The 142,854-nt window shown below is 37.0% G+C and overlaps 12 protein-coding genes across 17 annotated transcripts; 4 read left to right on the top strand and 8 right to left on the bottom strand.

The window, feature by feature from the left end:
* Positions 1-31,175: 31,175 nt before the first annotated feature.
* Positions 31,176-33,887, bottom strand: LOC125253301 (growth arrest and DNA damage-inducible protein GADD45 gamma). The gene is made up of 3 exons (XM_048167218.1): positions 32,433-33,887; positions 32,119-32,320; positions 31,176-32,025 (listed from the first exon to the last, which is right to left on the bottom strand). The coding sequence occupies exons 1-3, from the start codon at positions 32,531-32,533 to the stop codon at positions 31,912-31,914; spliced, it is 417 nt and encodes a 138-aa protein (XP_048023175.1). The 5' UTR covers positions 32,534-33,887; the 3' UTR covers positions 31,176-31,911.
* Positions 33,888-34,345: 458 nt separating this feature from the next.
* On the top strand, positions 34,346-36,713 carry LOC125253299 (growth arrest and DNA damage-inducible protein GADD45 gamma-like). The gene is made up of 3 exons (XM_048167217.1): positions 34,346-35,510; positions 35,619-35,826; positions 35,938-36,713. The coding sequence occupies exons 1-3, from the start codon at positions 35,368-35,370 to the stop codon at positions 36,049-36,051; spliced, it is 465 nt and encodes a 154-aa protein (XP_048023174.1). The 5' UTR covers positions 34,346-35,367; the 3' UTR covers positions 36,052-36,713.
* A 2,576-nt stretch (positions 36,714-39,289) lies between these two features.
* On the bottom strand, positions 39,290-42,697 carry nim1kb (NIM1 serine/threonine protein kinase). Its single transcript, XM_048166760.1, has 3 exons — positions 42,379-42,697; positions 41,945-42,213; positions 39,290-40,314 (listed from the first exon to the last, which is right to left on the bottom strand). Exons 1-3 carry the CDS (start codon positions 42,653-42,655, stop codon positions 39,559-39,561), a joined length of 1,302 nt encoding a protein of 433 aa, XP_048022717.1. The 5' UTR covers positions 42,656-42,697; the 3' UTR covers positions 39,290-39,558.
* A 2,919-nt stretch (positions 42,698-45,616) lies between these two features.
* Positions 45,617-47,671, bottom strand: LOC125253102 (coiled-coil domain-containing protein 152-like). 2 transcript variants are annotated; one of them, XM_048166881.1, is made up of 8 exons: positions 47,403-47,671; positions 47,172-47,267; positions 46,848-46,916; positions 46,679-46,743; positions 46,488-46,590; positions 46,235-46,362; positions 46,013-46,108; positions 45,617-45,913 (listed from the first exon to the last, which is right to left on the bottom strand). In XM_048166881.1, the coding sequence occupies exons 2-8, from the start codon at positions 47,263-47,265 to the stop codon at positions 45,788-45,790; spliced, it is 681 nt and encodes a 226-aa protein (XP_048022838.1). In that variant the 5' UTR covers positions 47,266-47,267; positions 47,403-47,671; the 3' UTR covers positions 45,617-45,787. The 2 variants fall into 2 exon arrangements, with proteins under 2 accessions (XP_048022838.1, XP_048022837.1); XM_048166880.1 differs by having other exon boundaries at positions 47,172-47,277; positions 47,403-47,666.
* Positions 47,672-47,729: 58 nt separating this feature from the next.
* Positions 47,730-62,025, bottom strand: ghrb (growth hormone receptor b). The gene is made up of 9 exons (XM_048166875.1): positions 61,401-62,025; positions 59,500-59,585; positions 56,257-56,392; positions 54,791-54,966; positions 54,121-54,305; positions 53,715-53,856; positions 53,534-53,624; positions 49,523-49,592; positions 47,730-49,441 (listed from the first exon to the last, which is right to left on the bottom strand). The coding sequence occupies exons 2-9, from the start codon at positions 59,573-59,575 to the stop codon at positions 48,575-48,577; spliced, it is 1,743 nt and encodes a 580-aa protein (XP_048022832.1). The 5' UTR covers positions 59,576-59,585; positions 61,401-62,025; the 3' UTR covers positions 47,730-48,574.
* A 1,148-nt stretch (positions 62,026-63,173) lies between these two features.
* LOC125253100 (succinyl-CoA:3-ketoacid coenzyme A transferase 1, mitochondrial-like) lies at positions 63,174-69,769 on the top strand. Its single transcript, XM_048166876.1, has 17 exons — positions 63,174-63,369; positions 64,059-64,170; positions 64,398-64,488; positions 64,741-64,876; positions 65,010-65,159; positions 65,263-65,369; positions 65,621-65,681; positions 65,775-65,882; positions 66,003-66,117; positions 66,225-66,319; positions 66,413-66,461; positions 66,713-66,785; positions 66,958-67,033; positions 67,131-67,220; positions 68,499-68,579; positions 68,668-68,769; positions 69,203-69,769. Exons 1-17 carry the CDS (start codon positions 63,277-63,279, stop codon positions 69,236-69,238), a joined length of 1,575 nt encoding a protein of 524 aa, XP_048022833.1. The 5' UTR covers positions 63,174-63,276; the 3' UTR covers positions 69,239-69,769.
* A 444-nt stretch (positions 69,770-70,213) lies between these two features.
* On the top strand, positions 70,214-81,956 carry c7b (complement component 7b). Of its 3 annotated transcripts, none has more exons than XM_048166874.1 (19): positions 70,214-70,398; positions 73,905-73,954; positions 74,048-74,123; positions 74,212-74,353; positions 74,438-74,579; positions 75,159-75,297; positions 75,386-75,520; positions 75,602-75,845; positions 76,312-76,425; positions 76,545-76,711; positions 76,819-77,047; positions 78,923-79,092; positions 79,178-79,267; positions 80,350-80,482; positions 80,698-80,886; positions 80,962-81,055; positions 81,154-81,194; positions 81,228-81,335; positions 81,669-81,956. In XM_048166874.1, exons 2-19 carry the CDS (start codon positions 73,905-73,907, stop codon positions 81,836-81,838), a joined length of 2,433 nt encoding a protein of 810 aa, XP_048022831.1. In that variant the 5' UTR covers positions 70,214-70,398; the 3' UTR covers positions 81,839-81,956. The 3 variants fall into 3 exon arrangements, with proteins under 3 accessions (XP_048022831.1, XP_048022830.1, XP_048022829.1); XM_048166873.1 differs by adding an exon at positions 76,109-76,142 and having other exon boundaries at positions 75,602-75,796; positions 81,154-81,335; XM_048166872.1 differs by having other exon boundaries at positions 70,216-70,398; positions 81,154-81,335.
* A 167-nt stretch (positions 81,957-82,123) lies between these two features.
* Positions 82,124-96,970, bottom strand: c6 (complement component 6). Its single transcript, XM_048166871.1, is given in 20 exon segments — positions 82,124-82,475; positions 82,577-82,818; positions 83,261-83,348; positions 83,445-83,577; positions 83,579-83,640; positions 83,743-83,875; positions 83,961-84,078; positions 85,375-85,487; positions 85,489-85,544; positions 87,692-87,917; positions 88,058-88,224; positions 88,315-88,437; positions 88,581-88,821; positions 88,934-89,044; positions 89,407-89,539; positions 89,695-89,842; positions 89,999-90,143; positions 91,931-92,087; positions 92,162-92,336; positions 96,636-96,970. Coding segments are annotated over 19 exon segments (2,724 nt in total). The 5' UTR covers positions 92,308-92,336; positions 96,636-96,970; the 3' UTR covers positions 82,124-82,293.
* A 339-nt stretch (positions 96,971-97,309) lies between these two features.
* rgs7bpb (regulator of G protein signaling 7 binding protein b) lies at positions 97,310-103,694 on the bottom strand. 2 transcript variants are annotated; one of them, XM_048166877.1, is made up of 6 exons: positions 102,781-103,694; positions 102,008-102,174; positions 101,680-101,918; positions 101,430-101,574; positions 98,145-98,215; positions 97,310-98,024 (listed from the first exon to the last, which is right to left on the bottom strand). In XM_048166877.1, the coding sequence occupies exons 1-6, from the start codon at positions 102,928-102,930 to the stop codon at positions 97,933-97,935; spliced, it is 864 nt and encodes a 287-aa protein (XP_048022834.1). In that variant the 5' UTR covers positions 102,931-103,694; the 3' UTR covers positions 97,310-97,932. The 2 variants fall into 2 exon arrangements, with proteins under 2 accessions (XP_048022834.1, XP_048022835.1); XM_048166878.1 differs by having other exon boundaries at positions 101,788-101,918; positions 102,781-103,686.
* An 838-nt stretch (positions 103,695-104,532) lies between these two features.
* rnf180b (ring finger protein 180b) lies at positions 104,533-110,453 on the bottom strand. The gene is made up of 7 exons (XM_048166887.1): positions 110,302-110,453; positions 109,771-109,860; positions 109,504-109,596; positions 108,774-109,412; positions 105,468-105,681; positions 105,265-105,390; positions 104,533-105,169 (listed from the first exon to the last, which is right to left on the bottom strand). The coding sequence occupies exons 1-7, from the start codon at positions 110,317-110,319 to the stop codon at positions 104,976-104,978; spliced, it is 1,374 nt and encodes a 457-aa protein (XP_048022844.1). The 5' UTR covers positions 110,320-110,453; the 3' UTR covers positions 104,533-104,975.
* A 1,723-nt stretch (positions 110,454-112,176) lies between these two features.
* On the top strand, positions 112,177-114,385 carry htr1ab (5-hydroxytryptamine (serotonin) receptor 1A b). The gene has a single exon (XM_048166293.1). It carries the CDS (start codon positions 112,772-112,774, stop codon positions 114,011-114,013), a length of 1,242 nt encoding a protein of 413 aa, XP_048022250.1. The 5' UTR covers positions 112,177-112,771; the 3' UTR covers positions 114,014-114,385.
* Positions 114,386-118,957: 4,572 nt separating this feature from the next.
* Positions 118,958-120,873, bottom strand: LOC125253526 (formin-like protein 14). 2 transcript variants are annotated; one of them, XM_048167530.1, is made up of 2 exons: positions 120,530-120,873; positions 118,958-120,181 (listed from the first exon to the last, which is right to left on the bottom strand). In XM_048167530.1, the coding sequence occupies exon 2, from the start codon at positions 120,041-120,043 to the stop codon at positions 119,444-119,446; it is 600 nt and encodes a 199-aa protein (XP_048023487.1). In that variant the 5' UTR covers positions 120,044-120,181; positions 120,530-120,873; the 3' UTR covers positions 118,958-119,443. The 2 variants fall into 2 exon arrangements, with proteins under 2 accessions (XP_048023487.1, XP_048023486.1); XM_048167529.1 differs by having other exon boundaries at positions 118,958-120,187.
* Positions 120,874-142,854: the final 21,981 nt, after the last annotated feature.

Consider the following 142,854-nt stretch of genomic DNA (forward strand, 5'->3'; position numbering starts at 1 on the left):
TGAAGTATACTCCATTATGAGTTGATTTGGCACCGTAAAAACAAAAGGGAATAAATGCTTCAAGTGTTGTAATGGGCATCTGGCAGCCATGCTGTTAAAGTCAACACAATACTAATTCACATACATTCATTTTTCCAGTCTACAAAAAGACAATTAAGCATTAATTTGTTTATGATGGCAAAAATATTCCTCAACAACTTAGTAAGTGGTGTACTATAGCATGTGTTTCCTCTGAAGACATCTGTGTACATCTTTCAGGGGTTTCTCACAGACCTCGCTAATGAAACCTAATGAGTGTGGAGACCCGCTCGCTCAGAATGCTGTCAGTGATTGTACAGGTGTTGGCACACGTGAGCAAAAATGCTTGTTACAGGTGTGTGTAGACCAAAAAACATGGAGGAGACTAACTTTTTTTTTTTTTTTAAGATTGTGGACAAAAAGCTGAGTCTGCCATCTATCTGCTTAATATGTTTATGTTGGTAAAGGCAATTTGAAAATGTGTCAATCAAGGAGGTCACCGCTGAGGTCACATACTGAGGTCATCAGCTGCATGACCAATGAAGTTCTCAGCGGGGCCAGCACTGAGGTCAGTTCACTTAAGGTCTGTAGATGAAATAACAGTGGCTGTTTGTAATGCTAGCTTACTGCACACTGTGCCTACTTAAAAAATACTGTGTGACAAAATATTATGCAATGCCAAACCTTTTGAATGGTAGTGTGTTGTCACACGATCTCATTACTTTAATTCAAGGGGTCAAAGTTTATGCTGATTAGCATGGCCACATTAGCCTCCGCTTGTAGATACTGTAAATATACCACACAAGAGCAATTCAAAATTAACCATATATACTAAATAACTGAATAGCAAGTAACATATATTTGTTTAACAATAATTTCACATTTTTGAGGTCAAATGGTCAAAAGTGACATTTATAAGTTACATTTCAAGTAAATGCTGTTATTTTGAACTTTCTGAAATAAAAGTATCACAGTTTCTACAAAAATATTAAGCAGCACAATTCTGTGTTCAAAATCTATAATAATAAGAAGAAATGTTTCTTGATTACATTTTAAGATATATTAAAATAGAAAATAGGTATTCTAAATTGTAATAATATTCGGCAAATAAATGCAGTCGTGCATAAGAGATTTTCAAATATCTTGCTGACCCCATAATTTGGAACGGTACTGTATATATCAATAATATTTCATTGATGATTTGCCAGTGCAAGAATTTCTTTCTTAGTGCTCTTAAAATCATTACGTTGTTTTATATTTTGACATTGCTGGTCAGGATGGTTGCTAGTGATGGGTTTGGGAATGTGTGTGTGCTTTGGTGGAAACATTTTGTGCATAGTATGCATACTGTGTACTGCAGAAATAGTACGGGAGAACGCTATTCCAAACATATCCAGAATGTTATCCAGTGAGTTCACCTGTAAGCTGCCAATTTAATCAATAATGGCTATTAACTATGTGACTAGTTAAGTTACTTATGTATCACTGACAAGACGAGGAAAAGAAACACAATGGGAGTAGTCAGAACAAGTTTAAGACATGCCCAAGGAAGATCTTATGATTCATCTGACCGTAACTTCTCTGATTTCACTCTGTTGATTTCAGCTGTGATCTTCATAACATTACTCATATCGAAGTTCTCTGTGAGTTCACATGTGAAGCCAGGAATGCTCATATTTCTCCCTCCATCATAATGCAGAATAAATGCATGCGCACATATCACAAACAAAGCATCAGTGATTGCAATTCTACATCATTTACAGGCAGGCCCAGGGACAATAGCACATTCCAGGCAAATAAATGCAGACGTTTGTGAAACATAAAATTAGAAATATTTTTGTCACTTGGGGATGTCAATAAACAATGAAGACATTGTAATGAGCTATATAAAAAACATCTATCAGCGCAGATAGGAGCAAGCAATAGAGGGATGGTTATTGAATGTTCATGGGTGCTGCTTCCCCTCAGAGTGATGGATCTCGCGCCAGCGCTCCAGGGCTCACGCGACCCCAACACCAGATTAAATCTGACACTCACGACCGCAACTGTCAGGGCCACAAAACGAATGGAAAACCAAGAGCGACAGACTAATTAGGTCTTTCCTGAGAGGTGGTTTATTTTCATATTTACTCCAGAGCGGTGAAGGCCAAATCCCCGCTCGCCCCCTAGAACTACCGTGCCACACAAACAGATCATAATTACAAAGAAAATAGGCCTGATTGCTTTTTGATTGGTTTAATAGGCATATTGAAACATACTTCATCTGTTGGCACATGCAGGGGTTAGAAAAAGCACAGGTTATTGGCCTCTATTAGTACCGAAGACACACATTAATGGCTTTTAATGAATATTGTTTGTATTAATCTTGTCTGTGGTGAAACAGATTGAAGGTGCAGGGCTGGGATTCCATTATTAGTCAAAATTGCACACAAACAGAGAATGAATCACGGATCAAGAACGGCAAAGAATGCTGTAAATTACTAGCCATATTTGCTGATTTATGGGACTGTCCTCCCAGTTTTATGGGTTTGTCAAGAAGATGGAGGGGCTACTGACTCACGTTTTTAGAACGGCTGCTAACAGGGAGTGCTAAGCTATGTGTATAAAAGGTATTATGAGACATTTAACTCTGAATTCAGGGTTTATTTATAAATTACAAACCTTCTACCCTTTCTAAATGAAGGAACATTTTAGGAATAATTCACTCCGGGAGGGAAATTACAGGCAAAGTCATTATACATCTATCATACATGCTAACAGTGCTAGCAACCAACACATCGTATTTCAAATCATTTGAATAGCTTTGAATTTGCATACATTTATAATTTCACTTTCTCTTGAAATATTGGCCAAACAGAAAAAGGGAATTGAGCTAAACAATACAAATGTTAGAATAAAATTTATTTCTCAACATATTTAATAGGCTGTATTGATTTATTGTGTTCACTGGGATGTATATTTCCATATTACTGCTGGTTTAATTTACTTTTCATGCCACAATTTACTCCTTTTTTTTTTTTTTTTTAAACCCTCTAATCATAATCATGATCGTAATCATAATCATAATAGTAATCATACACTAAATGGTGAGGAGAAGAAAATAAACCCGTCTCGGTTGATTATTGCACCCTCTGCTGGTTCACTAATGGATCAACACGCTTGTTTCTCATATTCTGCCATACGAAGTGTGTAGTATGCTGCCCACTGAGAATATAAATGAACATTAATTGGACATTATCTCCTTTTTCAGTTGGAAGCCTATAGGAATTACCCACTAAATAGCATTTAGAGTTTATTTCAATGAACACAGCCTGAGATTTGATTGCAAACAAAGGTTAAGCACAAATGCTATCTTCCTGACCTATCATATGCATAAAACGACTGTGTACTACAGTTTGCTATTATCGCTTTTAGACATACTATCACTATGTTTTTATGCCGCATGTTTATGTAATAAGGTTAATGTAATGAGCTAATAATGATTTTCATAAAATATAATTAGGGTTTTTCTTGTTTTAATAGTAGGCTATTAAATAAGACTGCATTTTGTTAATGGCACATGCTGTGGGATGAAGGGAGGGGGACCTGGGGGTGGTGAGATCCATGTTTCCATCTCACTTGCTCTATCGGAATCATAATTTTGCCTTTTTTTCTGCGGCAGGATTTGTATTTGATCTTCCCTCATGTGTAATTATAGACTATGCTTTAACCTTGCCTTCTGTGATATCCAGACCAATAAAATTACACTTCACTCAGTACATTTTTCATTCCACTGCCACTGTGCTGTTCTCTAAATTTAATCTTAGGTTTGGTGAAGTTGAGTTTCCCATGCCAACCACAATACAGTGGTCCCAGATAGAGCCACAGTTGCTTGATTATAGCATTGCCATTGACCTCAAGCATGTACAAAAACAGAAAATTGCTGCAAGTATTCCCGATGCGCCTGCTTGTTTTGATAAGATTTAGATGTTAAGCAGAATGACAGCAGTGCTCTAGAGGAACAACTCCAGAGATCCAGACTGTAAGGCTCAGCAAGTAGATGTCAATTTAAGCCCCATTTCCCAAATACTAGATTTCATAGTTGGACGAGGTACAATTGATAGATGTACAAGATTTCATGCCAGACATCTGATTTCAGCATAACTTCATTAGATTATTTGGAAGCAGTGGCAGTCATTGAGAATGTAATAGCATAAATGTATGCTCTCTGTATGGATTTTGCATTGGCCCTAATATAAACTTGTGTTCAGAAAGTAGGCCTAGCTTTGCTGGCAGTTTAATATTATAATATATACTGTTATTGCACAGCTCTCTGAAATACTCTAATCTGATTGCACAGAAGTCAGATATTTCGTAATATTCGCTCTTGTCCATAGCAATGCTGTCAGACAAGAAGTTATCACCCTTTATTTTGCCATAAGGACCTACTGTCTGTAAATTATCTGTGTGCATAATATATTATAGCTTTTATATCCCTTACATAATGTTATATTGTATAACATTGAAATAATGTTTTTAATTAAAAATTTTCATTTACATTTTTCCACATGCAACCAGTTCCCAATAGAAGCCCGTTTCCGCCACATTAGAAAAAAAAAATCGTGCTTTGGTAAATCATAATTTTAAATTGCTTACTCATATTTATGAGATGAATTATGAGATAACTCATAACTGTGGCAAAAAGTACATTTTTACATCATATCAACTTTTTATCATGAGTTAGTCTCATAATTTCAACTTTGACTTTTTATCTCTTAACTTTTTTTTTTTGATTTACCAAAGCAAGATTTTTTTTTCTAATGTGGCAGAAATGTGCTTCCATAAGTTCCTTTCCTGCCAAAAGCTCACTTTACACATGATCATTGTTGGGGAAAATTACTTTTAAAAGTAATGCGTTACAATATTCCGTTACTCCCCAAAAAAGTAACTAAAAGTAACTTTTTTTATGAAAAGTAATGTGTTACATTACTTTTGCGTTACTTTTTCTCACCTGGGTTGGCCTGCTTATTTGTTTTTTATAAACAACAAAAAAAAAGTTATATTTTTGGCAAATGTTAAGGCCATTTTCACACCAAAAGTGAAATGAATAAGCCTCAGGCTGAAGTAAATGCATATTTACGCCTGTACAATAGAGGGCACGGCTCAAACAAATCCATTCTGGATTAAAGAAGAATAGGATTCAGGAGAAGGAAGTCCAACGCTCTTATTTCTAAATCTAATCTAAAGTAATTTTTGCTTATTAGTACGGTTGAATTAGATCATTGAAGGTCAGCAGCAAAGACATTGGTCAATTAAGTGAGATTAAATACATTAAGTATTTTTGTGTAATTTAATATAGTTAATTATTACAGGTTTGCATAAAAAAATGAGATTGCATTTTACTGTGTTTATTCATTTTGAGGAATATTTAATGTTTTTGTGAGTTGAGATGAGTAAATCCATGTTCACATTTAGTCTAGAACAACAATAACCATCATGTTTACACAGCGCTCACAACACCTCAGCACTTTATTTCTCTCAATATCGGGACAGGAGAGCTGTCAGTCAATAAATGTGAAAAAGTAACTTAGATATTTTGTTGTAAATTGAAAAAGTAATGCACTACTTTACTAGTTGCTTGAAAGAGCAGTCTGATTACGTAAGTCAAGTTACTTGTAATGCGTTACCCCCAACACTGCTCATAATAACTTTCTCTCCCACCATTGCTTGTTTAGAAATGTTTTGATATGAATAATTTCTTCTCAGCTGGGCACAGGACCCTTTAAGAAAGCTGGCCTCCAAAACACTTTCACCGCCCTTTATCATGTCCCTCTTGCAGGGGTCTGTAACCCAGCTTCCTACAGGGGGATTAACCCAAAACATGTTTTGTGTGATGGCACAGAGCGGATCTGGCTGTGGGATTTCAATAAGACACTATTTCTCTCTTTGCCAGAGAGATAATGGCCCGTATGGAGATGGATCAAGTAACGCTTCCCTTTCGCCACAGCCGATCTGAAAAACTCCAGGTACAGAATGGAAAAGCGTGAAATAGAATAATAATACTGTCTGCAATGCACTTTGTTCGACACAGCTGCTGCCTCAAAGACCCATTTAGAGTTAAGACTTATATTGTGCTTATAAACAGCCCAGCAGAAGCTAGTAAAGAGGAAAATGAACGAAATGTGATATGTGAACGTCTGGTACTCTCTAGGGTGCTGACTCCTCAGGATACACGTAGATGCAGATAGAACGAGGTTCTTTTTACCACATATTGTGAATAATGAAACTCAAAGCGCAGTTAAGGGCTGTTGATGGGAGATTTTCACTGTGAATTGAAGATTGTGTACATTCACAGTTGGTTGAGAGCTACTCAGAGAATGGATCTAAATTGGACCCCTGAGCACCGGAGCGTGAGGGTTTATGAGTGGCCCTTAAACATCGCAGTTAAGTGAGGATTGGCCTTCTAGTGGTTATTAACTGAATTCAGAAAAGTTTTAAGTTTCACAGTCCACTATGATGACGCTTTTAAAGGTGACTCTAAGCATTTCAGCGACTGCTTGCACTTACTTGTGCTTTACTGTGACTGTTTTTTTAAACTCTGGTGCCACGAGTATGACAGGTAACATCCTGTTCCTGGTGTTCTGTCTTGTTACTAAACTAAAAAGTATTTGCATGGTACTACTGAAAATAAACATTTCCCACTCGGACTTTTTGTATGTATGAGTTCAGAATAATTCTCTTCTGTCTTTGATCTGCCTACCCTTTCCACAGTAAGGAAGAAATGCTGTCCACAAAATGGCTCCAAATGATGTCCACTTAGACACTAATGAAGCCCAGTTTTGTCTAAACACAGTAGAGGAGTACAAAGAAAAGACAGGATCAGCGTTGGCGTGGCAGCAAAGGGAATAGTGTCTTTGTCTTCTGTTAGCATATGCTGTTAACAATAATACATAGTTCGTATATGAATCATTTCGGCTCATTTGGCACATCTGATGTTGTTCTTTGACAGGATCTTATCTAAGTGAAGTTTTAACATGCCATAGTCATTATGTTATGCGCAGTTGCTTAGACATGTTACTTTGTCCAGCGTGAGATTTTATCATTTAATTGCAGCACATTCTTTGAAATATTTCACATTGGGAATTTAATTGAATGTATTGTTAGAACCCTGTATTACTGTGAAGTTTAAAAGGTTGAGGTATGAATGAGTGTGAAAGGAAAGGCCAGAAAAGCGTTGAGTTTCTGTTTGATTCAGTTTCGGACTCACATTTATACCTGACCTCATATGGACCTGAATAATACAAACATTCAAAAGCTGCAATATCTTTTTTAATGCTGTAACAGTCTTTGCTGTACTGAGGGACAGTAAATGCTGCCTATTGTGTAGGTAAAAGCTGTGGAGTGTTCCAGAAATGTTTCAGGCTCTTGCAAGAATGAACTTGCTTTGTTTTCGCAAGCCTCCCAGGTTTTCCTTCGTACTTTTATTTTTATGTTATGACAAAAATACAAGATCTGCAGATGATAGTAATATAAAATAAACACCATCTCTTTGGAAACCATAACATTAGGTCCATGTAGCTCATCTTTCATTAACATCTGCTGTTATGTCTACCAGTGCGGGAGATCAGAGGTCTGAATCAACTCGTTTTGACACAGCTATATATAATAGTGTTAGTTTGTAAAAACAAAATCAGCCTACCCATAAATCCTATCAGCTTTCTTCTAAACACTGGTCAAGCTGCAGGATCATGCTTGATGCTAACCCGATCATGAGAAAAAATGTGACCGTGCGTACATTTTTGCTAAACATTTTGTTGCCCTTGGTACACATCTATAGTTTCCAGTGAGTTTCACCAATAAAGATACATTATTTTCATCAATACAGATGGCTAAAATCCTAATGTTCCAAATCAGCTTTCACATTTTCAGCAGAAATGCATTTATCTACCTGCATTTTAAATTTCACCTTTAGAAAAGATAACTGCATTTTCTGATTCATTTGAGACAGAAACTTGCAACAACATTGGCATAGCTCATGCAAAATGATAGATAGATAGATAGATAGATAGATAGATAGATAGATAGATAGATAGATAGATAGATAGATAGATAGATAGATAGATAGATAGATAGATAGATAGATAGATAGATAGATAGATAAGTAGTAAATAAATAGGACATTTGTTCTTTTGCATACAAATATGCACTGCACTTAAAAAAGTTACTGTAAAATTTTTTCTTTATTTTTCAAGTTGATAAAAAGATTGACTTGACAAGCAACATTGAATTAGATATTAAGACTTGTTTTCATAGAAGATATCTTGACACTTAAGAAAACTATAAGCTGAAATTTCTGAAACTATTAGCTGAACTTAATAAACATGAGGACATATTTAGAGTGCAGACATTATATAGAATAGAATGTATTTTAATTAAATGTATTTTGGGGGAAGTTACTTTTTAAAAGTTCAAGTTACTTTTTTTCATTCAAATATTGTGTTACTCCCTAAAAAGTTACTAATTGCATTTCTTATGTTTTATGGAAAGTAATGGGTAACTTTTAGTAATTTTTATGTTACTTTTTCTCACCTGGGCTGGGCTTGATTGTTTGCTTTTTAAAAGTAAAAAAAAAAAAGTTAAAAAAGTTCTATTTTTGGCAAATGTAAAGGTCCTTTACCACCAAAAGTGAAATGAATAATGAAGGAAATGCAAATTCACAAATTCAGTAGAGGGTGCAGTTCAAACAAACCTTTCAGCTGTGCTGCTGTTCTGGATTAAAGAAGAATAAGATGCAAGAGAATAAAGTTAAACACTCTCACTTTAGCAATAAAAACAAAAAAAATTAAACACAAATGTGATGTTTATCATCAATCATTAAGTCATTTTTGCTTATTAGTGTGGCTGAATTGGATCATCGAAGGTCAGCAGCAAAGACATTGATTAATAAAGTGAGATTAAATACATAAAGTATATATTAATTATTTAACATATTTAATTATTCCAGGTTTGCATAATATTCTGAGTTTGCATTTCAATATTTTTTTTTTTTTTTTTTCATTTTGAGCAATACTGAATCAGAAAAAATCATACAATGTGTACCGGGCATAATCTTGATTTGTGTTAATAGAAATAAATATTGTGGGCTTTTAATGCCACTAGTAATGATTTTACCTGGACATACAATGTACTTCGTGGTTTGCTAAACAACAACAACAATAAAGTAATGTTTTCCCATGATATTACGGGTATTTTGAAAAGAATTTTTTTTTGCTACTTGTTCAAATTACTGAAATAAAATGAGCTAAAGCAACACAATTCCTACACATTTTCTCCTAACTTAATTTCATTGTGTTCAGTCCACTTAAATATATCTAGTATTGAAGTTTCCTTAATCTGTTTGTGTTGGGATTACATGAATGAAATTTGTTGCATTAACTGAAACTGGGCAGTGCTTGTTAGTTCTCAGCATGCATTGCATATGGCTGGATCAAGAAGAAGAAAATGTTGAAATTAGATGTTATTTTATGTGTTTTTGCAGTAATATGAAAACAGAGGGATGCTTGATATTGTTTAATAGTGTACAGTGTTCACTTATATTGGAAATATTAGAATGTTTTAAATTTCACTGGGTTAAAATGGAGCATTTGCTTAGGCTGTGGACTGGCACTTCACATTCAATTGCTGCTTTGCGCTGAAAATGAACATTTAACATGCTAGTGTGTGTCCTATTGTTAGCTAATAGGTTACTGACTACAAGTCTAATGATTCAGTCACATAACACATATAAAGTTGATTTGTATAAAATAACATTGGATGGATGGATGGATGAATAATTTGGATGAATTAATCGTGTCAGGGAATCTCACAAAATTCACTTTCAGACTACTTAATTGGGTCACTTAAAAATTACTTAATTTCATCATGTTGAAGTTACATGAACAAATTTTAATTGTCTAACTTAATTGATTCATGTGGGACCGATGTACATTATTAAATCATGTAAATTCAACACACTTTTTTTCAGTGAACCTGCAATGTCTTTTTAACAAGGTAAACTGTACTCCTGCCGTATGTGCCTACCCTGGCGTAGACCTCATTGTTTTGTTTTGTACCATAGCATAAAATAACAGTAGTCAACATTCAGTATGTGTACACATTCAATAAAATGACCAAATAGATGAATAAGAAAATGTCCAGAAGAAATAAAAAAGCCCAGCAGAGAATGTCACAGATCTGAACCCCAGACATTACAGCTCTGGAAGTGTTCTTTGACAGTTTGAAGGTATTATTGCCCTCATAACTGACTGACATGTAACAGAATCAGACCCTATCCAAACACATAGATGGATTTTAGACCTGGCCGCATAACATGTGGTCCTGCTGTTTAAGCCCAATTCGAGGCATGTGGTTCTCAGTGCTGACCCGTGGAATGTGCACTCGGGATTTTCGCTCTCATACATTTGGCAGGGAATGCAGTTCTCCCGCAGTAAGTTAGTAACGAGTGAAGCCGTCTGATTAGCCGGCTTTAGGAGCTGCCAAACATTGTCAGTTAGCTAAACACCCCACGTCTCTCCTGGATTAGGTCTTTTAATGCGTGTATCCTTGTACTATCCCACTCACCCACACATGCCAGAATTCCACCTTTATTTATAGTGGAATGTTTCTCAGATGTCATTCCTCTTTCCATAAATTATTTCACTCAGTCCATCAATTCTCTACCTCCAGTTCTAAGCCATACAAAGCCAAGGGAGGCCAAAAAAGAGGCCAAACCAATAAAAGCTGCCTGAAGGGAGAGCCTGCCTCACCTCATCTATTAGTATACACAAATCCGTGTTGTTATTTCAGCCTTCGCAAAAGCCATATGTGCAGCGATGAGATTGACATTGTTTTGATTTCAGTCAATACATCGCTCTTTCATCTCTCGCTCTTTTCTCTTTCAGTTCTTACCAATTCAGGGAATAGAAAAAGGAAGCATGCAAAGAACCAGTTCAGACCTCAACATTTAAGTCAAAAAGCTTCTGTCCATAATGGACATTCATGTCCTGTGGCTGCTGGGACTGCGGTAATAGCGAGTTTCGCACTGGGTAGCAGTGGTGTATAAAGTACTTGATAACCATACTTGAGTAAAAATATAGATATCTTAACAGAAAATGACTTTGGTAGAAGTTAAAGTCACTGTTTAGAATATTACTTGAGTAAAAGTTTTAAAGTATGTGATTTTTTTTGTACTTAAGTATGAAAATTTTTTTTTGATATTAAATGTACTTAAGTATAGAAAGTAGAAGCTAAATGTAAAATATAAAAGATATTATTAAAAATTTGTTCTATACACAGTTTGAGCAGCAAGATTGTGTTCAGTTTTAACTCTTTCTTACATTTTGTTTTCTTTGAATAAAAAATGGCAAATTGTTTATTGTAAGTTTTAAATATAAAAAATACTAATATATTAATTCATGTAATCATTTATGTTAATTCATAGTGCATTGTAACTAATGTAAGAGACAACTTTAAAATGTAAATGTTGAAATTAACAATGAACAATACTTTTATTAATCTTATTTAATGTTACAAATGGACTCTTATTTTAAAGTGATACTATTTCATATAAATCCAAACATTCATGCTTAAAAATTGCCATCTTTACACACAAAGGCATAGCATAGGTCTATTATATGTATACTTTTACACATTATTTGCCTCTATTTTAGAAAACTATTTTGATTATCTAATCAAAATATGTGTTACAGTGCCGATAAAAAAAGGAACTGAAATCGAATACATTTCTGATTTGTTATGTTTCTGTCGCTGCATGATAAGGATACAGTTTTAATAAACGTGAAACTTCGCTGGATAACGAATGCATAACAGCGAACAAATTGATATAAACTTATGCAAATGAACTGAAACAATCATGACATTAAACAGTTGGTGTTTTTGCCACATTGTTTTAACTGCTTGAGGTACTACTAATGTTAGCATCTTCTCAGCCTCGACGGCAAACATACTATTCTTCACTAATGCAGCATCTAGTCAACAAACTAATTACTTTATAATGATATGAAAAGAAAACATGTTATGTAGTGTACACTGTATAACATACCGTTTTGTTGTCTATGTTTTAAATCCGTTTTTGAAGTGTCCCGCTCTGTGCAGCGCGCAGCCTCACATCACGTATCAAAACAAATTCTACGAGCATCAGTGATAGTTTTTATTTCGCCTCTAGAGGTCGCTCTCGCAGAGTATAATGACAGCACACTCTTCTCAGCCGCTCCAGCAACGGACGCAACCCGGAAAATGAAATCAACCGTGGTTGTGCGAGCACTTGTTTGCACATGCTTGCTTGCAGTCTGTATTCTTCCGACTATTTTTTGTAGTAAGTAACGAAAATGATTTGGGAAAATGTATCGGAGTAAAAGTATACATTTTATTGAGGAAATGTAGTGGAGTAAAAATAAAAGTTGACAGAAATGTAAAAACTATAAAGTACAGATTCTCCCAAAAAATACTAAGTACTGTAATGAAGTGGTATTACTTCGTTAAATTACACCACTGCTGGGTAGTTTTAAGAACTAGCCACCAATGCGGTCCCCCAGGAACTAAATTTCCCCATTTTCCTGGTTACATTAGCACCGCCAGTATGAACTCTAAGTGACATAAGCTGGAAAACAGCAACGTAATTTAAGCGTGGCATTCAACAAAATCAACAACTGGTGGATTGAGGTCGCTGCAATCGGTTGAGAAGTGCCTAGACTTCAACTTCGGTCCATCTGTTGCTGTTTTCCATGTTCATGGTGTTCGTGGAGTATGTAAACGGTGTGTTTATACGGCTTTTTAAAAATGCCGGTGTTTTCTATGGCAAGCATTCGGTCAATCAACATACACTTGCAGCATGAATCATAGTCATAATCACACAGTGTTCGTTCGTTGGTTTGTTGGTTCGTTGGTTCGTTGGCCAGAGGAAAACTGGTCCCCCAACTGAGCCTGGTTTCTCACAAGGTTTTTTTTCCCTCCATTCCGTCACCTGTTGGAGTTTGGGTTCCTTGCTACTGTCACCTCGGGCTTGCTTAGTTGGGGACGCTTAATATTCAACAGTATTATTGATTTGACTGCACTGACACTATTGGATGAGAGCTGAACTGAGCTGGATGATGACATCACTGTTTTCTGCAGAACTGCTTTATTGATGAAGTGAATTAATTTAATAATTGATGATCTTTACAACGAAACTGTATCAACACTAAACTGACTTCAAGGATTAGTTCACTTCTGAATGAAAATTTCCTGATAATTTACTCACCCGCATGTCATCCAAGATGTTTATATCTTTATTTCTTCAGTCGTAAAGAAATTAGGGTTTTTGAGGAAAACATTCCAGGATTTTTCTCCATATGGATTTCAGTGGGGTTCACCGGGTTGAAGGAAAGACCCTTTTTCCTCGGCTGGAATCGAGCCCTTTGAAGCTGCACTGAAACTGCAATTTAGACCTTCAACCCGTTGAACCCCACTAAATCCACTATATGAAGAAAAATCCTGGAATGTTTTCCTCAAAAACCTTAATTTCTTTTCCACTGAAGAAAGAAAGACATGAACATCTTGGATGACATGGGGGTGAGTAAATTATCTGGAAATTTTCAATCAGAAGTGAACTAATCCTTTCAGCTGAACAATGACATTTTCTTTTACAGCTGCTGAGCAGTTGAAATGAACTCTGTTTGCATCATTTAATCATTTTTCTGTTATCACTGTAAAGTTGCTTTGAAACTATCTGTATTGTATAAAGTGCTAAATAAATAAAGGTGACTTGACTTACGACACTGACAGTTCCTATTGTCACTTATTAAACAGCTCTCTGGAATACATGATTCTGGTTGTTTAATTCGGCATTTAGCAATCAGCCATTTTCTAAAGTTCACCAGGTGGGTTCTGGAAGTAAAAAACCCCATGCATTTTTTCTCCAAAGGGAAATTGATTTTTAATGATAATGGCAGATTTCCTGGTTAAAAAAAAACTAGGTTACACTTTATTTTAAGATGTCCCTGTTATAGTGTAATTATACATTTAAGTACTGAGGAGTAATGTACTTACTATAGGGTTAGGATTAGGGTTAGTTGCATGTAATTAGACAGGTAATAACTACATGTAACAGTAACAAGGGCACATGTTAAAATGTTCCCAAAATATATCACCCAAGATTCTGCAGAGAAATTTCCACTAATCAGAGAAATGAAAGAATCAAACTGCACCAAAAGAAGCCCACTCTTATGAAGCACTGCAAAGTATCTCTATATGCTCTCAAACTACTTAAATATTTGAGTATATATATATATATATATATATATATATATATATATATATATATATATATATATATATATATATATGCCTATTTTGCAGTAAACATGAAATGTTGTTTCTTTATACACATTAAGTTTTTAATTTGCTTGTCATTTGCAATGTTTCATGGGATTGTAGTTATTTCCCTCTAAGTGAGCAGTCTTGTACCTTTGTATTTTTGTCAATTTTCGAACAAACTTATAATTCTTCAACAAAGACTTTTTAAAAATCCCTACATTATCATTTATACATTATCCGTCATGTCTAATTGTAGTTCTGTACAGCTTTGCCCATGTAATTTCACCTTTTGTATCATTAGCCTGTCAAAAATATCTAATTGCTTCACATTCTCCATTTTACAGATGTTCACATGTACTTAATTTGAGCTGTAATAAATTTCACACTCAAAGCTTTATTGCCTAAAGGTTCTCCAAAGAATTATGATGTAATTTAAGACTAAAAACTCTTATTTGGGATTTTATTACAGCCGTCTTGCATGCACCGTGTGCGTGTGAACGTGTGTGTAATTTATGATGCCCAGGGTTTAAAAACATTCCTCACTGTAAATGAACGGCTGCATTTCAGCATGGTAATAATGGACCATCAGCATATCATTTATCGGAATATGAAATATGCAACAAGTTTGCATTTGTTTTGCTTCCATTTATCATCGACGACAAATTGTGTCGCTTGGAGCTCTTGAATACATTAACAAAGCAAAATGTTGGGAATAATGGCAATGCGTTCTTAATGCTTGACTCCTCAGGCAAACTGAGTATTGAGCGCACACTGATGAATTAGGAGAAACAAGATGATAAAACAGAATTGTTACAGTTCAGCTGGCAATAGAATCAGTTTGATATGCAAGTTTGATAGAGAATCATTTTACCAAGCACATAAAAACAAATGAGGCTATTAAGTTTCTCTTTATTAGTTTCCTCCAAATGCTGAATTTTAAAGCTGCATAAAATATTTGTAGATTGTACAGGTCAAAGCGTTTTCTTTTTTCTTTTTTCTGTGTTTGCACTTCAAACGTCTCTTCTAAAAGCCTCTTGTGAAAATCAAATTAACATTCATCAAAGTTTCCCTTGCAGTTCAGAACCATTGACTCTTAAATGTCTCTAATCAAGCTTATAAACACTGCCGTTTTGGCTGCCTCATTAGACAACCTGACCCCTGTGATGTCAGACGCTCGCTTCAGGACAGAAAGAACTCATCAGGGTTTATTTATTTCATCATTTAGGAAGTGGATGCTTTCCCAGCCCTCTCTTTGCATAATTTGCTAACATTATTAGCTCACATTATGTGCATAATCATTCTCTGGCCATGAAACAATGGCCGTGACATTCAAAGAGGTTTGCTTGTGGGCTAATTTGTTTAATTATGCGTAACATGTACTGAGTATGGATGTAGATCACGGGATTTGATGATTTCAGATAAAAATGTATCATTTAAACAACAGCAGTCTCAGGTGTTTTGTCACAGAAGGCGATGTGAGTTTGTTGACCTGCTTTGCTAAAGGCAAATATAATCTGTGTTTAATACAAGTTACAGTTGACAGCACTTGTGGCATAATGTTGATTACCACATTTCAACTTGTCCCTCCTTTAAAAAATAAGAAGTCTGGGTAACAGTGGGGCAAACCGATCTTAAAGGATTAGTTCAATTTCAAATGAAAATTATCCCAAGATTTACTCACCCTCAAGCCATCCTAGGTGTATATGACTTTCTTCCTTCTGATGAACACAATCTGGGTTATATGTAAGCAATAAGGTACTTTAGGCTGTGCTGAATCATGAATAAGTCACGGCTGAAGGGCGTTGTTAAGCACGACGCAAAGCCATGACTTATTCACGATACAGCACTAGCCTCGAGTACCTTATTGTTTTTATAAAAAGGTTACCACACAATACAAATATTAAAGACAGAAATATGTATCAATGCAACTTTCATGAAGTAAACTTTTTCTAAAAGCCTTCCTTCCACCAGAAAAAATAGTACCTGACCTTGAACAGCAACAGAAGTTACATTATTACACCATTAGATGGCGGCAAAGACTGTCTTTATGAGTGTGTCACTCAGTAGACACGAAGACTTTTACATTGAAAAGACTGAATTGTTTTAACCCTTATGCGGTCTTCTGGGTCTTTTTGACCCGCAAATGATGTTTGCTCAAATAAAAAAAAATGTTCTCTTTGTCCAAATGGCATGAGACTTTGTACGGTGGTTAACACTTTTAAGATCTACAAATAAAAAAAAAAAAATTGAGTGATATCTTGTTTTTATGAGACCCCGGGCAACAAAATGTAATTTTGTAACAATATAATATATTTTTTAAAAACCAATGTAATTTTACTTTTAAGTTTATTAATGTTTTCTCTCAACATTTGTGCAGTTTTTGGAGGATTTTGCCCTGCACAAAAAAATGCTAAACTTTGACAAAGTAAATTTTATTATTATAATTGTGATTTCATAACATTTAGATATGAATCCAACTGAAAAAAACTTGTGAAAAGACGTCTTTCAATCATTCAAATAGCACATAGCAAATAGTGGAGCTCTGCAGCCATCTACTGGTAAAAATTATATTTTTTTACTTGTAAAACTGCATTTTTCAAAAGATGGGCAAAAATCTTACACTAAACCATGTCAAATTATCCATGTTATCCACATGAATGAAAGTTAGAAATCTGGGCCTTTTATAGAGTGAATTTTACATAAAAAAATATTTTTTAATTTACTTATATAAATTTAAAAGATATCACAAATCCTCCAAAAACTGCACAAATGTTGAGTAAAAACAGTAAAATTACATTGGTTTTTAAAAAATATATTATATTGTTACAAAATTGCATTTTGTTGCCGGGGTCTCCAGAGACCTCAAAGACCACGAGTATAGTCCCTTAAGCGAAGACCGCATAAGGGTTAAAAATGTAACAAGATGCAACTTACAAATGCTTTGACTAGCGCTGTCAGTCACGGGAAAACCCTTAAATGTTAAAAGGACAAGATAACACATCGGACATTTAAACTGATTTATTATTATGAACATAGGACTGACCTGAAGGAAAATGCTAAATCTGAATGCAGGTAATAAATTCGCTCACTCTATCTTTTTCTCGCAATACTCTTCTACATAATACAGTACGTTTCAATGAACAATATCAATTGAGAACATACAGTTTAGGTTGCTAAGAGTGGTTGCTAAGGGTGTTGTGTAGTGATACACAGAACCATTGGGTGAAGCGGTCATAATCTTGTTTTATCGTGAATAAAACACTGCTATTGACCTATCAGAATCAAGGACAGGAACTAACCGTTTTATAATAATAAATATCCAGACACATCCAAGCTTTATAATGGCAGTGAACAGACCAATGAGTATGAAGCTGAAAAAAGTGCATCCATCCATCATAAACGTACTCCACACGGCTCCGGGGGGTTAATAAACTGACGCAACGTCAGTTAAACTTTTTTCGTAAGTTGAATACGGAAGACGGTCTGGCGGAAGCTAGATATTTTACTTTATAACTTGATAATTATGTATATATTTCTTACACAAACGCATCGCTTCGCTTTAGAAGCCATCCGGAGCCGTGTGGAGTATGTTTATGATGGATGGATGCACTTTCTTCAGCTCATACTCACTGGTCCCATTACAAAGCTTGGATGCGTAGGATATTTATTAATATAACCCAGATTGTGTTCATCAGAAAGAAGAAATTCATATACACCAAGGATGGCTTTAGGGTGAGTAAAGCTTAAATTTTCATTTTAAATTGAACTAATCCTTTAAAACTTTCAAATATATCATGATTTTAGTGTGAAACAATTGCTTATTAACCTTCCCTATCCAGTTTTACAAATGTATTGCCATGAAAACATAACACCTACATGACCACAAAATATTTATATAAAATTTGTTTATATTGTTTATATAAAATGATTAACTCCACATTTCTGCTTTTAAATCCACCAAATATGCCCTATTCACTTCCACTGTAAGGGATGTTTTTTTTATATATATAGAAAAGAAAGAGCGAGTGGATTTATGAATTGTTGTAATCTACTTTATGCCACAAATGCTGTTGAGTTTAATTTGTATTGTTGGAATGTTAACTTGTATTGTTGGAAAGCTGGAATGTTCCTTTAAGCCTTTATTTATTTAAGACTGCTTTTGTTATATTTGAGAAAAATAACCTTCAGTGATGCAACAAAGGCCCAATGTCTCATTGATGTAGGTGGTACTTTCAGCCTTAAGCTTTTGTTCAAAAGTAAATGTCATGAGACAAGACAACATGCAGGGGGAAACTGTATTTTTAATAACATGCATAGATGAAAGCAAAAATCAATTCAATGCAAGAAATGCATGAAAAAAATATTTACACATGCAATATGCATGAAATGCCAACACCTTCATTTATGATGTCATACATATCTGTACACGCATCATTGTTTCCTTCTTCAGTCTGATCCACTGCCCTGCAAACATAGCTTTACCGCTAAATTTGCTTTTTATATAGACTACGTCATCCAGAAATGAAAGATGATAATTTTCACCAGGCTGCAATGGTATGATAGCTGTGGTCCATGTGCACTCCCACACTGAACTTCAATAGAGCACGCCACAAGAATTCATTTGATCTCCTGCTCCTCAGAGGGAGTCTGATCACAGCTCTCTGTGCTGCTAAGGGATTCTGGGCTGGATCAGAGCCAGTTCTGACAGGATTCTTGAGTTAGTCGGTTAAAAAGAAACAACAGTCGTTAACAAAAATCTTAGCGAATCAACTATATTCTCCCTCCACCACTGTACGGTTGATACCGCAAATAAATCGCAAGTTTAATCACAATAGCTAAGGTCTCATTTATAACTTCTGTATAATCTCCCAAAGACTGAACTTCAGTTTTGATAGCTGTTGTCAAGACTGTTGAAATCACCATGAAATCAAAATTGCCAGTTCTTATTTTTTGTGGAATATTGCAGTATTTATTATAAATGATTTATCTGGGGACATCTTTTTAAATGAATGTGTCCTCATGATCTTTAATCAGAATAACTTCCTCTTCCTCTTGCTGTGGCAGGATGATGATGTGTTTACATGAGATCACAGCAGCAAACCACAATGATCCAATCAATTCCTGTTGGAACAAAATCAAGTCCCGCCCTTCATTTTTTTCTTGTTTGAGAACCTGTTTCAGCCCCCAAACTTTCAGGCTGTGTCCAAAATTGTCCCAGGCCTATACCCTCAAATAGGGCACTATTTGAGGGGACAGCCACGGTGTCCGAAACCATAGCGGATGTTATCGAGCGCACTCATTTAATCCCAAAATGCACCGCAATAACAAGTGTACATCTGATGTACACTCAACGAGTTTTATACAATCAAAGCCACTTGAAGGTAAGCCTGCAACCTTAGCCAAAAACCTAATGCCTAACGCTGCGGTATGGGAAAGAGACAAGAGGCTGTTTTTTTTATAATGGGTGTCAATGGAGGAGAGGCTTCACTACGCTGAATAAACCACTTTTGTGAGGAAATAGCTTAATGAATCCACAGCCTATTGGCTAATCTTCAACATGTTTGCTCTTAAACATTAGTTGTGGATTGATCCGTTTTTTGAGTTTACGGCAGTTCTCATTCATTTCTATGGTATCTGCAAACAGTGATTTCAACATTAATTTCAACTGAAACAGAAAGACAGGGCAGGACATATCGAACACTATCCATCATTCACAGCTCAGAGCCGTTGAGCTCGGTAAAACCTTAGTTTCCTTCTAATCTCTAACTGTTTCTCCTCCCTATCACTTTAAAATATGGTATTCTGTGCAGGATTCAAATGGGTCCGATACGTTTTGTGGTCTGCGCTGCTATTATGTCTCTGGACCGGAGCATACTGTGTGCGCTGCGGTTCGCATGACACTAACGTGAAAACAGACTTCATTCGCCTCAATGGAAAGCATATTTACACTGTCTTAATCGTTCCCTATACCCTATATAGTGCACTATGTGCCATTCACCATGCAGAAATGTGTGAACAAGTGACCGATTTCAGCCGCAGCTTCAGCGTCTATTTATAATGTAGGGCAGGGGGCGGTACGCTTTAGATTCTAGAGAGCATTTGATTGGACAGAAGATCTTATGAGAAGCTGAAGTGCGTGGTGATGTCATGAAAATCCATTATCCATTTTAGCAGAAGTGAGAGACTGTAAGATTTGAATGCTTATACCTCCTAAATGCGAATTTTGTCATTGTTTGATGGAACACACCAGCTTATTCATAACCTTAAAGCTAACATATTCATACTAAAAGCTAAAAAAATTAAATTTTGATTTTTTTTTTTTTTAAGGATCAAATTAACGGGGTGGCATTAACATGAGAGATTTTATATCAAATTCTTCATTAAACAACAGGGTACAGCTACAGTCAACCAAATTTATTCAGACATTTATTTCATTCATTAATACAGTTTATTCACTATAATTTAAAAATATGGTAATAAAATATGACAAGATCTAAAAGTTAAACTGTGTCAGAAAAAAATGATCTTAATTATGTCAGATAACACTTAAGCAAAACATGGTCAGGTCAAAGTGTCTGAATAATTTTTGGTTCCAAATTTTTATCAGTTTTACTGGTAGTCCACTGTATGAACAATTTTTGTGTGTAATATGTCACAGTTTACTTTATTTTGCTATCCTCACTTACATAAATGAACTATAGTGTCCTGCACCCACTAGTAAAAATATATCAAAAATATAAAAAATGTCTGAATAATTTTTGGTTTGACTGTATGATGTAATCCATTCACAAATGTTGTTTCTTATATGACACAGTCCAAGGCAACTATGTGGTCAGCTGCAATGTTTTTATGTGTAATATATATATATATATATATAGGCCTATAATAAAGACTGTAGTTAAATTTGAATATCATGCATGCAGTCATTCAAGCTAGCTCGACCACACAGCCTGTTGGTTACTTGACGTAGTTCACCTGTACGTGGCCTACGTAACCGCTAGGTGGAGACATCAACACATAAGGCATGCTGTCCAAAAATAACAATTTTTGGTTATTGCATTATTAGTCTTTTATTAAATTTATATCACAATAATGATGTCAGATATATGATTTTATCAGATTATTATTGCACTGTAGGAATATACAAATTAATAAATGGGGTATATCTGCTATTATTGTTATTATTATTATTAGTATTATTAGTATTATTATATGAATATATATTATATTATTATATGAAACACTTATTTAAAAAAAATAATAAAATAAAATAAAAAAAAGGAAGGTACAAAGGAAAACCACGATATAATGTGTCCAAATTTGTTATATTTTAGATTTAGAGATTTTATAGTGTGAAGCATTTCGGCTAATAAATCATCAAATCTGAATTAAAAGACTCAAGTATAAATTTTTTATTGGGTGTATATATATATACGCAGCAGTACAGAAAACCTTGAAGGAAACTTTGTGAGACCGTTGCTGATCTAAATAAACAAACCTACAATTTACAAAAGTACCACCAGAGGGCGCCGTTATACTTTAATTAGTTGCATTTCTAAACTCACCAGATCTGATGTGCTTCTTCAAAGCAGATTAATTATCTTGGGCCTCTTGGAACATTTTCCTTAAAACAGCGATTTTATTTATTTATTTATTATTATTATTATTAAGATCCTTCTCACATGCACTCTCCAAAACAAAGTAATCTACATGCATAATGAATACTGCAGACATTTCATGATAGGAAATTCTTGAAATTCTGCTCATGTTATAAAGAAGTTCTGCTCCTAAGAACATCAAAACTAAAGTCTTCACAGTTGCACCCATTTTATATTGCACATGACTTGATTTGAAGGGAAGTAAACTCATAAATGCCCCAAAGACTTATGTTTGCTGAATTCTTAGTGGTTGTTTAAGCTGTGATAAAAGGTACCGGTGATTTCCAGACAAAAGACCAGGATCCTCTGCCCATATGGCTGCCCTGTGGGACTCTTTTGTGGAGTGATGGATATACTCACGTTAAAGGCTGTCATCTTTAAAAGTTTTTTTCAGCAGATCAGACCACCACACCTTCCCCCTTCCCTCCTCGCCTCCCTTTACTGCCACGAGATGGTCGTATCTCCAAAGTGTGCCTTTCGTTTTGAACACAAATCCTCAATGCCCCTTGTCCTCTACATACCCCCACCGGTTCCAGACTTTGTATTTATGAAAAAGGGGGCATCTCAAATGTCCTGTGCAGGCGCAGCAGCTGCCACCACGACCATGCCATTCTTTCAGAAGTTCAACAAAGGAGGGGCGTTTTTTCTCCCCTTTTTCCTTTTGACAGGGGGCTCTGTGTACTTTTGTGTTTTAACACCACCCCTGACTCCCCCCTCCCTCCCCGCACTTTGAGTCTTTGAGTTGGAGAGGAGGCTGCAGCTTTTGTCTGCCCATGGACGGGGGGAGCCGTTCTCCAGCTCCTCCTTTCAACCATCTGATACGGCTCCTCTGCAACCCTCAGGGCCCAAGCTGAGCCCGACAACAGAGCCACGGCACAGCTGGCCACTACAGACAAACTCCCTGACCCAAACCCCCTAACATACACACAGAAAAAAAACACAACCAGTCCGGCCTAGTCCAGCACCATCAAGAGTGACTGCAAAGGGTAGTAAGCCTCCAGCAAACTTCAAGAGCCATAACAATGTCTGGCAGATAGAGCTGCATTTTGTCAACAGTTGTCAGCATAGATCAGCTCTGCACACCCTTGATCTGGTGCTGATATAAGGCTGACTTGTCTGTTACGAGACAATAGATTGCGTACACATACAAGCGTGCTTTCTTATCAATGCAAGTGTAGACGGAGACAAAACTTCACAATATCCAATTAGTGATCAACACCTGTTAAAGGGACAGTTCACCTAAAAATGTGATTATTTACTTACCCTCATGTTGTTCCACAAACTTTCTTTCTTTTGCAGAACATGTACACACACACACACACACACACACACACACACACACAAAAGATAAAAAGGAAGGATGTTTTAACTGTTTGCCTATACAATGAAAGTCATTGGAAATCAAAACCAGACTGAACCCCATTGAATTTCATTGTATGGACAAAACCAACATTTTTCAAATTATTGATTTAAATTTATGTTCCACAGAAGAAAGGAAGTCATACAGGTTTGGAATGACATGTGGATGAGTAAATTATGACAGAATTTTCATTTTTTTAATTTGGGTAAACTAACCCTTTAACTGCAGCCATGTAGATCAATGCTTTGAACATTTCATTTGAACAATTTTAGTAGCATATTGCTTATATTTATACTTTGTATGAACAACCTCTATCACTACTTGCACTTAAAGGGATAGTTCACCCCAAAATGCAAATTCTGTCATCATTTACTGACCCTCAAGTTGTTCCAAACCTGTATGAATTTATTTTTTTGAAGAATATGGGTAACCAAACAGTTGATGGGCCCCATTGACTTCTATAGTACGGGGAAAAAAGAAAAAAAAAGAAAATACTATGCAAGGCAGTGGGGCCCATCAACTGTTTGGTTACCCATATTCTTCAAAACATCTGAAGAAATTCATATGGGTTTGGAACAACTTAATGGTGAGTAAATCATGACAGAATTTCCATTTTTGGATGAAATATCCCTTTAAAGGGTTAGTTCACCCAAAAATGTAAATAATGTCATTTATTACTCACCCTGATGCCGTTCCACACCCGTAAGACCTTCATTCATCTTTGAACACAAATTAAGATATTTTTGTTGAAATCCAATGGCTCAGTGAGGCCTGCATAGCCAGCAATGACTCTTCCTCTCTCAAGATCCATAAAGGTACTAATAACATATTTAAATCAGTTCATGTGAGCACAGTGGTTCAATATTAATATTATAAAGTGACGAGAATATTTTTGGTGCGCCAAAAAAAACGAAATAACGACTTATTTAGTGATGGCCGATTTCAAAACACTGCTTCAGGAAGCTTCGGAGCACAAATGAATCAGCGCGTCGAATCATGATTCGGATCGCGTGTCAAACCGCCAAACTGCTGAAATCACGTGACTTTGGCGCTCCGAACAGCTGATTCGACACGCTGATTCATTATGCATTATATTTGTGTTCCGAAGATTAACGAAGGTCTTACGGGTGAGTAATAAATGACAGAATTTTAATTTTTGGATGAACTAACCCTTTAATGTCAACAAGATGCAGTGCAATTTCAGATTTCACTTGTGTTCAGATTGGTCACTCAAATACACCATGTTGACCAACAGGAAGCTGCTTGGTTTGAAAGTGAGTTCTGTGTGAGCTGTGCTACACTATAGACAATGGATTTTTTTTTCCTCCACAAAATTTCACCAATGTATCACCACCTTTAGTGTGAATAGCCGTCTGCTCCCATCAAAATTAATTTTCAAATATTAAGCTAAGACTTTGAGTTGCTGCTAAATCAAAAAGAGCTTTATTGAGACAAAGGTCCACATGTAGTTGAATGTTTGAGCAGGTGATGTGGAGGCCCTGGCGCTCGTGCAGGACTGTCAGCATTAGGCAGGAGGGCTGACCCTCTGACCCTGTTCATAAAGACAGCTGGCTCACATAATGAGTGATTACCATACACTGCAGACTGGAGCCTCTCTTACCACACACTATAATCTGCAGGCCTGCTTTCCAGCCTGCCAGGGCAATGGGGCAACACACGACCAGAATGAACTATGAAAATAATATATATATTGTTGTTGAACATGTTTACTTCTGCTTCTCTTACATTTACTTTTACTTAAATCTTATAATTTTATAATACTTAAAAGTTGTAAATAAAGCAAACATAACTGGAGAACGCTTTACAAGAAAATACTATTTCAGTCTACACTGTAAAAAAGAATTGTAGGTTTAATTTAAAGTAAGTTACCTGGTTGCCTTAAAAGTTTGAGTTCATTGAAATTAAAAATTTGAGTTAATACAATGAAGGTGATTGGTTTAATTAACAGAAACTCAAAATATTATGTTATCTGAACCACATTAATTAAGTTGATTTGACAAAAGAAAAAATGTGATAAATCATGAAAATAATTTTTTACAGTGTATACTTCAAAATTTAAAGTTTTATTTCATATGTTACTTGTCGATTCTTTGTAATTATTTTTGAAATTTAGCAATTTATAAGTGAAAATTGTTTCTAGCCACTTTTTAGTGTACTAGAAGTGCACTGTAGTGTTTACAAACACATTTAGCAGTGTAGCCCATAAAAACCTTGTTGATTTTGTTGACATCACAATTAAAACATTCCTTCATTTGCTTGTTCCCTCATCATTTTGTAACACCTCAGGGCTGGTTCTTGATAAGGTGTTTGTTGGGACAACAGAAATACCAATGGCGGTATCCTCGGCAACAGGAGAGCCCGTCCCGATTCACCCTTCACCACCATCTGCTGCTGTTCCTGGGGCGTCTTCGGGAGGAGGGGATGAGGGCTGGCTGAAAAGGCCACTCGAAGCCATGCGATAGGACCGCCGGGATAATGTAATATTATAATAAGGCAGTTAAAGCCCCTTACGGACCAAGACAGCTGGGGGGGTGTATGCAGAGCAGCACTCGTCCACACGGACAGCGTGCTCTTATATCAATCAGTGTCTGGACGTGACAGCAGACCTCAACTCAGGGACATGTGTAGGCCCTCCCTCAGTCCTCGAAAGTTGTCCACCAGTAGAACACGCCCTCGTTGGGGGGTCTTTGTGAGGGCCACTCAGTAGCGGGGGGGGCGAGAGGCAGATATCCCAGGGGGGAATGGTTGTATAGGGACTGGCTTGTGCCAGGCACAGGGCCGCCCTGTCCCTCTTCCTCTCCTCCCCCTGCTAGGCACCTTAACTCCAGCTCATTATGCACCAGAGCAGATGGAGCCCGTTTTTGTGGCCTAGTCTCTGGGTAGGTTTTAGGTTTTAGGGCTTGGCTTTATTTGTATTCTACAGGCGCTGGCTGTCTGAAAGAGCACAATGGAGCTCGCCTGCATGCTGACGTATTGTTCTGCAGGGGCTTATTTGATTGCTTCTTTATACTTTTGGTAGTTTAAAACAACAAAGAGTGAGTCACAGGGTAAGTTCAGCTACACTTTGTAGCTGGGTCATAACGTGTTTCTGAACATGGCAACAAAATAATGTAAAAATATTTTTAAAAAAGAGATAAGTAGTTCAGTGAAAGAGTTGCTTGTAAGTTTTTGCTTAATCTTATATAACTTCTGCAATCATGCACAGTATTTTAATGTGTAAATAGGAGTAGATGACTTCAAATATTTTTAATAGCCATGTTATGCTCCATCTAAAATTATTTCAAATAGTATTTAGCTACATTTTCACAATTATTATACATGCTGCAGCTTTTATTGCTTCACATTGAGAGACTTCATGGAATTATTTCTTTTTACTTTCAAAAAATATATATATATATATTTAAGTCTGTGGACACATTATGTATCATTTATCTATAAGGTTATTTTTAGCTGTGCACTAAAACCAGTATCAAATACTGAATTGTTTCCTTCTGTTTCACAACATAATCAAAAGTTTGAGATTGTATGGGGGAAGTGTGGGAGGGTGACCAGATGGCACTTTCTTAACCAATCAGATGCTGTTGTTAGGAAGGTTCTGTCATCTGAGTCAAGCAGAGGAAATCACCATTCACAAATATAAGCAGGATCAAGTACAGTCAGTATTAGAGATTTTTTTTAATCATAACACTAATTGATGCTAACATTTAATTTAAAGTCCCCCTGTAGACAATAATTTTATCCCTTAAAACTCATCTTTGATCACCAGATGATACATTTAAACATTTTTCTGTGCCTCAAAATAGCTTGAATGTAACTCTACACCCTTGCTTCATTTATTATATGCAAATCTATGAATATGTTAATTAGCCCCGCCTCCACTCACTTGCACAAGCTCAGAGATCCACTCGGTCAACTTACTGAGGTAAACGCTGCACAATGGTAGGCTATCACTTTTTACAACATTGGACACATGACGGTAATTAATATGATTAGCCTTTTGCTTGACTACATTATCAAACAAAAAATCTAATAATGCGTTGCTAATGTTACACAAACCATGTTCACATTCATGAGTCAGACAGCTCCCTTCTAAAATTCACTTTTCAGCAGAAAAATATACCTATATGGCTTCTTGAGACTCTCCTGCTTCAGAGAGTTCATGGTTAATGATATGCTAAAGCCTGTCAGCATGTTGACGTGATTGGTTACAAGGTAGTTTGTGACGTCAGAAACACTAGTGATTTCAAACCGTGGGTTTGAGACTGTCTTTTTCACTGCAGTTTTAAATAAAAATACTCAGCAATGGTTTTGACTTATGAATTTGCACAAGGTTTGTCTTAAAGCATGCTAAAAACACCACATAGACCTATAAACAACATTAAAAACTTTTCAACACAGAGGGACTTTAAGATCATGTGATTTTTGTCATTTATCAGATCAATTTCATAAAAAGCTAGTCACAAAAATAGATGTAGTTTGTTTAGTCATTAATCTTCACCAAACATTCTTGATCTATCACACTTGTGTTGAAAAGATTACATATATGTTGAAATTCATTTAACATTTTCTATTACAATGTGTAAATGAGACTATTGTGAAATATCCTGTATAATAAAATTGTAATCTATTAAATAGACAACACACTTTAAACCCTGTGTTGAATGTGTTGAAAAAATATGTTTCAAAGCAATGAAGTAAAAACCTTTCACAACACTTGTGAAGTTTTCATCAAATACAGTCTTCAGTGAGTGACTTGCAAATAGCCAACTCTGAATTTAATAAAAGTTTATTTTTATTTAGTAATCTAAATTGAATTGGCTAAAAATAGCCTTATGAAAAATTATATTGCAGCAAAAGAGAAACTATGGTCTAACATCTTTTTTTTTTTTTTTTTTTTTTTTTTTTTACAGGTCTAATGCAGCAAAATCTTGTTTTACTCTTATTGGAATTTTCTTTCCATGTTTTGGCCATCCATGCATAAGCATTCTGGGAGAGAGAGAGATAAGTGGTAATTTTGAGTTAAGTCATGAAATCCTAATTTAGTTAATTTGATTGTTTTATTACTTACATTACATTATTTTTAACAGTATTTAGGTATGTCCATGCACGATTGGCCAGTAATTTGCTAAATAAACTAAATATTATTTTTTTCTTTATTGCATTCATTCTATTTTTATAATCTGAATGTTTTAATTAATTAATTAGGACTATACAATTACATCGTTCCCATGTAGAAGGCAACGTTCTCAGGACCTTGTTCAACGTTCCCTAAAAGTTCTCAAAAGGTGATGAAAATTCCGAACCTTTACAGAACATTCGGAATGTTCCTAAAACGCCCTCTTTTGGTAATGAAAGTGCTGCAGTTCAAGTTTCCTTATATGACTTTAGGGGAACGTTCCAATTTGGTTATTTTATGGTTATACAAAGAGGACATTTGGGAAGTTATCAGAACGTCTTATAGTAATAGTCCCCTAAACATTCCCAGAATGTCCTGAATGTTCCCTGAAGGTCCACCAAATAACGTTCCCCAAACCTTAAAAGAACTCCACATCGTGACCATCTCTGAACGTTCTGGGAATGTTACTAGGTGACAGGTTCTCAGAGCGTCCACTGGTATTAAGGACGTTGTCTAGTAATGTTCCCAGAACGTTCAGAGATAGTCACAATGTGGAGTTCTTTTAAGGTTTGGGGGACGTTATTTGGTGGACCTTCAGGGAACATTCAGGACGTTCTGGGAATGTTTAGGGGACTATTACTATAGGACGTTCTGTTAACTTCCCAAATGTCCTCTTTGTTATGTTCTCGCGTGACCATAAAATAACCAAAATAGAACGTCCCCCTAAACTCATATCAGGAACGTTATTAAATAACCAACGGAGGACTGTGTGGGAACGTTCAGTTAATGTCCCAAATATCCTCATTGTAACGTTCTTATGTGACCATAAAATTAACCAAATTGGAATGTCCCCCTAAAGTCATATAAGGAACCTTGAACTGCAGCACTTTCATTACCAAAAGAGGACGTTTTATGTCCCAAATGTTCTGTAAAATTTCAGAATTTTCGTCACCTTTAGAGAACTTTTAGGCAAAGTTGCACAAGGTCACGAGAACGTCACCTTCTACGTGTGTGTTTTATAGAAAATAATAAAGTTTGAAGTCACCGTTATGGAGGTGAACGTTTGCTTTAGATGGGCTCTTGATTCTTGCTATTTTAACCTTAATTCTGATCAAATTAATTGGGTTGTTAGTGATGCTCAGAGTTAATCTGTTTATATGAAATTTTGTCACCATTGTTGAGGATCATATGCAGAATCTTTGTGTCTGTGTGAATCTACATGATGCTGTCTGAATTTCTGCATACTGCTAAATAGTTTCAAAATATCAAAGCAGTACAGGATTTTATGCATTATCATGGGACTACAACAAGATAAAAGAAAATACTATATTCAGAGATCAGTGAATAAGGACAGTGTATGCTGATAAAATCTTCAACAATGAGCAACCAAATCCATTTGATCAGATTTTTTTTCTCACAATTTTTTTTATAACAAATGCTTTAGAAACACAGTTACAACAATACAATTAGAGAAAAAATAAAGTCAAAACGCCAAGGGTCAGGAGCCCAACTACCAGCCCAACTACCTCCCAACTACCTCCATAATGGTGACATTTATAAATTTTGATAAAACATCAACACCTCATTAAGAAGTTTTGAATGAAAGAAATAAAGTCAGAGTGGTCTGTAATAAGTGAAGATGCAGAGATCTAGAGAGATCTGTTAGTGTTTAATGTTGTTTCTGTTATCTGAGTTTTGTGAGGTTATCATTGTGCTGGAGAGTAGAGCCTATGCTTCAGTCAGTGATGATCCAGAAACACTGATGTTCTGCTGCATGTTGCTTTATTTAAAGACAGTAACTGTGTAGTTCCTGATACAGTGCTACAGCAGTTACATTAACTCATGCATGTGCTGTTGTCAGCTAATGACTTACTGCAAGAGATTTGCATTTTAAAGAAAAGATTTCATAATATTAATTCAGAAATTACCTGTAAAGAGCTTTTTTTGTAAGACATTTAAGAAAAATTCGTTTTTGTTTGAACAGCCACTTTTGTTTGTCAATTTTGTTTGTCAATTTTGTTTTTGACAAGGGCAGCAGGGACATTCTGAGAACATTTCCAAATAAAGTATGGTTCCCTAAACGTTCAGAGAACGTCTTGAATGTTCCCTGAAGGCCCACCAGATAAGGTCCCCCAAATCCTAAAAGAACTCCACATCGTGACCGTCTCTGAACTTACTGGGAACGTTATAGACAATGTCCTGAATTTCTAGCGGGGTTAGAGGTAAAATAAGGTTTGTCCCCCATTACACGTTAAATTGGTCGAGCAAATTTCTAATATAAAAGTATAGAAGATACTTTCATTTTAAGATCTTAATGTGAGTGGTTCAGGTCATAACTTTATAAGAGATATCATTTTCACTCATTATAAACTCACATGCCAATCAGTCTGATTCAGAGATAAATGTATAGGCCAATATAGGAAGTTACCAGTTTTCAGGCCTTTGTAAGAAGTCGACTCTGAAGTTTTAGTATTGAACTCCACTCACAAAAATTGAAAACACTCATAATGCATTCAGCTTTCTGCTTCTAATGTTTGTGTTATGACATTAATAAAATATGCTTATTCAGGTTTTCCAAGGACTGCAAGTAAAAATGAAGGCTATAAAGTCACTGACAGTTTCCTGTTGATACTGAGTTTTCATAAATAAGTTGCTGCACAAACAATTTCAGTTCACACTATCTTTTATTTTTATTCATTTTTTGTCTCATACAAAACAGCCTAAAGTGAAAATTTAGACAAATTTAATCATGTTCACATTTTTTTTTCCATTTTCCTTTGTTTACAAAAAATTAAGAGCATATTTAAACTTTTTTTTCTTTTTTTTCCAAATCAAATGTTTCTAAAGTTAAACCTTTAGTGATTTTTAAGGTTTTTTTTCCCCCTTTTATGTCATATTAATATTTCTAAAGTGAAACCTTTAGAGAATAAGACAATTCTGGAAAGTGGAAAGCACATTGCCGACAATAAGGTACGTTATATTGTACAGCAATTTCATTTTTAAAAACGTCCGAGATGTTAAAGTCCATTTTTAAAAACGTTGCTTCGACGCACCGCCGCGTCCTCTGCGTGTCCAACGCATGCGATATTTGCTCTGTGGAACAGAAACAAAACTCGCTTCTCCTTCCTCTCCAAACCTCATCCGCACAAAGAATGAGGGCCATTGTGTCGCTCTCGTGGCATACCTGACCTCATTCACATAAAGAATGAGGATCATCTTGGCATGGACGGGACGAGGAACGACGTAGAACCGCGAGGGCCACTCGGGCCTGCCTCGCGCTGCCTGGACGGTTCAGCCTCCTCAGGAGCATCCAGGGATGTGGAAACATCATCATCCTTGCTTCAAAGGATGAGCAGAGTATTCCTCAAGGTTTACAGCATCTCAACAGAGAAGAGTGCAGGCTCAGATCAACGCTCGGGGAGAGTGATCTCAGGAACCCACTCGTTATAGCTGCGACTTTCTTCACAGAACAGGTGAAGCTTCTCCAGAGCTGGATCCTCCCAGGAGTCCTCAGCTGGGTTCTGTTCAAACAGAGCAGAAGGGGTTTAAAAACCAAGTCGTGGGACAAATTAACTTGCTCTTGCCCTTAAATGTTAGTTTTAAACATTTCTCACCGTTATGAGGACACAATGAGCGTCCTCCAGTTGACCCTTGCCTCCAACAAGAGCATTGAGACGTTTCAGGTCGTTTACTCTGACGATGCTGATGTCGTTGTCAAAGCAAAACGCTTGGATCAAAGTGAAGTGAATCTGGAGAGCGACGTCACACTCAAAGTCATCAGTGGCCAAAAGGCAGAAAGACACACTGTCAGGGTCTCTGTGAAAACAAACAAAAAAAAAAGGTTTGAAATGAGTTAATCCGCACAGTAGCATAATATGGATAAATATACAAGACATGGACTATATGGAAGAGGTTCCTCCAAACTTACTCGTTCATTATTTTTGCGCACTCGTAGACGCCAACAGTGAGGCGACCCTCCGCCTTGGCAGACAGCAGGGCTTCGGACAGAGATTTTCCTTCATTAACCATCTTGGTTTGGGGTTAAAGTATACAGTAGCTGCAGTACAGTAGTGGCTCGAGCTGAGCGAAATAAGTTGGGAATGAGTTTCTACCTGACACGCGAGCCGTACTTATAGTGAGACAGTGGCACGCGTTTGCACCCCGCGTTCTGATTGGCTGTTCAGAACAATAAAGAAACGGACGTATCCAAGGCGCGTGCCTTTAGACATGCATGGCATCTATAGAACTGTAAGAAAGGATCAAACTCTGATCTTTTCGCCTTTGTCCTTAATTAAACAGACCGACTTTTTCAACTCAAAAGATATGGCATAAATTCAACAACTGAAAAGTATTGTTGCATGGGTTGTTGACATAAGGGACTAAAAAGTTTGCATGTTCTGCGGTGTGACATGCTATTATTCCATCAGAAATAATTGTAAACACTAAACAGTCTTTTACTATTTTTATAATTGTTGTTCATGGAATATTTTACTGTTTGAACTAAATAGTGGAAAAAGTTAAGTTATGCGTGTAAAATATTGACGTTGTTCAAAACAATCATGAGTGAATTAACAAGCAAGTTGCCTACATATTCCATCATTACCCAATCTGCGAATAGTTGGGCATATGCTTTAGTTTTTGGTGTTTTAGTTGTTTTAAGAAAAAAAAAAGGGGGGTTATTGGGGTCGATATTGCTCGATCAAGCATTTTTGTTAAGTTAACATAATTCACATTTATAACTTTTATCACAAATTGGTGATTTTATCAGACTTTTGCTAATGATTTGATGTGTTGAAGGTTTTTTATTAGGCTACCTATTGCTGATCTCCTCACATACGCGTGGCTAATTTGCATGGCTTGACTTACGGCGCGTGGCATCTGGACGTGCTTCTCTTTTGCTATGGAAACACTCCCCATCTGCTGATGGGGGAAGATAAAGGATCAGCTGAGCAAAGTTCAGCTGTATTTAGCAATTGAGACTTATACCTATTTATGCCTCCAGACACAAACACTTTTTATGCTGCTTTTAAATAATAAATATTCTTAACTGCATTTAAAACTATGCATGCACTTGTTTAATGTGTGTGAGCTATAGATTTATATGTTTAATTTGCATGCTTGGAACTTTTATTAAAATCGTCTTGAACACATCTGAACAAACTTCTGCCTGACTTTTATTCATTTGATGACAGCTAAGTCATTTATAGAAAATGAAATGGCTTTGTAACAGATGACTGTGCTAATCTGACTGCAGCTGCAGGAGGGACTAAGTAAAAGCAATTGTTCGATTAGTCTGCTTTGCGCTCGAGCAGGTTTGTCTTGGAACACCTGTCACTCTCGCGCACTAAGGGGGGTAGGGACGGGATGCCCGGACTGCAGATGTGATACTAGAACAATGCATCGTTGCAAGTCTGAAACGAGTTATTGCAAGTATGAAACAACTTGCAAATTATCAGTAAAACAATATTTTACATTCTGTCCTTTTTTTTTCTTCTTGCTGCAGCTTCACTATAACGAAAAGTTAAGGTAAATCTGTTTATGCTCCATTTTGAAGTAGACAAAAACTTGCACACAATAGTCATATGTGTTGCTGGGATGCGAGGGGCCAGTGGGGGCATCCTAAAGTGAGGCCTCTCCATCTGCTCCTGTTCTGCAGGGTAACAATAGGCTTGCATCAGTCATCGTCAACCTGTTATCTTGAGCCTCTCAAATAACCAAAAAACAGTTCTTTCCATATACGCTTGCATTCAGTAATGAAACTGTTTCAGAAGTTTTTTTTCTTGAAATTGACATGATGCAATATTTTCTAATGATTTTTATGTAGATTTAAAACCACCTGTGAACGAAATGACCAAAAATATCAATGCATATGAAAGGCATCGTTTATTCGCATCATTAAATGCGTTAAGGTTTCTGCAAATGGAGAATATACGAATATAAACATTGCTGGATTTTCAGGGTGGCCTACATTTGGAAAGCTGCATCTTATCACGTGGTCTGTGGTTGTAGATGGCCAGATTGGGCAGCGGGGCGTCATGGCACGCGCATCGTATTTGCATTTGTAAAGGCGTCTAATAATAGAAGTTTCTGAACGCACAATAGGGCCGTTTCAGTGTGTCCACAGATGGCCACACTCCACCTGTCTTTTGCGCTGAGGGCGGGGGGATGCGATCCCTTATCCACATTTACTCACTTTCACCATTAAATTCTCTGCTAAAATATAGTCTACATAACATTCAACAAATTGTTTGTAGATTTGATCCTCTGTAATATTTTATTTCACATTACAAATCTCTTTGCTAAATACCTATACATGCGTATATAATCAAATAAAATAGCTCTTAAAGAGAAATGTATCCCAAGTATAACAAAGTTACTTGAATCTGTTGGAGAGCGTGAGGTGAGATGTTACTTTTTTGCTTATGTGAACAGTTTTAAGTATACTTGCGAACACATTTTAATACATATAACACTAAAACACACAAAACAAAGCAAAATGAATAGGTCTAATATGATATTATTAATAATAATAAACAAAAATAAAGTTTATATAGGCTACCTCTTAAACGCATTCATGCATTTGGTTTTATAAAATGCTGAAATAAAAGAATTAGTTGAAGTCTGCAGCCAGCCTTGTGACATTATAGCTTTCATAAATCTGCCACGAGCCGGAGTGTGACAATAACATTAGCATACCAATGCACCATTCAGGAGAACCAATCAGAAGACGCTTCTTTCACAGCCACCACGAGCCGAGGAGTATAAAAGCAGCGAGCACACTCCGTTAGAGCACCAATCCTTTCGGATTACATCCAATTTTAGTTCTACCTGCTCCTTGTGGAATTACAACCAGCATCATCAACATGACTCTTGAGGAAGTTCTCGTCCAGAAGCCCAGCGAGAGAGCTCAGTGCACTGGGAAAGCTCTGGAAGAAGTTTTGGTTTCTGCCAAAGCGAACGACTGCCTTACCATTGGCGTTTACGAATCTGCCAAAGTTATGAATGTGTGAGTATGCTTTCCATTTCTTTTCACATCCTTCCTTCTTTAATCAAGCGCTTCGACTGGTTTAGTAGTACAAGTGATGCTTATAATTTGCCTTTTCTTGTATTTCAGTGACCCAGACAGCGTGTCTTTCTGCGTCCTGGCGATGGATGAGGAATTTGAGTGTGACATCGCTCTCCAAATCCACTTCACTCTCATCCAAGCCTTCTGTTTCGACAACGACATCAGCATCGTCAGAGTGAATGACATGCAGCGTCTTTCTGAGATTGTTGGTGACAAGGCTGAAGAATTTGAGGATGCTCACTGCGTGCTTATCACGGTATGTATGCGTAGAATAAACTATATATAACTCTCATTGACAAAAGGAAAAACTGTAAGCATTCGCAATGCTTTTGATGTCATGCTAAATTGTGTTTTATTATCACAACAGAACCCAGCTGAGGACTCCTGGGAGGATCCAGCTCTGGAGAAGCTTCACCTGTTCTGTGAAGAAAGTCGCAGCTATAACGAGTGGGTTCCTGAGATCACTCTCCCCGAGCGTTGATCTGAGCCTGCACTTTTCTCTGTTGAGATGCTGTAAACCTTGAGGAATACTCTGCTCATCCTTTGAAGCAAGGATGATGATGTTTCCACATCCCTGGATGCTCCTGAGGAGGCTGAACCGTCCAGGCAGCGCGAGGCAGGCCCGAGTGGCCCTCGCGGTTCTACGTCGTTCCTCGTCCCGTCCATGCCAAGATGATCCTCATTCTTTATGTGAATGAGGTCAGGTATGCCACGAGAGCGACACAATGGCCCTCATTCTTTGTGCGGATGAGGTTTGGAGAGGAAGGAGAAGCGAGTTTTGTTTCTGTTCCACAGAGCAAATATCGCATGCGTTGGACACGCAGAGGACGCGGCGGTGCGTCGAAGCAACGTTTTTAAAAATGGACTTTAACATCTCGGACGTTTTTAAAAATGAAATTGCTGTACAATATAACGTACCTTATTGTCGGCAATGTGCTTTCCACTTTCCAGAATTGTCTTATTCTCTAAAGGTTTCACTTTAGAAATATTAATATGACATAAAAGAAGAAAAAAATAACTTAAAAATCACTAAATGTTTATAAATATTTGATATAAAAATGAAGAAAAATATTTAAATATGCTTTTTCTGAGTGCATTGTAGAAATAAATGTTGCAAAAAAACAATAAATGTGTTAAAATGAATAGTTGTGTCATGTGTTCACTGTTCTCGCACTCCTAACACACTCACACACCAGTGGTATGTCCTAGATTACGGGCAAAACTCATATTAATGTATCGTGAATGAACACGAGGATGTGAGGGGATTGACGTTCAGCACGTTCATTTGTTGTAGGCTTACAGGAAATATCTGGTCTTGCTAAGACGGTAAAAAGTTAAAACAATAGTAGGCCAATATTGAACTCACTGCACGCGTATCCCACATGCTCGTTTTCATTCGCGAAAAACAATGGCTTCTATAGCCTAATGTCCATTCCTAAAGTTTTCTTTCTGAAGTAACTCTGGATTTGGGGCAGCATATAGTGTCAGCTGCCATCTGCAGCCGCTGGTGATCTGCATGTGTATAGAAACAGCACAATAGTAGCGCGCTGTCCCGTTAAATTGGGGGCCCCAGCACAAGGAACTCATTGTTACCTCGGCAGATGTCTGAGCCACGACGCTACTCCATCTGCCAAGCAGCGCAGATGGGAGGTGAAGGCGGTGTCGCGGGGGTGAGTGTTGGGCTGCCAATCGTATGGCTCCCTGTCAGTTGCTGTATTGTTTACTAACCGCCCATGGCTTCTGCACGGATTGCTGCAGCTCTCAGCGTTGAAAGTAAAGCTTCAATGAAAGCACAGAGAGCCTGTAAACTGATTATGCAGGACTATTTAGTGAAAGTTTGTACACAAAAATGGAGAAAAGCAGTAAGGGCGGACAAACATTATCATACATTTTTATTTGCAAACATAGAAAACAGCTGCTGACAAAACTGAAGCATAATATTACCTATTTAAGCCACTGATATTTAAAGGGTTAGTTCACCCAGTAATGAAAATTCTGTCATTAATTACTCACCCTTATGTTGCTCCAAACCCATAAGACCTTTGTTCATCTTCGGAACACAAATTAAGATATTTTTGATGAAATCCGTGAGCTATCTGGCCTCTGATAGACTGCAACACAACAACCACTTTCAAGGCCCAGAGAAGTAGTAAAGACATTGTTAAAATAGTCAACGTGACTACAGTGGTACAACATTAATGTTATGAAGCGACGAAAATATTTTTTGTGCCCAAACACAAGACTTTATTCAACAATTTCTTCTCTACCCTGTCATTCTGTGAATAAAGTCATTATTTTTGTTTTGTTTTTGCGCACAAAAAGTATTCTGGTCGCATTACATTAAGGTTGAACTACTGTAGTCACATGGACTATTTTAACCCTTTGAGCGGTACGGTCCCACATATGGGATTTTTATTTCAATGCCCCTGGGCGTACGGTCCCACATATGGGATTTCGAACGTTCAGCGACGTCACGTAACTGCCAGATTCAAACTGCGCTTTCGCGCTTTTACTGTGAGACGGACGCGCGCAGCTCTTGTCATATATCACAACTATGCAGTGTTTTCAGCCACATAACGTTTCTTTTAAGGTTTCAGACATTTAAATATGCATAAGCACCATTAAAACAATATATTTAGAGTTTATAAAATACACACTGATGTCAGACATCAGTGGAAGGAGCAATCCGTTCATATACAATTTGCCGACATTTATTCATATCAGACACACATAATGGGCCCAAGTAACTATAAAGTTTACTCTATTATTCTTCCAGTTCACCAGCCACTTACTTGCATATATTTCGGGAGAAAATGATGAATTCACCTGCTGTAAATCCGACTGACAGGACTCTGCGAACTGCGGGGCAAACTAAGATGGCGCCGCCCATCTTGCGTTATAGATCAAGATAAAGATCATTTATAATGGCTTTTAAACGACAAAACACACTCACTTACACATATTTGAGGATCGGAATATCAGATAGTTGATAACATGGAAAGTACGTTTGTGAATATTTTAAATAAACAAGGAAAAACAAAATAATAGCGATCATAGCGGTCATACAGTGTTATTGTGGCTGCGCTCAGCGCTCGTGACATGCACGACGCGTCGCTATGGAAACATTAAAGGCAAACGTTCTAAAATAACGGTCGCCTTAAAAAACTCACTCTGGGGGGACAGTTAGAATATTTTAAACTCACGCTTGAAAGGGTTAACAATGTTTTTACTACCTTTCTGGGCCTTGAAAGTGGTAATTGTGTTGTAGTCCTTTGGCCAAATATCTCATGGATTTTATCAAAAATATCTTAATTTGTGTTCAGAAGGTGAACAAAGGTCTTACAGGTTTGGAGCAACATGAGGGTAAGTAATTAATGACAGAATTTTCATTTTTGGGTGAACTAACGCAGTAAGACACATTTCCTATGTAATTACAGAAAGGAAATCAATTTAAAAGTACTTTCTCATTTATTTGGTCTATGAAATTATTTGTGCTACAAGCCATGATAACTGAAAAACAGTAATGACACAACTCCCACAGTTTTAGGCTGAGGATTTTTCACCCAAAAATGAAAATTCTTTAATTTATTCACCCTCATGTTGTTATACATCTGTAGTGACTTTCTTTATTCTGTGAAACACAGAAGAAGATATTTTGAAAAATGGTGCAGTGTTATTTTATCCATACAATTAAAGTCAGTGGGGTCCAGTATTTTTTTGGGCCCGACTGACTTTCATTGTACTATGAAAAAAAAAAAACTAAATAAAAGGGATGAACTATATCCCAGGGGTAGGTAAGTTCGGTCCTAGAGAGCTGCTGTTCTGCAGAGTTTAGCTCCAACCTTAATCAAACACACCTGAACAAGCTAATCAAGCTCTTCAGGATTACTAAGGCTAAAGGCAGGTGAGGGTTTTTTTAGGGTTGGAGCTAAACTCTGCAGGACAGCGGCTCTCTAGGACCAGACTTGCCTACCCCTGAACTATCCCTTTAAGAAAGAACACACAGTTTTGAGGAGTGCCGTAGATTCCTGTAGGCACGTAGACTGTCTCTTTTAGGATCTTTGACGACTCCACTGATTGTAGGTGCAGACTCAGCTCCCCTGTTTATCTTAACCCTGTGCAGGAGTATGCGGTAAACCCCTGTAATGGGACTGCGCATGCGCTTTCCTTGGTTATTGACAATATGTTCCTGAGTGACTCCCAGTTTCTCCAACATACCTTTTACCTCCTCCTGGTCTCTGTCTAACTCCCCTGGACCGCCCTCAAGCAGATGAATGGGGTTGAGCTGGTATAAGGGAGGAATTGGGCGGAATAGTTCCACTGGCAACAGCCATTCGCAGCCCAACATCTGGTCCAGTGCGCATCGCTCTAACGGTTCTGGCTTCAGGATCCCCTGGATCAGCCGCTGACATGGAGCTGATACCCAGGTTGGCAGAACATAAGCCCCCTCCAGCACACTTTGACGCAACTTGGCCACAGTGTCAGCACGGAAAGGCAAGGTGCCAGTCACCATGAAAAAGAGAAGGACACCCATTGCCCACACATCCACAGGTGGCCCAATGTAAGACTCATCTTTGAAGAGCTCCGGAGCTGCATAAGGAGGAGAGCCGCAAAAGGTGTCTAGGGCTTGGTTTCGATTCTTGACCTTCTTGCTGAAGCCAAAGTCAGCCACTTTTATGCAGGAGTTGGTTGTATAAAGAACATTTTCAGCCTTCAGATCTCGATGGATGATGTTGTTCTCGTGCTGAAATGAACACATATGCAGATATAGAAATTCAAGAAACTGGCTTCAATTCAACATTTTCATGCAGTGATTAAAATTGTTCAATGACACATAATAAAGAAATGGAAAAAATATTTTAGAAATAGTTTTTGTATTCATGTTGGTTTTATATTATTTTGTTTATTATATTACTTTTAATGACTCTAAAATATTTTTATATTTTTAGTTTTTCATGAATTATTATATATAATAATAATTAATAATATATAAATAAAAAAAATATTAGTTTTTATTTTTTAAGACTATATATATATATATATACACACACACACACACACACACACACACACATTCATGAACAATATATATTTATATAATTAATAATATATAAATAAGAAAATAATAAATTAGTTAATGAATATGAAATATATTTAAATATACATCATTAATTATTACATATAATAATTTATAATATATAAATAAAAAAATAATTAATTCTCATATATATATATATATATATATATATATATATATATATATATATATATATACACACACAAAAACACAGACATTTAAAAATGCTAAATATTAATCTTTTGTTAAAAAAAACTGAGACATCATAAGAAAAGATCATGCTAAACTACTTAAAGGGTTAGTTCACCCAAAAATGAAAATTCTGTCATTTATTACTTACCCTCATGCCGTTCCACACCCGTAAGACCTTCGTTAATCTTCAGAACACAAATTAAGATATTTTTGTTGAAATCCGATGGCTCCGTAAGGCCTCCATAGGGAGCAATGACACTTCCTCTCTCAAGATCCATAAAGGTACTAAAAACATATTTAAATCGGTTCATGTGAGTTCAGTGGTTCAATATTAATATTATAAAGCGACGAGAATACTTTTGGAGCGCCAAAAAAGATTTCAAAACACTGCTTCAGGAAGCATCGGAGCACAGATGAATCAGTGCGTCGAATCAGCTGTTCGGAGCGCCAAAGTCACGTGATTTCAGCCGCTGGCAGTTTGACACGCGATCTGAATCATGATTCGATACGCTGATTCATTTGTGCTCCGATGCTTAATGAAGTAGTGTTTTGAAATCGGCCATCACTAAATAAATCGTTATTTTGCTTTTTTGGCGTTCCAAAAATATTCTCGTCGCTTTATAATATTAATATTGAACCACTGTGCTCACATGAACCAATTTAAATATGTTTTTAGTACCTTTATGGATGTTGAGAGAGGAAATGTCATTGCTCCCTATGGAGGCCTTACGGAGCCATCGGATTTAAAAAAAAATATCTTAATTTGTGTTCTGAAGATTAACGAAGGTCTTACGGGTGTGGAACAGCATGAGGGTAAGTAATAAATGACAGAATTTTCATTTTTGGGTGAACTAACCCTTTAAGACTACTTTTTCAGATTTGAGTTTGTTTCCTTATGATTGTTTTGACTTTTAATGCAGAAATATAAAACATGCTCTTCATAGAAGAGGTGTATTTATACCATTGTATGTATAAACTGCATTTTAAGCTGGACCAAAATGAGCATCATTGAGCGTCATTGACCCATTTAACAGTTTTACTACTTAGTATGATTTACTATTGATGTGTTTTCTAAAATCTAGAGTACAATGTATTTGGGTCTGACCATGTATTTGACAGCTGACAGGATTTGGGCGAATACAATCTTGCTTTCTCGGTCAGAGAGTTTTCCTCCAGAGCTGATTCTGGTGTGGAGGTCTCCTCCTCCAGCGAACTCAAGAACCAGGTACAACCGACTTGGCGTCTCCAGTACTTCATAGAGCTGCAATAAGTTTGGATGATACAAGCTCTCCATGTTGGAGATCTCTCTGGACAGCATCCTCTGGGTCTGCAGATCGAGCCTCATCTTATCCATGATCTTAATGGCAACCTTGTCTACAGGAAATGCATGCAGAGTAAAATCAGAATGACGTCATGACACATTAATCCTGTTACTTTCTTAATTCTGACCTACTTTTACCATTTCCTAACCTCAATCTAAAAAGTCAACTGTTTATTCATAACCGGTTTGATAATGAAAAATCTCTTTAAGGTCCATACCTTTGGTTAGGGCATGGACGGCCAGTTTGACCTTCGAAAAGTTCCCACAGCCGATCTGACCATGGACTTTGTAGAAGCCCACCCTTCTGCCCACCGTCAGCTCCTTTATGGTGTTTTCATCATTGCACATTTCCAGCGTTAATTTTTCCAGGGGTGTCAGGCGCTTGGAAGGGTCTTCCTCCTCTTCCTTGTCTGACCCACATTCTGAGCTGTCCGTCAGAGTATAAAGGCTGTGCCGATGCACCTGTGGCAACACCTGACTTGCCTGTGCAGGCATTTTGCAGCTGCTTAAGGCTGAAAAACAGTAACCAAGAGGCAAATTAGTTACAGCTCACAATGTTTGCTTACATTCATAGAAATTAATGTATGTGTCTGTGTGTGCAATGCATATGGACAACAGTAAAAACATCTAATCTTCTTGTTATAGAATAAGAAATACCTCCAAAAGCAGCACAGCAGTGAATTTTGTAAAATTGTTCTTTAACAAACAGAATCAAAATATATAGCTGACAAAAACATATAACTTCAGCCCATAGTAACGCTAATCACAATAGCTTTACTTCACCTTATTAATAATTTTGTTATCTATTTCAGCCCTATATGCATTGAATAAACATTTTAAAAGTTAACAAGCATGTTGACAAGCTTTGTTGACTAAATCTACACATAATATTGGCAAGTGTAAAACAATGTATCTTACCGCTGTGGTCTCGCAGAAGACTAATACATGGCTGCTTTTCTTTTTTATAGGATTAGAAGTCAATGAATATCTCCACATGTTTATTCTGGTCTAAATAAGTCTGAGTAATAATATTTAACTTCTTTTACAGGTTAAAAAACACAGTCACATTAAGTTATTGTTAAAGTCAAGTAAGATCAACATGCAGATATAAATTTTAACTGCCCTGTTCTGTAACTACATGAATAAAAACCATTTGTGGTTCCCCTCAATAGTCTTCCTGTCTCCAGGGAAGTCTTCAGCTCTCTCTGTCCATCACGTTGTCAAAGTGAAACAGAACATGCTGATATCATGTTTCCTAATCTGCCAGCTTTATTTAGAGCTACCTTAATCCTCCTCGCTATCCAAGACGATGCCTGTGATAAACAAAAGGCAAGAACCACAGCGAAAGGAGGGTGAATAACCAGCAAACACATGCATCACTGATTCTTTTAAAGCACTCATTGGATATATTGTCATGTTTGTGCTGGTGGGATACAATCATACAGAAGGTCAGGAGACCCTAGAGATGTGATTGTCAGTAATCTTAATGAGGCTGATCTCTTACTGTACAGCGTAGGATCAGACGTTATATAACAGCATTACTAATGAGATTACTGCAGGGCCTCCTTGACACATCAAGGGTTCTGGCCAATAATATGATTATTACTAGATGAGATAATTAAGCAATGAATTAAGCGATGATTGAACATCAATGATGAACACCTGCTGTTAACAAGCAGAATCACTGAAGAAAATAGTAACACAAGAACTACAACTGACTTCAGCCACAGCCTTAGATGAAAAGTCCGTCAGCCTCTCAGTGTGAATGATGTGGCCTCACATTCTCATTCTGGAGAGCATGTGTGCCGCTCGTGATGGGAAGAAAGCATCTGCGGGGTGCTGTGCGTGGTGTTTTCTTCAGTGTATAATATCTGTGCATTTATTCTCTTGCAAAGTTCAAAATTCAGAATAATATTCATAAAATACCATGTGTTGTTATCATTGACTAAATCGAAAAAAAGTTAAATATTAGATAAAAAAAAAACTTAATCTAAACAAAAATCTGAAAATTTACTGAAAAAAGTACTAAAAGTTCTCTCATGAAACTCTAGATGGCGCAGGCTGATAGGTCATTAACTCAGTCTACTCTCAATACATCATTCTCTATAGGCCACAGTTGATTGGTTCCTGCTCTATCAGTAGCCAATGAGCTCGCTGCTTAACCTTCAAATACTGTTCAGCATTTTCTGTAGCAGTTGCAGCGTGCTTCAGAAACCCTCCACCTTCCCCAGCTCCACCTGTATAGATCTGCTCACTGTAAACCCTAATGCTAAAAATAATTGTCTTGAGTAGGACAAACATAATTAAACTAATTAGTTCAGTCAAATTAACTTTTATTAATATTTAGCACTTTCTTTTTCTTTTGAGTTCACAGAACTTTTTTTTTTAAGTAAACTGAACTGTTTTGTTGCTTTAAGTTTTATGAACTAATTTCTTTTAAATTATGCAAACTTAAGTTTAATTGAAACTGGGCTCGGATTTTTGTTTTCCAGCATGCTTTGCCCGTTAGCATTTTCCATATATGCTAGTTATAGCAAGCTACGTTTTCACTAATAAAATGAGTTTTTGATCGTTGAGATTACATGATAATTTTAAGTTAAATGTATTCATTTATTATTGTAAAATTCATTCATTTAAAATGTAAAAATAATTTACTCAAATATTTCAATTTAAGAACAATTAAAATGTTTGCGTACAAAATAAAAATCTGCCAGTTCTGCTTACTTAAACTTTGAATGTCTTAACGTAAAAATTTCAGCAGTGTCGTGTATGTATTGGCAGTAGCGAGTCCCGTTCTTGCTCTGCAGCAGCCGCAGCGTAGCAGATCTATTCCACCAAGACCAAACATACCAACATTGTCATATCCATTCACCCTCCGAGAGTAACTAAAATTATTAACTTAAAACAAAAACTAGACTAAAATTATTTAGAAACATTGACAATGACAAAAGAAAAATTACAAAATTAAACAAACGTATTACTATTAATTAAACTACTAACTTTAATTTATTTAAAATTACTTTTAAATGAAATTACTATTATTACTACAATTACACTGATAATGTTGGATGTCTGCATGGAATAAATTATTTTAAATATGTTAGATTTAAATTCTCATAACAATTGAGCTGATGAGTGATTTAAACGGCACTTAAAAAGTTATTTATTTCAACAGTCTGATTCTTTGAATGAACCAGCATTTTCCTGGTATTTGATGTCATGAGGCACTTCTTTTGTGTATTTGCGAGCATGTGCATGTCAGCGTGCCTGAGGAAGGCGCTGAATTACCAGACGTCTCTATTGATGAGATTACAAGGTTTAACCAGAACATGGTAGTTGTGTTTACAGGTGTGAGGACAACATGCAAGAGCACTCGGCCGTAATCTCTTGGAAGTCCATTTCACCTGCCGTTGCTCCCTTTCTGAATGACCTCTCATATTACAGCCTACACAGTTATATGTTCATAAATGCTCATTTATTAAATTAAGAACATAACACAGAACATAACGGAATAGTTTTAAACTATATTCTGGGGGAAATACTTTTTTATACATAAATATAACTGTCAAACAGAAACAGGTGCATGAAACTGGCCCTCACGTTACAATAGACAGATCTTAATAAGTTTCAGTTTTTCCTCCTCTTCAGGCGAGGGTCCATCAGTCCGTAAAGGCTCTGCTGTTCCAGTTCTTTCACCCTCTGACGCAGAGCCTCAATCTCTTTGTTTTTCTCATCCTGAATGAACTGGAGCTTCTGAAGACACAAGAATAACGGTAAATAAAGGTGTAATCAGAAGTCTTGCATTCCTCAATGTCTTGAGGTGTTTTTGACGAACGCTGCAGTATGACTCACTCTTTTAAAGATGTTCTGAGGATGAGGAGCAGAGGCTTGTGTCTGTGTCTGGCTCCTTGCAGACATGCTCTGGGCCCTTGCAAGCTTAGCACCAAACTGCAAAGAATAAAACACTTTTGCATCCATAAAAACTAAAATAAACAAAATGAACAGTATTATAGCAAACAACGAAACCTATTAATTTATTTACACAAAAAATTATGTTATGGAATTATAGTCTACCTCCATTTGAAGTTTAATGATTTGGCTTTGCTTTTCTTTCTCTTTCTCCCTCATCTGCCTTCTCATCTCCTCCAAAGCGCATTCATTTCTCTCATGAGCCACTTTCAGTTCAGTATCTTTAGCATCCACTTTGAAAACAAGATATAAATGTTAGCTTTTTGAATGTGTAATCCTGCAACATTTTTAACAGTAGCTATACTGGCTGGCTCATCTGTTATAGATGGTAGATAAAAGTGTTTCGATTTTCACTCACATTTCCTTTGTGTTTCTTTATCACGGTCTTCCAACTCCCTCTGGTGTTGATCATGCAGTGCTTTCATCTCAGCTGCAAGTCTTTGAAGCTGAGTCTTGCTTTCCTGCAACCACATGGGGGCAGAATCGAGCACAAACAACACACAAAAACGTCTTATAATTTTATTGTAATTTAATACAATCCCATTTTACCTCTATTTGAGCTTCATTTTCTTTCTTCATCTGAAGAGCTTCATGTTTCAGCCTTTCATTTTCAACTAGAAAGTGTTGTTATCATTGATGCATATTTTTATTTGGATTACAATACAATGAAATGTAGTGTATTATATTAAAGGAACAGTAGCCTATGGGTTGTCTCTACCTCTGAGGTCGCACCGTTGTTGTAATGTGTGTTGTAGACCTTTGACAGTTTCTAAAAGTCCATCTTTCTCTGTGGAAGAAAGAAAACCATGTCCAAAAACAAGTGTTGTTGTACTATGCTCCAAAAATTAACGCAATAACTTTACGTTGAAATAGTGTGAATTATTTCTTGCAATTCAAGTATGCGAATATAAATATAAACCCTAAAATAAACAACTGTAAAGCTTCAACATTCTTAGAATTACACCGCTAGATGGCAGCAGAGATCAGTTTGACACGATTATGTGGCGAATACTTTATTTTTTACCTCATATTTATGTCCTACCTTCAGTTAACTGTTTCTCCTTGTTCTGTGCGAGTTTTAGAAATCTGCTAGTCTCGTCCAGTTGTATTTCAAGTGTATTATTTTCCCCTTTCATCTCTGTAATTTTCTTAATCACACACATTTACCTCAGAACATTAGCGCATCCACGGAGCGTTTATAACAACACTACGTTCTTCACAAAGGTAATTTTATTATATAGTTAATTAGTAAATATACATTTAAAGGTCTTACATGCTCCAGTTGGATGAAATCTTTCACAAGTTTAGTCAAGTCGACGGCAGTTAGCTTTTTCATCTTGGCCAGCGTTCAATTATGATAAATATCAGACGTTACTTTGAAGACAAATTATAGTAAATTATGTTTGGTAAACGACTTTCTCAACGTATATTCAGGTTATGTTTGTTTCCAGGATAAGCACATGCAAAATATGTGGGAAGCATAGACGGTGGGAAGCCAGGTAAATCCTTGCAGAAGCTCATTTCTTAGAAATATCAATCACGTGATTCCTGGGAGCAGTATAATAAGTGGAGTCGTAGGTCACAGAGTGCAAAAACAGTATTTCTGAGTTCATTGCTGCCATTTTATTCAGAAATACCTCGTATATTACAAAGTTAAAAACATACTTTTTGAAATGATAAACAATACTGAAAGAAGGCCCAAACATAGCACTGAGTAGACAAACTTGCTATCAAAAAAACCCCACATCTTAAACCTACTAGTTTTAGCTGATTTAATGGTCTTTCAGCCTGGCCAAGCTGGTTATTTAGCTGGACGGAAACCTGGTCTCACTTGAAAAGTGCCCAAAACCACTCTTAAGACCAAACTGATAGACTTAAATTTTTAGACTTGGTGTTTTTTTTAGTAAAGTTGGCTTGTCATGAAAACAAAACTGATCATATTTACATCGTGGCACAGAAGCCAGTCCAGTCTTTATGGAAGAAAAAAATGGCACAGAGGACAAAAGCCTGTAACAGTTCACATAAACATAAGAGATCCATTTTGATTTAAATGTGCAACATTTTTTTTTTAACACTGATGTTGAAATATAATCTAAAGTAGGCACTTTGCAGTTTACACAGACATATAGTGGTGGTTAGTTCTCTGAAAACAAACTACAAAAGCACACAAAATATAGAGCAGTAATACAGCAATATATCTGTTATACTGCATGTAAGAGCATAATGTATCAGTTGTTATCTTTTAATGACAGTAAACAACCAAGACTCCAGGCCTTAAACAGCCAACCATTAGCTTGCCAAAAGATTTGTTTTTATGACATCCATTCCACTGGAGAAGGCTCGAGAACTGGCTTCATTTCAAGATTCTTCCTCACGGATCACACGTCTTGTTCGGTGTTGGCTGACCAAGTCAGATATCTTAGAAAGAGCAAACGTACTCCACTTTTAGTTAGGGGTAATGTTGTCGAGTAAGTCAGGAGTCAAGTATCCTTCAGGAGTGGGCAAAGTCTTCAATGCTGCCTTCTGTTGGGTGGTTGGTGTATTTGGTTTCAAGAAGAGACTGTTTTTCCAGTCCACCCCATCGACCATAGTGTACTCTGGACTTGTAGGCTTTTCAAGAGTGGGAAATGCAGTGGACAGAGAGGACGTGTTTGTCTCAGTGCTCAGGTTTTGAATGCCTCTGAATGCACTGTGTTGTTCTTGACTCTGTGATTGGTCGGTTGTAGGTAGGTTTGGCTTATTGTGGTGGCCACTGATTGCACTGGCAACAAGCTCGGAGGTGTAGCCTCTTTCGTCAGGGATCACCACTAACTGTTGTATTTCTTTTCTCTTATTGTTGTCTTTATCCTTCTGAGTCTCATTATGACAGGTTTTCATTCTTTCCTGCTCTTCCGGAGAAAGCACAACTTCCCCACGCTGGGTGACATCACTCACTTGTGAGTAAAGGCTGTTAGACCAGGTTGTGTCTTGTGGACAGACAGACGCAGGTTGCGGTGGCCCAGAATGTGCACGTGACAACGGGTGGAAACCATCATGGCTACTGGTTGAAGGGTGATGTAGATCAGTCTGATCGTGATCTGACAGGTCCGGATCACAGCAGCTAGCCCGACCTGAGTCATCATCCCTGAAACTACTGGACATTTGAGGCGATTCAGAGACTGGAGAGTCGGCGATAAGGAGCTCCTCTTGGCTCTCGTGCGGTTCGTCAATGTCCACCTCTATGAACTCTACCCATGGGTCATTGCTGTACAGTTCTGGCCGCAAGCCTGGGTGGGTGCCTAAGATTGATGTGAATTCACACAGCTGGCCTTTCTGTGAAGAAACAAACCAAACAGAAAAAGCTTTAATTTGTAGCTCCTAAATGTTCTACAAAATGAATGGGAAGTCACATACCTGTAAAAGCACAGGGTCAATCCCTTTGATTTTTGGTCCGGGGACTGGCGGCAGGAAAATCACCATTAGCCTACAACAGAAATCAGGCCACATTTAAGTTAAAGCTTGGTTTGAATTTTGAATAGCCAACCATGCAGTTTCAAATAATCAGAAAAAAAACATCCAATTTTAGTATATTATATATATATATTATATATATATATAAAATGTATAAAACAGTTAGTTCCTGTCCTTCATTCTGATAAAACACGGCTATGACCGCTTCACCCAACGGTTCTGTGTATCACTACACAACACCCTTAGCAACCACTCTTAGCATGTAAACTGTTTGTTCTCAGTTGATATTATTCATTGAAACGTACTGTATTGTGTGGAAGAGTATTGTGAGAAAAAGATTGAGTGAGCAAGATTCAGATTTAGCATTTTCCTTCAGGTCAGTGCTATGTTCATAATAAAAAATCTGTTTAAATGTCCGCTGCAATATCTTGTCCTTTTAACAGTTAAGGGGTTTTCCGGTGACTGACAGCACTAGTCAACGGGTGTGTCTCATACATCCTGAAAAGTGAAGCCGCGGGCTCTTTGATCGCCCCCTGGAGGCTGGATGCAGTACAGGTCATAAACCCAGCCCTCTCAATGCAGTTGAATGAGACTTCAGTGAAAACTTAAAAATAAATTCTGCTTTAAATAAAACTTTCTGAAAGATGGTTTTGGTCATTTAAGGTAGTTGTTATCACGCTGATATATATTCAATTGTTCGTTTTTGTGATCATTTAGATTTTAGCTAGCAATTTGATGCTATAAAAACGGGGCGTGTCGTCATGATTCGCGGTTGATTGACAGCTTGTCTGAGTCGGAGCTTCGAGAGCTTCGAGGGGAGATTGAAGATGTATAACTAACTATTAATTTTCGATTTCTTTGTTATTTAACACCAACAAAATGAGCTGATCAGCAGTAAGCTGTCCTAATCGACCTACAGGATCTGACGGATCACTGAACTTTTTTTCTGTAACATTAAATGTGGGCGTTATAAGCTAATTAATAAATGTTATTAGTTAAGATAACACACCTAATGTTAACCATGTTGGGAAAAAGCAGGTGATCGTTATCTGGCAGGTACTTATTATTTTTATGGGTATAAAATAATAATTACCAGGACAAAACTAATGATAGCCTACTCTAATTACAGCAAGCGATCTCCTGTAACGTTAGTTGAACTTGATTTAAAATGGCAGGACCGTTTCTGATGATTTAGAGTTGTTTCTAGTGGCATATTATATTGAGTTTATCTACTGAATTTGCGGTTTCAGAAATAGTATTGCTCTAGAAACAGAATAACATTATTTTATAGGTAGAATTTTAAATTGTGTATAATTTTTATAGTCTATTTAAAATACATGAATGATGACGCAGTCGTCTGGGCGGAAGTTTAATACCGCGACTCCGCCTCCGGGCTCCACTGACGATTCCTTCTGCGCATGCCCAGGCTCCAAACTTTTTTTTTTGACGTATTACGTAACGTGTCAGCGCCCATTCGTCGGCCCATTTTGGCCCAGTTCATTACAATGGAAGGAAGCGGCGTCGCGTCGTCCATCTTTTTTTACAGTCTATGCTAGTCAAACATTTGTCAGTTGCGTCTTGTTCCGTGTTCACAACAGTTCAGTCTTTTCAATGTAAAAGTCTTCACTACTGACTGACACACATAATAAAGACAGTCCTTGCCGCCATCTAATGGCGTAATAATGTAACTTCTGTTGCTGTTCACGGTCAGGGAGTATTTTTTCCGGTGGAAGGAAGACTTTAGTGAAAGTTTAATTCATGAAAAATGATTGATACATATTGATACGCATTGATACATATTTTTGGCTTTAATATTCGTATTGTGTGGTAACCATTTTTATAAAAGCAATAAGCTACTCGAAGCTAGTGCTGTATCGTGAATAAGTCATGGCTGAAGGGGCTGCTATATACACACACACACACACACACATATATATATATATATATATATACAGGTCCTTCTCAAAAAATTAGCATATTGTGATAAAGTTCATTATTTTCCATAATGTAATGATAAAAATTAAACTTTCATATATTTTAGATTCATTGCACACCAACTGAAATATTTCAGGTCTTTTATTGTTTTAATACTGATGATTTTGGCATACAGCTCATGAAAACCCAAAATTCCTATCTCAAAAAATTAGCATATTTCATCCGACCAATAAAAGAAAAGTGTTTTTAATACAAAAAAAGTCAACCTTCAAATAATTATGTTCAGTTATGCACTCAATACTTGGCCGGGAATCCTTTTGCAGAAATGACTGCTTCAATGCGGCGTGGCATGGAGGCAATCAGCCTGTGGCACTGCTGAGGTGTTATGGAGGCCCAGGATGCTTCGATAGCGGCCTTAAGCTCATCCAGAGTGTTTTTTGCGTCTCTCAACTTTCTCTTCACAATATCCCATAGATTCTCTATGGGGTTCAGGTCAGGAGAGTTGGCAGGCCAATTGAGCACAGTAATACCATGGTCAGTAAACCATTTACCAGTGGTTTTGGCACTGTGAGCAGGTGCCAGGTCGTGCTGAAAAAATGAAATCTTCATCTCCATAAAGCTTTTCAGCAGATGGAAGCATGAAGTGCTCCAAACTCTCCTGATAGCTAGCTGCATTGACCCTGCCCTTGATAAAACACAGTGGACCAACACCAGCAGCTGACATGGCACCCCAGACCATCACTGACTGTGGGTACTTGACACTGGACTTCAGGCATTTTGGCATTTCCTTCTCCCCAGTCTTCCTTCAGACTCTGGCACCTTGATTTCCGAATGACATGCAAAATTTGCTTTCATCCGAAAAAAGTACTTTGGACCACTGAGCAACAGTCCAGTGCTGCTTCTCTGTAGCCAAGGTCAGGTGCTTCTGCCGCTGTTTCTGGTTCAAAAGTGGCTTGACCTGGGGAATGCGGCACCTGTCCACCTGTCTGACTCAGTCCACTGCTTCCGCAGGTCCCCCAATGTCTGGAATCGGTCCTTCTCCACAATCTTCCTCAGGGTCCGGTCACCTCTTCTCGTTGTGCAGCGTTTTTTGCCACACTTTTTCCTTCCCACAGACTTCCCACTGAGGTGCCTTGATACAGCACTCTAGGAACAGCCTATTCGTTCAGAAATTTCTTTCTGTGTCTTACCCTCTCGCTTGAGGGTGTCAATGATGGCCTTCTGGTCGGCAGTCTTACCCATGATTGCGGTTTTGAGTAATGAACCAGGCTGGGAGTTTTTAAAAGCCTCAGGAATCTTTTGCAGGTGTTTAGAGTTAATTAGTTGATTCAGATGATTAGGTTAATAGCTCGTTTAGAGAACCTTTTCATGATATGCTAATTTTTTGAGATGGGTCACTCTTTGGGTTTTCATGAGCTGTATGCCAAAATCATCAGTATTAAAACAATAAAAGACCTGAAATATTTCAGTTGGTGTGCAATGAATCTAAAATATATGAAAGTTTAATTTTTATCATTACATTATGGAAAATAATGAACTTTATCACAATATGCAAATTTTTTGAGAAGGACCTGTATATATATATATATATATATGATAGATAGATAGATAGATAGATAGATAGATAGATAGATAAACAGCTACCATTCAAAAGTTTGGGTTGGGGTCAGTAAGATTGTTTTGTAAAAATATTTTGTGAGAAAGACACATTTTTACCAGTTATAACAGTTATAAATGAGAGTCTGTCTTCCCCCACATTGAATTTGCCTAAATTCAGGTCTTAAGTTTAGTACAGTGGAATTCAGTTGTAATTTATTGTGTGATTTAGTTGTATTGCAATAAAAAAGCTAATAAATGCAGTAGAACATAAAAAGGTACAGCAGGAAAAGGAAAGTACAGAGGAAACTAATAAGTGTTTAGATATGAATACCACAGGAAATCATTGTATTCATACATAATGCTGACAGATTTCCTTTACACTGTTATATAACTGTTATATACACTGTTATATATACTTACTTTTGTTGACGTGAAACTACAATCAGCATCAATATAATTGCGATACCAACAGTGGCGAAGACAAGCATAGCTGTAATGGGAATTCTTGTTTCTGTAAATGAAACAGAACATCACTGAAAAAAACTTCCTTCCTTCCTTCCTTCTTTTCAAAACCTACAAACCGGTAGATCTTAAATCAGACCTTTGTTAGGAATGAGAATGAAGATGGAGTCACTGAAGACACCAAAGTTGTAGCCTCTCATTTTTGACCTGACTCTGACTTCATATTCAGTGTTGCTGCGGAGACCATAGACATACGCCTGCGTGTCTTTGCCATTATCCAACTGTAGAGAGACAAATAAAGCTAAGAAGACACATCATAACACTCCACAACCTTGAAGATAATGAGCTCCAAACATGGTCTAATTATGTCTGCAAAATCTAGGTCATAGTCTTCACCATGGTGAATCATATGTATTGACTCATAATCTTTACAACTTTTAATAAAGGAACTTCTCAAGTAACACATTTGACTTCAAGTCTGTTTCTCATTAGGAGCATATTAGAAATCTGGATGTGATGATTGCACACGGTTGCGTGAGACTCACTGAGTTCCACTGGTCTGAACCCTTTTCTTTGTACTGAGTCTCGTATACCAGCAACATCCATCCTATCTTCACATTCTCTGCAGCAGATGGAGGTGGATCCCAGCTCACAACCACATCACAGATTAAGCCAGTTGAACCCATACTCAAAAGAGTCCAGTTCAGTCCTATAGGTGGGTCTGGAAACACTGAGAAAATAATGAACATCTATGAACAAATAGAACGTGTTTGCAAATATTCTGCACTTTAATGCAATGAAAAGGGTGATTTAGTTATCTGCAAGGAATATAAGAGGAAAATAAGACTAGTGGGAATGTTTAGGGTTAAGAGAACATCATCACATAGGGGGAAAAATTCTGCTGAAACTATATTATTTCAAATATATACTAAATATGTTATACAAAATAGTATATGTATTTTGTGTAAACCTTCAAATGCCAAATATATATTACAAAATCTACCTCAAGGGGCAGGAACACATCTTAAAATTCATATTGGATTCATTGCTAAAATGTATTTGAAATATATTTATCAAAACATATATTATTTCAATATATTTTTGGGATATTTTGAAATATTTCAAAATATATGTGAAAATATTTTTGCCACAAGGGATTGTGTACTTGAAAGCATGCCAAGAAAGAAAAGACAGAGCCCGGATTTGTGGGCTTACCAATGTCCTCTACGTTGAAAGACATTTCATCATAAACAATGCCAAGAGCTTGTGAGCGCAGCTGGATCACATAAGGGTACCATATTACAGTATTACTGGAATTAAAGTAGCATTCATTCCTCATGGAGCTGTAACTTGGACATTCACTCCATTTTCTCTCACTTTTCTTAGAATCCCTGCAGACATGTGGAAAATTGGTGAGTATTAATAAACAAACATTCATTTGTCTAACAACTGAACTGCTTTACAATTAACTCTCAATTAATTATCTTTACCTGCAGGTGCAAGAGAATTAAGTTACCAAATAATACTAATTATTATGCAATTTTTTTATATATTAAAGGGTTAGTTCACCCCAAAATGAAAATTCTGTCATTAATTACTCACCCTCATGTCTTTCCACAACCCATAAGACTTTTGTTCAGCTTCGGAACACAAATTAAGATATTTTTGATGACAGAATGCTGTCAGATTTCCTTCCATTGACTGCCTTTGTAACTTCCACTTTATCGCTTCAAAAAGTTAATAAAGAGATCGGAAAACTAATTCATATGAATCGAGTTCAAATTTTCTGAAGAGAATCCATTGCTTTTTATGGTGAACAGATTTAATTTAGGCTTTTACTCGCATGTAAACATTGATAGGCGAACATAAGCAGAATAACACACAAGAACAAACCTCTTCCGAAAGCTCAAAAATGCTGCGTAACCAATAGGGATCATTCTCGTGTTACGCAGCACATTTGAGCTTCCGAAAGAGGTTTGTTCTTGTGCATTTGTTTGAAAGACCTCCGAAGTACAGGCGAATCTCAACATAACACCGACTGTTACGTAACGGTCAGGATCATTAATATGTACGCCCCCAATATTTGCATATGCCAGCTCATGTTCAAGGCATTAGACAAGGGCAGGCAGTATTAACGTCTGGATCTGTGCACAGCTGAATCATCAGACTAGGTAAGCAAGCAAGAACAAAAGCGAAAAATGGCAGATTTGGCAAAGTTGGCAAAGTTACCATCGTTTCTTACTGTATTCACGGAGACAAGAGCCGTCGCTATTTTCATTTTTAAACACTTGCAGTCTGTATAATGCACATATTTACGGCATATGTGCATTATACGGCGCATATTTAATGATGCCCCAAAATAGGCAGTTAAAAAAATTAATTTAAAAAAATCTATGGGGTATTTTGAGCTGAAACTTCACAGACACATTCAGGGGACACCTTAGACTTAGATTACATCACGTGAAAAAACATTCTAGGGCACCTTTAAGAAGTTTTTGAAGCATCATTGTGGTAGTTACAAAGGCAGTCAATGTAAGGAAATCTGACAGCATTCTGTCATCAAAAAGATATTCATTTGTGTTCAGAAGATGAACGAAAGTCTTACGGGTGTGGAACGACATGAGGGTAACTAACCCTTTAATATTGCATTTTATTCTATGATGTTATGTGTTACTAATTACTTTTCTAATATGTAGAAAAGTCTCAGATCCTCAAGTTCTGTGGTGTTGTGTAAGGAGCGAGTCTCCCACTGACAACGGAAAGTCATCAGCTCTCGAGAAAAACATCCAGTCAGATGAGGCAAAGTTGAAGTTTGACCTGCAAAAAAAAAAAAAGGGGGGGGGGGGGGGGACGGTTGGAAATACTTATTCCCTTGCTGGTATTGAACATACTTGCTTTAAGGCATGCTTCCAAGAAGTCTGATGGACCAGAAAAAAATAAAAGGAATGTCATGTTTTTAATTAGTCTTGTGACATTGCACTGCATCTGCTGCCTATACAGCAAAAGAAATATAAGCTATATGAACATGGCTTCAATAATGAAGTTCTATATATATTTATTTTTTGGCAATTCATAAATTAGATGGAATAAGGAAATTTTTTTATCCCAAAGTTTAAAATGTGTGTTATTCAAGCACAGCTGAGAATGATCAAATGTTTTACAGCTAAAATAAAATTCTGAAAAAGAGCAAAGATTCTGTGAATGTCCTTCTGTTCAAACCAGTTTAGGACTAACAGGATGTAACGTAAATCCCAGCTGGGCTATAACTGTCAGCTGCGTTTTCCTGGAAATGTGTGCTGGCATTTTTCGCATGTAGAAGCATTTGAGTGGCAGAACAGCAGTTATTGCCTGCAAGCTCTTTGAAAGGCTCTCCCCGAGCGGCTCAGCTGACAACATTTAGTGCTGATAAAACTTTAATTGATGATTTGAACTAACAGCTAAATTTAAACACTTCCCAATGGTATGATTCATCTCATTACATAAGTAGTGTGTAATGGAAGAATTTTAATTTAAAGTTTTAATTTAAAGCCACAACATCTTCTGTATGATCTTGTTATTTACACTTCCAGTGTTTTTTCAGGTAATTAATTTACATTACATTTAATCATTTAGCAGAAAATGCTGCATAGTCTTCATTGTATGATTTAAATATAAATATATTCTTATTAAAGTTGCCAAAGTTATTCAGTCAAGAGCAGCAGGTGTATTAGGCTGCTGTCACTTTATGACAGAATGTACGGATCCAATATACTGATATACATCTGGTTTACACCCAGCTGTTTATTTTCACTTGAGACATACCCGCCTTTGTTTACATGAATGCGCCACACAATGGACATTTTGACATGAGTGTGTATTCGACCATTCAAGCGCAATAGGACATGAAAGAGAATTGAATTTGCGATCACATGCTGAGAGCCGCATACGTCAGCTGTGTGTCAGTCAGTGCGAGCACAGCATTTAGTGCTTTCACAGCTTATTGTGCTTAATAACTCTTAACATCAAGCATGTCTCGCTCATGCGTTTCGTCACTCTAAAGTGTCAATAATGCTATGCTACGCGTATATATATTTACATACTTCGATTTACACGATATAGCAAAATCTAGAATGATATATCACCACAATATATATCTTCATACTACCCAACTCTAGTTTGGGGTTACTGGTGTATCAAAAAAGTATAAGAATGAATCAGAGCTGTCATTTCAGTGGAATACGTTTCCATAGAAACTAATCTATAGCACAAATAGCACCTGCAGAGTAATGTTGTGAAGCTAACCATCTATTCAATATAGCAACATGCACTCCCTCCCACTTACCACTGCCACTTTCACTCAGAAAACATTACATTTGTTTGAATTCATAATGGTCAGACCTGTCTAAAGCACAGTTCTTATTTAAAAGTGAAAGCATTTAGAAATGGGCTTGTCAAGAGTGGAAGTGTGGCGGTAACAGCCGAAAGAAAACTGTGCAGTGTAGTTCAATAATTTCATCCTTAGAGCCATGGAAAAATCCTGATTCTGGCTCAGATTCTGGCATTCTGATATTTTATCTGTCTGTTTTTAATTGATGACATTCATTAATTGACTTACTGTAGCCTGCACTTGGAGTACTAAAATCTGATTTACTTTTGGATTTATTTGATTTCTTATGTAAAATCTTAACAATATTCAGAGGTCCTTAAAGAGGACCTATTATGGCCCTTTTTTTAAGATGTAATTTAAGTCTCAGAATGTGTCTGTAAAGTTTCAACTTAAAATACCTAACAGATCGTTTATTATACCATGTTGTAAATACCCATTTTTGAGTGCATTCAAAAAGATGCTGTTTTTGTGCATGTCTTTAAATGCAAATGAGCTGCTGCTCCCCACCCCCTTTCCAGGAAAGCGCTTCCAGCTCCTGCCTGCATTGGGTACTCTGCCAAATACTAACAAAACATCTGCTTGGTTTTGACTTTCACAGACATTGCAGTTCTTCTTCATCATAAAAGTTTATTATCTGCATGCATTTTAAAGCTTTATCGCACACTTCTAAAGCACACGCACAGAAAGCTGGCTGTCAGACGGCACGTCTTGTAAGTATTAAACTAACTTCTCTTTCATGTTTTATTGTGTTTAAACTGTCAAATACACACATGGTTATGTCAAAAACACACTAAGTTCACAAACACAGTCGGTTATGTCTGTGAACGTAAACAGCAGGAACAGAAATCGCATGTGTATATTAGATCTGTGGCGCATTCCCTTCAAAAACAAAACTAATCCACTGCGTCTTCAGCGGCTCAGATGTCGGGAGTAAATGAAGACTGTTATGTTCATTCTTACATCCAACAAAAAAACACATCGATCAGTTACCAGACATTCTTGTCGCTACAGCTGCTCTGGGGTTTAGACAATGTCGGACTGTGTACAACTTGCTCAGAGCGGAAACTATGCTAATACAACAGAGTCCATCTGCAGTCATAGGCGGGACCTGTACAATATAACGTCACATTGCACAGAAAATTAAAATGGCTTATTCTATGGGACTGTTGAGGATTAATGGGGATTTTAAATAATAAAAAAAAAGGAGTGGGTGGATTTTTATCATTATAGGGTGGTTGTGTACACACACTGCACTGCCAACACACATTTATGTTCAAACATCATGTAAAAGTGAATTTTGCATAATAGGTCCTCTTTAAGAGTATTTTAGTGTTTCACAATGGCGCCCAACTAAGAGGGTGGAGCAATGGGTGGGCTCTTAAGAAAACATCCTGTTTTCTTGTTGTTTTGCTACACTGTTGTACAACAGGCTATTTAAGGAAAAAAAGTTACTGAAAGTGGCAATTATGTGTGTTGTTTTCTCTAAATGTCCAAAATTCAAACGCCTTGAGTAAGACATGTCACACTGGGATAGTCCAAATATCTAAAAACTGCAAACCTTGTTTTGTAGGAGGCACACTTTGTGTTGCCACAGCACCAGTGAACAAGATACAGATGAAAAGGGTGGTCTCCATGGTATAGTCCCTGTGAAAACCAAAATAAAGTCTAATATGAAATATACATTGAGAGTAATGGAAGCAAGCACCAGCTAGTAGTCATTTTTTCATCTTTACTTAAGTTTAATCACCATTTATTCATTTATTTCATTGTGAAAATCAATCAATCCATGATACTGACAGGATTACGAAATAACAGTAAACAGTCCTCTGACATCCATTTTAAAGCAAAGGCTTTAGCCAGAGGTTGTGAAATATATCCTCACTGCAACATGGCTTCTCTCCAATCTGCTTCTGGAAAACATCTTCTCAGAAATCCATGTATTGACTGTTCTTCAACTGCATGTGGATCTCAGCCCTCCTCTATTAGATATAAACGGCCTTCACACAGTGCAGCAGTACAGAGATAACAAACTCTCACTGAGGGTGAAGGGCTTGGTCCTTGATAAAATGGGTACAGTTTGTTTTGCAATGCCAAAGTGCATAATTAGGAAGTTGATAACAGAAGTGCTTTGTGTATGATATGGAGCTTCCTGGAAGGAGTCTGAGGTAGTCTCTGCAAACCTTTATTTTTTAAACATGACAGTTCAACTATACACCACAATACCATCAAAACAAACAATGAGCTACTGACAATGTAAAAAGTAGTTGCGTAAGCAAAATATGTGTTCCAATCAAAACAACTATCATCTTTATACTAAGTATTTTAGTAGTACATGTAAAATAAATTAAGTGGCACTAAGCATTATGTCCACTGAGACTTTTATCCATCTGTAGCCCCACTTGTGCATGTTCACGACATTCAAGACCAGAGTTTGTGAGCGAAGAGTGTAGTTAGCCTTGAGTGACAAACGTGCAAGTTAAGGGTTTGTGTTTCCTCACACAAATAAAGTGAAGATGTGTAACTCACTCCATCCAGGAGTGGCCGGCTGGACATAACCTGATATTGCTGAGTTCAACATGTTCCTGGGTCAACATTTTTGTTGATCCTGGAACAACATTCAAATCAACCAATCAGATTTAAGGGACAAGTTTACAGATTATGTCAAGTTTAGGCTTAAAATCATGAATTGGTGCTTCTACATCAGTGTTATTCATCTATCATTTCCCTCTGATTTTTGGGATAACTTATGGGTAGGGTTAGGTTTAGGGGTAGGAATAGGGTTAAGAAGACTAAATCTTCAGACTAGAATGTTGTTCCAGGATCAACAAAATATGTTGCCCCAGGAACACATCTAACTCAGCAATATCAGCTTTTACAATTCAAAGCTTCTTTCTCTCCGCTCCATTCACACTCCAGTCCGGATTTTAGTTTGCATGTTGCTTGGTGACACAAAAAGCTTGAGCATTTGGCTTCTTTTGGGATTATTTTCTTTGATTGAGAAGAAATAGACAAATAACTGGGCAAAAAAACACTGAAATCAAAGATAATATTCGATATTAATTACTTTTTATGGAACTGTAAAAAAAAATAAAAAAAAATCATGCAAATCTCACACACACACACACAATCATGCAAAAGACAGAATTTATGCCATGCTGATATTATATTTACTTCATGTAATGTAGCTTAATTAAAAATGTTGCTTAATCATCATCCACATCTGGACATAATATGACGTGCTATGACGAAAACCTAATCCTTTTAGTCACCATACACACATAAACATCATCATAATAAACATAGTTTTCCCAACAGACATTCAGAACATGTATTTACAAACAACTTTACATGACAAATCATGCTTTAGTTTTGCCTTAAAATGTTAAATTTCATAAAGTTAATCTGCAACCGCAATGATAAAGAATGAACCCCACGTTTGTCTCATTACACTGAACTCACCTTTTCCAAGGGTTCGATTTGTATATCCTGAACTTCTATGAAAGTATTCCTCTGGGAATCTTGACTTCTTCGTGTGACAGCTTGGTTAAATTTTTATCTTGTATCAGTTTTTTAGAAAGGCATCAAAAATTAGCCCTATTTTCTCCTCTGCCGCTTTGCTTAAAACGTGTCCTGTGGTTCTGACAGGACCCCTGCTACACTCTGGATATCTGGCTCCAGCATCAGCTTACTAGTTTTTCTCTAGGGCACATTCGAAGAAAGGCGCCACTTTTCCTAGAAGCACCCTGCGTTAGGGACCTTGTAAAGTAAACCATATAACGTTACAGCAAGGCACTATTAATCGTTTTACTGCGTGCAGATTTTCGCATGTGAAAAATAAATGTACACGGGACTCCGCCCTAACAAGCGTCACAGTGTTTTCCCACAACTGGTCTGAAAGGGGAGAAAAAAAGGCACGCGCGTTATATATTTCTCACTGTCGATTTTTATAAACGCGCGCTATTATAAGAATACAGCGGAATACATCAGGCTCGCGGTTATAGCTGATATTAATTTCCTCTCTCTCTAAAGCTACAAATATTGATAATCATTTTCAGAATCACAGCTGTGTAATTGGGTTTTCACATAAGCTTCGAAATCATTCCCATTCCTAATGGCTATTGGCAGGTTTTGTGGTGTTGTGCTCTCCATATATAGACGCTTACACATATGATACACAATGCAGAGCCGAATGGGTACACGTGACTGGAGTGGGACACGTGTTTAAGGGGTCTTACAGCATTACCTTTGAGACTCAACGGGAACAATCGCATGTAGTAGAAAAGTTTGTGTGGCAAAGTGGAGGATTTAAAAGTTAAACTTTCTGTCAGAGGGCTTTGGTTGTCACACTTTTGCAACAGTGAATATTTCTCAAAATCAATTTCTGTAGGCTATAGACACTGTTCTGACTACAAAATGCACATGACATGCACATGACAAAAAGATTAATTTATTTATTCATTCATTATTTTATTTAAAGTTATTTTTTTAACAGTAAAATAATTATGAAACATTTTTAAATAACATTATATAATGATGATACTTGCCTAACCTGAAATTTATGAAAAATGCCTACATCTTTCAGTTAAAAACCTATTAATTTATCATATAGCTGACCCTTATGTTCACTTGTTTATCCAACAGCTATTACAAAAATAAGTGGATTTTTAGATTTAGAGGTTTACAATTTGGTGTTGGAAACCACAGTGTAATTTTCATAATCAATAACTGTATACATTTAAAGGAAAGTGTCTTGTAAATCTCAGAATGACAGACACACAGCATGTATGATCAGCACTGAGGTCATTAACTCTGTGGTGTCCAGTTTCAGTTGCTGTTATTGTGGTAGTCTGGAAATTTTTCAACAGCTGTCAAACTTCTTAAAAGGGAATGACCTTTAACCCTGGTCTTCAGTGGTTTTGCATGGTGTGTAAATGTGATTAAGTGTGCTCTTATGAGCTTCCTCCCTTACTCTACATAGAGAAACCTCACGTTGGGTACTGAAAATGTGGACATTGACCAATGAAGAGGTTTATTTGTATTTTGGATGTGGATTTCATCTAAAGAAATAATAAGTTAATGGAAACAGCAGTTTATAATTTTGTATCTTTTATAATAGTTTCTGTTGATGTATGTAATCCTGCAACAGGGGTGGTGGTGGTGGTGGTTCATTGATCTACAATGACACAGTACAAAAGTACTCTTCAAACTGTCACTAAACCCCCTGAAAATCCGCCCTTTGCCCTATTTTAAAACTGTGCAGGATTGATCCAGGTCCTGTAGTAGACAGAGATTACATTCCTGTAAAAAGTTTAAGTTAGGGTTAGTTGTGCCGAAAATGTCATTTCAGAGATTACTATCAAATTATCTTCTCAGAGGAAGACTAATATCATTAAGAGCTCAGGGACATATTTATATTCGTCATGGTACGGTAAGTAACAGACGTTGAATTCCTGAGAAAACTAATATTTAAAGTGTAAATTAATATTTGTTAATATAATCACATGAATGCATGTTTCAGTCATTAGTTTTCATTGATGTTTATGTATTTATTGTAATGTTTTAAAGGACAGAAAAGTATATGGCAATCACTGAATAATCTTTGTGTCTAAAGAGCATCTTTTTTGCCCCTATAATCAGTTTTGATATAATAATGCAAATCAAACATTCAAACAATTAGTAGTTAATTGTAAAGTTATATATTCTGTATATACAGAGGTACAGATTCAAATAAAGTTTAAAATAAACTGTATTGATTTATTATTTGAACAGCAATGATGTTTGCACAATATCAGCATGTTCACATGTCCACGTTGCACTGTCAGGTTGTACTGTGCACTGTGCACATTTCATTTTTTGAAAATAAAATCACAAAATGTGTTGATTTTTATAAAAACTAAAGGAGAAAATATACATATGAGTGATATTATATAGCCTAATTAACATTTAACTTCTGAATGCTACGTCGTTATGTACTTTGAACTTCTCTTAAAAGAGCTAAAGTTTTTCTTTTTTTGCATTTAATTGCAAAAATACTTTAAGTAAAGAAGAGTAATATGCATTTTCAATTTAATTGTGCCTAAAAGTGTGCCATGCTCTCCCTGTCATATTACCCCACAGGGATTCAACATCTCTCATTTCTCAACCTCCCAGTCATGGAGTGCATGTTTTTATTCGGACCCCACAGAGATCGTCAAAGACATTCCTAATGGCTCCAAGCTTCTTGTTGGAGGTAAAAGGAGGAAATTAATGCTTATGCCACATCCATACATGTGCCTGCTGAATGTGGCCTCTATACATGTATTTCTGCACAGTTGGATGCAGTCCTACTGTATCTGAAGAGTTGTTTGTACAGCTAAGTGGTATTTCCTCCACTGATATCCTTTGCTGTAGATAGAACATAATGCGTCCCCAAGCACTGTCATTGTGTGTGCTTAATTTCCCCCTGTTCTGTCCCAGGCTTTGGCTTGTGTGGGATCCCGGAGAATTTAATCAACGGCCTGTTGAAAACAGGAGTAAAAGGCATCACGGCTGTGAGCAACAATGCTGGGTGAGAGAGATTTCTAATTAACATTTTAGTAAAGGGACAATGAGTTTCCAGAGAATTCCCAAACGTGACCGAACTCACAGGGATGTTTAGGCTACATGGGGTTCCTGCTACAAAAAAGACTGGGAAATAATCAGATCGGGTCAAGGGACAGGAAAGAGGGAAAAAGGGAAGTGGGCCCTCAGGAATAAAGTCTTTAAGGAACACTAATGTGATTTCATGTGTGATTAAATGACTGATTGTTTCTGATGACAGGGTTGATAACTTTGGCCTGGGATTGCTTCTGAAAACCAAACAGATAAAGCGCATGATATCTTCATACGTTGGGGAAAACGCAGAGTTTGAGAGGCAATATCTATCAGGCGAGCTGGAATTAGAGCTTACCCCTCAGGTAGATCATTTAACTCACAATCTTCAAAATCCAATTTCTTCCCCTCATTAAATATACCTTTTTACTTAGAAATACATCATATGGAATTAAAATAGGTTGCGAATACTTTAAATACTATTTGTTTCTATCCCAGGGCACATTAGCAGAGAGGATACGGGCCGGTGGTGCAGGCATCCCAGCGTTTTTTACTCCTACAGGATACGGCACTCTCATCCAGGAGGGCGGCTCACCCATAAAATACAACAAAGATGGCAGCGTTGCCATTGCAAGCGAAAGCAGAGAGGTGCAGTGAGGCATATCACTGTCAAAAATCGTTGCTAATTGAGTGATTGTTGCAATTTTTTATGTGCATCAAGTACATTAAGTCCTTTCATTGTTTGGTCCAGGTTCGAGAGTTTAATGGCAGACATTATGTCATGGAAAAAGCCATCACTGGTGACTTCGCTTTGATAAAGGCCTGGAAATGTGACAAAGCAGGAAATCTTATTTTCAGGTTAAGAGTTTCATGTATTAAAATGATTTAATTTATGATATGTTTATACCATTTGTCTTTTTAGTGTTTTAGTCGCTATCTTTCTATTTTCAATATGATATCCCAGTTTTTTTCTTTGTGAACAGAGGTCCTAAAATACTTACCCAAGATTGTCCACTAGGTGTCAGACTTCATCTGTGTATCAATCTAAAGAACCTTTTTGTTTCTAGAATAACTATTCACATTTTTACTAAACTTTTATTTCTAAACAGGAAAACAACCCGTAATTTCAACCAGCCTATGTGTAAAGCAGCCAAAGTTACCATCGTGGAGGTTTGTGACCTTTTAATTTGTGATGGTTTTCGCGGCTTTGATATTTGCTAGTATCGTGTTGAGGTCCTGAAAACGTCTTACTTTGGTCCACAGGTTGAGGAGATTGTTGATATTGGAAGTTTTCCAGCAGAAGACATTCACATCCCCGGCATCTACGTAGACCGGGTAGTGAAAGGAGACAGCTATGAAAAACGAATCGAGGTGAGAGAGACAGATAAACCAGTCTATCACTGTTTATTTCATTATTCCGACCATATTGTTCATTTTTGTACACTTTACTAGATAGCGTAAGTCATGTTCATAATCTGCTTTTAATTACAGAAAAGGATGGTTCAGACTAGTAAGGAAGAGAAACCTAAAATCAAACAGGACTCAGATATAACCCGGGAGAGAATCATCCGGCGAGCTGCACTTGAGTTTGAGGACGGAATGTATGGTATCCTTTCATAGCCTGACCACAGATATCACAGCCAACATGACAGATAACAAAGGCAACAATTGTTAACAGTCCGATATTCCCAAATTCCTTGACAACCTTCCTAGCAAATCTTGGCATTGGAATCCCTATGCTGGCCAGCAATTACATAAGTCCTGAAATCACTGTCCACTTGCAGAGTGAGAATGGAATTTTGGGACTGGTGAGTTTTCGGTAGCCTATTAAATAACCTGAGCGAGTAATTTTCAGGCTGTTTTTACACTTCCAATCCATTATTTTATTTTTGTCCTTTCAGGGTCCTTATCCAACAGAGAGTGAAGTGGATCCTGATTTAATCAATGCTGGTGCAGTGACCTCTCTTATTTTTACTTGATCATATTTTATGGTCTGTTAAATCATATAACAGCACTTTTTTATCACTACACCATATGAGCAAGTGTAACAGTGAGAGAAAATCATAACATAAAACATAAAACCTGTAGCAAATAAATATGCGGATGATCTGTAGTGAAGTGTGTTTGAGAGAGATTGTAATATAATATATAAAAAATTAAGTCCTTCTTTACTCAGATCATGGCCTTTTGTGTATGTTCAGGTAAGGAGACAGTAACAGTTTATCCAGGCGCTGCCTACTTCTCCAGCGATGAATCCTTTGCCATGATCAGAGGGTGAGTGTCTGAATGCATCAGTCATATAAGATTAAGCTAAAATGCACCCAACTGCACTTGAAATGAGCAGGATTTCTAGAGTATGACAGTTGAGAAATAGAGCATACTTTATGTTGTTCCCCATATTTCTCTTTCGCTTTAACTTCTCCACCTTTTATACCTTTTTTTTTAGTGGTCACATTGATCTAACAATGCTGGGAGCAATGCAGGTTTCCAAGTATGGAGATCTGGCCAACTGGATGATTCCAGTATGAGTTTCATGCAATATTTAATTGTATCATCATTGATAGACACGCAGTATGTTTTTACTTGCTTGGTTTGACGTGAACCATATGCTTCTCTCAGGGTAAAATGGTGAAGGGCATGGGCGGAGCGATGGACCTGGTGTCTAGTGATGCCACAAAAGTAGTAATCACTATGGAACATTCTGCCAAGGTACAATGATTCCTTACTCTCTCATTTACAATCTATGCTTTAAAGGGTTAGTATACCCAAAAATTAAAATTCTGTCATTTATTACTCACCCTCATGTCGTTCCAAACCCGCAAGACCATCGTTTATCTTCGGAACACAAATGAAGATCTTTTTGAAGAAATCTGAGAGCTTTCTGTCCCTCCATAGACAGCTATGCAACTGACACTTTGATGCTTCAAAAAGTTCATAAAGAGATTGTAAAACTAAACCATATGAATTGAGCGGTTTAGTCCAAATTTTCTGTAGAGACTTGATTGCTTTTATGATGAACAGATTGAATTTAGGCTTTTATTCACATGTAAACCGTGATCAGCAAACATTAACAGAAGCTCAACCGAACCTGAATGATGTGCGAGAACAAAACTCTTGTGGAAGCTCAAACATGCTCAAACAAGAGTCTTACGGGTTTGGAACGACATGAGGGTGAGTAATTAAAGGTGCAATATGTAATATTTTTACAGTAAAATATCCAAAAACCACTAGACCAGTGATATATATTTTGTTCACTTGAGTACTTACAATATCCCAAATGATTCCAACTTTTTGTAAAGGCTTCGGGACATGTGAGGAGTCGCCTGTCAATTGCGTCATACCCGCGTTACCCTCGGTCTGCCTCAGTTTCTGGTTTTATTTGTATTATTGTTATATAGCTCAACACATTTAGTCTTATTGTTTAAATCTATTTTTCTTGATTTTCTGAGTGTATTATGCTTTACCAATGCTATAACATAATTTTCAACACACTCAAATGTATCTATTATGATAAACAGAGCTGCATTACCTCATTCTCATGACCGGAAAAGGGGAAGCAGCGACTGTGTCATAATAAAAGATCCGCTGATGAGGCGTGAGGCGCAATCGCTCTAGCGGCCTCGTTCAGCTCCCACAACCCTCGGTCCTGCTCTGCTTCATACTACAGTAAGATAATAATCTTAATAATAATAAGATAGTAAGATAATAATCTAAGTTAATAATCGCATCCATGAACATGATTTCTTCCCGAGTCCTATCCCTATTCTTTTGCACTGTCCGTTGAGGTGGAGACCACATGTCCCTAGATTCCGCGCTCAAACTTGGCATCATCAAGCTACGCCTTTGTTTTCAGTAGGCTTCTAGCGACCTCTAGTGGACAAAATTATTACATACTGCACCTTTAATGACAGAATTTTCATTTTTGGGTGAACTAAACCTTTAACATTTATTGTTACTCTTTGTAATATTCTTACCTTCAATTTAAAGGGTGGGAAACATAAAATCTTAGGCAAGTGTACACTTCCTCTGACTGGAAAACAGTGTGTTGACCGTATAATCACTGAAAAGGTCAGTAAAGTATTTAATAGAAATAATAGTGTTTTATCATATATTGCATCCTTTCAAGGACAGTGTGATTTGTTATCCCTTGTTTTAGGCAGTCTTTGATGTAGATAAGAGCAAGGGTTTAACTCTCATTGAGATTTGGGAAGGACTGACACCAGATGACATCAAAGCATGCACTGGGACGGATTTTGAGGTAAGACTGACAGTCATCAAACCGCAATGCATTTACTGAACTGATGAAGTGTAAAAAAACAAAAACTAAAATAGCTTCCATTGTCATTATTTTGGGAATGTGTTAGTCATAATTGTTGCATTACTTCAGTAGTGGCTGTGCTGAAAGTTTTATGCAATTAAAAATGATTCATTCAGCAAACAAGATTGTGCTGTTGAAACTTTGTGTTTTGTAACCTTCTCACATTGGCAGGGTTACAAAAATGGATGGTCTCTTCGCAAAAATCTGTGTATTTTGAAATGTGTCTGCACCTATCTTGTGTCAAAAAGACAGTATTTTTCACAAGTTTAGAAATCAACTGCTCTTGACTGACCGGATTAGATAAACATGATTCACACTTGAATTTAAATTTAATATTTGGTGGAAAGGTTTAAGTCATTTTGGTATTTTTCAGGTGTCTCAACACTTACGACCAATGCAGCAGATATGAGGCAATACCAAGGATTTAAAGAGATGACAGCCTTCTGACAGTATGCTGAGACAGGACCAGAGCAGCTGCCTTCATCTCAACATTTATTTGCTTTTTTTTTGGATGTGGAATAAATACAGATTTCAGTGTTAAATATATGCATGACTCTCCTCACCATGTTAGTTAAGACTTGCTGTTAAAAATACTAGAACACAGTAACTGTCCATGTGTGAAAAACGTCATCTTTTAAGGTAAGGTTTACGACATTGCCGAACTATAATGTTTCTGAAATTACATTGTCATTTTAACAGAAGTGATGAAAAGCAATGGAATCTGAATAGATTTAACATTAAATATTTTAGTATTAATATTGTTAAATATTATTATGCACTGAAACTTATTTTAATTGTGTATTTTAATGTTTGTGGGTGGTAACTATATTTCCGTACAAAACAAAAGCTAAACAGCACTAGATAATTAATCTGTATCAATGCCACTTCATGCTGAATCACTTATTCTTGCCACAATTTGAAATAAATAATGTTGGCGTAATGTTTGTAATTTTTTTGCTTTGTCAGCACAGTCATTTCATTACTGTAAGATGTAACTCAATATACTGTAAACAGGCATCCTGTTGACATTCTGTAAATTGACCAAATTAATGAACAAAGCTGTATTATGAGACATAACAGACCATTGAGTGGACCTCAGCTCACTAGAAGTTTTGACCCTAGTGTCACTGTGATTGGTCATCGACCTGAACAACAAACATTGCACAACTCTCTGAAGATAGAGGTCTGTGTGTTCCACAGGGATTGGAACAAAACGCTATTTCAAAACCCTCCGTACAATGCAAAATGAACCCCATCCATTTTGTTTTATTTTTTTCAAGTTACAGACACAATAACAACATGCACACACTGTTTACTGGAATTTGCAGATTTAAAGACTAGATTGTGAAATTGTGACAGTAATCCCAGAGATGAAACAGGCTGGCAAAGTCAGCGTGAGGGAAAACGAGCCAGCACTGAGTGTCCAGCATGTTGAGTCACGCTGGGAATTCCTGACCAAGGCAGAATGATGTCATAATCCCTGTGAGAGCCACAGTATATGAGCAGGGCCCATCACGGCATCAGCCAAAACACACAATCTGTCTAGTCTACAACATCCACAGCATTAAGGTAAGGAGTTGTTCACACAAAAAGCTAAAAAGGAACAGAAATGAATCGCAGATGAAAATAGTAAGTATGGCACTGTAGTCATAGCTGGATTATGTATTCCATTGATGATAATATTTACTAAAACTTGCAAAAAGTAAAACTAAAACTGTTTTGGCAAGTATTTAAAAAAGCTGAAACAATATAAACATTAGATAAAAACAAAAATGAGAAATGTTGCAACTAACTGAAATCATTTTAAGTTGACTAAAACTGAAAAAGACAAAAATATCATATATGGAAAGACGGTGCACTCGTATTATTACCAGAGCTGGGTAGTAACGGATTACATGTAATCTGGATTACTTAATCAGATTCCAAAAATCAAGTACTTGTAATTAGAGTAAACTACTTTTTAAAATACTCGTAATCAGACTACAGTTTCTTTTTTATGGATTACATGATTACATATTATTTACACAATGGCAGTAAGTTGTTCACAATTCATTGATTCTCTTAATTTTTCATTTTTTAACGTTTATATTTTTTTCATAATAAACCTGCTGCTTATATACATTCGTGATTCTTCTAGTTTTTCCGGCAGTGAGGGGGAAATATAGATGAAATATATACATATGAAATAATAATAATATATGATATATAGATGAAATATTTGATGTAGCAGTGATATTGCTGCGAATTTCATGTTTTTCAATAATTGTTTTTGTAATGTTGCTGTTTTCTAAAGTTACTTAATTTTAAGTCATACATTGCACTTTAATAAAAAGAATCTGTTGAGGCTGAATAGAATATTTTTTGTAATATATTTTTTCTTTGTATCTGTCAAAATAGTACAAGATTATCCTACAATATGTGACATCAAAAAAAGGGTTAGCACAAAAGTAATCTAAATGTAATCCAAAAGTAGTCAGATTATGTTACCAAAAATGTGTAATATAAGAGATTATATTACTGATAACAAATCTTGTCATGTAATTTGTAATCAGTAACTGATTACAATTCATAAGTAATCTACCCAGCTCTGATTATTACCAGAGTCGCTTTGAAGGGAAAAAAAATGGGAGAGAGTGCAACGCGCAATATGGCGGAAAAGTCCCGCCTTCTAAATAAGAGCCAATCGCCGATTGGTAAAGTCATCGTGTCACTGCAGCTGCCGTTAGACGCGCGCTTGGGACTGTGCATGCGCGATAGTTTGATCTAGCCTGAAATTTTTTTGTCATCATTTGACATTCGAGTTCAACAAAAATGCTCGAGAAACAATTTACGAGACGTTGTTGTGAGATTTCATTAATAAATTTCAAATATGAAATTTAATTCAAAAGCTTGGCGAACAGCTTTTGAGAATTTGATGTTTCCCAATTTAAAGAGATAGGAGCTGCACTCAGTGTTGCCAATTGCTTTCAATTGAAAGTAGCAAAAAAAAAAAAAATAGCTAAATGTCTGTTATGTGACGTGTGTATCAAAAGGCACAAGGACAAACGAGAATACGCAAGCAGGAAACTAAATATACACATCTAACATCAACGCATTAACAAGAACAGATGAGGAGTGAGGGAAAACACAGGTATATATACATGTGATAAACAAAAGGAACTTAACAAGATAATTAACAGGACACAGGTGAATGAAATGACTAATTAAACAGAATGGGGAAAACTAAGGAAAACAACAGTGGACATGTAACAATGTCACTAGATGACATCATAAATGGCAAATTCATTGGTCTATATAAATATGAATAGAGATCAGTGGGCAAAATAAGAATCTAGATAAGGTTTGTCTAAGAAGTTGCAAGATTTGTCCCTAAACTTTTGAAAAAAGTCTCAAAATGGGCGGTGAAGTCACTAAATCTAGTGACAAAATCCCTAAATTTCCCAAAACCCAAAATCCCTAAACGCAGTGCTGCGTTTGACACTGTTGATCACAACATTCTTCTTGACAGGCTCGAAAACTGGGTTGGGCTTTCTGGGATGGTCCTTAAATGGTTCAGGTCATACTTAGAAGGTAGAGGTTATTATGTGAGTATCGGTGACTATAAGTCTGAGTGGACATCCATGACATGCGGAGTCCCTCAAGGTTCAATACTTGCACCCCTCCTGTTCAACCTATATATGCTGCCACTGAGCCAAATAATGAGAAAGAACCAAATTGCATATCACAGCTATGCAGATGACACCCAGATTTACCTAGCCCTCTCACCTAACGACTACAGCCCCATTGACTCCCTGTGCCAATGCATTGATGAAATTAAAAATTGGATGTGCCTAAACTTCCTTCAGTTAAACAAAGACAAAACTGAAGTCATTGCGTTTGGAAACAAAGACGAAGTTATCAAAGTGAACACGTACCTTCACTCTAGGGGTCAAACAACTAAAAATCAAGTCAGGAATCTTGGTGTGATTCTGGAGTCAGACCTGAGTTTCAGTAGCCATGTAAAGACAATAACTAAATCAGCATATTATCATCTCAAAAATATTGCAAGAATTAGATGCTTTGTCTCCAGTCAAGACTTAGAGAAACTTGTTCATGCTTTCATCACCAGCAGGGTGGATTACTGTAATGGGCTCCTCACTGGCCTTCCCAAAAAGACCATAAGACAACTGCAGCTCGTACAGAACACTGCTGCCAGGATACTGAGCAGAACCCGAAAACATGAACACATCACACCAGTCCCCAGGTCCTTGCACTGGCTTCCAGTTGCATTTAGAATTGATTTTAAAGTACTGTTACTCGTTTATAAATCACTCAATGGCCTAGGACCCCAATACATTGCAGATATGCTCATAGAATATAAACCTAACAGATCACTCAGATCATCAGGATCAACACACTTAAAAATACCAAGGGTTCACTCAAAGCAGGGAGAGTCTGCTTTTAGCTGTTACGCCAGCCGCAGCTGGAGCCAGCTTCCAGAAGAGATCAGGTGTGCTCCTACAGTAGCCACATTCAAATCCAGACTCAAAACACATCTTTTTATCTATGCATTTGCTGACTGAGCACTGTGCTATGTCCGAACTGTTTGCACTTTATTTTATACGTATTATCTTTTTATTCTTTAAATTCCTTTTCCTGTTTTTATTTCATTTTTAATGTATTTTATATCTTTTATGTATCATCTTGATTCTGACTTTTAATGCATTTTAAATATTGCCGTAAAATTCTCTGTTTTTACTGTTATTTCTATTCCTTATGTTCTATTTTTATTATTATTCTTTATGTAAAGTACCATTGTGTATGAAATGTGCTATACAAATAAAATTGTCTTGCCTTGCCTTGCCTAAATTGGCAACACTGGCTGCACTAGCATGCCCTAGAGGCGTTTCAAAGATGGCCGCCGAGTGAAATGTCTTAAAGGGACTAAAAGATAAATGAAATCTAAACAGAAATATTAAAAAAACTAATTGAAATGACAAAACCCGACAAAAGTACTAAAACTTTAACTACAATTAAAAACTGAGAATATAAAAATAAAAGCTATTTCAAAATATTAATAACACTGATGTTTTCAGATGTGCCCAGCTGTTTTATTAGTTCTGGTCACGTTTCTGCCTTATATTTGGTGAGTGCTGCATGCAAACTTTTTTTTGCAGTTTTTAAGAAGTAATCCTGGACATTTTACATCTATTAACTTGTCATACGTTTGTTATGCAAGGTGTGAGCAGCCGGTAAACTGCAGGTGGGGACCGTATGGGGACTGGTCAGAGTGTGACGGCTGTACCAAGACACAGGTAACAGAGCTGTGTTTAAAGCAGTTTTAAAGAATATTGCTACTGACCACAACTGAATGACTGACCTCCTAATGGGGTTTTCCCTCAGGTTCGATGGCGTCATGTAGAAACATTCCCTCAGTTTGGTGGCAGCACTTGTACAGGCGAGGCCATACAGAAACAATCCTGTTTTCCAAAGAAAAGCTGCCCTCTTCAGACAGGATGTGGAAACAGGTTTCGCTGCACATCTGGTAAGTCACTTCTGATTGTGATAATGAATTTGTTTAGACAAATGTCCAGTCAGTTTACAGTTTTCATTGCTGGGTTGTTTATAGGTCAGTGCATCAATCCATCTCTGTTGTGCAATGGGGATCATGACTGTGAAGATGGTTTAGATGAGCAGCGCTGTAGTGGCAGTGGCACTATAGTGTGTAATGAGCAAAAGCCACCGCCCAACTCTGACCTCACAGGAAGAGGGTAAAATACACATTTTACGTTTCGTATAATTTAGGGTGCTTCTCTAACGGAAGACTGCATCCTAGTGAGGCTGTGTCCTTCCTAGTCCAGTCATCCGGTCTTCCAGTGGTTTACGTGATTGGAGAATGCGAAGGATCCTTCAATTCAATTCAAATTTATTTGTATAACGCTTTTGACAATACATATAATTTCAAAGCAGCTTTACAGAAAATGCATGCATCTACATTACAATTTAAAGTGAAATCAGAGGTGACTGTGTCCAATAATGTCCATATTTCAGAAATGTACAGTTTTAAGATAATACAAATCACTAAGTTAGCTAACATGTATTAATTTTAGGCAGAAACAATGAGCTCATTAAAGTAATTATTACAAATTGTGAATATAATGATTACAATATATAGAAAATTTTGCAAACAGGCTGAATGAAGGACGCGAAATGAAGACTGTCTTCAAAGACGTCCTTTGAAGGAGTTTGATGGCGTGGCTACCGAGATATGCAGCCTTCCAATTGAGAAGCACCCTATAATGCAGTATAGCAACCTAATATTTCCTTATATGATATTTGGCATCCAATAGGTTTGATGTGTTGACGGGTGAGCTGAGAGCCGGTGTTATTAACACTCGTACCTTTGGTGGGCAGTGCAGGAAAATCTTCAGTGGAGACCATAGAGATTTCTACAGACTTCCACAAAGTCTACTCAGATACAGTTTTCAAGTAAAAAATTAATTTTTGGCCAATATCTAATGTTATAATGATATATTGGCCGTTTTAATAACTAACAGTTTCTATCATTTCCTTTCAGGTCAGGGTAGAAAATGATTTCAGTGAGGAGTACTATGACAGTTCCTGGTCCTACATGAGGCATGAAGAGGAAAGAAAGACAATCAGGGGAGGTCACGATCATAAAACCTTTCATAACGAACTGAAACAGGACAAGGTAACGAGAGATTCAGTACATTATAAGGTGTCTGCTACTATATTATATTATATTTTAAATGCTGTTCTTTCTGTCTCAAAGACCTATCACTTGCTGATAATAAGAAATGAGGTAGAGGTGGCTCAGTTCCAGAACAATGCTCCGGAGTACCTTCCTCTATCTGAAGACTTCTGGAAGGATCTGTCGGCCCTGCCCAGCACATATGACCCATCAGCCTATCGATTATTTATACAGCGTTACGGTACCCACTACATGGAAGAGGGCTCTCTGGGTGGCCAGTATCGGGCCTTGCTAGAGCTGGATGCAAATTATATGATGGAGATGAGTATGTGTTAACCTCCATTTTTCCTGTTAATATTTAATTGTGATTTTCTATAAGGGATATAAACTATTTGGGCAGGGTTAAATTGTACCAGAATGATCTTTAACGGTCTTCAATCCAAACAAGTTTATTTGTCAGTCCAATCCATTTCTTGCATGCTTCAGCCCAGGTTTTGTTTGATGGATGGCAGAATCACCATTCAATTTTAAAGTTCCCAGACTACCAAAGTCCTTATTAACCCTATAAAGCGATACAATAGGCTTTGTTACTTTGGTAGTCTGGAAACTTTAAAATTGAATGGTATCAATATTTGATATTTGTCTAAAACTTTGCTGAAAAACCTGTTGCACACAATATACTATCATTTAATTCTATTGTTTAATTGATATTTTATACTTTTTAGCAAGTCAAAGGCATTTGTGTATGTTTAATTGTTTCATTTAGTTTAATATATTTTCTTTTAATGCAGGTAGAACAGACATTGATTTCCATCAGTGCATTACACGTGTGAAGCGACGTCTCTTCTATAAAAAGAAAACAACCAAGTGTGTAAAACTGATGAAGACAATTGAGAGTTTCAATGGTTAGTCCAAATGACTGATTCTTTGATTAAGTCTTTGTCAGTAAATGTATATTTAAATACCAGATTTGATTGTTATGACCTGATAGATTTTGCTGCACACCCTTTTAATCGTTTTCCAGAGAACAAAAATCAAAAGATGCCAGTAAAAACAGACATTATCGGAGGACATACCGCTTATATCGCTGGCCTTAGTCTCCTAGACTTGGAAAACCCTGACAATAACAAACAGATGTATTCCAAATGGGCTGGATCAGTGAAGGAGTTCCCTAAAGTAATAAAACAGAAGGTATGTCAGAATTAAGACATCAAAAACATATGCCTAGAAACAGAGATGTACTCAAAAGTATAGAGTAAGTATAGAGAAGCATTTACAGCATGGTGTTATATTCCTAGTTGCGGCCACTGTATGAACTGGTCAAAGAGGTGCCATGTGCCGGGCTGAAGAAAATCCACCTAAAGAGGGCACTGGAGGTTTATCTGGAGGAGCAGAGCCCCTGTCACTGCAGTCCGTGTCAGAACAATGGTATGGCTGTGCTCACTGAAGGTGTGTGCACCTGTGTTTGCAGGCCGGGCACCAGCGGTAATGCCTGCCAGAACGGCCATGTTCTTGGAGAACAACCAGGTAGGAATTTGTTCATTTATTATTACAAACAAACATTCAAATGTATATCGTTGTAAATCAAAAGATCAGTCAGTAATGCTATGGACAAAAAAAATTAATTTCGGTACGGACATCTCTGAAAACAAGATTCAAACTTGCAGTTCAGTAAGTGAGTCAGAAGCCACTCTGATTGATCCAGTTCAGTGAAGTATTCAGGTGTGTTTGACTAGAAGTGGCCCTGCTGATCGGTGTATGACATCAAAGTACCGTGAGAACAATTCAAAGGCATACAGAGTCGTCTCCTCTCTAATCGCTCTCGTTGGACTGATTCAAACCAGTGGCTTGTCTTTTTTAACTATTCATTAAAATAACATGCTGATAAGACTCATTCATTCAAGTATCAGACCCACTTTTTGTTTTTAATTCACAAAAAAACTCATAAAAGAAGTCATTTGTTCAAGTATCAGGCTACACTGGGTGTGTTGTATGTTTGTTGATTCAATAAGAAAGAACCAGCTCATGAGAGTCATTCATTCGGGAATCAGACAGACTCACTGGGCGTGTCTCTGTCAGCTCCACAGTTCAGTAATCAGGGCACTGATCAGGGAGTCGGCCATTTTAAGGGCTATCTCAATCGCAAATTCCTATCAGTGCACTGACAAGATGGTTCCCTAAAAAGTCCCACAATGGGAGCATCGATGCTCACATTGGCTGTGTTCGAAATCGCCCCCTATACCCATAAATAGGGCACTATTTGAGGGGACAGCCATTTGTAGTGGCGTCCAAAACCATAGTGGACATTATCATGGCAACTCATTCATTCCCACAATGCACAGCAATAATGAGTGTACAACCAAAGTACAAGGCAAGAGAATACCCACAATGCACTGTGAGTGTCGCACTTAGAATGAATTCCCGCGTCTGACCAAAATATGGCGTCCGCAGCTGAAACATTCATCCACTTTCTAAACCTCTGGGCCATTGTGGCTACAGAGTAAAGTCATACTGGAATAAATTCCCTTTTAATTGATTATTAAATAGTTTAATTAAGGTTTATACATGCTACAGAGTTCAAGATAAATCTTTTCATTACCACTAGAGCTGCCAGTTTGCCAAGTTTCAAATGATTATTAAACAGCAAGCACAAACTAAAGCGGCAGTCCTTCCAGCACAATCAGCGTCTGAATTCACTCAGTTGTTTTCATTCACTCCTTCAAGTGGACTATATTAGTGGAGTAATGTAGGGAATAGGGAATGAGGGTAGGGCTATTTCGAACACAGCCATTGTTCCCTTAACGGAAGTTCTGAACCATGAAACATAAGAGCCAACTCACACATAATGACATGTTTTTTTTTTTTTTTTAAATAGAAACCATTAATTATATTTCAGCATAAACATACATCACTAGACAGGTAATGAACATAATATAGCTAAATACCAGTAGTGGTGTTGTACAGTGAGGATGTTGTCATGTCGCTGGAAAAAGAGTCATCAGTGTCCCAGGCCCCAGAGTCCAGTCCTGAAGTGCCTGAATTCATGTACAGGATATACGTATTCACGACACTGGAAGCTAGGGAGCTGATTGAGACACACCCACTGATCTGTGTGTATGTTTCTGATTCACTAAAAAGAACCAGCTCATAAGCTTCATTCCTTTACCTGAATCAGACTATGCTAGTCATACTGTGTGATTTTGATTCATTTAAAAGAACCAGACCAAAAGTAATTTGTTCAGGTATCAGACTACACTGTTTGCATGTTTACTAAGGCTTGTTCACCAAGAGAGCACATTTTCTGTAAAAATATTAAAGTTAGTGCACCTTAAAGTTCATTTGATAAATGTAACAAGCTTGTTCATCTTGTCTCTAATATGTCAAACTGGTCATGCTTTATAGGAGTGATTGAAGGACGATGGAGCTGTTGGTCTGCCTGGAGTAGCTGCTCTCGAGGTCAGAAGTCAAGGACTCGTTCATGTAATAATCCTGCTCCAAGAAATGGAGGCAGGAATTGCATAGGAGAGACGATAGAGCGGAAAAACTGCGAGGACCCTGATTTTGACCACCTCAGTGAGAATGAGAATTTGTGGATTTATTCCTTTTTTCAGTTTTATTTTGTGCACACCGGAACTCATGCCATTTTTTTCATACTCTAGAATGATGGAGCCCCAATTCTTTGATCCCACATTGACACCAGTTAAGACATGTAAAACTCCACCACCTTTGACAAATGGATTTGTTTTGGTAAGTGTCTCCCTAATAAGGGGGAATTGAGGGGCGCACATTAATCACACACAGTTTCTGCCAATCTCAAGTTAATCTTGAGTACATATAGAGTAACAATTTATCCTTCATATCTCTGAAAAGTCTTTAGTTTTGTCATATTTATAAAAGATAGATACGCTAAACCGAGTCTTTCAGAAAAAAGCCGAGATCCTGGAGGCGTATCTGCCGTCAGTGCTGTGGGCGGAGCTAAAGAGTCACGAGTGCGTGCAGCTTCTGCGATGTCTGCTAGCTGCGACATCATTATAAATAAAAAGGGAACAAAAACGTTTGTGTTGTTTACATTATATGCACTTGCACGCCGATTGCCAACAAAACACAGACATCTGATGCAGCCTTACTCACCAGCTTTGATCTGCAAATCCAGCGCCAAACTGGGACTTGTTTACAGAGTATTCATCACCAAAATACCGGGAACAAACAAACATACATGTGCAACTCAGTTGCTGCCCTGGAAAAACAAACTTCATCCACATTTGAAGGCTCAATACTTCATCAAGGATGTCTTATTTAAGAAGAGTAACCATAATAAAATTGACTGATATTCATTGTGAGGTGTAAAATACTGTAATTTCTTTCTTACGTTGCAATCTAACGCTTATTTTTCTTAAATGAGACTGACTCAATGATGTATGCAGTCTTCAAAGGGTGCAGCCCCTGAATTGGGACACAGCCATTGTTGAAAAATCTCTCGGATTCTGTATCCCGAACAAAATGCGTTGATGGGTGTGCTCTTGCTCTTGCTCTGGGTGATGTGTGTGTGCACGCTTATTAGGGAAAAGTGCCTATACAAGGAATTCCGCCCTTTACTACGTGATAAAGAGCCATACTAGAAGTAAACTCTCCGAATCCTGTACTGAAACCGAAAGTAGTCATTTGGCACAGAAATACCGTGCCAGTATTTAGCATGAGAATCCAACTCTTCAACAGGGTAAATAAGTCAGAATGCATGAAATAGCATTGCACCCCCCTTAATGAAAACTTTTCAATACACAAAACTTGCAACAGGCATGTGTTTTAAATCTTATCCATTATGTATTCAGGACCCAAAAGACATCTATCCAGTGGGCAGAAAGATTGAGTATACCTGTGCAGATGGACATGATCACATTGGCAATCCAATTGCTGAATGTACAGAGAACCTGACCTGGAAGATGTCGCCCATGGAGTGCAAAAGTAATTAATTAAACTATACAACAAAGAAAATGTGTAAAATTATAGTGATTATAAAGTGTTTTGGTTGGTGCTATAACATTGCAATTCAGTTGTCAAGGTGGTGCTTGGAGATTACTTGCCCTCTAAATAGCTTGAGTATCCTCTTTTATTGTACATCTGGGTAATAATTAGACAATTACAATAATGCATTTTTCTTTTTATTGTATATTCACCAGAAACAGCATGTGATCCCCCAGCTGTTCTGAGTAATGTCATTGCCACACCCTCAAAACAAGCTTATCTGATCGGAGAGAGTGTGACCTTGTCATGCCCAAGTGGGATGCAGAAAGAAGGCGAAGCAGAAATCATGTGCCGTCTTGGCCTCAGCTGGTATCCATCACCTGAGACTGTCCGATGCAACCCAGGTATGCTGTAGGGTCCTATTAAATACCAATCAGGTACTTGGCTTCAATTATTGCTTACATTATATTTCTGAATAGTGGAAGCAGTGCCCACCCAACCAAGCCTATTCTGCAAACCGTGGGAAAAACAGGCAAAGGGTCAGTGTGTTTGCAAAATGCCATACGAATGCAAGTAAGTTTATTAGGTGTGGTATTGAATACAAAAAGTATTAATGACCATACATCAAAGCAGCTTGCATTAATGTGAAATCTCTATATGACGTTGACCAGGGCGTCACTCCATGTGTGTGCCTCCGTGCGTCCTGGCCGGGTGAACAGAATGAGCATCTGCCAACTCGGGGCCTTCCAGTGTCTGAGGCAAACGTTTTCTTTGCTACAGGATAGTGCGTGCAGTTGGCCAGAAACCAAATTCACATCCTGTCAGGACTGCCATCAGTGGGAGACATGTGATGGTATGCTCTTTATAAAAATCAAAACCTTTTTTACCTATTTTTTATATGAGACTCATTTGTTGTGCAGTTCTAATAATTCTAAAAAGATTTAAAATAAATAAAAAAATGCTATTAATGTGCATAAGTACTCTAATATGCATGTTCTATGAAAATAAATGAATTTCCTTATTATTATATACTATTAATTTCCAAGATTTTGATCTTCAGAGTAATGTTGATTTTTTTTTTTTTTTTAAATGCAACAAAAATGATTGATTGATTGATGCTTTGGATAAATTGTCTGCCAAATGCATAAATGTATATGTAAAACTGTATGTGTAAATGTATCCCCAGGTTTTAAATGTGAATGCATAGATCCTGATGACTGCTCAGATGACTCCGCCCACCTGTGTGTCTCTCTAAAGGGTGGGGCTCCTGAGATGATTTCAGAGTGTGAGGCGGGGGCTTGGAGATGCCAAGGCAAAGAGATCACAGTACTCAGCATTGGAGACTGTCAGACATAACTTTTTTTTTTTCAGTTGTTTTTTCCAACTGTATGATGTTTTTACTGTAATGTGTAGTAATATGTAATATATAAAAGTCATGTTTTCAGTATGCAAATAAATATTGTAAATAAGTGTACATTCAGTGTTCTTAAATTGTGGGCAATGTGACAAACAGCAAAGCCACCACAGTTACAAGTTAAGGTAATCAAAATACAAATGGCTTACTTATAGTTGTTTCTGCACATGCTGAACAACAGTTGAAAAAACACTTCAGATGAAAGAGCATTTAAATTCAAAAACATCTGAATGTGTGATAAAATTTTATTGTGCTGTTCCACATCAATATCCAGATTACTGCATAGCATGCTGTGAGTGACTATAAAACATCAATGTGTTTCTGTACAAATCAATAATAGGTGCAAATCTGTGAGCCTTTCAGCTGTGAAAATTTCTACAGCAACGTTGGTGCACACTTAAGAACTTGCACAAGGACCTTCATACAGAAGCTCAAACTCTATCTTGCTGCACTTCATGGCAGCCATGAAGCAGAGATTCATGCTCCGTGTGCTTTGCGTTCTCACAATTTTCAGGCAGTACATTTGCTTCCCATCCTTTGAACAATCTCTGGGGATTTTGCACTCACATGTATTTGACACTAAGAAGAAAAAACATTGAATTAATTCAATTGAATACAAATCAAAGATGCTTTGCTGCTGAAAGGATATATTACATAAGGGTTCGTGATCAAATCTGTACCTGAGCAGGTCTCCCACTCGTAACAGGTGTCTGAACCGCAGGGCTCCTGCACTGAGCTCTGCTTGGATACACTGGCCCTGAATTTGGCCCAGTCCAGACTGTCTGCGTCAGTTTTGCACGGCCCTTTATTCATAAAGTATAATCTGTCTCCATGACAACGGTCAGCATGAAAAGCACAGCGGGACATCATAATGGCAGTCTCTTTGTCTGCGTCAAAAATGCATAAGTCTGTTCTATAATTTCTGCAGGATACACAAAAACATGGTTCTTAATGATCAAATTTCCCAACAGACCACAGCATATATACAAATTGTTCATCAACAAAACTTCATTCGTTCCATTTGTCCTTAGAAGTGGGAAAGAATGTGGGGAGCGCAACAACCCCGACTTCAGAATCCAATATGGCAGTGCATCAACCGTAGTGAAACAGTAATATATTGTTTATTAACATTTCTGTTTGTCTGTGTCTCAGTAAACTCCATGGTGCACATAGTACTATCCAACATCTATTTGTGGACTTGATACTTCGGCATTATCTGTGCAAAATACCGCTTTTTTGTTTCTGACCTGTGTACTTGAACGCAGTCAACTCGGGATTGACGTCATTCCCAGCTTTGACATCCCTCCTCTGAAGTAAATGGAACGCAGCACTGAAACACTCGACAAAATGAAACCATCACATACCTGCATCTCTCTTTGGACATGCAGATGCATTTAGTCCCATCATGCATCTCTCCAGGTTTACAGTTGCTGTCTGGTACGAAAGGTTTATCTGTGGAAAAATATGTTTAATTGATTTAATCATGTTTACATTAAAGGATTAACAGGATTTTGTGAATGGTATGAATTTTTTTTTCTGTGAAAGTACCAATCTTGCAGTGTATGTCCTGAGGAATGCTTGGCTCCCAGACAAGACTCTTCCCACAAGAGTAAGACTGACGCCCTGAGGGACTCATGCCACTTTCTGAGCAGGCCAGCATGATGCCGCTTCCTACTTTATACTTCCATTTTGTCTGGGTATATCTTTATGCCGTCAGGCACTGTGGGTTTGGAGCAAACATTTTCTGGAATGACAGGGAAAAATGTTGGGTGAAAACAGCAAGGGACAAAATCGCGGATCATAAATTGAGTTGTTCTGATATTATATCAGCATTTCTGTGGCTTACTAATGCACCGTCCTTTGGGCTTCTCCCAAGTGCCATCCTGCAAACAATGAATGAGCTGGTATCCATCCAGCTCAAAACCAGTAAAGCAAACAAACTCCTCATGATCTCCATAATCGTATTGGCGTTTGTTGATCTGGAATTAGAGGGAATTCGTTAGTGGAATAGAAAGCAACAGGAGAAGAAGCAATGTAAATGTTTTGGCTCTTGTGTCCCCTCACTCTCAGGTGGCTATTGGCAGGTGGGTGGGGTTTTGGACAGCCAGAAGCTCCGGGAGGCAGCTGGCTCTCCTGGGACCCTTCAGTCACAAAGTCATCATCATTAATGCACACATTTTGCCTGTTAAAGAGACAAACAAGAACAATGTCTCACATATCACTTTTATTAACCATACATTTATGAATATTTATTCATGCAGAAATTGTGTTTCATCAGTAAGTTAAAATGTATTCAAATTTATACATTCACAATAAAATTTTGAAGCAGCTGAAACTACATATACACAGAAAACACGGTTAAGTCATATATTAATTAATAGTAATTTCACAGGGATAGTTCACCCAAAAGTGAAAATTCTGTCATAATTTACTCACCCCCAAGTTGTTTCAAACCTGTATGACTTTTTCTTCTTTCTCTTCAGAATGTTGGTAACCAAACAGATTTGGGTCCCATTGACTTTCATTTTATGGTCATAAATATGCTGTGGCCTATTGGTTAGAGATTCGGACTTGTAACCAAAAGGTCGTGGGTTCAAGTTTCAGTACTGGCAGGAAATGTAGGTGGAGGGAGAAAATGAACAGCACCTAACCCCCCAATCACTCCCCGGGCACCGCAGCAAAAATGCCCACAGACTGCTCCGGGTGTGTGTGTGTGTGTTCAATATTCACTGCTGTGTGTGTGCACTTGGATGGGTGAAATGCAGAGCACAAATTCCGAGACACCATAATTGGCTACAGTCACTTCATTTCCACTTCAAAAATATAATAGTCAATGGGAACCAAAACTGTTTGGTACCGACATTCCTAGAAAAATATATAGTCATTTAGGTTTGGTGTGTAAATAATGACAGCATTTTAATGTTGGGGTGGACTATCCTTATGAGCCATTTTTGAAAATATAAATTATTAGAAATTGAAAAACTAAACAAATGGACAAAATTATTATGTGTGAGAAAAAAATAAAATAAAATATTAAACAAAACCTGTATAGGCATATGCACAGCTGGCAAAGGTTTGAAAAATGATCACATGTTGTCTTTGTCTATATAAAAACAGTTTGACACGTTTAACTGGTTTTGTAAATTACTTTTTGAAACATATGCTCTGCAGGAGTGCAAGAGAGCGCAAGAGAGTAAAAGAGAACGGTGAGACTGTATGGATTGACTGTATGCAAATTGATAGCTGCGGGCACACGCTCCTTAATTTAAAACAATACAGATTCATCAACTTTGGAACAAAGGTAAGAACAAATTTATGTGCATATGCACATGTTGTGAATTCAGTGGAAATGTTGTATGAGAATTTTTCCTGCACACATAAATACCCAAATTGTATGAAATGTTTAGTGAATGCAATGACAGCATTCTGACACCACCGATATGTCTTCTGTAATCTATAGATAAGAGAGGGCACTTACTCCTGGAAAATAGAGATGGTACACTCTTCCTCCTGCTTCTCAGGGCCCTGGCAGGGTCTGCCGCCCCGCTGGGGTGCAGGATTGTTACAGGTACGAGAGCGATGCTTCTTCAATGGTGGCGTCACAAGTACTCCAAGAGCTCCAGCAGCTCCAGCGCCCATCAACTTCCTCTGTGACATTTTTTATATAATTAATACTATTATCATTATACATTATATATATATATATATATATATATATATATATATATATATATATATATATATATATATATACAGTACAGTCCAAAAGTTTGGAACCACTAAGATTTTTAATGTTTTTAAAAGAAGTTTCGTCTGACTCACCAAGGCTACATTGGGTATGTTAATTAAAAATACAGTAAAAAACAGTAATATTGTGAAATATTATTACCCAACCTAACTGTGGTAGTTTTATTTATTTGACCCAACTTTATTCCTGTGTGATAAAGCTGAATTTTCAGCATCGTTACTCCAGTCTTCAGTGTCACATGATCCTTCACAAATCATTCTAATATGCTGATTTGCTGCTCAATAAACATTTATGATTATTTTCAATGTTGAAAACAGTTCAAAAGAACAGCATTTATCTGAAATACAAAGCTTCTGTAGCAATATACACTACCGTTCAAAAGTTTGGGGTCAGTACAGAATTTTTATTTCTAATTTTTTTGAAAAGCAAATTTAAAGAAATGAATACTTTTATTCAGCAAGGATGCATTAAATCAATCAGTAAAGACATTTATTAATGTTACAAAAGATTAGATTTCAGATAAACACTGCTTCTTTTGAACTTTCTATTCATCAATATATCCTGAATAAATGTTAATTGTACCAACATATTTTGGGTTCAATTGTACACATTAAATGTTTCTTGAGCAGCAGATCAGCAGTAATTTTTATGACAATAGTTGAGTGGAGTAATGATGCTGAAAACTTCAGCTTTGCCATCACAGGAATAAATTACTTTGTGCAAATATATTCAACCCAAACCGCTGGGTTTAAATTGTACATAATATTTCACAGTTGCTGGGTTTTTCCATTTTCCAATTAAATAAATGTAGCCTTGGTGAGCAGACAAAACTTGTTTTTAAAAATCCCAGCATTTTTTAGAGTATATATATATATATATTACAGTTGCAAGAAACAGTATGTGAACCACTTGCAGAATTTGTGAAAATGTGAATAATTTTAACTAAATAAGAGAGATCATACAAAATGCATGTTATTTTTATTTAGTACTGTCCTGAGTAAGATATTTTAGATAAAAGATGTTTACATATAGTCCACAAGAGAAAAAAATAGCTGAATTTATTAAAATGGCCTTATTCAAAAGTATGTGAACCATTGGTTCTTAATACTGTGTCGTTACCTGGATGATCTACGACTGTTTTTTTGTTTTGTGATATTGTTCATGAGTCACTTGTTTGTTCTGGGCGGTTAAACTGCTCAATATTCTTCAAAAAAATCCTCCAGGTCCTGCGGATTCTTCAGTTTTCAAGCAACTTTTGCATATTTGAACCCTCTCTCTAGCACTGACTGTATGATTTTGAGATCTATTTTATCACACTGAGGACAACTGAGGGACTCAAACTCAACTATTAAAAAAGGTTCAAACATTCACTGATGCTCCAGAAGGAAACACGATGCATTAAGAGCCGGGGGTGAAAACTTTTGAATTTAAATATCAAGGTAAATTGTACTTAATTTTTCTTCCAGGAAACATGCAAGTATCTTCTGTTGCTTCTAAAGGGCAGTACTAAATGAAAAACAATGATATTTAAACAAAATAAGAAAAATTGGGACATCTTCATCCTGTTCAAAAGTTTTCACACCCCAACTCTAAATGCATCATGTTTTCTTACGAAGCATCAGTGAATGTTTGATGCTTTTTTAATAGTTGTGTTTGAGTCCCTTGTTGTCATCAGTGTAAAAAAGACGGATCTCAAAATCATACAGTCACTGCTGGAAAGGGTTCAAATATGCAAAAAATCCTTGAAAACTGAAGAATCTGCAAGACCTGGAGGATTTTTCTGAAGAACAGAGCTCAGTTTAACTGCTCAGAACAAACAAGAGACACATGAAGAACCATCAACAAAACAAACGAACAGTGGATCATCCAGGTAACCACACACAGTATTAAGAATCAAGGGTTCACATACTTTTGAATGGGATTACTTTAATAAATTCAGTCTTGTCTTGTGACAATAAATGAAGCCTTGGTGAGCAGAATAGACTTCTTTTAAAAACTTCTTTTATTTCATGAGTACATACAGATATTTATAGGAATGCATGTGAACCTGCAGTATAGTCTGGTGCTCGTTTCTCGCAGTTTGGTCCATAGGTCCCGGTCTGGCAAATACAAATGCACTCTGTTCCAGAAAGAGCTGGCCGGGCATTGTTTGGGCAGGGGGCACATTTGCAGGAGTCAAATTCAGTCTGGTACTCCATCAGCGCCTTATGAAAATGCCGTCTCTTTGTCACAGCACAAGGGAAGCCCCGCACCAAATTTACTAAAGGCAAAAGCTAGATAGGACATTGACAAATCCATATTAATCTTGTGCTCCAGTTTTCATTTCATTTGCAATTCTTTCGAATAAAAGTTTTTTTATATACCGATTATTTGACAGGTTAATCATTTTCAAATGTTTATTTCTCCTACTAACCTCAAAATCTATAACAGCTGGATTGTCTATTGTAGATTTGATCCAGTCCTGGTATGTAGTGCTGTCTGGCGATACACCCCTCTTCTCCCAGGCCAGGGCTGCTGCAAATTGAGCTCTACCTCCTTGCACAGATGTGATACACTTCTCTGATGCTTTTACAATTGACCCTGGAGTGGACAAGAGCATTTCAAATTGACTTTATATAACTTGAAATATAAGCCGTTTGTGATTTAATAGTAAGTTTGTATCTGTATTACCTTTATATTCAGTTTTTAATGTATTTTTCCCACAGGTGGAACTATGAGATATTCTATTATAGAATATAGCGATGATGGTGGAATCCTGACGAAAACAACTGTTCATTTCTGCTTCTGTCAAACCTGGGAATTGTAAGGAGACACAGCTGATTTGAGAGCTCAGTTACAATGTATTTTGGCAATGAGAGATAAAGTTACGTGAGCTCCACATGACCAAAATGTTGTTGTGCTAATGTTCTTACAATCAGATGGTAACGTCTGCTTACCGAAGGTATTCAGTTCTTCTCGATCATATTGGAAAAGGAGGTCATACTTTCCCCCTAATGTCCCAGAGCTGAAATAATGTGTCCCAAACAGCTGGAAGATCTGTCTGTAAAGGGCATAGTTATATTCCAGTGGTAGACTGTTTAGAAACTGAAGGAAAGGGTCTGATAAGTAGAGGTCAGAGGATTTCATTTTGAATGTTGATGTGGCAACAACCTGATGCACCCTGATAAACTCAGAGTCCTGCATAAAAATAACAAAAAGAGATCTTTGTGAACAATGTCTTCTATTTAGATATAAAGACTGTACTGTTAGGGACAGAAAAAAAATGAATAAAGAGTTTGAGATCCATTACCTTTTGTTGAGATATTTTCACTGTCTCTTTAAAAAAAAGATTTGATTCTTTGGCCAAGTTGACTTTTTCGGGTTTGACTTCTTTCACTTGAATATCCTCAAGATTTTCTACCTGAAATGAAATCAAAAAATATCAAATGTGAAAATCCAATTTTTCAATGAATTAATCCATTTCATGTGTGATTGGTTTTAGGATAAATTAATAAATTGCTCCTCATATTATGAGTAATTCGGTATTTTAGAGATACACCAACATTGAAATTCTGGCCAATACTGATAAGTCAATAATTATTGTTTTGCCCAATAATGGACAAATCTATAATTCATTTCTGAAATTATACCCACACACACAAAAAGCCAATATATTGTGCACCCATATGTTCTTTGGATAGTATTTGGATATAGATTTTTTTTATTTCATCTAACAAGTAAAGTACTCCAAGCAGAAACAGACAGAAATTAGATTTTTCCCACCTTGATTTCATATCTCTCAATGTTGGCAGGGATTCTGTAGTAGTTCCTCTTAAGTCTTTGTAGAGTGCATTCACCCCCCATGAATGAGTTGTCCAGAACAGCGCCTCTCATCTGCTCTGCAGCAGCATCAAATCTAATTGTAAAAATAACCTTTATCAGTTTTAAGACAAGCTCAATCTCAAATTTGCAGATTTGTTTAACTGACAACATGATAATATCATGAAAGCTTACCATGTCCATGAAGTTGGTTTGCAATCTCAGAATGCAAATGATTTATCTGTAACTCACCCATAACCAATCAGATCTGCTCCAGGAATGAAAGCAAATCTCCGTTCACTTGCACACACTTTTTTGATTTGCCCACAGTCTTTCTCGTCAGAGTTGTCCCCACAGTCGTTCTGACTGTTGCACTGCAGAGCAGCATTTATACATCTTCCTTTGGAAGCAATAAAGCAAGTTGGTGATCTTGCACTTGTTTTCTAGAGCAAGCATTAAAAGACTGTACATATTTGCTAGATTATAAAATCAACAGACATAGATCATTTAACATAATATGAGGTGTTGTTGTGAAAAAATTGATGAAGATAACTACCACTGTCACAGGTGAACTTCTCTTTACAGTTGACAGGCTCAATCCTACATTCCTTGAAGGGATGACAGGGTCTTTCCTCTGTAAGCGATTGACTACACTCTTCCCCCCCGAACTGAGCCGGCCTCAAAACAGAACTGGTTCTGAACTAAATCACACACAATATACACACACTTACTACAGCAGTAGAGTATATTTGAGCAATTTCAGAATAGCAAGAATGTTGTTGTTCTCGGCTGTAGAACAAGGATGCAGGTAGTCCTAGCCATGCTGATATTCGGAAAAACTACATGGTTGTGCATGTGATATTGCTTTTATTCAGTTAATATTGAGTAACATGCATTTTAGATATAATATTGCTATTTAATTTTGAACATTTAATCAAACACATTTTTAACAAATCAAAGAAATGAGTCGATGACTCTCTCAAAAATACAGTCATTCGTCGCCACCTACTGCCTGCAATAAACCTCACTGAAAAAACAATGACACAATGGATTAAATCCAATAAAGTGCAACAGTGCCCGCCCCCCTTTTTCAGTGGCTCTAGTTCTTGATCGATTGACTGAACGTTTCGCTAGATAAGACCCTTATTCCTTGTCTGGTATCGTTTAAAGCCATTTGAAGCTGCACTGTAACTGTAATTTTGACCTTCATCTGTTTGGAGGCCACTGAATTCCATTATAAGGAGAATAATCCTGGAATGTTTTCATCAAAAACCTTAATTTCTTTTCGAATGAAGAAAGAAAGACATGAACATCTTGGATGACATGGGGGTGAGTAAATTAAAGAAGAACATTTTTTTGAAAGAGAACTAATCCTTTAAAGGTGCCCTAGAACCCCTTTTCAAAAGATGAAATATAAGTCTAAGGTGTCCCCTGAATGTGTCTGTGAAGTTTCAGCTCAAAATACCCCATAGATTTTTTTTAATTAATTTTTTTAACTGCCTATTTTGAGCCATAATTACATATGCACCGATTCAGTGCGCGGCCCCTTTAAATCTCCCGCTCCCCCGCCCACGGAGTTCGCGCTTGCCTTAAACAGCATAAACAAAGTTCACACAGCTAATATAACCCTCAAAATGGATCTTTACAAAGTGTTCGTCATTCATGCTGCATGCATGTATCGATTCCTGTGAGTATAGTATTTATTTGGATGTTTACATTTGATTCTGAATGAGTTTGAGGCTGTGCTCCGTGGCTAAAGCCAACATTACACACTGTTGGAGAGATTTATAAAGAATGAAGTTGTGTTTATGAATTATACAGACTGCAAGGGTTTAAAAATGAAAATAGCAACCACTCTTTTCTCCGTGAATACAGTAAGAAACGATGGTAACTTTAACAACATTTAACAGTACATTAGCAAAATGCTAACAAATCATTTTGAAAGACAATTTACAAATATCACTAAAAATATCATGATGTCAGTTATTATTGCTCCATCTGCCATTTTTCGTTATTGTTTTTGCTTGCTTACCTAGTCTGATGATTCAGCTGTGCACAGATCCAGACGTTAATACTGGCTTGTCTAATTCTTTGAACATGAGCTGGCATATGCAAATATTGGGGTCATACATATTAATAATCCCGACTGTTACGTAACAGTCAGTGTTATGTTGAGATTCGCCTGTTTTTCGGAGGTCTTTTAAACAAATGAGATTTACATAAGAAGAAGGAAACAATGGTGTTTGAGACTCACTGTATGTCATTTCCATGTACTGAACACTTGTTATTCGTCTATGCCGAGGTAAATTCAATTTTTCATTCGATGGCACCTTTAAGTATTTTTTTCCATTCATTGAAATGACAATGAAAAGTCCCAATGCTGTTGTTCCAATCTCTTGGTAATGCTGCTAGACCAATCAGATTCAAGGGCCCTAACTAAATTTTGCATAAATATCATAATTTGTATACCTGTGTGCGTCTTACTCACAGATTTTTTGGCACACGGTGAGCACTCTGACCAGGGTCCAAACTCAGTCAGCTGGCAGTGTATAGTACAGGCCTCAGTATTACATGCCCTAGTCTCCTGTGTCTGACACAGCTGTAAACAATTGTTTTTGTTCCAGTGCTCATCATAGCGCACAGCCCTGCAACAAGAAATGCACAGTTCACATATTATAAAACTTGAATAAACTTTATCAGAAATATCATGTTAGGTTACCTTGCACGTGCTTGGGTTCCAGAGTCACAGGTTTTAGTGCAATAGGACCATGAACTCCATGGGTAGTGGTCACAGAAGCATCCCGTAATAGGGGTAAATAAAGCCAGGCTGCAGAGTAGGACAAGGGGAATGGAAGTGCGATCCATAGAGAACAAGGCCTGTCGGAACTTGATAGCTTAAGAAAAGGTACAAAGACTAGTTATACTGCCAATGACATTACACACGCACTGATGTAACTTTGTTTATTTCTGTATACCTAATGATTTTTCATTTGCACACAGTGTATATTATGTACATACATTAATCTTTTAGAAGTATTTTGAAAGAACATTATATTTAGTTTAAGTAAGCAGATATCAGAGGGTTTGAAGTATGAAGTAAAAATGGTTTATAATTGTTTATGATTTAAACAAACAAAGAAAAGTTATTATGTAAAAAAAAAAAAAAAAGATGATTAAATATGGGTCAATGACTTGATGGGTAATTTTTTTGTCCAAAGGCCTTAATAATAAATTAAAGCTGCAAGCAGCGATGAAAGGGCCCTCGCACCCGGGCTCACCGCCACCCGTTGGCCTTTGGAAAACAGCAAACAGTGGGCGACATGCATGTGAGCAAGTAAATACAGGAGAATTATGGCAAAATCATGTAAAAGTGCCACACTTCCTGCTGCCAACAGGTGGCGCTATAGCTAACTGAATATAGATGTCTTTAGGCCAGGACTTTTATCACTCATGTGAAGTTTGGGGCAGATCAGACATAGTATGCCTGAGTTACAACAGCTTCCTCTTTCATGGCGAAACATCAGACTTTGTCAGTCCGCCACGGACACGCCCTTCACCGAAAACTCAAGATCTTTGATATTTATCATCGCTAAGGTCTTAAGATTAGACTTGTCATATATGATGTGCTTCTGGTTTAATCTCTATGAGGAGTTAATCACAGTGTAAAACATGTAATTTCCTGTTGCCCCCAGGTGGCGCTATGACTGTAACTGAATATTGGGTAACACTTTACTTGAAGGGGTGTGCATAAGACTGACATGACACCTTCATAATCGTGAATCATGACACGTGTCATGAATATGAAGGAGGTTTTATGCATGTTTATGACAACTGTCATTAAATGTCATTCGCTCAATTATGTCATTTTTAATGCAAAGATGACATTGTTTGAGATGTCTTTGTCATGACAACTTGACATTAGCAAAACATCATAACCTGTCATAAACATGACATAGCCGATTAATTATCAAACTTAAAAAAAATACTTAGCTTTATGGGTTAACATTACATTACATTATTTTGGTAACATTTCAGTATAGGGAACACATATATAAACGATTAACTATGACTTTTCCCTCAATAAACTCTTAATTTACTGCTTATTATAGTTAATTGTTAGGTTTAGGTATTGGGTAGGATTAAGAATGTAGAATAAGATCATGCAGAATAAGGCATTAATATGTGCTTTATAAGTACTAATAAATAGCCAATATTTTAGCCATATGAATGCTAATAGTAATAAGCAACTAGTTAAAAGACCCTAAAATAAAGTGTTACCATTATTTTATAACAGTGTAATCTTTTTTACGAAATTTGAAATTGTCTATTATCTGACCTTCTGTTGGAGGAAACTTAAAAAAAAAAAAAAAAAATGAAATTACTAAAATTATTGTTATAAAATTATTTGTCAGAGTATTGTCACTTAATGACATTTTAATGACAAGTTCAATTTGTACCACTGTACTTGAGCTCAAGATACATATTTATGACACTATTATAATGGCCTCATGACAGCCAATGTCAAAACCAACCACATGACAGTTTAATGTAATGTTAACCCATAAAGCTAAATGATGTCAAGTTGTCATGACAAAGACACTGACAGGTTATGATGTATTAGTTTATGTCAAGTTGTCATAACTCGGACATCTCAAACAATGTCATCTTTGCATTAAAAATGACATAATTGAGTGAATGACACTTAATGACAGTTGTCATAAACATTAATAAAACCTCCTTCATATTCATGACATGTGTCATGTCATGATTATGAAGGTGTCATGTCAGTCTTATGCACACCCCTTCAAGTAAAGTGTTACCGAATATTGTCATATAGATGTCTTCAGGTCAGGACTCTAATAAAACATGTGAAGTTTGGGGCAGATCAGACATTGTATGCCCGAGTTACAACAACTTCCTGTTTCATGGCGAAACATCGAAATTTGCCAGGCCACCACGGACACGCCCTTCAGCGAAATCTCTAGATCTTCGCAATTTAACGTCTCAAAGGCCTTTAGATTAGACTGACCAAATATGATGTTGATCTGATTAAAGCTCTAGGAGGAGTTCGTTAAAGTACAACGTCTGGAAATGGCAAAAACTGCCAAAATTTTGCAAAGGAAATTCAAAATATCTGACTTCCTGTTGGTTTTCAGATTTCACTCCAAGAGACTTTTTTGTAGGTATTGGGCTGTTAGATGTGTGTACCAAATTTCATACCTGTACGTGAAACGTAGTGTCAGGGGCACTTCGTTGAAATTATGTAGGTGGCGCTATCGAGCCATTTTGCCACACTTATTTCTGAAACCCATATCGGACGTAAATTTTCACCACTTCTGACGCATCTGCAAAGTTTCATGAGTTTTCGAGTATGTTTCGGCCCTCAAAAAAGTGATTCACCTTACATGGCGAAACATCAGACTTTGTCGGTCACCACGGACACGCCCTTCAACGAAAACTCAAGATCTTTGCAATTTAACATCTCAAAGGCCTTAAGATTAGACTGGCCATATATGATGTTGATCTGGTTTAATCTCTATGAGGAGTTAATCACAGTGTAAAACATGTAATTTCCTGTTGCCCCCAGGTGGCGCTATGACTGTAACTGAATATTGTCATATAGATGTCTTCAGGTCAGGACTCTAATAAAACATGTGAAGTTTGGGGCAGATCAGACATTGTATGCCCGAGTTACAACAACTTCCTGTTTCATGGCGAAACATCGAACTTTGTCAGGGTGCCACGGTCACGCCCTTCAGCGAAAACTCTAGATCTTCGCAATTTAACGTCTCAAAGGCCTTTAGATTAGACTGACCAAATATGACACTGATCTGATAAAAGCTCTAGGAGGAGTTCGTTAAAGTACAACATGTGGAAATGGCAAAAACTGCCAAAATTTTGTAGAGAAAATTCAAAATATCTCACTTCCTGTTGGGTTTACAAACTTTGCACCCAGGGGCTTTTTTGTAGGTATTGGGCTGTTACATCTGTCTACCGAATTTCATAACTGTACGTGAAACGTAGCACAAAGGGCGCTTAATTGAAATTTTGTAGGTGGCGCTATCGAGCCATTTCGCCACACCTAATTCTGAAACCCATATCAGATGTAAATTTTCACCACTTCTGACGCGTGTGCAAAGTTTCATGAGTTTTTGAGAACGTTTAGGCCCTCAAAAATGCGATTCATTTTGGAGAAGAAGAATAATTGGCTGAGCAATTCCAATAGGGTCCTCACACCATCGGTGCTCGGGCCCTAAAAAAAACAAAACAAAGATATGTCATCCAAAGTATGTAAGGTAGTACAACTCCTTTATTGAATCCAAAAGGTTTTAATTATATTTTGTTACATATAAACGTATTTTAAAGATTTTGAAGTGTCAAAAAGTCATTCGGTTTAACCGTCTAAAGGCCAATACAGCCATTTTATTTGAGATTAAAATATATTAAAATGTAATAAATGTATATATTTTTTATTCTGGCATGATTTTATAACATCATATATCACCATAGTGCAAAATGGTATTAAAATTATGAGTAGAAGTCGTAAAATGGAAGCCGGAAAAATGAATTTCATTGATCTCATTCAGAGTAACCAATATAAAGGGGCCATTTTGGATCAAGTCATGTGGTCAGTATCATGTGACAGGATGTGACATCATTCAGACACCTGTAAAGGACCACATAGTCATGAAGCAAAGTAACTCTCTCTTAACTATTTGAAAAATTCATGTTGCTTCACTTGCTCATATGCATGTCCCGAAACATCGGGTCATTCGGTACAACCGCTATAAAACATGGAAAATTTTATAATATTTTAAAGCCTTGTTCTAAATATAAAATTTTTGATTGTACTTTTGCAAGCTAACTAGCTAGCTAGCTGAATATCAGCCTGTTAGCATTGTTTGAAAATATCGTCATTTGGCATGACCAAAAGTGTCATTCGGTAAAACTGAAATTTTGGTTAAACCGAATGACTTTTTGTTGACAAATTTTGTCCATCTTGTAAAAAATTACAAAAGCAGTGTTAATTGATTATAAAACACACATAATCTCATTGTTAACACTTAATAAAACTTTAAAATTAATTATATCTCCATTATTGTTTTTTTACACTTTTAAAAACCTTATTCGTCAATGACCCATATATAGTTGCAGAAACCTAATAGTACCTGAGCTTGTTGAGTAATACTCACATCAATTTCAGACTCCTCCAAAAAGCATGTAAGCACACTATCACGTCTAATTTTATTCTCTGTATCTGTCCGCAATATGAATAAACATCAAGATCAGCAAGACCGAGGCACAATCCACTGTTCTGGAAAAGTGACTCTTATAACCTGAATGAATTGTCTTTCAGTGTTCCCTCTCAACTCTCTTTTCAGAACTCTCTTTTGTCCATCCCCTTTGCTTCCAGTAAACCCCTGCAGCTGCAAGTCTTCACTTTGACATTTTGGCTTCTGCTTTAGAGCATGGGAATGTAGACAGGGAGTTCATGGATAACATGTTATTACAAGAGAATGTTATTGCCTTTCTCCATGCCAAAATAGAGGTTGCTTTTGTACTTTATCTTATTTCATAATTTATTTGCTTTTAAGAATAAACATCTTTTTTTTTTTTTTATGTTTCATCTTAAAGCCAACAAACCTGGATGTGAATTACTGTAGGCTACAAAGAAACAAACAATTACAGTAAAAAAAAACTTTATTATCATTATAAAATGATGTATAGCTTATATGAGCTGTAACTATATTATATACACCTGACATGAGGAGCAAAAATCATGCTGCAAACTCTCATAAAACTGGGATATACATTCACACAAACCTGATGTCTTGATTGCATAAATGAAAAAATAAAATCATTAAAATCAATTATAATAAATACAATGTTTTATTTACAATTATTTGTATTATGTACACTGTGAATTTTAATGTGTTATATTTGTTTCAAGCTTAGAATGAAATAGCAATGGCTTTAGTGCAGAGCACTCTTGTGCCCTTACAATGACTGATACAATTTTTTACAACATTTCCCCTTTATGGAAGACTAAATTAAAAGCATTGCACAGTGGCCAAATTTATATAAAAGAACAAAAAAAAGAAGAAGCAAGTAGATGAAAAACAGCAATACTATAACTAAATGTGCCCTTTTACTGAAAACAAACTCTATGGCTATGATAAAAGAACATCAGAGACAGATGTTATTATTTCACTTCATTCACTTGTTTTTTTATACAATCATATGGTTTCACAGCACATGACAAAGAATGAACCTCTCGGTAACTAAAAATAGACAATTGATTTTGCTTAAGAACTCAACAGGCAGGGTTTTGAGTCAAGGGAATTCTGTCCTCCAACAAGTGATTAAGTAGTTTTGACACTGTCCAGGGACACATATTACGTTAGCGAAACAGTTCCAAAGACACAAAGGAGACGAGTGAAGCGCTAATTGATCAATGACCGAAAAAGAAGACTTGAGAGTATTGAAGGTTCAGCCAGACACAAGGCAACAAAGCCCGGAGAATCGCCTCTTCCTCTGCCTCACCAGTGGATAAGGAGTCAGATTTAGCAGACTGCTGTCATCTACATGCATGAAAGTGGAGCATTAAATATATAAATACATTTCTAGCTATTTGAGATTAGAAGGTTTAAAGAATTCATTACAGTACTGGAATAAATCACTGATAAATGTTTGAGACTCACCTTGATTTTTCAGTGGCAAAGGCATGGTCTCCCTGAGTTTGCTTAGAAGGTTTCTCATTTCTCGCATATCACTGAAAAAAAAAAAAAAATCACAATACAGAACATGAACTATCTGAGATCACAGTCAAATGGATATTTAGTACAGTATTTAAAGACCTCATTTTGGCTTTAACCCCATTTTACCTCATTAATACCCCAAATTGCCCACAAGCATTTTATATACGCTACTATTTAAAAGTTGCGATGAAGCTGAATATGCTGACTTGGTGCTGCACAAGAAACATTTCTTCTTATTATTATCAATATTGAAAACAATATGCTGCTTAAAGGGTTAGTTCAACCAAAAATGAAAATTATGTCATTTATTACACCCGTAAGACCTTCGTTCATCTTCGAAACACAAATTATACATTATAATATTATATAAATAATATATATATTATTATATTATATAAATTATAAAGATATTTTTGATGAAATCTGATGGCTCAGTGAGGCCTCCATTGCTAGCAATGTCACTGAACCTCTCAAGATCCAGAAAGGTGCTAAAGACATATTTAAAGGGATAGTTCACCCAAAAATTAAAATGTGATGTTTATCTGCTTACCCCCAGGGCATCAAAGATGTAGGTGACTTTGTTTCTTCAGTAGAACACAAACGATGATTTTTAACTCCAACCGTTGCGGTCTGTCAGCCTTATAATGTGGGTCAATGGGAACTTCTTTTATAAGAGTAAATAAAACACGCACAGACAAATCCAAATTAAACCCTGTGGCTCGTGACGACACATTGATGTCCTAAGACACGAAACGATCGGTTTGTGCGAGAAACCGAACAGTATTTATATCATTTTTTACTTCTAATACACCACTATGTCCAACTGCGTTCAGCACTCGTTTAGTGAGGTCTGATCGCGCTCTGACAACAGAAGTAATGTCTAGCACTCATTGAAGTATAAGTGTGAGACATCACTGCCGTTGTCAGAGACATAGTGGTGTATTAGAAGTAAAAAATGATATAAATACTGTTCGTTTTCTCACACAAACCGATCGTTTCGTGTCTTAGGACATCAATGTGTCGTCACGAGCCACAGGGTTTAATTTGGATTTGTCTGTGCATGTTTTATTTACTCTTATAAAAGAAGTTCCCATTGACCCACATTATAAGGCTGACAGACCGCAACGGTTGGAGTTAAAAATCATCATTTGTGTTCTACTGAAGAAACAAAGTCACCTACATCTTGGATGCCCTGGGGTTAAGCAGATAAACACGAAATTTAAATTTTTGGGTGAACTATCCCTTTAAATCAGTTCATGTGAGTACAGTGGTTCAACCTTAAAGGAACACTCAACTTTTTGAAAATAGGCTCATTTTCCAACTCCCCTAGAGTTAAACATTAGAGTTTTACCGTTTTCGAGTCCATTCAGCCGATCTCCAGGACTGGCAGTACCACTTTTAGCATAGCTTAGCATAGTTCATTGAATCTGATTAGACTGTTAGCATCTCGCTCAAAAAAATGATTTTTTTCATTTTCCGTCGGTCTTAGTATACGATGTAACTACAGAAGAGTCAAGTTTTAAATAGGAAAAATATCAAAACTCTTTGGTCATTTTTTTGAACTTGTCTTTTTGAACTCAATGAACTATGCTAAACTATGCTAAAAGTGGTACTGCCAGTCCTGGAGATCGGCTGAATGGATTCGAAAATGGTAAAACTCAACTGTTTAAAGGTGATAGAGAGGATTTTTTCGTCGACTGAGAATCCAAAGACTGTTACTGAGTTTTTGAAATGAGCGCATGCGTAAGAACAGCCCCCCTCCTTTCAAAGGAACGCCTCCCAAAATTCGTGCACGAGTATTGGAACACGAGTGTTTGTTTACCACCGGCATTCGCTGTGTCATGTTAGTGGATTCATTATGTCGGACTCACCGCAGGTACCTCATAATCTGCAGTTGTTACTTCTGTCTCCTGACAAAAACATTGCATGCGGCGCCTGTGGAGTGTGGAAAGTTACTGGAGCGCGCAGCCGCGCACGTCTCGCACAAGGAACGTCATGGCAGTGATTGACAAGCCAGAGGGCCAATCGTTTACGCGATTGGCTGATGTGTTTAAGGCCCTACCTCGTGCACAGATGATGTATATTAACATTATTCCTTTCAGTGCACCTAATAAATAGTCTTTTATCAGTTAGTAAAGACAGTTTCAAGTAATATTGCAAAAATGTATAAAACAAAACATCCTCTTTAGCACCTTTAACTCTAGGGGAGCTGGAAAATGAGCCTATTTCCAAAAAAAGTGGAGTGTTCCTTTTTATATTATAAAGCGACGAGAATACTTTTTGTGCACCAAAAAAGCAAAATAACGACTTTTCAACAATATCTAGTGACGGCCGAATTCAAAACACTGCTTCGAAGATTTACAAATCTTTTGTTTTGAATCAGTGGTTCGGTTTGCGTAAATAAAGCCTCGTTTACTGAAATCACATGACTTTGGCGCTCTGAACCACTATTCGAAACAAAAGATTCGTAAATCTTCGAAGCAGTGTTTTGAAACCGGCCGTCACTAAATTTTGTTGAAAAGTCGTTATTTTTTTTATTTTTTTTGATGCACAAAAAGTATTCTCATCACTTTACAATATTAAGGTAGAACAACTGTACTCACATGAACTGTTTTAAATATGTCTTTAGCACCTTTCTGGATCTTAAGAGGTTCAGTGACATTGCTGGCAATAGAGGCCTCACTGAGCCATCGGATTTCATCAAAAATATCTTAATTTGTGTTCTGAAGATGAATGAAGGTCTTACGGGTGTAGAACGACATGAGGGTGAGTAATAAATGACAGAATTTTCATTTTTGGGTGAACTAACCCTTTAATATTTAGGTAAAACCTGTGATCTTTTTTTCAGGGTTCTTTGATGGATAGAAAGTTAAAAAGAACAGCATTTATTTGAATTTGAAATATTTTGTAACATTATTAATGCCTTTACTGACATTTTTTATCCATTTAATGTGTCCTTGATAAATAAAAGGTTAAAAAAAAAATTTTATTACATATTGTGATTATAGTTAATTCCCTTCAAAGGATTATAGTCAGCTTTTCAAATACTTTTTGCTTAAAATATAAGTCTGTCATGTTGTGATTCATCTCGGACCTAGTTGATTGGATTGCTTAAAACTCCTTACTGCAAAACTGTTTGAAATCCCAATGGAGAAAATAGGAAAAATTCTTCCTAAACCAACGCCGCTAAAAGAGAAGAAGCTGTTATTCCTAATCTGTTTTTCGTACCTCTCAATGTTCTCAATGTCTGCGCACACGACCCAAGATTCCTGTGGAAAATCTACAGGTGATGATGAACGATCTTCCAGCATGGGCACATCAGAGCTTTCGTCTACTCTGCAGTCCATATTTGGTTCAGGACACGCATCATTTCCTAAACAAAACAGTGCATGATATTTATACATTGTTTTGCATACAGAAAAACCAAATGGCTTCTCAAATAAGCTGTTTTATGTATTTATTGTGCTATCCCCGCCACCTTCAGCCTGACTGTAGTATTTCGCCATGCAGTATATTAGCTTTATGTACTCATGTCTGCTTATGTAAAGAATCTGCTGTCCTCTGCTGGCTGTCAATGACACAACACCTTTCCTATGGAGCTGCAGAACACCCAACAGACACATAGACTTCAGCATTTCTGTAATGTACATCTCCAGGCAGCACTGAAGCTGGATGAACAACCTGCATATTTCTGGGTGGATTTCACCATCCTCTGGCCTAAGACAAGCATAGAGAGAAAAACAGAATCCATATCAGTTGAGCTTCATGACATCCTACAGTCACATCTTCAAAAATACATGGCTTACCCAGAGATTGCATCAAGGTTTTGATAGGCGGCCTGGGCTACGGCACATCCTTTGATGCGAGTCTTGTGCATCTGTGCCCTTAAAGAAGGACAGTCGATTGTATTCTCCCCTATGGAGATGACCTGCTCACGATGGAGGGCCACTAGAGTGTTGAACTCCTGAACGGTCTATAAATGTAGACAAATCCTGCTCAGTCTATTTTTAGAAAGTGAATGTGTATATATTCCTAATGGAAAACCCTGATTAAGATGCTGGCAGTATTTTGGAACCTGGTAGCTGGTTTGGTTGGTAGACCATCTTGCAGTTATCAGCTTGACAAGCTGGCATCATGGTAGCTGGTTGATCATTTTTGACTAGCGAGAAACCAGCCATGTTCCAAAACAGCCAGCAGCTTTAACTGGATTTTCCAGCAGGATAAACACGAGTTTAGCTGCCATTATGCCACATAGCAACACATGGGATTGTGGAGAGGAATGTAATTTCTAAACAATGGTGCAATATGAAAACGGTGAGTAATAATCATAACAAAACCAATAATTTATCTTATCAATTCACAAACAGAAAGCCAATAATTATTCATGTTTCAATACATCACATCCCGTATAGGCTTTTGGTAAAGTGCAGTATGGGCTATACAGACTTAATATCCGCACATTTTAAACCTGTTAACTTGAATATAATTAATAATCATTTTAATGAGTAGACACCAATAAAGCCTATCCAAAAATAGCACCAGCAGAAGAGTGACAGCGGTTGCTCTACAGTACGCTCACCGTTCTACAGTCATCCATCGCCCGCTGAGCTCTCCGCGTGCTCTCGGTGCTCTCCCGGCGCTCCGGATCCCTCATCGAAGACTTGCCGATTTGAAAAATGTTGGCTGCGGATCTGGGGCGGTTCTTTCGCCCGTTCGGTGCAGAACACATGCATACGCATCCACGAATAAAACCACCTCACTGAGAAAATGTCTTTAATCCGTCTGTCCTCGATTCGAGGGTGAGGTCGATCCTTGGATGAAGGCTGTTGTTTCTCTGCCGTCGATGATTAGAGTGATGTGACGGAGCCGAGCGAGCGTCCGCGACGCTTCCTCTGCATCTCCCGCACCAACAGGCGAGTCACCTTCACCCCTGTCGAGGGCCGAGCGCCGCTGTAACTCCACAGCTGCGGGCTTCTATCGTGGACAGACGAATTCGTCAATGAAACCCAATTTCTTAGTATGAGGAAAAGGACACGACTTTAATTGTAAGCGCCGTCTCAAACATACGGAATCAATGCTTATATATTTATTGATATCAAAAGATTTGCTGTCTATCAAAATCCTTTTTGAAACGTTCTGGAAACATTAATATTTGGTTAAAAGACATTAGAAAACATTCTGTACACAAGTTCTTATGTTGTTGCATAAACCGTCTTGAAATGTTGATGTATGGAAAACAATAGGCTACGCGTTGTCACACAAAAAGTATCCTCCAACATTCTGGGAACGAGAATGTTTCTACAATGTTAGGAGTTCCAAAAAAGGAGAAAACATGGTGCCCCTTAGGGATTAAGAGGAACAAAAAAACATCCCCAAACTTTGCTTTGAGATATAAGACTGGGCTGTTATTCTAGGCCAAATTAAAGGATTAGTTCACTTTCAAATTAAAATTTCTTGATAATTTACTCACTCCCATGTCATCAAATATGTTCATGTCTTTCTTTCTTCAGTCGAAAAGAAATTAAGGTTTTTGATGAAAACATTCCAGGCTTATTCTCCATATAGTGGACTTCAATGGAGCCCAAACGGTTGAAGGTCAAAATTACAGTTTACAGCGATCCCAGACGAGAAAAAGGGTCTTATCTAGAGAAACCATGGCTCATTTTCTAATTTTTTATTTTTTTTTATTTTATACGTTTTAACCATAAATGCTCATCTTGAACTAGCTCTCTTCTTCTCTATTTGAATTCCAGCAGTGTAGACACTGCTACGTGTATTACTGCCCTCCACAGGTCAAAGTTTGAACTAAATTGTCATACAATATGCTAGTGCAAGTATATAACAATTAGTTCAAACTTTGACCTGTGGAGGGCAGTAATACACTTAGCAGTTTCTACACGGCCAGAATTCTAATAGAGAAGAAAAACAGAGCAAGTTCAAGATGAGCATTTATTGTTAAAACATTATATATATATATATATATATATATATATATATATATATATATATATATATATATATATATTTTAGAAAATGAGCGATGGTTTCTTTAGATAACACCCTTGTTCTCTGATCGTTAAGAACGTTTTGAAGCTGCAATGAAACTGTAATTTTGACCTTCAACCGTTTGGGCTCCATTGAAGTCCACTATATGAATAATAATTCTGGAATGTTAAAAAAACCTTAATTTCTTTTTGACTGAAGAAAGAAAGACATGAACATCTTGGATGACATGGGGGTGAGTAAATTATCAGGAAATTTTAATTTGAAAGTGAACTAATCCTATAAATTACAATCTCATGCCCATAGATTGAATTGACACAACAACAAATGCTCTCAAACCTTTTACTGTGTAAAAGAAGTCATTAAATCTATTGTACAAATAAATTTCTAAATTTCAGTGGTTTTAGCATTAGACAAGCATCTTCTAAATAGCTCCAACCAAAAGCAACAGAAATAAAGGCAACTACAAACAGATTAAGCATTATGTCCTGAATTATTGCTTTTTTTGTTTTTGTTTTCTATTGCATTATAATACTGTTTACAGGTCAAGTAGGCTGATGATATTAAGCAACAGCTAAACGTGATATCTATGAATTGCACAAACCCTGTAAGACCTAAAACACAAACACACAGGAAGAAAAACACCTTAATAATATTTCGCCATATTTGAAGCTACATTGAAATAAAAGTATGAGGCACTTGATGAGATGTCCACTATCAACAACATTCTTTTGTCCAATAACAGCAAAGTGAGATTTAATCCTCCGTTCATTAGATGAGGAGGAAGTAGCAGAGGCCACAGAAGATGATGAACGCCATCACCCAGTGCAGAGAGTAGATAGAGATGATTACAAAGTCAATGTCAAATGGCCAACCCCACATGTCCCCCAAATCCAACGCATCCAGGCCAAATGCTCTGTGGGGAAACTGCCAGCGACTGGCAGGGCCTCCGTGTCTCTGAAACCCTGAAATAACAAAGAAAAGGGAAATAAGTGGCCAACCTGTAATTAAAAATCCTTAGGGCTTGAAGACATTCTTATGCAAATGACATACGACCAACCCCAAAAGATGCGAAAACGCTTCGGACAGTTGGGCAGGGGCCATTTCGAATAGTTGGTCTTCTGAAAGGTCTCATGTCTTGACCGATATACTTTTGGGAAACATGTCTTTGTAGTTTGACTGAGCTCTGAAGAAAAAAAAAAAAATGTTAGATAAAGTTGAGATGCACTGAGAGAGAAAATGGACTTTATGTGTTCCACTCACCTTCCTGAAAGAGCACATGGGATATGAGTGTCCTACAGAGAGGGCATGGTGTATTGCTTGGCCGATTCTTGGCCAGAGTTCTCAAACAGGGCTCACAGAACACATGACTGCAAGGATGGCACATGTAGGGGCTGTAATATACGTCTAAACACACGGCACATGTATATCCTTCTCTTTCCTCATCATCGCTGCCTGTTAGGTCCCACTTCATAGCCTGATAGGTAGAAATAACACAAAACATAAAAAAAAAAAAAAAAAATTACTGAAGAACCGGTAAATTGTTTTAAAAAATTTTTTTTAAAATTATTATTAAAAAAATATCTCAATGAAAAAGATGTGGCCTACTGGTTATCAAATAAATAAATCTCCAATAAAATGCCACCTGCTGCAAGAGCCATGTGCAGCTGTGAATGGCTTTTTAAGATCCTCAGGATTCTTGCAGCAGCCTATTATGTGGATTTATGCCTGTCTTAATCCACGCATGTATTATTGACATTTTGCCAGAACTCTTGTCAGTACAACAGCTCCTCGCTCAATAGCCCACATTCATTTCTTGCTTATTGGACACCTCATACATTAAACAAACTAGAGCTGTGTACCATTCAGGATAGAGGAAGGGAACAGGATGCAGAACTGTAATTCAGATGTCACGAGAAAAAAAGAAAAAAAAACGTCATCGTTATAATCCTCACACCGAGGATTATAACTATGACGTTATTGTAGCTCAAACAGTAGAGCATGGTGCTAGCAATGCCAAAGTCATGGGTGAATTCCCAACTGATGAACTGATGAAATGTATACATTAAATGCAAATGTGAATCACTTTGGATAAACATGTCTGACAAATGCATACATGTAAATATATTTATATAGTTATAATGAGAATAGGGAAGTCCACATCACAATTATAACAATAACGCCAGATGAATATAATTGAAAACACTTTCAAAACGTATTTTTTTCTCTCTCAGCCAATCGGAATCCATGTGACTTTAAAGATCTTGAGCATTATTCACAATGCAGTGTTTCTGCAGGTTTTATGAATGTAAATTTAAGACCTCTTTAAGATCAATTAAAGAAAATTTAAGGAATAAATTGAAGGAAACAACACGTCAATATGTTCTCTAAATGTAAATGTCTAGGAAGCACACAATGAGTTAGTTGTGTGTATTAGCAACACTTCAAAATTTGAAAATACAATTTCCAACAGATCTCCATTACTTTTTAATTCATAGCTCTGTTCCCAAGCACTAGAATATGGAAATAACTTTTACTGTACCTTCTGATCACACTGCAAAAGACTGATGCTCTTTTTCAGTAGTTTTGTCTTGTTTTCCACTGCAAATATCTACAAGATTCTTAAATCAAGAGACATTTACTTGAGAAGCAAAATGACGTCGTGATTTTACGATTAAAACAAGAACAAATATCCGCCAATTGTTTCAGGAAAATCAACTTAATTCAAATGAAAAAGTAATTTTTATACCCATTGACAGATATTTGTTCTTGTTTTAAGCATAAACTCAATTAATTTTGTTCAATTTCTCAGAAAACAATACTTAATTTCTTCATTTTGCATCTCAAGTAAATGTTTCTTGATTTAAGGATGTTTAGATATTTGTACTGGAAAACAAAAATACTGAGGAAGATATTCATTTTTTCAGTGCATGCAATTTCATTTTGCAGTTTAATTTAGGGCCTTATGAAATCTGTTTTATTTATTTTTTGTTTTATAGTTTTTTCTGTTTTACTTTTACTGGAATCTAAATTAAATTTTATTAATCAAAAAGCATGTCTAATTTATAGAAATCATGAAACATACAATTTAACAGCAATTTATTAAAAGTTTAACAAAAAAGTTTTAATTTATTTATTTATTTTTACCAAATTCTGTGTTTTCCATTTTCATTTTTCTGGATTTAATTTTAATGGTTTAATTAAATGTTAATAATCAAAAGCATGTCTAATAAATGTAATCAATAAAAACAACTTCATTTATTAATTTGTTTACAATAATAGAGCCCTATGATTTTTTCCCCAGAAATTCTGTTGTGTTTTTTGCTTTGTGTATTTTTCTGGTTATCAAATGAAGGCATAAAACATTAATTTAATTTATCTTTTAATCAAATGAGAATTAAATAAACGCTTTCATTTTTGTTGACAAATAAAGTGCTGCACAACAGAGGTTTACTATTAGAGGTTATTGTTACATTCTATTGTACAATAGTCATATATTTCAGTCACAATCTTCAAGTTAAACTGAATTTTTATTGTGACGAGTTGTCATAAAGACCTTTACGTTTCTCTGTGTATATGATATGATGATAGTTTTTCTCAAATTAAACAGTAAAATGCTCCTGACATGACTCTAAGAGCAGAGTATGTGTGAGGAAGACTGCGCATCTATGCCATTCATTCACACAGAGACATGCAGGATTCATATTTAAAGGGTTAGTTCACCCAAAAATAAAAATTCTGTCATCATATACTCACCCTCATGTCATTCCAAACCCGTAAGACTTTTGTTCATCTTCGGAACACAAATAAAGATACTTTAATTAAGTCTGAGAGATATCTGTCCCTCCATTGACAGTCCATGCAACTACCACTTTGTGGCTTCAAAAAGTTCATAAAGAAATCATAAAACTAATCCATATGAATCAAGCAGAGTAGTCCATATTTTCTGAAGAGACTTGATCGCTTTATATGATGAACGAAAGTCTTACAGGCTTGGAACAACATGAGGGTGACCAAATGATGACAGAATTTTTATTTTGGGGTGGGAACTATCCCTTTTTGTGTACTGACCTAGTTTTGATTTATTAATCCAAAATTTGACAAATTCCATGACATTTCATTCAATTTAATTCTGCGATTCTGTCCACATTTTCCACGTAGCAGAAATCATAGGGCCCTAATTTAATGCCATGATATTTAATTTAAGACTTTCTGCTCCTGTTTACAACATTTTAAGGCCTTAAATTGTGAAAGGTCAAATATAGACTTTCTAAGACCCGCAGAAACCCTGTAATGAATTATTTTTCAAAATCAATTTATGTTTTGTCGCAAAACTTGTTTTGGATGATGAAATATTTGTATGACAGACTGTATTGAATTTCTTTAAATGCAATTTAAAAAATTCCAATTCAATATCCTGTGGGGAAGCCATATTGATTCAAACGCATTTAACAAGGCCAATTCTTAAATTCTGAATATTGCCCAGCCTTGCTAGATAGTAGTTAAATTGACAAATAGGAACAAATCATGTTAGATTTTGGTGCCATCCATGATTTTAAAACATCTCACCAGATCTTTTGCCTCCTGCTGTCTCTGAATCCAGCGTTCCTTCTTCCTCTGCTTCCTTCTTAGGCTTTTCAGGCGGTTTTTCTCTCTCTTGAAGAGCTTTGGCTCTACATTGGGTAAGATGTTTCTGGGTGGCTCCTCCATCAGTCTGATGTCCTCGGGATCCACTGCTCTGTCCAGAGAAGTTCTACTCCGGGAAGCAGAACCCACATGCCGTTCCTCTACGGTCTCCTGATAATCATACAGCTGTAGTGGCAATTCAGAAGTTGAAGAAACATCTGTGACTCTCTCGACATTCTCAAGAATCTGTGGTTCTTCACTTGACTCAACCTCAAATTCAGTTTCAGCAGAGACTACTTGAGATACAGGACAGGAGAAGTTGAGAGTTGAGGAAGGAGAGAGCGCTGAGCTTATTGTCTGAGGGAGAGACTCCACCTCATTTTTCCTCCTTCTAGTATGTTCTCTAGTCCTTCCTGGTCTTGCCAAAAGAACTAGAGGTTTTAGATCCTCATCAACACGACTTTTACTGAGATGTACAGTTGTATCATGTCCACAGGTGCATTTGGAGCAATTTACAAAATTAAAGCCTCCCAAGCGAGCTCCACAGTACTGGCAGTTTAATTTCCCAACAGTCCAATTGACCTGTGAGAAGGGTACATTTGATCAGAATAAATCATTCCTTTTAAAGATGATCATTGTTGCATAAATTAAAAACAAATACATGTAAATGTACCTGACCAACACTTGACAAAATCCAATCTGGCAAAGATTCAACATTTAAATGCCACACACTGCATGCGGCTGCAGCTTCACTTGATGTTACCACCTGTAACAACAATATATATCAATGCCACTTACAAATATATGTTACCAATGACCATTATTGTTTTTTTTTTCTTTAACCATTCCATTAGTGCTTTGGAGCAACCATAAGTTATAATATAAAGCATTTACCTCTTTTTAAAAACAGATTATGAGTTTTAGATCACAATTGACCCACCTTAAGAAGGCTGGTTGAGTCTATTAGACATCTGCGGCACTTTCTGCAGCGAAGGTTTGTTGAATCTTCTGATTTATCCTGTTCTTCATTCTGTTTGAAATGTGAAGTAGAAAATTATCTTTTATCCCTATACAAATCCTGAGGTAGATGAGTACCACATACAACACAATGCATGCAAAAAGTTGATTGTTGTTATGTAATATCCTTGGTTGTCATCAATGTATAACATGCCTTTTTTTTCCACATTAGAAAACTTTTGCTTGACCATAAAATAGGCCAATACAATCTCGTTGCCACAAACAACACCAAAATTAGTACAGCGAAATTATATTTGCTGTATTTAGTATCTAACCTGCCAAAAAAATTCACGTGCAGTTTGTATACAGAATGTAAACAGTGTAGTTTTCTCAATAAAGAATAGACAGCGATAGTTCCTGTACTGGCCGGTGTTTTCTAATCATTATTATACAAATACTTTCTGTTCGCCTATTTTAAACATTTGGTTCAAGTACGTATAAAAACATGCCATACCACGAGAGAGGTAGCCATTTTCTTCGATGGGATTTTTGAAGACTACCTCAAGTTGTTTGGCTAAAAGGCTAAAAACAACAGACTGGCGCTGTAATGTTCCGAGTACAACTCCCTTCACTACGGACGCCGCAGAGGGACAAATCGTCTCGGAACAGACATACATACTTGTACGTCTACACGGTAATTATTTTATTTCTCATTCATAATCATTCACTTATTTATTCAAACATTCAAAATCCCCCAACCTAAAGCACACGAATGCACAGATAATGCAGAGTAAACTTTTACCAACACAGAAAATTAGTGAGCATGATTTATTCAGGTCTGTAGCGCCACGCTGCTCAATACGTGTTTTCAAAGAATACAGGTGCATCTCAATAAATTAGAATATCATGAAAAAGTTTTTTTTTTCTTTTTCTGTAATTTAATTCAAAAAGTAAAACTTAAATATATTCTAGATTTATTAGACATAAAGTAAAATATTTCCAGACTTTTTTGTTTTCATTTTGATGATTACAGCTTGCTGCTCATCAAAATAAAAAAATCTGTATCTCAAATTATTAGAATATTTAATTTCAAGTTCTATTAAATTACCATTCTCAGGGTATACAGTAATCCCAACAGCAGTCATGGGGAAGTCTGCTGACTTGACAGTTGTCCAGAAGACGATCATCAAGACCCTCTACAATGAGGGTAAGCCACAGAGGGTCATTGCTGAAAGAGCTGTTCGCAGAGTGATGTGCCAAAGCATATTCATGGAAAGTTGACTGGAAGGAAAAAGTGTGGTAGGAAAAGGTGTACAAGTGAAAGGAATGACCGCAGGCTTGAGAAGATTGTCAGGCAAAGCTGATTTAAGAACTTAGGAGAGCTTCAAAAGGAGTGGACTGAAGCTGGAGTCAGTGCATCAAGAGCCACCACACACAGACGTCTTCAGGAAATGGGCTACAACTGTCACATTCCACGCACCAAGCCACTTCTGAACCAAAGACAACGTCAGAAGTGTCTTACCTGGGCTAAGGAGAAAAAGAACTGGACTGTTGCTCTTTTCAGATTAAAGTAAATTTTGCATTTCATTTGGAAATCAAGGTCCCAGAGTCTGGAGGAAGAGTGGAGAGGCACAGAAACCATGTTGCTTGAAGTCCAGTGTGAAGTTTCCACAGTCAGTGATGATTTGGGCTGCCATGTCATCTGCTGGTGTTGGTCCACTGTGTTTTCTGAAGTCCACAGTCAACGCAGCCATCCACCAGGAAATTTTAGAGCACTTCATGCTTCCTTCTGCTGACAAGCTTTATGGAGATGCTGATTTCATTTTCCAGCAGGATTTGGCACCTGCCCACACTGCCAAAGGTACCAAAAGCTGGTTCAATGATGGTGTTACTGTGCTTGATTGGCCAGCAAACTCGCCTGACCTGAACCCCACAGAGAATCTATGGGGCATTGTCAAGAGGAATATGAGAGACACCAGACCCAACAATGCAGATGACCTGAAGGCCGCTATCAAAGCAACCTGGGCTTCCATTACACATGAGCAGTGCCATAAGCTGATTCCCTCCATGCCACGCCACATTGATGCAGTAATTCATGCAAAAGGAGGCCCAACCAAGTATTGAGTGCATAGAAATGAACATACTTTTCAGAAGCCTGACATTTCTGTTTAAAATATCCCTTTTTTATTGGTCTTATGAAGTATTTTAATTTATTGAGATAGTGAATTGGTGGGTTTTTGTTAAATGTGAGCCAAAATCATCACAATTAAAAGAACCAAAGACTTAAAGTACTTCAGTCTGTGTGCACTGAATTTATTTAATACACGATTTGAGTTGAATAAATGAACTTTTCCACGACATTCTAATTTATTGGGATGCACCTGTATACTTTCAAGACCCCAAATTTAGTTTTGACTTTCTTTGCGGGTGTTCAGTCCTGAATCATGGGGTCAAACCATGAGGGGGGCTGGAAGAATGAGAGGTGTTTGGGCCAAAACGTTCAGTTTTCTCAGCAGCAGACGCGCTACAGCAGGTGGCAGCAGCAGCAATACATTTTTCATCTCGACGGGTGTCGAGGACTGCTGTGGAGTTACAGTCAGTATCTCAAGAAAAAAAGTTCATTTCTGAAGAATAAGTTCAATCCTTTAAAATGTCAGGGAAATTAACCCCTTTCTAGCACGTTTTATTAAAGCCATCACCTGTTGGCATTGCTTCAGTAGTTTGTTTTCACAAATCAGGTATGGTGAGGATGGACGGATCTCACTGGAAGAAATTCTGGAAAAACACATATTGTATGTCGAGCCCACCCGATACACCTGCGTAGGTAACTGACGTCTGGACCACAGCTGATATAAATGGAGCCGCGTCGTCACAAGTCGTCAGTAATAATGTTGATGGTTGGCATCGCCTTCAAGTGTGTGAGCTCCTCTGAATGGAGTAGTGCTGTTTACTGAAGCTTCTGCGAATTATATGCTCTACACGACATGGAAGAAAACAACGCCACGTCCTTTTCATTTCAGAACGACAGTGGTTTAGATCAACAAATCGACAATGTGACTTTACCTGTGAAGGTTCCTCTAAGTTATCAGATCTCCACGTCTTTGCTGATCGGCGCGCTCATTCTATGTTCCATATTTGGAAACGCATGTGTTGTGGCGGCTATTGCTTTGGAAAGATCCCTGCAAAATGTTGCAAACTACCTGATCGGATCACTTGCCGTGACGGACCTCATGGTGTCGGTGCTTGTGTTGCCCATGGCGGCTCTTTATCAAGTTTTAGACAAGTGGACACTTGGACAGGTAACTTGTGATATTTTTATTTCTTTAGACATTTTATGTTGCACATCTTCCATTCTGCACCTGTGCGCTATAGCTTTGGATAGATACTGGGCGATCACCGACCCGATAGACTACATGAAGAAAAGGACATTAAAACGTGCCGCTCTTTTAATCACCGTTACCTGGTTTGTCGGCTTTTCGATTTCAATTCCACCCATGTTGATCATGAAATCTCAGCCCAAGAGTAAAGCAGAAGACATGGCCAATCCTGAAGCTTGCATGATCAGCCACGACCCTTGGTACACTATTTATTCCACCTTTTGCGCTTTTTACATCCCTCTGATTCTCATGCTGGTCTTGTATGGGCGCATATTCAAAGCGGCAAGATTTCGCATTCGCAAAACCGTTCGAAAACCAGAGAAAAAGAGGGTGAAATGTTTGACTGTGTCACCTGCGCTCTTTAAGCGCGCGAACGGAGAGTTGGGCAAAAACTGGAAAAGCGCAGTCGAACCCAAGCCCGCCGCGTGCGTAAACGGCGCAATTAAGCACGCGGAGGACGGCGAGTCTCTGGAGATCATCGAGGTTCACAGCAATTCCAAAAACAACCTGCCTCTGCCCAACACGCCGAACTGTGTCCCTCTGTTCGAGAACAAACACGAGAAGAACACCGAGGCGAAGAGGAAGCTCGCCTTGGCGCGCGAGCGCAAGACAGTGAAGACTCTTGGCATTATAATGGGCACTTTCATTCTGTGTTGGCTGCCATTCTTCATCAAAGCGCTCGTGATGCCTTTTTGTCCATCTTGTGATATGCCTTTGTGGCTCATAGACGTTATTAATTGGCTCGGGTATTCCAACTCACTCTTGAATCCCATAATTTACGCATACTTCAATAAAGACTTTCAGAGCGCGTTCAAGAAAATCATTAAATGCCATTTCTGCAGACCATAAGCATCCTGCATTTTCAGTTAGAAAACGCGTTTAACCAGTATTGATTGCTCAGAAAAAGAATGGTGTATTTTAACAGCACTGAAAACTTCCTTTTTAGTACCAGTATACATATAAATTATTTACTCTGATTTTATATATCAGACGTATATTCTATAATTATGATATCAGGTTACATAATGTGTACTGAAAATGTTTATTTCATGTCAATGACAAACACAGATCATGCCCATGATGTGAAAATAAAGAAGTCTTATGTGTTTTTGTGCTTGTTTTTTGAATGTAAATAATAGTATGCTCAAACCAAATATCATATAGGCTACTAATGTTTTTGTGAATGAGATCACATGATAATATGCTGTGCAATGCTCAAAATGACTGAATTAAATAATTTAAAAAATAAATATTTGTATGGATGAATATTATATTTTAACAATGGCTAACATATTAAATCAGTAATAGCAAGAAAAAAAAAAAAAAACATAAAACCCTCGCTTTTAACATTTGATATGTACATATTAACATGTTCAATGATTTGGATGGAGAGAGGCATATGCATATCTATCTATTTATATGAATATATATATATATATATATATATATATATATATATATATATATATATATATATATATATATATATAATGATTTAATGAATATAAACCTAAATGTTTTTTTTCCATTGTGTCTGAGGGCACACGACAGCATTTCACAAATCAAGGATTTCAACAAGATAATTGCAGAAGGTGTCCTATGCTGACACTTACTCAAAGTGCATTATTAATATATGCTACTTTGACAGCTGTTTTTTTTCTCTCTTTAGAGACAGGTATTGATGTGTCACTCTCAGACCATCATTTAAAAGCATCTTTATACTTTTCCTCTTTGCCATGCAGACACTTTAAATCCCATTAATCCTGACTTGCACTTTCATCACCTTTGGAACAGAGTGTAAACCTTGTGTGAAACAATGGATACAAAGAAGCGACAGAGTGGCCAAAAGATCCTCTTAACAAATCCCTTCATAAAAGAATGTTTTCACAACAAGATGCTCCACCGCACATATCTCTTTTGATGACAGGAATCTCAAGGCTTTTATATGATCAGGAATGTGCCAGTGCAAATTGTGCCAATGAATTATATTAACAGGTCCCCAGCTGCCGCTGTTTATGTCAACAAATGAATTCTTGTTGAAACAAAATTGTCAGTTTTTTTTAATCAGTGCTGAAAATGTGATTTGTGCTTCATACACTAAAATCATTTGTGTCCCATTAAAGCAACCAATCTACTGGGCAATTTTTTTTTTTTTTTTGGAGGATTGCAGTAGGATCAAAGTCTCAAAAGTTGCTCAACAGCCCTGCCATCCAGTTTGAATCACTAAAAGCCACTCAACAGAGCAGACACAGTGATGCTGGTCACCATAGCGACACTCAGATGTTTCAAACTCTGGGTCTGAGGTGCAATTATCTGATCAAAGGCCTAGGACAATACACAGAGCCCACGTGCACACCCACAGCTGGCATGATTTAGCGACCTGAGGATCCACAGCTATTTATTACCAATGAGAAACCTCTAGAACCCTGTAGAGAAACATTGCTGATCGCTCAACAAACATTGTGGAGGTCCGTGATTGTCTATTTCGAGTTAGAGCTGTGGCAGAACAGCTTGAGAGCTTACTACAGTACAAATAGTTTGAAATTGCATAACAAATAAACTTTTTTAAGCCATTACTATATCTGTCAAGCTCTAAAAGGGACAAAAATTGTACAAAAAATGCTATATTCCAAAGTTTTGTGTCAGTGAATATGTTGAGTGGTAATCAGTGAATACTGGATATTTCTTAGTTTTTACCTGGGTTCAGCCAAGACAATAGTTGAAAATATAATGTCAGCAACTGTAGTTGTTAATTAAAGAAATGAAAACAGTTATTGAAAAAAGTGACACTTCATATGACATTTCATAATCAGGCTTTCAATAAGCTCTGTCTGAGAAACATTAATTCTGAATATTTCTCAGTCTTTCAACCAAGAATAATCAGAGGCAGATGCACCGTCAAAAGAAGCGATTCTGTCTGAAAGTCCAATGTAATCCAGCCAGCTGAACGCTGATTCTCGAGTGGCCGTTCTTCACAGTGGGCAAGATACAAAGGTTTAAACTCAAGAACACAGCTCAACCGTACGTAATTCCCTGGAGAATTGGTACAGCCCCACAAAAAAAAAAAAAAAACCATCCTTCATGAGTGTTGTGCACGCTAGCAACAAACAAACCAAAAATAAAATGACAAAAAATACAATGTTCTGTGGTTCACAAGTAGCTCGAGTGTATACGTCAATGAAAGCTTTCCCAGAGGTGGCAGGTGCTATAGTGTTCAACTTCAGTCAAAGGACATATGAATGGTAATATTTCCAAACCATTTCATTCAAAATCAGCACAGAACAAAAAGTCCATACTACATATGGAAAACAAAACCTTTTCTGACAGTCAGTGTTCCACAAAATTGCAACTCGTTGTTCTTTTTCATTTTAGCTTTGGGCTTTTTGCCATTTTTAATGAAAGAGACAGTTGAGAGAAGACAGGAAATTAAGGCGAGGGAAACTGGAATGACACTAAATTGAAGTCATGTCTCCTGCATACGGAGCCACTGTTTTTTTTTTTCTTTTCGTTTTGCGTCTGGAGCATTAACTACATGGCCATGGCTCTGATAATGCACTTTATTTTCACTATACTAAAAAAGATTATGTTATCAATTTGGCATGTTTTAAATGACAAACATGCAGCCTGGTGTAAAATCACAGACACTCACATACACACATGCATATAAAATATTTGCAAGGATGGAACAGATTCTTGCTTGTTTCATAAATAAGAATTACCTCAATATTCAAAGTCAATCCAGAACAACATTAATTTTACAGACTCTTAGTTGATGTGATATCCATAAAAAAGTCTCAGTGTCGAAAAATATATTGCTTTTTTTCGACAAACATCCAAACTCTTCAAGTGACAAATTTCTTTTGCTTAATGAGATGTAAAAACATTAAATCCCATTTTAGAGGAATATTCTGATCTGTGATGCTTTGCAGTTTAAAAGCAAAAAGATTTCAGCAGTGATAGTATCATTCCAAGGAGAGCAAAAAGGACAGCTTTCTTTCATCATAAGCCCTTTCACACAGCAATCCCGGTAAATTACCGTAAAATTACCGGAATGAATTTACAGGTAAATACACAAATATGTTCACACAAGCAACGGCGTTCTGGTTTTTTACCAATAAGATATCATTCACACATGAGCAGCAAAATACCAGTAAATTCTGTGATGTCAGTCATCGGAAATGCTATATACACAGCAGCAATTAAACAGGAAGAATATTTCAAACATCTGACCAGCAAGTGCTTTGAGCATCAATACATTAACCGTGACTCAATAATTCAGCCATATTTTATTCACAGTCATTGATCTGAATACATTAAATGTAATGGAAAATGTGATTTAGACCAGTTATATTCAAGTTTGATTTCACTTTAATGATTTCATCTACTGAGTGAAATATAAAATCCATGGCAAGTTTTCAGTTCATAAAAAGGTCGTGAACTTTTGCTCCACAATTATCATATTCCTTCTGCATCTATTTTACAATGCTAAATTATACATTATCAGAAAGGGAAACGGTAGAGAGTCATCAATTATTCAGAGATACTTTGTGGCCTTAGAATGTTTGTACATGAACAATATATGGATTTCAGAGAGGACAAAGACACAGATGCAGTGATTTACACAACTGCAACTCAAGCAAATATTCACCTTATCGTTTTACACAATATACAAATAATTATTTAGGCCTAATATAAAATGTAAAAATAAAATGCAATTAATATACATATATTTTTTGATATATATATATATATATATATACACACACACCATTCAAAAGGATTTTTATTAAAAATAGAAATTAATATTTTTATTCTGTAAGAAAGGATGCATAAAGTTGATCAAAAGTGACAGTAAAGACATTTATATTACAAAACATTTCTATTTCTTTTAAACTTTGTATTCATGGTATCCATATATTAAACAGCTGTTTTCAACATTGATGATAAAAAGATATGTTTCTTGAGGCACCAAATCAACATATTAGAATGATTTCTGAAAATTCAGCTTTATATATATATATCAGTCAAACAAAAAATTATTTAGACATTTTTAACATATTTTTACTAGTGGGTGCAGGACACTATAGTTCATTTATGTAAGTGAGGATAGCAAAATAAAGTAAACTGTGACATATTATACCCAAAAATTCTTCATACAGTGGACTACCAGTAAAATTGACCATGTTTTTCTTAAGTGTTATCTGACATAATTATATATATATATATATATATATATATATATATATATATATATATATATATATATATATTTTTTTTTTTTTATTATTATTATTATTAAAAATTACATTTTAAAATATATTACAATAAAAAACATCTATTTTAAATTGTAATAATATTTTACAATAACTCAGTTTTACTGTATTTTTAATCAAATGAATGCAGCCTTGGTGAGAATAAGAGACTTTTTACCAAACCTAAACTTTTGAATAGTAGTGCATTCATTCATATGTGACACTGGACCACAAAACAGTCATAAACAGTCATTTATTTCTGAAAACTGAATAAATAAGCTGTCCATTGATGTATGGTTTGTTAGGATAGGACAATATTTGGCCGAGATACAACTATTTGAACATCTGGAATCTGAGGGTGCAAAAAAACTCAAAATATTGAGAAAATCGCCTTTAAAAGTTGTCCAAATGAAGTCCTTAGATATATTTACAGTAGGAAATTTACAAAATATCTTCATTGAACGTGATCTTTACTTAATATCCTAATGATTTTTGGCATAAAAGAAAAATCGATAATTTTGACCCATACAATGTATTGTTGGCTATTGCTACAAATATACCCGTGCAACTTATGACTGGTTTTGTGGTCCAGGGTCACAAATTGACTTTATTATTTATTTTTATAATACTTAATTATTTTCATTCTTATTTATTTGATATTTACTTAGGCAGTGAGAGAGAAGGAACACTGAAATCCGAAGAGGCAGAGAGGAACAAAGAAATGGAAAGTCTCCTCAGGAAATCCCACCCTTTAAAGGAAATTACAAAGGCAGATGCAGGAAAAAGAAAAATATGTTTGTTTCAAAACAAACCGCTTTTCCTGTTACATTTCCTAACATAGGAAACACATTTGAAAGCTTTTTAAATGTAAAACATTTTTAAAAAACAGAAAATATATAAACAGGAATGTACTTAGAAAGTGGGTGATTGTCTGATCTACCTAATACTTTAAATATTGAAAAGCAGTCCAAAAATAAGCACACAAAGTGAAATCAGCTGTGCTTCTATACTTGAAAGCGTCAGGTCGTCAAAGTGCGGAGTGTTCAAACAGGATCACCTGGGCCTGACTCACACTGGAGGGTCTCGAGGGTCGCAGGACTCCGATCCGTGAGTACACCTCCGCATCCGAGCCGGCTCCACATGATGGGTGAGGGCTTGGTGGGGTGGTGTGGATGACGGGAGGCACATACAACATCGGCGGTGGAGGCGGAGGAGTGAGGTGGAGAACAGGTGGAGGTGGAGGAGTGAGGTGGAGAACAGGTGGAGGCGGAGGAGTGAGGTGGAGAACAGGTGGAGGTGGGGAGGGAAGAGAAGGGGTCACTACAGGCAGGTTGGGCTCTTTTAGATCATACTGAGCCATGTGGAAGAAACCAAAATATTCCAGAGCATTCCCGGCCTGAGCGACGCGGAGCCTGTGGCGCAGCAGGAGCACCCAATACAGTAATGCCAAGATCAAAAGCCCAGCCAAGGCCATCAACAGCACAGCCAAACCGAGCTCAAAGTCCCAGCAAACATGGGGCAGAGTTGAGATCCCACAGCCGACAGCTGATTGATTCACAGAAGATGGCTTCCTGAGAGGGACATCAGCCAAATCAGTCGAGTTTCTGTCGGTACTTTCAGTGGGCATAGCTCCCGTCACTCCAGAGTCATACGTTTCTCAACCACACTTGTGAGAAGTGTCTGGGTAGTCGACCATCGCTGAACATCTGTTCTGGAGAACGCTGTTTGCAATCCCAGGAATCGGATCAGGGCCTGGCGGCGAGTCCTGGTGCTCAATTAAAACAGCAATGGAACAGAATGAACCTTTGTGTGACTGACTGAAATATGTAAGTGGTTAACCTGCTGAGATCAGTCTAGTGAGCTGGCCATCCTGTGGAGATCTCAGGTCTAATATAGAATTTAATCAAAGGCTTCGGTGAGCCTTGCACACCAGAGCTGCTGAGGCTGAGCCAATATTGAAGCCATTTGTGAGGCAGTTGAGCTGTTACTATATTATATCTACAGACTTTGCAACACAATGTAATCATTCAGTCTTATGGGGTTTGCATAACTTATAACACTGGAAATGAAATATTTGTGCAGAAATGAGAATTTAAAAGAATTAAAAACTTACTTTTTTACAGCATTCCATAGAAGTATTCCTGACAAGTATAATGACTGAGAGTTGCGCTCTGAAATTGCTAGAGAGGAGCGTTTGTCGTGGAAGGAAATTCAAAGAGAGTTCAGGAAAACATTCCACGCAGTCCTGCCTGGGGATTGGCTGAATTCATTATCTCTATGGTTACAGGAAACAGGCAAAGGATGTTCGTCTGTAGAGGAATTCTCATGTGAGAGGAAAGAATAGACTTATTACAAAAAAAGCTTGCCCTTGCCAGTGTAAAATGACTCTAAAACAAAACTGAGTCACATAAACATGTAAAACACATTAAAGGGATAGTTCACTCAAAAATGAAAATTCTGTCATCATTTGCTCCCCCTCATGTTGTTCCAAATCTGTATAAATTTCTTTGTTCTGCTGAACACCAAGGAAGATATTTTGAAGAATGTCAGTAGCCAAGCAGATCTTGCCCCTCATTGACTACCATAGTATTTATTTTTCCTATGGGGGGCGAGATCTGTTTGGTTACTAAAATTCTTCCAAATATATTCCTGTGTGTTCAGCAGAACAAAGAAATTTATACAGGTTTGGAACTACTTGAGGGTGAGTAAATAATGACAAAATTTTCTTTTTTGGGTGAACTATCCCTTTAAAGGCTGTTAACATATTTGTATAGTGCTGTTCACTTTTTGTAACTTCAATTTGAGTATAATCTTAAAGGTGCCCTAGAACTTTTTTTTAAAAGATGTAATATAAGTCTAAGGTGTCTCCTGAATGTGTCTGTGAAGTTTCAGCTCAAAATACCCCATAGATTTTTTTTTAATTCATATTTTTAACTGCCTCTTTTGGGGCATAATTAGAAATGAGCCGATTCAGGGTGTGTGGCCCTTTAATTCTCGTGCCCCACGCCCCAAGAGCTCGCGCTTGCCTTAAACAACATAAAAAAAAGTTCAAACAGCTAATATAACCCTCAAAATGGATCTTTACAAAGTGTTCGTCATGCAGCATGTCTAATCGCGTAAGTACAGTGTTTATTTTGATGTTTACATTGATTCTGAATGAGTTTGAGGCTATGCTCCGTGGCTAACGGCTAATGCTACACTGTTGGAGAGATTTATAAAGAATGAAGATGTGTTTATGCATTATACAGATGGCAAGTGAATACAGTAAGAAACGATGGTAACATTAACCACATTTAACAATACATTAGCAACATGCTAACGAAACATTTAGACAATTTACAAATATCACTAAAAATATCATGTTTTCATGAATCATGTCAGTTATTATTGCTCCATCTGCCATTTTTTTCTATTGTCCTTGCTTGCTTAGCTAGTCTGTTGATTCAGCTGTGCACATCCAGACGTTAATACTGGCTGCCCTTGTCTAATGCCTCGATCATGAGCTGGCATATGCAAATATTGGGGGCGTACATATTAATGATCCCAACTGTTACGTAACAGTCGGTGTTATGTTGAGATTCGCCTGTTCTTCGGAGATCTTTTAAACAAATGAGATTTATATAAGAAGGAGGAAACAATGGAGTTTGAGACTCACTGTATGTCTTTTCCATGTACTGAACTCTTGTTATTTAACTATGCCGAGGTAAATTCAATTTTTGAATCTAGGGCACCTTTAAAGGGTCAGTTCACCCAAAAAACTGAAATTTCTATCATTAAGTACTCACCCTCATGTCGTTCCAAACCCGTAAGACCACCGACTCAGTATTGGCCGGCTCCTGTTTAAACCAAGCTGCCCAAACAACTTGTTTTAGATTTTGTTACATTAAGATGTAAAAATTGGGAAGAAAGACCACCTCTGGAGAAGAAAATCAACGCCTACATCTACATCATTGCCTCTTTAGCCCCGCCCACCAATTCACACCTGTCATGTAATAGTAAATACGAGAGATTCAAACACAGGATTACTCCAGCAACAAAATCATAGAGGATTACAAGACGTTTTGCAGTGCTCGAGTTGTGGAAAAACACAGTCCTTCCTTGTGATCCCAACATTAAAGGTGCCCTAGATTCAAAAATTGAATTTACCTCGGCATAGTTAAATAACAAGAGTTCAGTACATGGAAATGACATACAGTGAGTCTCAAACTCCATTGTTTCCTCCTTCTTATATAAATCTCATTTGTTTAAAAGATCTCCGAAGAACAGGCGAATCTCAACATAACACCGACTGTTACGTAACCTAATATTTGCATATGCCAGCCTATGTTCCCAACATTATGAAAGGCATTACACAAGGGCAGAACGTCTGGATGTGTACAGCTGAATCATCAGACTAGGTAAGCAAGCAAGGACAATAGCAAAAAATGGCAGATGGAGCAATAATAACTGACATGATCCATGATTACATGATATTTTTAGTGATATTTGTAAATTGTCTTTTTAAATGTTTAGTTAGCATGTTGTTAATTTACTGTTAAATGTGGTTAAAGTTACCATCGTTTCTTACTGTATTCACGGAGACAAGAGCCGTCGCTATTTTCATTATTAAACACTTGCAGTCTGTATAATTTATAAACACAACTTCATTCTTTATAAATCTCTCCAACAGTGTAGCATTAGCCGTTAGCCACGGAGCACTATCAAACTCATTCAGAATCAATGTAAACATCAAAATAAACACTGTACTTACGCAATTAGACATGCTGCATGACGAACACTTTGTAAAGATCCATTTTGAGGGTTATATTAGCTGTTTGAACTTTTTTTAATGTTGTTTAAGGCAAGCGCGAGCTCTTGGGGCGTGGAGCACGAGAATTAAAGGGCCACACAACCTGAATCGGCTCATTTCTAATTATGCCCCAAAATAGGCAGTTAAAAAAAATGAATTTAAAAAAAATCTATGGGGTATTTTGAGCTGAAACTTCACAGACACATTCAGGGGACACCTTAGACTTATAGTACATCTTTTAAAAAAAAGTTCTAGGGCACCTTTAAGAAAGTGGATGAACTTTTTTTTTCAGATTGCGTCATTTTACTGCGGATTTGGCTTTAAGCAAGACCACAGTTTGAACACAGTTTGTGTAAAAGTACATACAACCATCAGTACGAAGATCACATGATCAATGTCACATATACTATTGTATTTTTTAAAGAAATGAATAGCCTACTTTTATTTAGCAGTGACACAATAAATTGATCAAAAGTGTCAGTAAAGACTTTTATGTTACAAAAAATGCTATTTCAAATAAATGTTGTTTTGAACTTTCTATTCATCAGAAAATCTTGAAGGAAAAAAAACTCAACCGTACTTGATTGACGTGTGAGAACAAACCTCGATGGTTCTTGCTGAAGCTCAAACGTGATCTCATTGGAACCTCATTGGTTCTCACACGTCAATCAAGCATCTGTTCATCATAAAGTGATCCAGTCTCTTCTCAAAATTTTTTATTCTGGACACCCATCCATTCATACGGATTAGTTTTACAATCTCTTTATGAACTTTTTGAAGCGTCAAAGTGGCAGTTGCGTGGAATGTCAATAGAGGGACAGATATCTTACAGATTTGGAACATGAGGGAGAGTAATAGATGACAAATTTTTCATTTTTGGGTGAACTTACAGCATTGATAATAATAAGAAATGTTTCTTGGGCAGCAAAAATAATTTCTAAAGGATCATGTGACACTGAAGACTGGAGTAATGATGTTGAAAATCCAGCTTTCAGGAATGAATTAGATTTTAAAAGAAGATAAAATAGAGAAGTTATTTTAAATTGTAATAATATTTCACAATATTACAGTTTCTACTGTATGTTGATTAAATAAATGCAGGTGTGCATAAGAGACTTCTTTCTCAAAACCTTTTTTTCACACTAAGATTCAACTCGCAGGCAGAATTATAATCCAAGAAATCATAAATGAAAAACTCCTATTCAAAAAGATTGATTAATCAATAATGCTTTAACCACTTTTCTTTTCATGTGTGGTTGAAAAGTGACTTCTCTGATGAAAATCAATATTTGTTTGTGTACAGTTCTGTGGAAGCACAGACCATACATAAAATCAAAGTTAATCGAAGGACTCTTATGCAATTATTTCTGAAATCTGCAGCTTCTGAAAAACGCACAGTTCACTTGAGGATCTGTCACTGCTGGAGTGGTGCAGCTCTAAAGGCTTTGTGTATTAGGAAGCACTGTGCTGTTGGCATTGGCTCCGCTGTGGTCTCAGCCACCTGCATCCCTCCCCAGGCACAGCACTGCAAGACAGATTAAAGCCAGCTCACAATCACTCATGTGTGTTCCCCAATGGACAGGTGGGTCAGTATGAACCCAACAATAATGGAAAAAAAAGCTCTCAGAGGCCACTGCAGGTTACCAGAGTTAGGTGCTGCAGGACTCAGTAAGCGCATTACAGTATCATACTGAGTTGTCTTGTAAGCAGAGTCTAAAAACTTGAAATAAAGTCACATTCGGATATATAAAGAAATTATGAAAACTACAGTGAGAAATAAAGTCATAATTCATTTATTTATTTATTTATTTATCTTGAAGCAGAACTGGCTTTCTTCTATTTCAATATATTTATGACAGTGTGCTCATTCTATCCTTGTCTCTTCATATTTAATATAACCTAAAAATTTCTATTTAGCCACAAAAGGGTTTAGGTGACAAAAAAGGTCCTTGTGTGAAACCATTTAGATGTTGCCCAGAAGAATAATTGTTTTTCTTGTTATGAAAGTGAAGCAAGATTGAGTTATTTGTCTAAATTGCTGTGGAGAAGATGCTAGTAGCTCTTGACACAGAATCCAATCTTTCAAATAAATAAAGCTTATAATGGATGAGCAAAAAGAGGAAAACTGAATGGTCACTTGTGTTTCACAGCTTGTAAGCGGAGAAAAAAAAATAAACCTGTAAATAAAAGTTTTAGAATTTGAAAACATTTAGAACAAAGAAACATTATGATATAAAACGAATAAAAAATATTGATGATTCAGATCTATTTCTAGGTCAGTATCAAGCAAATTTGTCACAATGACCATGTGGACATTTTTCAAATGATCAGATGACATACATTTATTGTATACAATATCTTTATACTTCAATGTCATAAACAGTCAGTGTTAAATGGACATAACTGGAAAATCAGTGAGGGAGTTCAGTTGTGAGTTGATTCACTCATTGACCAAGTGAGGTTAAATGAAACTGCCAACTCACAAACAACTGCAGAGACATTTTGTGAATGTTTTTGGCTGACATAAAAGGAACCTGTTCACAAAAGTCATTTTTTTGCGAATTGTACATAACCACTTGTGCAGTTTGTTGTTGCCTACAGATAACACTGGCACTTGGTCTAAAGAGATGAAATTTGATTAAAGCTGCTGTCCGCAGTTTTTTCCTCTTTGTCACCATCTGTTTGAAACATGCGATTGCAGTCATATGCGGAACAGTTATCTGTACGTGCGTTGTGCCTCGGCACAGCTCGTCAGCGCGGATGAATCTAATGCTTGCTGTCAGTCACCGCACCGGTGTGGATACTACTTCAGAATCACAGATTCTACCAGTGGCGGCTGGTGCAAAAAATATTTTGGGGGGGCGCAAAAAAAAAAAATAAATAAATAAAATAATAATAATAATAATAATAATACACTAATTGTTAAATAACCATTTAACAAGTGATATAATAATGTATCTATCTAAAACATGGAAAATTCAGAATTTAAAGCATGCCATAGGGCTGAGATCTAAAAAAAAATCTGTATTTAATTAAAAAAAAATATTTAAGATCCTGCCCAATATTGTCCTAGAAACAATGTTCATATTGAAGGCTATAAAAACAAACATGAATGTAACTGTGTAGTATATGCTATAAATTATGTGCAAAAAAGGGGTCAAATCACATTAGGCCTAGGCTACATTCTAAAATTGTACCTTTACAATCTAAAAACAAAATGTTTTTTTAAAGCAGAAATTAAATACACTAAACTAAAAATGAAAATAAATAAAAACAAAAGAACAGACTAATAATTATTATTATTTTGATTACCCTACAATAGTCACTTTACACAGTTACTGCTATCGTACAAATACACTTAGTTGTAAGTTCGAAATTCTACATATGACATAATTATGTTCGCCAACAAAAACAAATTTTCAACAAATATTTTGAGCAAAATGTATTTTACTCAGATTGAATCCGTCTGTTCGGCGCGCGGCGGCGCTCGTTCACGGAAGTTTGTGCTTGCTGAAGGCTCGTCCACGCCTGACTGCAAAATGGAAATATTTTCTCGACTTTCTAACTTTTACAGATGGAGAATATGTCTGTGAAATGTAAATTATGCACTGAGGAAATTATTAAATGTCACTTCAGCTTAAAAAAAATTATTAATAGAGGTATGTTTGTTTCCACCAATCGCTGCACAAGTTAAGGTTACGTATGATGACGAAAGCACGTTAGTGCGAGCCCTCCCGGAACCGTAGAGATTGCATTGCAGTGCCTGCAGTTCGAAAAAAAAGTTCTTTGAATGGAAGTGTATGGGAGCAGTCGGGGCAAATATGGGCAAATCTCCGCCAGACTGAAATGCCCAAAAAGAGGCGGTACTCCACAGAGCGTGACTCGGCGCTGATTGGACTATATCCAGAGGCAGAACAAACAGCCTAGCAGTGACAGCTAGCGTAACTCTGTGGTTGAATGTGATTGAAAAATCCGTCCCTTTGCGTCGCCCTATTGCCCTAATGAAGAAACCGCCCCTGGATTCTACGTCTTGAAAGTATGACCAATATAAGAAATTTCACTGGAAAATATCATCTGAACAAGTAAGTAACATTTCTGCCACTTTTGTTCTGACCAACTGAGGAAAAAAGTATTAGGCCTACAATAAATCGGGCTGCCAATGATGATTAAATCTAATGATCGCTTAGCTCGGATCATGCCAAACCGTGCAAATGATTATTATTGTTATATTGTTCTCAAATTGTTATTGTTAACAACATCAGCATTGCGTGACTGTGTATTTAGTGTGTATTAGCGTTACCTGTAGATTTCAATTTCTGTAGTCACTTCACAGTCCAAGTCTTTTGCTTTTTGGCTAAGGGTGAATCTCCAGGTGTCACTGATGACAGTCATTTGGATCTTTCTGGATTACAATCCGCCATCAAAATTATTAGTTTAATTATTTCAGCTGCTGTGAGAAAAGGCTATAAATGTGCCGCTACCGACAGCATCCTCACATGATGTAACTGACTAGCCTCTCAACAGGACTCCTTCCTTTGTTTACGGACGTGACGTAATGACGCACAGAGGAACTGCTGCATGCTCGAATTTCCCGCGGAAATCCGCCATGTCGCTCTTATATAAAACACTATTACAATCTTACTGTTGTGAATCGAGACAAGATAATTAGATAGCTTTGAACACTGGCTGTTTATGTACTTGTTCAAAAGTTGATTTTGGATAATTTTTAACCAAAAAAAGTTGCAGACTGCAGCTTTAAAACCACACAAAGCTTTTTTAAATGGATTTTAAATTATTGCAGATTTTTATTGTTTGATATTATCTTGCTTGAGCCCTGAAAAGTGGAACATACCAAATACTAAGAAAATGAAATTCATTTAAATTTCACTTAAAAAAAAAAAAAGTTCTTTATTGGCATGGATGGTTCCATGAAGAAGCTTTAACATCCATGGAACCTTTCCATCGCACAAAAGGTTCTTTATAGTGGACAATGGTTCTTTAGAATATTAAAATGTTCTTCACACTAAGAAACACACTAAGTTCTTAAGAACTGTTCACTGAAATGTTCTTTAAGAACCAAAAATGGTTCCTCTATGGCAGTGGTTCTCAAACCTGTCCTGGGGACCCCTTACCGCTGCACATTTTGTATGTCTCCCTCATCAGACACACCCAATTCAACTCTTGCAGTTTCTACTAATTAGTTGATGAGTTGAATCAGGTGTGTTAGATGAGGGAAACATGCAAAATGTGCAGTGGTGAGGGGTCCCCAGGACAGGTTTGAGAACCACTGCTCTATGGCATCACTGTGAAACCCCCTTTTGGAACCTGTATTTTTAAAAGTGTAAAATGCTAAATATAAGTGTTTTCACTAGTGGTATCAGACCTTTGTTCCCCACTGTACCTTAAAGTGAAGCATGTGATGCCTGAACATTGAAGATTTAGGGATGTTGTGAATGGCAGGTCATGATTGGTGCTTGAGCTGATGGCTGGCTCTCACGCTGATTGACGCACATCATGTCTCACCAGCTGGCGCTGTTTTGAAGCTCTTCATCCTTCTTCAGACAGTTGTGGCCAGTCTATCACAAACCCTAAGAAAAACATTACACTTTGTTCATTACAGTTGTATAGTAAACTTTTCATTTCTGAGCTATGGAAACGTTAAAAAAAGTGTTGACTGTCAGTGTCAGTGTCAGCAAAAAAAAAAAAAAAAAAAAACACCCATCACAAAGTTTTTAAGAGTTGTTGGACGTCATGAATCCATTATAATCACTGCAAGTGTGTGTGTGTAAAGAATAAAAAAGTTATGATAATCAGCAGTGGTGTTTGCGGTATTGAGATGTCACTTCACACACACATACAAACAACTCTCCTCATGCATTTTTAATAGTTCAACAGGGCAAGATGGCATCCCAAGGAGAAGATGGATATACTCAGAACAACATGCTGTTGTCAGGGTTGGAGTGCTATGAAGCAGCATATGTCCAGGGGCTCATGGGAGTTATCTGTCAGATCATCTTATCACACAGAGATGGACAGGACAAGATCATCCAGCTATCACCTCTAGACACAGGCTAACCCGTCGGCACAGGCTGTCTGAAAGAATGCCTGCCTTTTCCCACCAACTCAAACCACATGAAGAACCTTCACTAAGTAAATCAGAGAGGAACTCACTCACAACTGAGGGAAAAGACTGGAAAACAGAGATACTGTATACTCAAGTCAGCACACACCGTAAAAAAGAAGAAAAAAAGGGGGTGTTTGTAAAACTTTGAAAAGGAAACAGTTTGCACAACTTTTAGATTTAGAATTTTTATCATTTTACTTTAAAATTGCATATTGCCATAACTTAAAATCTGCCTTTAATTTTGAATTTTTCCACCCTAAGAGCTATTTTAATAGGAATATTGATTACTGGGCTTAAATTCTTTAAATAACTGTCTGCAATGGCTTTATTTTGAAACCTGAGTATATGAAAAATTCTTAAATTGTAGCAACATTAAAAGAGCTCCATGTTAATTGTTCCCTATGTATTCATTTTAAATGGTTCAATATTGGCCTATATGTGCTTCTCATGTCTCATGGTTTCCATCTCATCACAGACTGAAGTGTTCCTATGAGCTCTCTCATCTTTGAAACACCTCTCGGGCAGCTATATATTCAGCGGTGTTGGGGAATAACTAGTTACATGTAACAGCGTTACATAATTTAATTACAAAATTCGTTACAGTTACTGAGAAAAAATGTGTAATAAAATTAGTTACTTATGAAAATGTTAACAATTACAATATTTTCTATAAAAAGCTAGAATATGTTACAGTATATGATCACGTTATTCATTCATTCATGGCTATTGCACCATTCAAGCGCGATAAGACGCAAAAATAAGAATGCGTCTGTGAATCTCCTGTTTGTGTGACACACACACACTCGTGCACACATACAGCTAGCGGAATCGTTAAGTTCGCTTTTGTGCTTGAATGGACAAAAACACACAAAAGTATGCCAAAATGTCCGCTTTGTCGAGTATCCTCGTAAACGTAAAGAGTTCTGAGGACATCAGAGTATGTCTGATCCACATCATGTGCGGCCGGTCTTAAAGTGACAGCAGCCTAATAAACCTACTGCTATGATGTTTGTCATTAAAGTACAAAAGACAAAGAGAAAATCTCTCTGCTCTGATCTTTTGTAGCTTTAATAACGATTAATCCATATTTAATTTATAATTTATGCAGTGAAGACTGTGAAGTGTTTGATAAATGTATTCAATTTCCATATATTTCCTACCCTAGATAAAATATTTAAAATATACTGTCTTTATGGTGTTTCTGCATCATTTTGGAGATTAAATGTGAAATAATTACAACATAAATATATATAAAAACTTTAATGTTGGGTGTGATTAATCGTGATTAATTACAGAAAAAAATGTGTGTTAGTTATTTTTTAGTTGAATAATATTATTTTGTTGTTTTGCCTGTTTTTTGATTGAGGTCATTTAGCAAAGCAATGCTATTCTGATGCTTTTGAATGGTTCTCTTGTTTGAATTAGCAGCACACCACATCTGCCAATCACATCAATACGCTAAAAGCTTTAGGCTACAACCTGTCTGAGAGTTGCCACCATGGCGAGTGATAAAAACACGTTCCAGTGCCAGAAATTTAAAAATCGTTCAATCCAGAAATCTGTATTTAACATCAGAATGATTTCAAGGTAAAAAGAGGTGCTCAAATCTGATTTTGTGGTGGCTGTTCTTTAAAATGAAATGATTATAATCTTAATTAAAGTGATGAAGGATTTTGAAAGTCTGACAGTAATCAGTGTTGAGTACTATTGTAAGGTTATCCCCGCCTGTTTAAATGTTTGAAAATGATTAACAGTTGAAAACATTTGTTAGAAATTTAGAAAAGTAATCAAAAAGTAATAAAATGTTAGCAGTTACATTACTTTAACAAAGTAATTAACATAGTTACACTACTTATTACATTTTAAATAGGGTAACTTGTAACCTATTACATTCCCAAAGTTTTTTTCCCCCAATTTTTTTTCAGCATTATTTACAGTCGACCAAATGCCATTTTACCAATACCGCAATGAACCAACTGATGTGTTCTTCATTTCATGCAATTCATCATACGTTCTTGAGGCCCCCGTACACGAGCTTGTCAGTGAGGAATAAGAGAAAAGAGGCCGCGATGGGATTGAAGGGACTCTTGATGCTGAAGAGGGAAAGAGGGAAGTGCAATTTGAAATATTTGGTGCTAATCAGCTCTCTTTGATATGAAGATACCAGCATGTGGAGATTTTTTTCACATGTCTACATAGCAGCCCACTGATGGGCACTTCAGAGAGCCCACGCCGTGAACTGCAGACGTGGATCTCACTCAGTCGCATGACCTCAGTGATTTGCCCTGGCGTTTAATGAAGCCCCTCGGTCCAAAGAAAGCTGGTTCAATCGCCTCCACACCCGCTCATAAATATTTATCTCATCAGTGACAAAAGGACTTGCTCACTATCATTATGTCCTTTGTAAGTCAAATAGAAGTGGTGTGTGAGAAAGAGAGAGGCAAAAAGAGAGCAGTTCTCAACTTTTGGCATTTAGAATTGAGCAGAGAAGAGATTTCTGACCTCCAAACTAGTCGTAAATGGCATCAAAATGTATGCATGCAACTTATTATAATACTAATAATTAATTACATTTACAGTGGTGACCAAAGGTATGGAGTGGGATCAATTTTCCCAATTTGATATATATATATATATATATATATATATATATATATATATTTGGTTCTTTTAAAGGTGCCCTAGAATCAAAAATTGAATTTACCTCGGCATAGTTGAATATCAAGTGTTCAGTACATGGAAAAGACATATGTTGAGTTTCAAACTCCATTGCTTCCTCCTTCTTATATAAATCTCATTTGTTTAAAAGACCTCCGGAAAACAGGCGAATCTCAACATAACACCGACTGTTACGTAACAGTCGGGATCATTAATATGTACGCCCCAATATTTGCATAAGCCAGCCCAAGTTCAAGGCATTACACAAGGGCAGCCAGTATTAACATCTGGATCTGTGCACAGCTGAATCATCAGACTAGGTAAGCAAGCAAGGACAATAGCGAAAAATGGCAGATGGAGCAATAATAACTGACATGATCCATGATTACATGATATTTTTAGTGATATTTGTAAATTGTCTTTCTAAATGTTTCGTTAGCATGTTGCTAATGTACTGTTATATGTGGTTAAAGTTACCATCGTTTCTTACTGTATTCGCGGAGACAAGAGCCGTCGCTATTTTCATTTTTAAACACTTGCAGTCTGTATAATTCATAAACACAACTTCATTCTTTGTAAATCTCTCCAACAGTGTAGCATTAGCCGTTAGCCACAGAGCACAGCCTCAAACTCATTCAGAATCAAATGTAAACATCTAAATAAATACTATACTCACAGGAATCGATGCATGCATGCAGCATGAATGACGAACATCTTGTAAAGATCCATTTGAGGGTTATATTAGCTGTGTGAACTTTGTTTATGCACTGTATAACTGCACTTATAGTCGAGAGCTCGGGGGCACCTTAGACTTATATTACATCTAGTGTTGTCACGGTACCAAAATTCCAGTAGTCGGTACCGATACCATGAAAATGTTACGGTTCTCGGTACCAATTTCGGTACCACAGTAAAATCTATTGGAACTATTTACTATTTTATATAGCCTATTTTAAAAACATTAAATGTGATTTGGAGTGTGTGTGTTTGTGTGTGTATATATAGGCTACCTCAATGAAATAAATTTTGAAATATAAATAAATAAATAAATAATTAAGTGCTCAAACATCCATTGTGTACTGTTGAAAAAACCAGCATATGCTGGTAAGGTAGGTTTTGAAGCTGTATGCTGGTCAAATGCTGGTCCTAAACTGGTCCTGCTGGTCCATACTAGTCCTAAGCTGGTCCTGGACCAGCTCAAACCAGCATACCAGCTTCAAAACCTACTTTACCAGCATATGCTCGTTTTTTCAACAGGGGTAACAGACGTGCGTGTTTATTTTAGCTATTCCGTCAGAGAAACAACACACTACAGCCTGTAAAACTATGAAATAAATATCGGTAAATAACTGTAACCTAAATAATAAGAAAGTTAAATATTATTTCAAAAAGCATTCGTTTTTTTATTTCCACACAAAGACGCGTCATATATAGCCAAAGTCCCGTTATTACTTTGATATAACCGCTTTGCGCTTTGAGAGGGATGTGGGACACGAGCAGGAAAGAGACCATTTCTCTTTAATAATATCTTCGTTATCTCCTGATGTTACAAACAACTGACACTTGTTGTAAAAGGTCTGAAGAGCGTGTTTTATCCTCCACAGGGGCAAGACATTCAGGCTATGTTTGATTTAGCGCTGCCAGAGAAACCGAAAGCAAAAATCACTGGTGTGTGAAACGCGCTATACAAATAAACTTGACGCGCCTTATAAAGTCTAATAACAAGCGCAAACTCTGTTAAATAGAAACTGACGTGCAAGCAAAAAGGTTTCTGTCCTACGGTGTTTTTTCTACTTTACCACAGTAAATAATGCGAATAGCCGAATGCGAACGAAAGAAACATTATAATCCCCTGCGTGAGTGAAGATTTGGGAAAAGAAACAGATTCCATGTTCAGTGGAATAACTAATGGAATATTGTTAAATTCTCTGCTAATCAGGTGACCAGATCGCGATTCGGAAAACAGAATACGAAGCTTAAATGTATGGACTCACGCACCTCTCTTATTCGGCATTAACCAAAATGTTTCCATGGCTGCGATGTCACATTTAATTGCTAACCTATTATTTCTTCTGTAAACAAAGCTTTGTGCTTCACTCGTGTCATATTCAAGTAAATACTGGCACAGCCCTATCAGTGGGTACCGAATATACCCGGATTCTTGGTACTACCGGTACTACAGAAATGCTGGTATCGTCACATTTTCAAAATTTCAGTACCGACTTGGTACCGAAGTACCGGTACTTTTGACAACACTAATTACATCTTTTGAAAAGACGTTCTACGGCACCTTTAATAAGATTTGACAGCAATAACATGGAAACACCCTGACATGTAATGCACAACTGCATTTCAGTAGTTCTTTCAATGTCCAAAATCCACTGTATTGCGTAACTGATTCACAGGCCAGTTCCTCTAACCACAGCTGGACATAATGGAGTAAATGGCTAATTTTTACAGGAGCTCATGGCCACCGTGTCAAATTCATTCAGGTTTCAGAACTCATCAGAGGTATTTAATAAGAGCATTCATTAAATGGACATTAATACTTATAGGCATAGAATGCTGTGTGCAAGGCCACTTAATCAAGGCCTAAAAAGAAAAGCAATTTCCATATTCAGAACTTATGCCCCAAGGTCACGCTATAAACCTCTCTGGAGATGTCCTGTGGCAACTGTCACAGAGGCAAGAGTTCACACAATGAAATTTCATCCAGCAGTGATAAAAGAGAGGATACCTTTGAAATATAAATACATTGACTGCAACTATTTTTTTTTAGAAAAGAGCATTTCAAAACTATAAAGGACAAAATAGTCAATTAAATCATATTTATAATGCACGTTTGTTGGAGATAATAAGAATATTTGAGCTGTTAAAACGCATACGCCATTTACTCACACCAACGGATACATGAGAATACAAATCAGTTCCTGTATTTTGTTAATCAGCATGACTGTTTGACATTTAGCCTGCCCAACACACACAACCCCACTCCTCGCTTTAGCACAAACACTGTAATTATTAGCAAGTGGAAAACAATTATGAATTTATTTCACAGCCTAAAGATGCTAACAGGCCAATCTGTCTAATCGTATTTGACAACAAAAGTTCACAGATGTTTTTTTCAGCGTGCTCTTTGGCCCAAGAACATATTGAAAACTATGATGTTTGGCATATTTGCACATTGTGATCAGCAATTATACGTCAAGGTGAAAGACCTGCAAAACTAAAATCCTTCTCCCCATTAAGCAAATGACAATTCTTCTTGATTGGCTGCTTATTATGCACCTAATTTGCAACTCTCCTAATTGTCTGCCCAAAGAAACACTGAAAAATGTAAATGGAATGACTAACAGGGTAACTGCTCATCACGAAATCACTTTCAAGATAATTAGGACACTTCTATCAGCTTGTTCATTGGCCCTGAAGAAAGTGTAGTTAAATCTGATATCCACTCACAGAAGAGATGATCCAGTCCAGCTCACATTTCACTTACACTGAACTCATCTTCTTCTTCAAAGTATTGAAAGGATAATTGCAATATATTTAAACCAAAATAGTTATTTTAAAATGGATAAATTCTGAGCCATATTCAAAGCCATAGTAAAATGCAGAAACATTCACACCTATGACCATACGTTCATTGTACAGTAATGCACCAAGATGATACATTGCTTGGCAACCATAAACTCCTACAGTTAGGATAATGATTAGGCTATACTTGGAAGTAGAATTGTTTATTTACCACTGAGCTCTACAAACTTCAATCTGTAAGTAAATCTGGAAGGCTAATTCCCATCAGGAATGTCCCATGGGCTTTTATTTACTTTCATGTTTTGTTCTACAGCTTAATTTACATCAAATGTGGTTTTTAAAGCAGTTGCTAAAGTGCACTTTTTCTTTTTGGAATTTTCTGTGTGAACGCACTACTCGCACGTCATAGAATAGTGCATAAGTACGCAAATTGGGACGCACCTGTAGTCTTCGTGTATGTTAGCAACTTACATTTTTAAAAACACAGCTGCAAAATTCACGATTCGATTGTGATCATTTATGTTGTAGAACAAAATGTTAAAGTATTTTCAAGTAATGATTACTTCTAAATCTACAACACATTCTACAACCACATTAGAAATTCCAAAATTCTATTTTTGGGCCAATTTTAGGGATACAAGGTGAACAGTTCTTTAATAATAAATATACATATGTGGTAAAATCGCTGTATTACACAGCTTTTTGCTTTATAGAAAGTGACAAAATTAGAAATAATTTAGAACGCATTAGAGTCTATCAAGGGAATTTATGTTTATCTAAAATCCATGTTGTAGTTGTTTATCGTCCCCCAGGTCAGCTAGGTAACTTCTTGGAGGAGTTAGATGTGTTACTCTCATCCTTCCCTGAGGATGGTACTCCTCTGCTAGTACTTGGAGATTTCAACATCCATCTAGACAAACCTCAGGCTGCTGACTTCCACACTCTGTTTGCCTCATTTGATCTCAAGCGAGTGGCTACTTCAGCTACCCACAAATCAGGTAACCAATTGGACCTCATCTACACACGCTATGGCTCCACTGACAATACACTGGTTACTCCACTACACACCTCAGACCACTTTCTCATCACTTTTAATCTCAACCTGACCCCTAACTCGACACACACTCCACCACATGTTACTTTACCTACGCTCCCTCTCACCATCCCACCTATCCTCTTTGGTCTCATCTACACTTCCTCCCCCTAACCAGTTCTCATCACTGGACACTAACAATGCTACTGACATTCTTTGCACCACTCTAACATCTTGCTTAGATGACTTCTGCCCCCCTTTTAACCAGACCAGCCCATGCCACTCCATCTGCCCCCTGGCTCTCTGATGCTCTCCGCGAGCATCGGTCTAGACTCAGGGCTGCAGAGAGGAAGTGGCGCAAATCTAAAGATCCTACTGACCTTAGCTTATATCAGTCACTCCTTTCTTCTTTCTCTACTAATGTCTTCAGTGCTAAAACCACATACTATCACACTAAAATTAACAATTCGACTGATTCCTGCACACTTTTCAAAACCTTCTCTGCTCTTCTTTGCCCTCCTCCCCTCCCTCCCACATCAGCTCTTACAGCTGATGACTTTGCCACATTCTTCACACATAAAATAACAACCATCAGCGGCCAATTCTCCACACCACACACTGACAATAACATCTTAACAGGAAACCACAGAAATTCTCCCCTCCTTCTCCATGCTTTCTGAGGCAGAGGTTTCAAAACTCATCCTTTCCAATCACCCTACTACCTGTACGCTAGACCCTATCCCCACTCATCTTCTTCAGGCCATCTCCTCTTCAATTCTACCTGCACTCACTCACATTATCAATTCTTCCCTTCACACTGGAACATTTCCCACAGCCTAAGCAGGCTAGGATTACCCCACTGCTTAAAAAACCCACTCTGAATCCAGCACTTTTTAGAAAACTACAGACCAGTATCCCTTCTTCCTTTTATTGCTAAGACACTTGAGAGAGTTGTGTTCAACCAACTGTCTACTTATCTCACACAACAACCTCCTGGACAACCACCAGTCTGGTTTCAAGAGTGGCCACTCAACTGAGACTGCCCTTCTCTCAGTCACTGAAGCCCTGAGACTGGCACGAGCAACTTCAAAATCATCAGTACTCATCTTGCTGGATCTGTCTGCTGCTTTTGACACAGTTAACCACCAGATCCTCCTGTCAACACCCATGTCGAAGGGCATCTCAGGAACCGCACTCCAGTTGGTTTAAGTCTTACCTCTCAGATAGGTCCTTCAGGGTATCTTGGAAGAGGTGAGGTGTCCAAGTCACATCATCTTGCTACTGAGGTACCTCAGGGCTCCGTGCTTGGTCCACTTCTCTTCTCCATCTACATGTCATCACTAGGATCTGTCATTCAGGATCATGGTTTCTCCTATCACTGTTATGCTAATGACACACAACTCTACCTCTCATTCCAACCAGATGTTCCGACGGTTGCTGGTCGCATCGCAGCCTGCCTGACAGCCATTTCTGCCTGGATGAAGGACCACCACTTTCAACTCAACCTTGCAAAGACGGAACTGCTTGTGGTCGGTGCCAACCCAACACTTCATCACAACCTTGGGTCGTCAACCATTACTCCTTCCAGGACAGCCATGGAACCTTGGTGTGGTGATGGATGATTGTTTAAACTTCACAGATCATGTTGCGACAACGGCCCCGGTCCTGCAGATTTGCCTTGTACAACATCAGGAAGATTAGACCCTTCCTATCGGAGCATTCCACACAAATTCTTGTCCAAGCTCTTGTTCTATCCAGACTGGACTATTGTAATGCTCTCTTGGCTGGCCTTCCAGCATGCACTGTCAAGCCTCTACAACTGATCCAGGATGCTGCAGCAAGACTGGTCTTCAATGAACCGAAGAGAGCGCACCTCACTCCTCTCTTCATCAGTCTGCATTGGCTGCCAGTAGCTGCTCGCATCCAATTCAAGGCTCTGATGTTTGCCAACAGAACGACCGCTGGCTCTGCACCACTATACCTTAACTCACTACTTCAGACTTATGCGCCCTCCAGAAACTTGCGTTCTGCAAGTGAACGGCACCTTGTGGTGCCATCACAAAGGGGCACAAAATCACTCTCATGGACCTTCTCCGGGTCTATTCCTGGCTGGTGGAATGACCTGCCACGCTCTATCCGAGCAGCTGAATCTTTAGCCACTTTCAAAAAAATGCTAAATACGTATCTTTTTTGTAGGGCTGCACGATTAATCGCATGCTATTCTCACGCGCATTTCGTCAGTAAAGCCGGTTCCCTGATTACCGCTAAATCGCCATCACCTGCTTTCAAATGAAGCGGCATTTAATAGACAGAGCCGTAGGTCACTGAAAAGCCACGCAATATCGCGTTCATATCGCAGATGAATCGCCTGCGATAATGAACGCGATATTGCGTGGCTTGTCCGTGAACTACGGCTCCGTCTATTAAAAGGCGCTCCGTTTAAAAACAGGTGATGGCGATTTAGCGGTAATCAGGGAACCGGCTTTACTGACGAAATGCGCGTGAGAATAGCATGCGATTAATCGTGCAGCCCTACTTTTTTGTCAGCACTTGACCCAGTAATAGTAGCACTTAACTTGATTTCTATTCTTCCATCTATTTGTGTATTTTTAAAAAAAATTAAATAAATAAATAAAAATTCCTTGCTACAAGTTACTGTCATAACTGTGACTTCACACATCACTTACGTACTGTTGTTCTCGTGTTGTTTTGATTGATTCTACTATTCTCATTTGTAAGTCGCTTTGGATAAAAGCGTCTGCTAAATGACTAAATGTAAATGTAATGTAATGTAGTATTAGTAGTATAGAACAAACAGAACAAACAGTTCTCACTTGTCCTTGAACAGCAGTCAAAAAATTGTATTTACTTTTCCTGCTCATGCTGATGTGATATGATGATATACGGGGCAACTTTTTGAGCAATGTTGCCAGGCTATGTTACCGAGCAGTGCTGCTTAGGCACGTTCCCCTTGAGAATGAGCAACAAATTTCTATCTGGATACTTTAGATCGGTCGTGGGCAATTTTTTGAGATTCTCCAATCAGAATGCTAGCAGCCGTCATGTGACCGGCTTGGAGATTTCGTAAAAAACTGAAACAAGATGCCGGCCTCCCAACGACAGGAGAGCGAAGAAAAGGAGCGTGAACTTATATATTTTTACGCAGGTAAGTTGTCATGTGTCAACCCAAAACAGGGAATTTACTTCGTTTAATGCTTAAAATACTAACAGTTGTCCAATTTAATGTAAGTAGGCTGTAATTTAGCCATTGTATGTTTTCAGTTAAATACTAAAAAAGACGTAACCTATGTAATGTCTGTAGTGGCGAAGACCATAGGGCCTATAGTATGTGAATGTAGCTTTTGACGCGATCAACACGGGTTCGAATCCGCCTTTTGCCAAACTCGCTCTTCTCCCTTTTCCCATCACAAATCAGATCGGAAAGTCATTTATGTTAATAAAGATGATGAAAAGATTTGAAAAGTTGAAATAAAGTCACTCTTTTTGACATTTGGTGCTTTAAAGGGTCAAGAGAGGAACAGAGAATATACATGAATTCTCAAAATGATGTAAATAAGAGCACAAAAAAGACACAAACAAACGCACTCCGTCCGAGGTGCAGGTCAAGAGAGATAAATCTAAAAAACGTTTTGCAAGTGAGTATGCAGTCAAATCTCATGTATATGTAAATAAGAGCACAAAACACATTTCTGAGAGAAAGCAGGTAGCCCTGCCTCTAACAAAACCAATTCAACACTGCCATCTTCAATGAAAGAAGTTCACACATCACCGGAGGATTTTGTCAAAGTTTTGTTTACCAAACCATACTTTCAATATCACTTAAAGTCAAGCTTGAGTAACCCGATTCTCGAAATGTTTTGAATATACTCACAATATGAAGAGCTATTGTGTTGGTGTTTGTACCAGCAAATCCCAACAAACTGCTAAAGTCACTGGGATGAAGATACTCACAAACCATGTAATTGTTCTTTTCCGATGGGGATTGGACTATTTTAAGGTGTTACAGTCAGTGGGCTTGCAGAGCATTTGTGATCAGGGGACCATAAACTATCTCACACAGCTTGATACGCTGAGATTGACAAGCATCATCAGTGTCTTGCCAGATCAAGCGTAAACCCAGAAAGCCCCATGAGGTTGAAAGGAGACAGGATTCAGTTGCTGTCTTTTGAGTCAAAGTGTGTCTCTCAGATGTGATGCACTAAGTTCATTGTGTTGACTAGATATATTGCACTGAAACAACTTTAAAAAGTTAGTCAAACCCATTTGATACATATAAACATTCAAAAAATTCTTTTTTTTTTGGTTAAAAAAAATTGATTTATTTAATTTTGATTTATTTATGCATTTACTTGATCAGTAGAAGTAAGAACAGTAATATTGTTAAGTATAATTACAATATAAAATAAAAGCCTATCTGAAAATGTAATTTATTCTTGTGATGGCAAAGCTGAATTTTCAGCAGCCATTACTCCAGTCTTCAGTGTCACTGTCAGATAAATGCTGCGTTCAAAATCTCAATAAGTTCCTACTCAAGAGGGCTGCACAATTATGACAAAAAAAATCATAATTGTTGAATATTCCCTTGAAGTTTAAATAGTAATTGCGATTATTAATTACAATTATCACAATTTACATTGAATGATATTTTGAATAGCTTTATACCATTGTTTGAAGCAACTGCATGCCATATTTTTATATAAAAATAAAAAAACAAGCTGAAAACACTCTTCCTGATTTTTTTTTTTATTGCTTTTCTGTAGCATTAAGTGGCGGACTGTACATGGCTTTTTAAAAATGGTGGGTGCTGGTGCCTTATTTTGAATAAGTAATTACTTAATGACCGCTAAAAAAGTATGCTCTAAATAGTACGAATGTAATTTGGACGTACTACATTTGCCATGTTGTCATGATCATGTGAACTACCAGCGTCTGTTGCGTCACTTCACTGCCATTCACAAATCCTCTCCCATGGGATATTAAAGTGTCATGCTTCTTTTGTCACATACTGTTTTTCACCTACTATATAGTAGGGAAGTAGGCTATGTGATTTCGGATGCAGCCTTATATTCTGTTCGACTTTTAGTTTGTATTACTCTGTTGTACTGTGTTTCTGTTCCTGTTTCCTTTGTTCTCATGTTCCTGCTTCTAATTTGTTGTCATAATTATTACTGATTTGTTTTCCTTTGTTATTGATTCCTTTCACCTGTGTCTCATCTAGTTTCCTTTGTTAGCCCTGTGTATTTAAGTCCTGTGTTTTAGGGGCTGTTTACACGACAACATTTTCAACTAAAAACAGAACACTTTTTGTGTTTTGGCTGTTCATTAACATGACAGCGGCGTTTTGGGGGCCTCAAAATGCAAACTTTTAAAAACGGGTTTCAAAGTGCAAGTTTATGAAAACAATACCGTTATCATCTTTGAGTAAACTACAAAAACGCAAATTTGTGAAAACGGTGATACAAGTGTATTTTGTGTTCAGCCTGTAGATGTATTGCAATTCTTTACAAAGTGACATCGCCAACTACTGGCCTGGCATGCATGATACAGAGGTTTTAGCTGTTTTTATGGACACTGTCATCTGTATGCGAACAACACAAAGGAAAACTTTTCTGTTTTTAGTACATAATTGTCATGTAAATGTACCCTTAGTCACTCCTGGTCGTTTAGTGTTTTTCCTGTGTTTACTACTATTCTTCTTCTTCAGCGATCTCCTGTAACTTTTGTTATTTTTGTTTTACACTCATCTTCGTGCGTGTTTGCTACCACCACACTGTAACAGTCACATGTTCCTTCAGAAATCAATCTAATATGCTGATTGGTGCTCAAGAAACATTTCGCCACTTTGGAATTATAAGATTCTGTCTGCATTCTGAGCAGTTTTGAGATACTCCTTTGTGGATAGACCCTTTTTGTTTTCTAAAAAAAAGTCCCAAATTGTACACAACTTAAAAAAAAAAAATCACATAATGTAATTACATTGTCACAGAATATGAATATGTGAATAATTCAATTTTGACAAAAATGCCAGATAGAACCTTATAATTCCAAGGTGACGAGTTCTTATTATTATGTTGAAAACACAGGATTCTTTGATGAATAGAAAGTCCAAAAGAACAGTATTTATTTGAAATAGAAATCTTTTGTTACATTATGTCTTAACTGTAATTTTTCATCAATTTAATCCATCCTTGCTGAATAAAAAAATGATTTTTTTAATGACCCCAAACTTTTAAACAGTAGTTTTTATGTAAATACAATTATTATATAAATTATAAAAAG

The sequence above is a fragment of the Megalobrama amblycephala genome, linkage group LG18 (assembly GCF_018812025.1).
Source record: "Megalobrama amblycephala isolate DHTTF-2021 linkage group LG18, ASM1881202v1, whole genome shotgun sequence".
NCBI lineage: Eukaryota > Metazoa > Chordata > Actinopteri > Cypriniformes > Xenocyprididae > Megalobrama > Megalobrama amblycephala.

What these genes read in the sequence shown, in the direction of transcription:
- rnf180b (XM_048166887.1), bottom strand. An exon ending in ACTCAACCAGCCTTCTTAAG is followed by an intron (nt 109,597 to 109,770) that starts GTGGGTCAATTG and finishes TTGTTGTTACAG; the next exon opens with GTGGTAACATCAAGTGAAGC. An exon ending in CCATGTGCTCTTTCAGGAAG is followed by an intron (nt 105,391 to 105,467) that starts GTGAGTGGAACA and finishes TTTTTTCTTCAG; the next exon opens with AGCTCAGTCAAACTACAAAG.
- LOC125253299 (XM_048167217.1), top strand. Translation starts at nt 35,368, where the DNA reads ATGACTCTTGAGGAAGTTCTCGTCCAGAAGCCCAGCGAGAGAGCTCAG. An exon ending in TCTGCCAAAGTTATGAATGT is followed by an intron (nt 35,511 to 35,618) that starts GTGAGTATGCTT and finishes CTTGTATTTCAG; the next exon opens with TGACCCAGACAGCGTGTCTT. An exon ending in CTCACTGCGTGCTTATCACG is followed by an intron (nt 35,827 to 35,937) that starts GTATGTATGCGT and finishes TTATCACAACAG; the next exon opens with AACCCAGCTGAGGACTCCTG.
- LOC125253301 (XM_048167218.1), bottom strand. Translation starts at nt 32,533, where the DNA reads ATGGTTAATGAAGGAAAATCTCTGTCCGAAGCCCTGCTGTCTGCCAAG. An exon ending in TGCGCAAAAATAATGAACGA is followed by an intron (nt 32,321 to 32,432) that starts GTAAGTTTGGAG and finishes TTGTTTTCACAG; the next exon opens with AGACCCTGACAGTGTGTCTT. An exon ending in CTCATTGTGTCCTCATAACG is followed by an intron (nt 32,026 to 32,118) that starts GTGAGAAATGTT and finishes CTGTTTGAACAG; the next exon opens with AACCCAGCTGAGGACTCCTG.
- LOC125253102 (XM_048166880.1), bottom strand. Translation starts at nt 47,465, where the DNA reads ATGAAAAAGCTAACTGCCGTCGACTTGACTAAACTTGTGAAAGATTTC. An exon ending in AAAATGAAGCTCAAATAGAG is followed by an intron (nt 46,591 to 46,678) that starts GTAAAATGGGAT and finishes ATGTGGTTGCAG; the next exon opens with GAAAGCAAGACTCAGCTTCA. An exon ending in CTCAGAACATCTTTAAAAGA is followed by an intron (nt 45,914 to 46,012) that starts GTGAGTCATACT and finishes TTGTGTCTTCAG; the next exon opens with AAGCTCCAGTTCATTCAGGA.
- ghrb (XM_048166875.1), bottom strand. Translation starts at nt 59,575, where the DNA reads ATGGAGACCACCCTTTTCATCTGTATCTTGTTCACTGGTGCTGTGGCA. An exon ending in TGTGCCTCCTACAAAACAAG is followed by an intron (nt 56,393 to 59,499) that starts GTTTGCAGTTTT and finishes TTTTTTTTGCAG; the next exon opens with GTCAAACTTCAACTTTGCCT. An exon ending in GTAGTTTCACGTCAACAAAA is followed by an intron (nt 49,593 to 53,533) that starts GTAAGTATATAT and finishes TTTCTGTTGTAG; the next exon opens with GCTAATGGTGATTTTCCTGC.
- htr1ab (XM_048166293.1), top strand. Translation starts at nt 112,772, where the DNA reads ATGGAAGAAAACAACGCCACGTCCTTTTCATTTCAGAACGACAGTGGT.
- nim1kb (XM_048166760.1), bottom strand. Translation starts at nt 42,655, where the DNA reads ATGCCTGCACAGGCAAGTCAGGTGTTGCCACAGGTGCATCGGCACAGC. An exon ending in CGTCCATGCCCTAACCAAAG is followed by an intron (nt 42,214 to 42,378) that starts GTATGGACCTTA and finishes CATTTCCTGTAG; the next exon opens with ACAAGGTTGCCATTAAGATC. An exon ending in TGTCAGCTGTCAAATACATG is followed by an intron (nt 40,315 to 41,944) that starts GTCAGACCCAAA and finishes TGTTCATTTCAG; the next exon opens with CACGAGAACAACATCATCCA.
- c7b (XM_048166872.1), top strand. Translation starts at nt 73,905, where the DNA reads ATGTGCCCAGCTGTTTTATTAGTTCTGGTCACGTTTCTGCCTTATATT. An exon ending in TACTCAGATACAGTTTTCAA is followed by an intron (nt 75,298 to 75,385) that starts GTAAAAAATTAA and finishes ATTTCCTTTCAG; the next exon opens with GTCAGGGTAGAAAATGATTT. An exon ending in TCAGTGGGAGACATGTGATG is followed by an intron (nt 81,336 to 81,668) that starts GTATGCTCTTTA and finishes ATGTATCCCCAG; the next exon opens with GTTTTAAATGTGAATGCATA.
- LOC125253100 (XM_048166876.1), top strand. Translation starts at nt 63,277, where the DNA reads ATGTCATTTCAGAGATTACTATCAAATTATCTTCTCAGAGGAAGACTA. An exon ending in CTATGGAACATTCTGCCAAG is followed by an intron (nt 67,221 to 68,498) that starts GTACAATGATTC and finishes TTCAATTTAAAG; the next exon opens with GGTGGGAAACATAAAATCTT. An exon ending in GCACTGGGACGGATTTTGAG is followed by an intron (nt 68,770 to 69,202) that starts GTAAGACTGACA and finishes GGTATTTTTCAG; the next exon opens with GTGTCTCAACACTTACGACC.
- rgs7bpb (XM_048166877.1), bottom strand. Translation starts at nt 102,930, where the DNA reads ATGTGTTCTGCACCGAACGGGCGAAAGAACCGCCCCAGATCCGCAGCC. An exon ending in ATACTACAGTCAGGCTGAAG is followed by an intron (nt 101,575 to 101,679) that starts GTGGCGGGGATA and finishes TGTTTTGTTTAG; the next exon opens with GAAATGATGCGTGTCCTGAA. An exon ending in TTTGCCACTGAAAAATCAAG is followed by an intron (nt 98,025 to 98,144) that starts GTGAGTCTCAAA and finishes TCATGCATGTAG; the next exon opens with ATGACAGCAGTCTGCTAAAT.
- LOC125253526 (XM_048167530.1), bottom strand. Translation starts at nt 120,043, where the DNA reads ATGCCCACTGAAAGTACCGACAGAAACTCGACTGATTTGGCTGATGTC.